We start from the raw sequence: 144179 nt of genomic DNA on the forward strand, positions 1-144179 counted from the left end.
ATCTCTAATTCTACAAGGCGCTTCTACAAGATGCTATTAGTTACTTCTCTTATATAGCACAAATTGTTTTGTTCTTCTTTGTAGTTTCAGTCAAAACAAACATATAATAACCATGTAATTTAATTCTTTGCTTTTTTTTTTAGATATATATAAAAATTTCAATTGGAATTTTATATTAAAATATTGAGTGAATAAACCATTTCAACCTGAAATTCATCAAAAAAATTTCGTGGCACTCAAAATTTTTAACATACCTCAACTCCTGTAAATAGAATTAAGATATCCTTAAAATCCCCAAACTAAAGAACATAAATTTTAATCGTACTAACATGATGTTTTGCTGACTGAGATTCGAAATATATCTTAATTTTCTTTCACAAGAGTTGAAGTGTGTTATGAAATACTTATAGGAGTTGAATATGTTATGAAATAAAACGTTTAAAAAATTCAAGTGACATAAAATTTTTTTGATAAAATTTAAAAGTAAACTTAAATAACCCGTCTAAAATATTCATTACATAAAAATTTATAGACAAAATACTCGTCCTATTTAAAAATCCATTTAATTCAATAAAAATTAAAAAAAATCATCCAGTTATATATTTTATCAAATATCAAGATTTTTTTTTTTAATTTAGCATTACAGAATTCTCAATGATGAATTTTTTTGTTGTTTAGTTGGTTGTCATTACCATTTGTCTAGTCTTGGATGATTTTGTTCATATCATGCAACTTGGAAAAATAGGCTAAAACCATAAACCCAGTAGCAAAAAGACAAAGACTTTTCTTTTTTTATTCACAGTTAAAATATAGCCGGACACATCAAAATTAAATAATGAGATTTGATAAATCTTATAATTTAATATTTTTTATTTTTAAAATTAAATAATTTAATTTTTAAAATTTATTAAAATTTATATTTTAATTTATTCATTCAATTTTTAATTTAATAGATCGTTAATTATAATGAAAATGATCAAAATACCTTTAACTATATATTTTCTAACTAAAACGATTTAGTCTTATGGTTTTATATTATAAACAAAATAGTCTTTTAATTTAAATTTTATAAACAAAATAGTCCATTAATTTAATCTACTGTATATAATATAAAACCTCAAGAACTAAATTATTTAAGTTAGATAATATATGTAACACCTCTAATTTTTAAATTTATTATTTTATGGGTAAATATTAATATTTTATTTTATTTAAATTTTAGGAAAATTATTTGAAATTTTTTAGATTTTAGAAATCGGATTCGATTTTCTAAAAATATAAAACTTTGATGATTTTTAAAAATCAATTTAAAGACCACGTGGCAAAACTAAAAATATATATAGACTCTCACAATTTTTTTCGTTTTTTTATTTTTTTTTTTTTTTTTTTTCATTTTTTCTATCCCAAGGCACAAAAAAAATTTTTTTTTTTGTGTTATGAATTATATTCAGGCAGAGCAGGACGGGGATGGATGGGCGAATCCGAATCCCTCTTTCTCTCTTTCTTTCTTCCTCTTTCGCTCTCCTCTTTCTCCTCCTCTCTTCCCTCTCTTCTCCTCCACTCGCCACTCCACCCGCCCCGACCCTCCCCCACCCACACCCACACTGCACCCCACACTCAAAGCTTTGGCGCGCTTAAAGCATTTAGAAAAAACGCAGGCCCCCGCCCCAGTCCCCACACGCACTTTCCACTTCACCTTCACCAATCCGACCCCAAATCACATCGATGTCAAACCTCATCTCTAAACCTCCTCTACACCTACCACTCAAGAACTAAACACCAGAACCACAAATACCATTTGCCATTTTTTTCTGTTTTGTCTTTTTTTTTTTTTTTTATTTTTTTTCATTTTTTCCAACACTCACCGAAACCGAGAAAACCAGCGCTCCACTCACTCAAGAGCCAGCGGCACAATTCAAAATTTTTTAGCTTTTTTTTTTTTTTTTTTTGCAAAATTTTGTTTTTTTTTTTTCCTTTTCCTAAACTTTTGTTTTCAAGAAAAAAAAATAAAAAAATAAAAATTATTTCATAAATGTCGTGGCTTGTATGTTGTGGGGCTTCAAATCTTGCCTTCAATAAATTCAAAATTCAAAAATAATGAGCAGATAGATATCATGAAAAATAAAGTCTTTGAGCTCTGGAAAAAAATTAAGTATCATTTGTTTTTTATAGCTTTATTTGTTTATTTTAGGTCAAAATCAGAATACCAAAACAAAATTAACATTTTTAGCTTATTAAGTTATTAAATTGAATTAAAAATCCATAGAATATATTAAATAATAATAAAAATAGAAATTTATACTTTTTATAATTTATTTATAATTATATTTAGAGTTTATTTTTAAGTTTTTTTTAGAATTTTTTTTATTATTTTTTTGTTTTTTGTTTTTTATTTTTTTAAAAATTAATTTTTATTTTTTTTGATTTATTTGTTTCATTATGAGCTGGGTGGTGTGGTTTAAGAGAGTGTGTGTGATGGATTGTGGTGTGTGTTGAGAGTGGTGTTTGTTTTTAAGTTGGGAGTTGTTTAGGTGTTATTTTGTAAGTTAGAGGATTCTTTTGTTTAGGACACATATCTTTTTTTTTTTCTTTTTTTGTATTGAGTTAATGATATAAAAATTATATAATAAATTATCAATTTAAAATTATAATGAAATTTTCATTTCAGTGTAATTTTTATTTTAATTTTAATTTTGAGTAAAATATTAATTTATTAATTTTATTTATAATTTTAATATAATATATTATATGCATGCATCACTTAAACTCATATTATGCATTTTAAAAAATAAATATAATTTTTATTATATTTTCATAAATTGCATTAAATGTTGTGTGTTATTGTTATTGATGGTTATGTTGTGTGCGTGGGGTTGTGGTGAGTGGTGGTGTGTGGTGATGGACATGTAGTTGGTAGGGGGAGACTATGACGACATGGTAGACCGGGAGTGGGAGTAGACACCACTTGCTGGACATACTGAGAGAAGAGATATTGAGACATATTTGGTTTAGAGAATTTAACGTTTGAGAAGAGAAGAGAGATTAAGAGAGTGGATATATTGGATGTGATATATATTATATGTATATTGTTGTTTTGGTGTGTGTGTGTTGTTTTGCTTTTTTTGTGATTTGTATTGAATTTATTGATGTGTTATTTGTTTCAATTGGTGCATTATTGCATTTTTATATTATATATTTAAATTCTTTTTTTCATTAAATTTATCTTTTTATATCTTTTTTCTATTATTTTCTTTCGCTCATTAATTCTTTTATTTTTTTAAGGTTTTTCTTCTTCTTTCTTGCTAGTCTTTTCTTCTTTTTATTTTTTTGTGATAGTGATTTAATTAGATTTGTTTGATTGTGTTTATTTTATTTTATAATTTTTTTTTATTTTATAATATTTTATTTTATATTTTTATTAATTTATTTATTATTGATTTGAGATTTGATGATTTGATTATTGATGCATTTGGATTTTGGATGATTGCTTTTTTATCCCCAATTTAATTTATTTTATTTTGTTATATGGTAGGTATTAAATTTTTTATTAAAATTATTTTAATGGTCTATTTCAAAGTTAAATGATTAAATGAGTTATTTTTGAATAATTTAGCCCAAATGTTGGGAGCCTTAATGTGCTTTTTATTTAGCCGTCGAGGTTTTAGGGTGGAGGTAGTAAGTGCCTCCCAAGGTATAGTCTAGTGCCCCGGGTCCTCGTGACAATATATAAAATTAAGGACATTTTGGTCATTTTTACTTAATTTGAATAGAAAGACTAAATTGTAGGTTTTATCAAATTTTAAGAACTAAATTATTTGATTTTGAAAATATAGATATTAAATTATAGGTTTTAGTAAATATCAAGGATTAAAATGTAATTTACCATTAAATCTATTTCAAATGATTTTGTAGATTGAATGCATAAATTAATCTCTAACCTTTAAGAAAAAAAAAAATAGTTGCACTCTCAATTTTAAAAATCTCATTCTATCTTTAAAAAAATTAATAAAAATTAAAAATAAATAAGCAAACCAAATAATTATTAAAATAAATGAGAAGGTCTAGCAAATGTTAATACCAATAATTTTATCAATTTTTGGTACTAAATTATCAATTTTAAGCTGGGTAATAAAATGAATTTACAAATTTTATCAATATTATAAGATAGGAAACCCATGTGAACACTACAACAATTATGGGTCAAATCCTTTTTGAAGGATATTCTAATTCTTTGCCTTTTATTTTGCATTTAATTTAAAAAAAATAAATTTAATTTAATAATGATTTTCTTAAAATAATTTTAATTAATGATTAAAAATTATAATTAGTCTCTCCTAAAAAAGCAATTAGTGAATTACCAATATTTTTCATCATATCCCTATAAAATGAGAACAATAAAATTAATCAGGTTAATTATCTAAACAGATGATATTTAGATTGGATCATCATAATGACTTTCAATTTTGAATTTAAGATATTCTAAGTTGAATAAAAATTTAAATAAATTATAATTGGCTTAAATCAGATGACTTTAAATCCAGTTAGTGAAATAAGTTAAAAATTATTGCTTCTAAATTTCTTTTTGATGCTCATCGTGTTTTAGGCCGACACTCTTTTTTATATCGATATTTTCAGGATAAATAATTTTAAAATATTTTGGTCAAACCTTAATGTATAAGAAATAAGTGCTTGTATTCTAGATTAAAAAAGTACTTATTTTAACTTATAAAGTAGTCAAACTAGTTTATAAATTTAAAACATAAGTTGTCTTATTTATTTATAATAATTTTTGAGCTTATAAATTAAGTTTATAAGCTAAAAAAATAAGTTGGAGGGACTCAACTTTTTATTTTAACGCTTATAAGCTATGTTTATAAGCTAATTTAACTAAATATTTTATTATATTATCCTCATTTAATTTTTAAAATTTTATCATAAATCTCATTTAATATCCCTTTTAATAATTTTAATAATAAATATGTTTATAAGCTATTTTTTACCAAGCATATTAACTACTTAACGGTAATTTTTTAAATACTTTAATTAAACATATAACTACTTCAAATTTTAAACACTTATATAAACACTAGTTTGGCTCAAGTCACCATTTTTACCTACTCAATATCTAAATGATCATGATAATATCTATGTACTTTTCAAGTGGCCTAATATTTTGCCTCTTTTCAAAAGTACTATAAGGTTGCTTTTATTGTTCATTGTCCCCTGCAAAATCTTCATCTTTTGCATCTCCATTAGATTAATTAAGAAAGAAATTCTCACTAGATTAAATAAGGTTGCTTTTATTGTTTAAAGAAAATTATTATTTAACTTTTGTATTTTAATGAAATTAACTATTTAATATTTATATTTTAAAAAATATATTATTTAATATTCATATTTTACTATCTAGTACCTCCATTAAATTTTTATAATCAATTATTAACAATTATCAGTTAGCAATATAACCCGAACAACTTAAAATGCAGTTAATATGTAAAATAATTGATTAGAACAAAAACTTTTTCATTATTTTGTTAACTCTTGTTATTTTAAGATATAATTCATTATAAGGGAAATTGCTTAATTAATCCAATATTTAAAGATAAATTAATGTCCTAGTTGTATTTTGCTTAATTAATCCAATATTTAAAGATAAATTAATGTCCTAGTTGTATTTTAATTGATTCAATATTCTTTTTTCATTTAAGCCAAATTATCCAGCGCTAACGGATGAAATCAACCTCCACTATATATATATATATATATAATAAAAGCATTAAAAAAAAAACCTAATTGCTGAATTCAAACTGAGAAAAAAAATTAACTAATTTAATTCCAAATTTCGATTCAATTTTTTTAGTAATTTGATCTTTTTTTTATTTTAAAAAATTTAAAGTATTCATTTCCCTTTGATTTTCTAAGAAAAAAAATGTTAAGCTTAATTATTGTTAAATCTCAAATTAAAGTTAAAATAGAAAATTAAAATTAAATTTGAAATAAATTTAAAAAAAAAGGCTTAAAATGGGTCCAAACCAATAAATCAAACTAATGAATCTGATTCGTTTTAATTAACAAAAATTTTAGTTCGTTAAATACGGTTTGATCTTCTAAAAATTTCAATTTATTTGATTCTAAACTGACTGATGTTAACCCCTGGCTGAACTTCATCCATTCAAAATGAGTTCACACCACATTAATTAAATGGACAAATGAGATTAATATTTATTAGATTAGATTTATACATTTATTATTTCTAACATGTGCACATCTAAAATGATTTTGTACAAATCTCAATATAAATATTGAATCTAGAGTTTGTAAATCTTATATTAGATATACCTATAAATATTTAAAATAAAAAGGAAAAGCATACATGCCTTGCTGGTACAGCACATCCATCACAACATAAAATCCAAAACCTCGGGTCATCCTACAATATTAATATCTCTGCATCATTATCCTTGCTAAACCAGAGTAAAAATACATGTACTTTTGAATTGGAGAGTATGCTATTAATCTTTTTCCAAACATATTACCAAATTTAATCAATTCGGAAGTTTTTCGAATGAATACCAAAACAATTTGATCACAACCTGATACGCAAAGAATCAAGCAAGCAAAAACAATGCCCGTGAAAACATGCTCCCAAAACATTCATAAAGAGAAATGCCTGACATCCTCGGCAAAACCAAACATCTAGTACATCAAAACAAAATTGAACTATGTTTGAAACCAATATACACTTTAATGAGGTATTTGATTTCAACTTGGAATCATGTCACTAAATTTCAACCAAATTAAGAAAGCTTTAATAGATAAAACTGATTAATACTACCAGTTGAATAAGGGACTATCATACATCTAAACCATAAATCCTGAAAGATCAGGATTTGAGAACACCCACCAACAACAAAAATGACCAACTCGCTATATAACTAGAGGAGATTCATTCCATAAACGTGTCTGAATCCAGATATCTGAACCAGTTCTGCATGCCGGCACTTCACTCGTACACAAGATAAAAGCAAAAAACATAAAAACAGAGAGAGAGAGAGAGAGAGAGAGAGAGAGAGAGAGAGAGAGAGAGCAATCCTTTTGACTCAAACCTGCACGCAAAAAATTGTTATGAAGATGCATGAGAAATTGTTCTAGAACATAAACAATTTATTATAGTGAAAGAAACATTTTTTAAAAAAAATTTACATAATTACCTATAACACCAAAATTGTTTAACTAGAAACTGAAGGAAGTTCAGTGACTTTCCCCACTGCAACTGTTTTCCCTGTAAAGCCCAAGATTCCAATTCAGAAGTGACCCAAAGAATATAAATAAATCATGCATCAGCAAGACAATAGCACAATTCATAGACCTACCCTCAGTTCGAAGAGTAAACCTGCCGAGTTGGGGAAAATCCGCAAACTTCTCGATGCATATCATGTTATTTACCTGAGAAGCATATCATCAAATATCAAAATACACATCAAATAATACTTTTTAGAATCATGTTTCAAATTAGTAATCATTAATGTATTATTTATGCTTGAATAAGCATATACTTGTACACATTTGTATTCTATAGATTCAATAATTTAAGCACAGTTACAATCAAACTTGTTTGAGAGAAAAATGCCATGAATGCTGAACCAAATACCTGAATGCGGCACACAACAACAGCACCATTCTTCACAAAGAGGACTTTCTTTTTCATAGGTTTCTTTGTCTTTGGATCAATTTGTTGTAGCAGCTCAACAATCTCACATTCCTCAACTACAGAATGAATGTGCAAAACAGCCTTATAGCCAGCTGTAAAAATTGCCTAGAAGCAGCAAATTATTAGCACTATAGTCAATTACCATCGTCATCAGTGCATATTTAAGAAAAAGTTGACATCATGATTATCTACAGAAAAAGTAAAGATGGACCATCATATCGAAGTTTGGGAGCATACATTGTCCAGCAATTCAAGGATTTGCAACTGAGCAACAAATTCTGTAACTGCAGCTATTGGCTTTGCTGTGCAGTGAAACAATAAAATCACAAAGAATTAACATAAAAGTTTCAGCAGACCTAAAAATATGTCCATACATCAGTATGGGAGCACAAACCAAATAAAGAATATTCATATTCAGACGAATGGACTTGTAGATACACGCATAAAAGGCAAAATTCCTTGCCGACAAATTTAGCTTCTCATCACAACAACATGAATAGGGCCTCATTTGGTACTTCAAGAGAGAGACTTAACAGAACAACTTACCAACACTTGACAAGACAAAACCTGCTAATATATCCTCATCATCAATCCCAGATAATCTAACACGAAGATTTTCTCCAGGCCCTGCACGTCTAACCTTGTTTTCATCACAATATACAGCAACAACTTTCACCTGAATCTGCAGATAGATACATATAACCCTCAGGCCCCATTACAACAGCAATGAAATAAAAAATAATTGAAAAGAAGAGAATATAAAGATCAAGACAGGTTTAGAGAACACACTTTATTAGGCATGACCAGCAAGGAATCGCCTTCAGTCACACTACCAGATTCTACTTTGCCCATGACTACAGTTCCCATATCTTTAAATTTGTCAATAATAGGCATCCTGCAAGTTAAGATCAACAGTAGGTCATGGATCAGGAAAAAGTTTAAGATCAACAGTATCTCAGGGAAACTGAAATAAATGATAAAGATCTTCTAAATAGTGCAGAATCAATAGAAAAAAAAAGTTCAGGTAAAAGAACTCTCCACTAATACAGTAGCATCTTGCATCAATGCTCAGAACCTCCCAAGCATTAGTAGATCAACTCCTCACCTAGCTGACACTTGCATATCATTGACATTTCAACTCTCCTCAGAACAAGAAGCTTTAGCCAAATATTACCATTTGAAATCTTGTAGGTGATTTAAGATTGTAATAAAGATGTACGTTCAGAAAAAAGGAAAAACAAATTACATCAACCAAATCAAAAGCAGACAGAACTAACTGCCACAAAATAATACAAAATAGGAATCCCCAGATACCCTAAAAGGGATGGACGTCTTTTTCTTCGATTTCTAAAATAATAAAATGGGCACATCTCACATTGGAAATATTATCAAGTTCTTAAAGACCATGCAAATAAGAATCTCTACCTATTAAAAGCAAGCAGTGTAGATTGGCCAAGTAAATTTGAAAAATGCGCAAGCATGTTTACAATGTAAAGATAAGACCGAAGGGAAAGAAAAGAATAAACACGACATGCACTGTGCATGAACTAAACCAAAACAGGACCAAAAAGGAGGGAAGAAGGAAAGGAGGAGGGAGGAGGGGGGGAAGTGTGGGGTAGGTGAGGGATAGAGAGAGAGAGTAAATGGACCAGCAGAGAGATGAATGGAAAAAAACAAAAATGAATCTCACCTGAAAGGACCTTTTGGATCTCGTAGAGGAACCTCAATGGCATCAAGAGCTTCAAAAAGACACGGACCATTCCACCATGAACACACACTTTTATCCATTCTACTTTTCATATTTGTACCAAGCAGACCAGATATTGGTAGGAACTGGACATCTGCATATTTGAAATAAGAATAGTGCTCAAAAAGAAATTTAGATTATCTCATGTTACCTAAATGATATGGACTCGCATCATCACGATCAACAAGCAGTCATGTAAATCCAGTTACAAATTTACAACACACATTATCCTTGCTTTCAAGGTTGTATATTGAGGATAAATAGTAACATAATTGTGAAATTTATTTCAAGACCAATTGCTTAAAAGATGAAAACAATGATAAAAGGATATCAGAAAAATCTGGATTTTATTATGATGAGGCCAATCCACAAGAGTATCCAAACAAAAACCAAGAACCTTCAACAATGAAAAACACCTCACATTTACAACCTTTGGCAAAAAGCACAATGACCAAACAAACTATCAACCTTTTATTATTTTTTTTATAAGTAATGAAACTGAAAAAATTAATAAATAGCCAATGCCAGAAGAGAGCTAGTACCTCCCTGACTCTTGATGCATACAAAGCAAGTTAAGAAAACAAATGTACAAGGGGAAAAAGAAGCATCACTTGCAGCACATTACAAGATATAATCATTTTAAGAGTTTCGATTTAGATTTCAGAATGACACTTCAATCCCATTTATTTCCTCAATAATTTCCAATCAACCAGGCAAAGAAATAATCCTCATTTTTTTCCATTTTGCAGCCACTCTAAATACCACCCTAGTCTTGAACAAATTCTTCCAAAATTCCTCATCCTATTGCACTACATCTGTCCATCCAGTCAAGGAAATTCCTTTTCTTTAAATTATCTACATCCAAGATGAAACCATGCAAAGCATGCCTTTAAAAAAAATTGTCACTATAAGCTGTACCTTTATCTTAAATTAAAAACTTCAGGCAAGATAAATCTTCACTGCTAACTCCAGTCCAATTGATCCACAAAAGCTTATAACATAAAATTCAAGTCCTTTGTGGCGCTCTGCCTATGCAATCTAGGTATCCTCATTGTTGTCAGCTTGATAAAAGGCTCAGAAGACAAGCAAAATAGAAATATTCTCATCCTCGTTGAAATTCTTAAAGAAAATGGTTCCAGTTAATCACCCCACCTTTACACCATGTAGTCTCCCACCAAAGCCTACTTGTTGAACACCACATTGTAAAGTGAAGGGTAGGCTCCCATAAGAGTACTATCATCCCCCACCATGATGTCTTCCCAATATCAAGTATTAAGCCATCTCAACCTTGACTTATAAAAAATCAAAAAGGGAATAAAACTAACTCAATCCTAAAGCTGCCCACATGCCAATGCCGTCAGACATCTTAGGGCACCATCATCCAATGTGACACCCAATATATTGAGCATCTTCTCGAAATCTTCAACATGTATTTTGTTTTGAAACATAGTTAGAACATGCTACCCCTTGGGTCATGGTATTGGTACAAGTACATGTAATGCCACTAAACTAAATGCAGGGCACATAGGGCATATGCTTAGTACGCCAATATAGATGGTGGTATGTGAATTATGCTTATTTGACACAATTCAATTTTTAATCTTATTTAGAATAATATATTTATTAAAAAAAATTTAAATTGATTTAGCATGAGTAATTAATTAATTAATATGATAAGTTTTTTGACATTATAGACACATTATTGAAATTTATAGCCATTTAATTATTATTATTATTATTATTATTATCATTATTATTATTATTATTTGTTAAAAAAATAATATAATTTTAAATAATTAAGAATATAATTAGTAATTATTGTTATTAATAATTATTATTTATTAAATAAAAAACGAAGGCCAAACTCAAGCCCATGTAGAGAAGCATGAATGAGCTAGAAAAAGAGCTAGACCCAGGCCCATGAGCATGGATGGGCTGGATATGAAGATGAAGGCTAGACAAGGCAATTGTAAGGCAAGTTACAACTGGGTATCAACAAGTTCATCACAGTTGCACGTGAGGGGGAGTGTTCGAATGTGAAATTTGATCCCACATCGGTTGGGAATGAAACAACAATGGGTATAAATATGGAGGCCTAGCAAAGTCAAAATGATTAGGCCATTTTGATAAGCTGCCCAATTCTGTGAAGCCCACTAGCAGAGCACAAAGTCCACACACCTCAAGGGCCCAATCCAGAAATAACGGTTCCTATTTCCTAGAATCACTCACGTAAGTTGTCAATTAGTCAAATATTACTCTCAATTCTGTGAAGCCCACTAGCAGAGCACAAAGTCCACACTCCTCAAGGGCCCAATCCAGAAATAACGGTTCCTATTTCCTAGAATCACTCACGTAAGTTGTCAATTAGTCAAATATTACTCTCACCTAACCCCACTAATGATAAAATTAAATAAGCAAGAGTCCCATTTTATCTTCTCATCCTTCACGTCATTTTTTTTCTTCTTGCATCACTTCTTACTCTTCTTCTTCTCCTCCTCCTCCTCTTTTCTTTCTTATCCTCCCTCGGAATCCTATTTTAGCGATCAAAGCCATGTAACATAATGTTCCCCAAGTAAAGCATTTTGGGATGCACATACCAGATTGCAGTACCCTAAGTGGTTAGTGAATTGCATAACTACTATGTCTTTGAAATGGGTAACAAAGACATGGTAGGGATGCAAGAAAGCATGCTCTTTATGAATAAGCTTGCCACTAGGAGAAAGATTGGAGATTGTCAGCTCTCACAACCTTTTGTGTGGACCACTCTACCATATTTATCCTAAACAAATTGAAGGAGGTACCCATTGCATTAAAACACAAGAGACACAGATGCTAGGTTCAGAAACTCACACCATAGTGTTCAACAAACATATCAACCTCAAACATACTACTAACCAGTAACCAGATCATCAACAGCTAATAAATGTAGCATGGCAAAACTCTTGCTAACAACAAGGCAACAACAAGGCTCATCTTAGAATCATTGCAAGGCAACTTGCCAAAATCATTTTACTTCATCAGTATTAATTACTATCAGTTCATCCCAATAAACACTAGCATAGTTCTAATGTGATCAACGATACTATTAAGTTTTAATTGTTACATTTAAAATTAGGAGAATGTAAAATGGAAAACATAAAGCATAAAACTTTATATGACTAAGAATTGTCTGATAGGCTAAATCCATCAAAAAAAAAATCCAATACCTTTCTTCACATTGTAGCCTGAAGACTTTAGAAATGGCGTCATCTTTAATTCAATTTCATCATACCTGGAAGGGGGAAAATTAGCACAAAGAAACCACCAAAGAGAATGACACATGCATGCACACCCAAATATAAAAGTCTCCCTTTTGGCCGGTTACAAAAAGTCCAATCACACAAAATACAAGGCATATAGTTATTCATGCCTACATACAGACGATACATGCACACAGAAAACTAAGCCAAGAAAAGCACCTTTCTTTTGACCAGTTCACAGTGGGTTCATCCATTTTATTTACAACAACAAGAAGCTTAGACACACCCAATGTCTTTGCAAGCTGAACATGCTCACGGGTCTGCCCACCTCTCTCATACCCAGTTTCAAATTCTCCTTTCCGAGCAGAAATCACCTAATTAGTAAGAAAGAGAAAGTCTATCAAAAACCCATAACCAAGACCCCTAAAAAGAATAAGCAGAAAACAAAAATATGTTAACACAAACTCACCAGTACACCAATATCAGCTTGAGATGCTCCACTAATCATATTAGGAACGTAACTCTTGTGACCCTAAATATATAATGAAAGCACAACAGAAAATAGTTCATCAAACAAAAAGCACAAAAGGAAATCATTCATCAAACAAAAATTTAAATGAAATAAAACCTAAAAATCTTTCATCCATAAAATACTAGGTAAACAAATTGATTGTGACTAAGAATCTTGAGAGATATAAACAATATTACATGATAAATACACACAAAAATGTTGTTACAAAAAAAAAATTACACCTGTATGATTTATACAACGTGTAACCAATAGAAATAATGCATAGATATAAATAAAGAAGCACATAAAACTGCAGAAAAGTAGGGAATGCAGAGGAATGATCTCACTGGAAGTGGAAGGAAGAACAAAGCAAATGAAAATGCAATTCAACTGGCTACAAGAAATTAAGAACATGCAGCCAAAAACACATTTTCAGTACTACACTCCTCAAACAACAGACATGATGACCATTATGGCTTTTGCACATACTTTAATCAGTTAATCCAGTAAAACTGACTGAATGCAGCAACTTTAGATACAAAAAATTAGAATGAATATATTGGAAATAAGGCTTGGAGATGTGACTCCTTACCGGTGCATCTAAAATTGTAAATCTAGTTGTCTCTGTTTCAAAATGTGCTCTTCCCACTTCAACTGTTTTACCCTACAGTCAGTAGAACGAACTTAGTATGTCAGTATCCAGCTTGTAAGCCAGTACTTCATATGGATGAATAGTAGCAACAAACTGTATTAGAGTAACAATATCTAGCCTCATGAAACCAACAATCTCAGAAGATTTAAGAATACCTTAACCCTCTCCTCTTCATTAGTATCCATAATATACGCCATGTACCTAATCACATGGAAGATAATTGTGGTAATTAGAAGACACTCACCAAGTGAGAAAGAACTAAAACACTCCACTGCAGTGCATCAGATATCCCAATGAATGCAAAATGAGAAAATTACAATAATTTTAATTTATTAAAAGAATAAATTAATTATTCAATCATATTATTTTGTTACCAATAGCTAGTCAGAACATAACCCATATTATTGAATCTGCTAAAGGTTTCAAAGCCAGATCAGAGGAACAATGATGCTAAAAACTCTTTTACAATAATTACCCCCAAAATGATAACAGCTTAACAGAAGATCTAATTTCAGACTAAAATTTTTGTGCTGTTATATGCCAGATCCAGGATCCTACTCAGGCTTCATAATGGTTATTATACTTTGAGCCTACTAAAACTTAAAATCCTGTTGCTCTCTTTGTAAGTTCCATAAGAAGTGATTAGTATATTATCAACAGACGAGTAAACTAACCTCAGAACATATAAAATGACAAAATTATCCCAAGAAAATTTATAACTCCGATCAACCAATTAACAAATGAAGAGAGAAGGAATAGGGAGTTCATTATCGTTATAGGTGCTGTAATTGCTTATCATCTTAATTACTGGTACCATGAGCTGTACTAGTTATTAATGCTAATGCAAGGAGAGGGTCGGAAAAAAAAAAAAAAAAGAGTTTACAAACTGACCAATCATATAGCCATAATTACGATGATTAAGCAATTTTCATTCTTTTGCACAAATACTTAGTAATATACCCACCCAAATCAGTTTGAGCAGAGCAAATTAAGAATAGAAGGGAACTCCTACCAGCTTTCTCTACTCTTGTCCTTAGCTTCTTTCTCATATTTTTGGATTGTACGATCATCAACCTGACCACTTAGGAAAAGTATCTGGCCTCCTGTTGTGGACTTGCCAGCATCTGCAATCCAAACACAACAAACAATAAAAAATATATAGAGTTAATTCATTTAAGAAAACATATTCAAGCAATCAGATGCAAAATACAGTTTAAAAAATTAAAAAATCACAAATAAGTTTCAATTATATAGTATGCAGTACCAAGCCACCAAATCCCTAATACAAGTGGAGAATAACGCAATTCTACCAGTTGCAGGAAACACCAAAAGAAGTAAAGATCATTGGTAAAAGTTGGAAATTATGAAGCATAAAGCAACTCACAACTGCCTCCAAAGAGGTAATGGTTAAAAAACTGACTCAAAATAAATCCATTCCTGGTTATAAATAATGGCCATTATGCAACAGCTTTTTGGCAATCTGTTATGCTACAAAGAGTTTTGCAACAGTTATATGGAATCTCATGGGAAACAAGCTATCATGACAATCACAATCTATTTTGGGCCACTGCACTTTGACATTATAGTCATTGCAACATGTTCTTTGGAAGATCCATCTTGTATCTAGCATTGCATGCAAGAACTCCATATCATTCTCTTGTAGCACACCCTCTTCATCATAAATGATCAGCTTGTATATACCCCTTTCTTTTGCAAGCTAAATTTTTAAGTATGATTCATGGTATGGCCAGCTGCAACCACTACTACCAGGGGTGAGCAGTTTTCGGTTAAAATCAAAAAACCAAACTAAACCAATTTTTGGTTTTTCAGTTTGGTTTTCCAGTTTTTGGTTTCAATTTGGTTAGTGATTTTGAGAATTTTCTGTTTTATTTAAGTAAATAAAAAAATTAAAAAAAATAAAAAACAAACTGAACCGAAGTTTATAGGTTTGCTTAAAATGTTGCCATTTTGTTGAGTGTATATATATAAATTAAACTGAGACTAACACTAATAATCCTCACTCAATTCAGTTATAACCAGTCGCTCCCCTTCCTCTCCCTCCCCCTGGTTAGCTCACTTTCCATCCCTGCCAATGCAACAAGCCCTCACCCAAACCTAGTAATCCTCATGGCCTCATCCTTGACCATGTCACCTCCATCCCCCCCGTGGCCTCGTCTTCATGTATCACATCCTCACAACATAGATTAGACCCACAGAAGCATAACCCAGCGACACTCTCCCTCATGACATAGACCCACAGAAGCATAACCCAGTGACACCCTCCCTCATGACATAGACCCACAGAAGCAGAACAAGCAGCACAAACGAACAACTGGCTCCTGTGTCTCCCGGAAGCAGTGCCTCACCACTCAAACTCCAGAGAATCCATGCATCACCACCAGAGTCTCAGAGCACCTAGACACCATCAGATTCTCAAGCGGCTCCTCTATCTCTCATGGGTGTGCCATCATCTTTCTGTTAAAATTTTGAGATGTGCTTCTACATGTTATCTTCAAATTTGTAAACTTTAATTCATTAAATTTTTTGCTATAAATGGTGGAATTGGTTGAATTTATTGTAAGTGCTGGTAATTTGGGATTGATTGCTAGAAACTTGGGGTTGTGAGGCATGCTAAACGACATTGTTTAGCTAAGAACATCAGAGTTTGGGCATTCCCTAAGACCGACAGTTCCGAACCCATTCAGTTCTTCTCTCAATTCAGTCCAGTTCAGTTAGATTGACATCTCACATGATTTTAGTTTTCCTGTTTTTCGATTTCAGTTTGATTTGGAACCAAACTGCCAGTTTGCACACCCTTAACCACTATACTTTGATCTCAACCACAGCTGTGACAACCATTGTAATTTAAACCTTGATCCAAACAAAATACAATGGAACCCAAAAGATCCTTTTAAAAGAAGGAAGATGCAACCCTCTTAGATAACACATACTCTACAATTGTGAGAAGAAAATGAGATAATAATACACATCAATGTTCAAACGAGAAGAAAACAACAATTAGCACTAAAGGAAGATGCAACCCTCTTAGATAACACATACTCTACAATTGTGAGAGGAAAATGAGATAATAATACACATCAATGTTCAAACGAGAAGAAAACAACAATTAGCACTAATAGGAAAGGTAGGTGTAACAGTATAATAACACAAAACTGATTACACCAACAATTATTGGTATCACAACAACAACAATAGCTAAATGGATCTTTTTTCACCATTTAGCTCTATTTGAAATCAATTCCACATCAATATCCTAAAATTGTGAATCTTTTGATGCAATTGGGTATCACAGGAATGTGTGTGTATATATATATAAAGTTGAAACTTATTTGGCAAAATCATATGGTAAATTAACCTACCAACATGGCCAATAAAAACCACATTCAAGTGTCGCTTCTTATTGTCTTCTTCCATCTCATCTGGTGTTTCAATGTCTCTTGGTGCAGATACTTCCTTATCTTTCAATGTAAGAACCAACCAAAAAATAAGGATGGGAAAGCAATAAACAGAGAAATATAAATACCAAAATCATACAAAGGAGAAAGCTAGATTAAATATAAAAGAAAATACAAAAAAAAAAAAAAGGAACAGAAAAACTTTGGAGTACCTTTGGACTCAGCCTGCACTTCCTTAGAGTTCAGAGTAACATCATCTTTAGAATCTGGAAATACCCAAAGCACAAATTATCAAATGAAGATTAAATAACAAACTTTAATCAAAGATCATAAACACTTATTAGAACTGTCACAGAGCAAAGACAGCGTGCAAGGAACAAACGTTTGTAAATTCCACATAATTAAAAAAAAAATGAGCATCCATACGTCTTTTGCAAAGAAAAAAAAGACATAGAATACAGTTTATTTTGCAAAAAAAATTTTTTTTTTTGTGAGAACTAAGAAAAGAGATGTAGTTGTACAGTGGCTATTATTTGAAATGTTTATACACACATGCACATGTTTATAAATACATACATGTATCTAGGTTAAAGAAAAACAAATGATTGAGAAAAGTTTGTTCATTCTTTTACATATAATATGTTCATGTAGCCGTTGGGATGAAGGGACGAGACAAAATATAAGAATAGAAGACAAGGGCCCAAATGAAACAACCAATGTACTTGAGTTCTGGAAGGGAACCACATCCTAGGCCTTTTGCCGTCAATCATGGCTAACTAAATACAAAAGCAGAGTTGGTTTCCATTTCCTAGTGGAAACAAACCACATATTGAGTCACATTTTGAACAGAAAAGGTGGAAGGACAATGGTGTCAAAAGATCAATTCATCTAACAAGTTTCAAGGTGAAAGCTTAAAAAAACAATAAAAATAGACCAAAATACCAACAAAACAGAAACACATCATAGCATAATCTGGTACGGAAACCCTACATCAATTTAATTGTTTGATTATAATATACCACAAACTAATACCCAATCTTCTATCACTAGCATAGACAAAAGAACATAAAGTAAATAGAAAAAGTAGGGCAGTCAAAATATAACAAAGGCACGCCTTTATTGCACTGTGCACCCAGAAAGGCACGCACCCAGAAAGACACGCACCCAGGTTACCCACCAAACTCCGTAGAGGCGCTAGCCCTTGTGTTGTTTGGCCTTGAGCCTGAGGCACCGCTTTAAAAACCATGATTTTCATCTAATCAAATTTGATAGTAAGCCATCTCAAATTTTTTATGAGGTTGGTTATAGTTCAAGAAGTTCAATGACATACAATTTGAATTTAATTCAGAACTATAACCTTAGCAATAGCTACAATCTTTTAAACATTAACAAGCTTGTTTCACATATATGTGTATATATATATATATATATATATATATATATATATATATAATCAATGACAAAAGTTCCAAACACTTATTTAACTGCACCACAAACCTTCCTCCATTCTATCCAACTTCTCCACTTCTTCCGACTTTGCATCTTCTGGGTTAATCACTCCATTATTCTCTTCTGCTAGGATTTAATCAAAGCATTCAACATAAGATTGCAAAACAAAGTAAAGAAGAAAAAAATACAATCAATATCTCATTCATCAAATATATAAACTATATATTAGTCCTAATACCACCTGCAGAGTCAAGTTGTAACGAGCGAATCTCCTCCTCAATATCTACCATCAAAACAAAGACACGTATAAAAAGTTAAAGCACAAGCAATTGCCAATAACCACAGGCAAGCTGAACGCTACGAATATCAAAAATATTAATTTAGCTTCACATTCATTATCCAATACAGCAAAATCACTCCACATAAATGCGCCCAACAATTGAGCTTACTTCATTCAAGTTGAATGAAAATTCCACAATCCAAACCAATAAATTACAACTTCAAAGTGAAACTACTTCCAGATTTCGTTTAAGAAATGAAATTTTGGTGAAAAAAAATCAAAATATTATCTACTAAAAATATAAACTAAGGAAATTAATAAAGTAGTAAGTTCAGATCAGAGCTCAGATTGACAATAAATCAAACAGAAAATAGTAAATCCATAATTATGGGGAAAAAAATAGTAAATCCATAACAAACAACGAAAATCGAAGAGATTTCAGAGATTCAAATCGAATAAATAGAAAATTTGAAATAAAAAGATAAGCAGGGAGATTCGGAAACGTACCCATGGCTGGGAGAATTTGCTAGGGTTTTTGATATAGAGAGAGAAAAAGAGTGACGATGAACGGAGGGGAGAGAGAGAGAGGGAGAGGCGCGCGTGTGGGCGTCGTGGGTTTTTTCGGAAGGGAAAATGATACAAATGTTCAGAGCACTAAAAATCAGGGATCTTACAACCCAAAAATTATAAAAAAACAAATTTATATATATATATATATATATAGAGTAGCGTATAATCTAAAATAGCAAAAAAAAACTCTCTATTTTTAATAAATAAGTTTAAAATTAAGCTTTAAAATAAATAAATAAATTTTTATATTTTTATTAAAGTCAAATAAATTTATATTTAATAAAATATTTTTTAATAATAAAATATTATTTTTTTAGTTTTTGAAATAATAAAATATTTAAAATAATAATTTTAATATTAAATAATTTTTTATCATATTTTTCAATTTTTAAAAAAAATTATTTTAATTAAAATTAATAAAAAATTTTAATATTTAAAATTATAAAAAATAATATTTTATCATTATAAATTTGTTAACCTTATTAGAAAGTACAAAAACATATTTAACCCAACACATAATTTTAAATTTATTTAATATTTTACTAAAAGTAAAGGAATATATATATATATAATATAATATAATCCGAAACTTTCACTTTTTACATTTAAAAGTACCTTGCATGATAAAAGACGATCAATTAAATTACTTCAATTAATTTTTATGGTCATAATTTTTTTTTTTTTTATAGATTTGGATGAATTTTAATTTTTAATTTTTATAACTTAGGTTTCATTTATTTCATAAAAAAAATTAAATATATTTTTTATATTTTTTAATATTTAAAGCATTTAAAAAAATTAATAAATAAAAAATATTTTTTTAATTATAAAAAAAATTAAGTCATTTTTATATAAAATAATTTTTATTTTTTGAAAGAGAAAATTATTTTTTATTTTTAAAATTTTAATAATCTTATTAAAATATAAATATATTTATACATATATAAAATAAATACATATTATTAATTTAACATAACAAATAAATAATAAAAAATATTTCATATATAAATTATTTTTCATAAAAAAAAAGAAAACCTTAGTGTATGTTTTTTTTCTCTTTTATGCTGTTATCAAACAACCTTAATTAATTTATTAATTATTCATTTATTATTTGCTTTAAATTTTTTTTTTTTTTTTTGGGATGTGATATTATTTAGAGACAACCGCAAAATTTGGGGACTCTATTTAAAAAAAAAAAAATTAATTATTCAAATACAAATGATTATTGCTGGCTATATTGAATGCTTATATTGTCAATTTGTTATAAATCAGGGATCCTAAATTTTTTTTTTTTCTCCTTTAATTAATCAATTGTTAGAACTTAAAAACTGTTTAATTAAAAAATTAATTCTTCAAAATTAATTCATAAAATTTCTGATTCCAATAATAAAGTACACGTTTCGTATTATAATCTGTTTATGCTTTTTTTTTTATAGCAAAAATATTTTTTTTCATAAATCATAAAATTATTTATATTGTATATGAGAAAAAAAATAAAATACTCATATTGTTTACATATATATATATAATAAAATATGTCTAATTAATTTTAATTTACATTTTAATGATTAATTTAAGTATAAATTAATTATAGTTTATAACAAATATTGACAATGTATAATATATTCTCATTTTAAAATTTTTGATAAATAATATTTATATTTTAATACAAATTAAATATTTATAAATTAATAATAGATTATAGATACCTTTGCAAAGTATAAGCTGTGAAAATCTATCTAAAAGTAAAAAAGGAAGCAGAATAATGAGATTGATGAAAAAATATTACAAATTATTCGTTATTTCAATTGACTTAAAAATAATATAAGAATTTATTATCATTTAAAAAATTTCTAATTCTATTGACTAAATTAATTTCCATTAAATTAAAATCTATTCTATTAAGAATAACTTAAAGATATCATAATTCATCACTTTATTTTTTTTATTGGAAAAAACTTTAACATTGTTGCCAATATATATTTTAAAGATTAAAGGTTCAATTTCGCCGTCTACTTATTGGAGAAGTTCAGTTTAGTTTATTTTTAAATTTTTTTTTCAAATTAATTCAGAAATTTTAATTTAAACTTAATTTAATCCAAAAATTAAAATTTATATAGTAAATTTATTAATTTTTTATTTAAACAAAAATTAAGAAGTTTAATTTTTTTTATATTTTAACTAAATTTCTTGATTTAAACTCAAAAAATAAAAAGCTCAATTTATTGATTTTCTTATTTTTAAGTTAATTTAGCTTAAATTAAAAATTATGATCTAATTTGGACAAAAAAATTGAAGATGAACTAATTAAACTTCCCAACAAGTACATAGGTGAAATTGAGTTTTAAGTCATATTTCAACGGATAACAAGCTCCTTTCATTTATATACAAATAAAAATAAAAGTATAAACAAAAAATAAAATATATATATATATATATATATTCATTATTTTCTTTCATTAATTTTTTTCTTGAACTTTTATTATTTTTTATTTGTTAACTCTCTCACAATGAGAGTTTTGTAATCTCTTCGTATATAAGATTTTTCATTCTCTTCATCATATGAGATTTTGATCATTCGGAGAGATTAATTGTATTGTTTATTCAAATTTTACAATTTGATACGATTTTTTAAAATTAATCTATTATATCATATAAATTTGAACTTTCAAAAAGTTTTAGCACATATTATAATGGAGATCTCTATTCAATATAAATATGCATTATCATCGAATAATTGAAATATAATGAAAGATTGACAATATCTTTTAGGTGTTTTCTTAGTTTTGATTTAGACTTTTATTTTAATTTTATTGTATTACATTTATTCTAATAAAAATTTTGCAACTCAATCTATCCCCTCTTATTGCATGAGTGTTTTTTGTATCCCTATCTCTTCATGTGAGGAGTTGCAAAGAATGATGAATTCTTTTTGGTGGGGTTCTAATGGTAATGGGCATAGAAGAATTTATTGGTTGTCTGGGGAAAGGATGTGTTTAAGAAAAGAGTTTGGAGGGTTGGGTTTTAGGAATCTCTATTGTTTTAACTTAGCAATGTTGGGTTGGCATAGTTGGAGAATTATTCTAATCTAAATGCTTTTCTATGTAGGATCCTGAAAGCAAAATATTTCCTAAGGGGGATTTTTTTAGATGCTGAAGTTGGGTATAACCCGAGTTTTGTGTGGAAAAGCTTATTGCAGTCTCGAGATTTGCTATGGAGAGTTGGAGATGGGTCTAGTATAAATGTTGAGGGAGATCCTTGGGTTAATAGAGATCAGAATTTTTATTTGGATACCTCGCTTATTGAGGGTTTAGAGGATTTTAAGGTGTTGGGTTTGACAAATGAAAATGGTTCTACTTGGAATGTGAATTTGATTTTTGAATTGTTTCTTTCTAGTGATGTAGAAGCTATTACCTGAATTTCTTTAAGCATATCTAGGAGAGAAGATTTACAGATCTGGCATTTTACCAAGTCTAAAAAATATACTGTGAAATATGGATATCATTTTATTTTTAATTCGGATGAGAATGCTTCTATTTTTGTTGTGTCTAGAGATTGGAAAAAGGTATGGAAATTTGGTATCCCTCCTAAGGCTAAAAATTTCTTATGGAGAATGTTAAGAGGTATCCTTCCTATAAAGTCCAACTTGAGAAAAAAGGGAATTGATATTGAGTCTGGTTGTGTAGTTTGTGATGTGGTGAAAGATGATATGCATGTTCTTATTCATTGCCCCTTGCACAAGACTATTGGCATAGAGTTGGTCATCATCCAAGTGCATGTTCTTTCCATTTTATGTATGAATTGTTAAGTTATTTCTTTAATTTCGATGGATGATGGGGCTATGGGACACGTAAGTGTGTTGATATGGAACATATGGTATCGAAGAAATCTTCTTCTATGGCAAGGACAATAGAGTATTGCCCAGTCCTTATTTGACTCGGCTTCAAAGTTTTATGGTGAATGGCTTCATGCAAATGAGCAGGCTTTGGTAAATGTTGGAACCCCTTAGTAAGGGCATGTTAGTAATTGGTGCATGCCTTCAGTGGGTTGTGTCAAATGCAACATGATCACTGCCATATTTTCAAATGATGGCAAGTCATCCTATGGTTGTTAATGCTATTAATTCATTAGAAGATGATTTTTTAGAATTTGGACAGATTATTCATGATTGTCGACACCTTTTATCACAAGGATCCGATTGGATTTTATTTTGGATTCGAAGACAAGTTAATGTAACAGCTCATGCTCTTGCTAGGGTGGTTATATTATATGCTAGTCTTACTTTATGGTTTAAGCCTTCGACTCCCTTTATAATATTTTATGTTTTGATGTTTCTCTAAATTTTTTTATTTAACATTTTGGGTTCTAGGTTGGGTATATTGGATTGGCTTGCTAGCCTGAGTTGTAGTATGGACTTAATTTATTAAGTTTTTTCTTGAATTTTTTATAAATATAGTTTGATTTCGAAAAAAATTCTATTAATTTTAAAGTTTATTAATTATTTAGTATAATTTTTTTATATAATTATATATATACAAAAATTAAATCACAAGTATAAATGAATATAGATAATGCAAGTAAAAATATACTAATAATAATAAATTTCAGTTTTATGTAGGACTAATCAATGTTTGGTTCCAAACTTGAACCTATTGATTTTGATTCTAGGTTTAAAGGGATTGAAATCCATCCTTTAGGTTTTTGTGGTTTTGATTCTAATTTCAACTTAATTTTGGTTCGGTATTAATTCGATTTTAATTTTAGAGTTATTTTTTTTTTATTTTTTATTTTTTAAAATAAATTTAGTTTAATTTGAAAAGGAATCTATTAATTCTAATTTGATTTTAGTTCAATTAATATCAACTTTGATCAACCTAATTTTGATTGGTTTTAATTTAATTTGGATTTGGATTTGTATCTATCCTATTATGATTTCAAACTGAGACTTTACCTTAGTTTAATTTAATAAGAAATGAATTTTATATAATTGTAAGTGATGATGAACCAGTAATTTCTCTAAAAAATGGATGGTGTTGTATAGATTGGTCATGTTTTCCTTTATGGTTATAGATCAATAATTGTTTTATTATGAAAATTAAGGTAAAAAAAAGAAATGAGCAATTTTTTTTTTCTAAAGAAAGAGAGAGGGGAAATTGAGGGAAGGAAACATAATAAAATAATTTATTATAAGCTGGACTTATATGATAATAAAGTTTATAATTATTAAATTAAATATTTATATTAAAATTTATATAAAATTAATTAAAATGTATATAATAATATATAAATTTAAATGTAAATATGAAATATAACAATTATTAAACTAATTATCATATGAAGCAGAGTTTATAGTAATCCACTAATAAAATATGTTATTTTATATTTTCAAAAAAATAAAATATGTTATTTTAAGAAAATTACAATTTGGAGATACCCGAACGCAAGAAATCATGGAATTGAAGCATAATAATAATAAAAAAAAAAAGAAAAAAAAACTTAAAAGAAACTTTTTTTAATTCATGTGATATCTTCTAAAAGGCTTATTTAGTTGGGAGTAAGTTCACTCAAGAACTTCGACTTTCCAAAAACTTAACAAATTTAATTGTTTGGTTATCATTTTGACTTAATTTCTGATGAAATAAATGAAGTAGCTTGCTTCAATTTAAGAAAAATTACTTCTTTGCCCCATAGCTAACTTATTGGAAAATGAACTTTCTAAAAAGTAAAAATTTTGTCACGACCTAAATTATGGGTCGGACTGATACTAGAACTTGGGTCCGCTTAAGACCTCCAAAACCTGTAATAAGTCTAATAGATTTTAGCGTAACCATAAAGCCCATTTTCAAGAAATTAATTGGATAAAATCTGACCATAAACTGGACTACTCAACGAGGAGTTTTAGCTCACCTGACTTGTAATCACAAAATATATACATTTGGAGAGCTCTGCTCACCCTCACAATTCTCAACATAATAAATATATCAAATGGGAGCTCAGCTCCCTCATCCAAGATATTTATTCATCATATTCAACCACACATGCATAAATATAGGTTTACAATGTCAAAATAAATAATCTTTTACAGTCCCATGCCAAATATAATATTCTTAGCACATGCGGAGTTCTAAATTTTAAATCAAGAAAACGAAGTACAAGGAACGGCTGCTGATAAACCTGCGAGAAAGGAAATAGGTTATTCTGAAAATGAAACCTTCCTGTAGCCTGAAAAAAAAAAAAGGGTAAACAGGAGTGAGCGTTCAACTTATAGAGTAAGATATTGATTTTAAATACAATTCTATAACTATCTAGAGCTAATGCATCCCTAAGAATGAAATGCAATATATACCAACATATTCAACCAAGTTTAAATAATATTCACATAAAAAATAATTTGGAGCACTCACACACCTGTGGGACACATCAATCAAATATATATATAGGAGCTGATCCCCTACACAGCTCTCTTAATTCCAACCTCTGTCAGCGAGATCAACTCCAATCGGACTTTCTCGTAATAATCCAAATGCGGGGTCAGCGAGATTAACTCAAAGTCATACTTGCCCCAACTTATCACAAAAAGGATCGGGCCCCAAGCGAGACTAGCTCAAGCCAATCTGCCCGTCCTACCCATACCCAGTACCACACCTCACGCACGCCGATACACTCACACAGCTCCAAATTATCCTAAGGCGACACCTACATCAATTTCATCAAATAATGATAATGCAATACAAAATGTGCCTGTAATAGCTATATACATATAATTATAAGTGAATACATGAGTATGCCTTGTATGTATAATAATATTGAAATTATAAATAAAATTAATATCTACTCACAAATTCACTAGATATCACTGCGGCGGCTGGGTGGAAGAAAAATGCTGATTCTAATCACCTAAACAATTATATTAATGAATTCATTAGTATTAATATAAAATAATTATTTAAAAATTTGGGGTGGTATATTCTTCCTCCCTTATAGAAAATTCGTCCTTAATTTTTATACAAGGTAGAATAAAAACACAGAATTGCATATTAAACAAGTACGAGTACTTGCTATACATATCCCGCTCTGACTCCCAGGTGCATTCCTCCACAGATTGGCTCCTCCATAAGACTTTAACCATAGGGATCTGCTTTGACCAAAGTTGTCTCATCTGGTAGTCCACTATAGCTACTGGCTGCTCCTCGAAGATTAAATTCTCATTTAACTCCACTGTATCTGGTTGCAGCATATGAGAAGGATTGGGAACATACTTTCTGAGCATGGAAATATGGAATACTGAGTGGACATGAAAAAGATTTGGTGGCAACTCCAACTGATAGACAACTTCTCCCACTCTGTCCGTAATCTCAAAAGGTCCTATGTAACGAGGTGCCAACTTGTCTTTCTTTCCAAATCTCATAATCCCTTTCATAGGAGAGACCTTTAATAACACATAGTTACCCACTGTAAATTCTATATGTTTCCTCCTCGAATCTGCATAACTATTTTGCCTGCTGAAAGTTGTCTTTAAAGCTGTCTTTAGATGTGTCCCTCATTAGTGCCACATAACCTTGACAGCCATGCCTTAACATCTTTCTGGCACTTATGGCTGACACTAGATTGTATGGAGCTATACTCTAGTCATCATCAAAGCTAAACTCTTCCACTTCAGGAATATGAAAATACACCTTTTTATTATTTCTTAATTCTAACTTGATTGTTAACTCCATTACTTTTAAAATTCTAACTCTGAGATTGGTTTCTACCAATACATCCACCATATAATATCATACTATAGTACGAACCAACTACTCATTTTATGGAATACAGGCCATTCACCATGGATGATTCTTCCTGTATCTCCTTTTTAACATGACCATCAAAACATTATCGTTTCCTGCTATCCTTTGTAGGGAATTATACTTCATGATTAAGTAGGTATCCTTAAACCTATAATTTCCACCTGAACTATTATGGTAGTGAGAAATGAGTGTTGTACTACAATCCTAGATAAGATACTTTATGCATTCATTCCTCTTGATATAGTCACATCTATTGCCTATAGCTTTCTAGACTTTAGTCTCAAATTTACCCATATCTCTTGATCTTCCTCTTTAATTTTCATCATCTCTTCGCAATTATTATGCTCTACCTATAGGATTTCAGTGCACCAACTCCTTATTGTACCACTGCTCTGCCTGGCATATAATCTCATAATTTAATATATTTGTTTACACTCCACTTGTATTTCATACCTAGCATTATTATCTTGTGTTCCTGTCTTCTGCGGTATTCTGGAAGATACCTCTCACTATCAAATCCTTTTAGAACTATCTCTAGTCTTCCATTCATTACTTTGATCTTTATACTTCTTAGTGACTTATGAGTAATATTTATACCTTTCCTGTCCTCTATTATTATTCTATTACCTATTATCAAACTGTCACTCATGTTTCTTCACAAAGTTACCCAGTTGGTCATACTGAAAATATTTGCCTAACTCCCGATTACAGACTCTAGGTCTCACCATTCTGAATTCTAGCATCAAATCTCTATGCCATTATCCCTCATTCTTTTTTCTCATCAGGCATATTTGAATCCGTTAGGTTGAATTTTATTCAACTTACTATCTACTCACTTTACTTCTTTGTCTGATAAGACAGTTTAAGTTACCATTGCACACCCTCTGGTCACTACCTACTTTGGTTGCATATCTCACCTAACTTTCCTCATATTATTAACAATCTAAAAAGTCCTTATCCCATTGCCCCTCATTCGACCTAAGGGATAGAAAACAGATAAAACCTATTCTAGATCTTACAACTCTGAGCTCCATGATCTGGCTCCTAACACTATATCAACTATGATTTGCTCTGAGTTCTACACTTCTAGGTTCTATACCTTAACAAACGTTCTCCCTAATGTTGTCCTTTTCTAAGCTCTTTATCCTTACTTTTCTGTTTATCTTGTTACCTTTCCTAGAACCGCACTTTGCCTCCTCTATATCTTGAATCTACTCTTCCTAATCTTATTCTAATTTGAGCCTTTCAGTTTGTTCTTTAGCCAACTCTTTTTATCTTACCCAAATCTGAACTTTAACTATTCCATTCTTTAGCTCTATTCTCTTTCTTGACCTGACTATCAGTCAGAAGCTTATATCTCTTCACTATCTCTATCAAGTCATCAACACCTTGATGTTACTCAAAATTGGTCCTCTAACTACTCCAGCTAGTACTTCTACTGGCATTTAGGTTATCTCTCCTGCTGCATTTGATCAAACTATTTTATCTTTCTCTTCTGCACTTCTTTTATATATATATATATATATTCTATGATTGATCTATGCTAACTTCTGTCCTTATCCTTTTCTTTACTTAGAGTATACTTTTATCTCGAACACTAAGAAGTTAAGGAGGAACTCAAGGAATAGCAATCATATATTCACCATGTGATCTTTGTTCCTGTCCATTAGACTACATACTACTTTTTACTACCTCGAGGAGGGGATCAATAGGGATTATATTTTTCAATATCAACTCAATTAGCCAAAACTTAGGATACTGGGTACCATAACCCGTCATTCAATTCACAGACCTTTCATCCATCATGATCCGATCACTTATGATTCCTATAATGGAACTTATACCCTCTCCAGGATACTTAAGTCAATAACTCTCTACTACACTCTATGGTCCCGTCTAGGACACTATTCCATAGGTCACTATCATTAGTAGTAACCTTTTATCCCTCCTGAAAGGATAAGACCATACCCTATATCACAACTGACTGTAAAAGTGATGCTGCATCTGCCACTTTGCCACAACTATGTCAGGCTATCTGCTTTCTTATCATACTGCAAACCCCTTAAAGCATCATTTTACAGGTTATGAACGTCATTCATAGCATCCGGTCTTCTTTTAAGGAAGCAAAGTCGTACTTTGTGCCTTGCTGTCACACAAAAAAGATACTATTTTTACTAAACTTTAGGTAGAACTTCCATTGTAATGCTAAAACTGTCTAAGACCCCATATCAAAAACCAAATGGTCTCACTCTGTAGGTATTACCTTTACTTTGTGACTATACTAAAACCTTCAGTCTTATGACAACTCCTGATATAACTCTAGTTTATGCTAGGGTAATCGAGCCACTGACTCTAGTTACTGCCCAACTATGAGTTTAAATATTCTAGCTCAAGGGTTTAAACCCCTAACTAGGAGTTTCAAACTCTTCTGCAGAAATAGAACTCTGTTTTGGCATAACTATATCAAAATAGAGACTGTCTGCAATCACCCTCATCCTGGTGCACCACAGGGAAGTACGCAACTCTACACAATAATCTCATGTCGGTACTGTAATCTACAGCTTACAGCACAAACATCAAGAATATTGTATAGTTACTACGGTACGTCCCAACAGACTAGGTTTTCCAATCTTTTATCTCTCTTAAACCCACTAATATCATAAACTTACTCTGACTAGACTATCCACTGACAACTGCCAGTAGCGTTACCCTCACCCCTATCAAGGGCAACTATACTGCCATAACTCACCTTTATGTACTTATGCCTTGTGCTAGATAGGCACACCACCTAGCTCCTTACTGACAAAAACACATAACTTCTTGCAGTATGTATTCCCATGGCATACCTCAACACGTCTACTAGCCCTAGTTTACATCACAATGTACTCCATAAAAATCGAGACACTAAACTAAAGTACTCTTATACTACCCAAGGAATAACACAGAGTCTAGAAATAAGGAATTAAAGAAGAAGAAGAAACAGAATCCTATACTCCACATGTGACAACTCTAGGTATACACTTTCCCATGAATCTAGAGCCTAAGCGCTGATACCCACTTTGTTACGACTCAAATTATGGGCTGAACCGGCAATAGGACTTGGGTCAGCATAAGACTCCCAAAACCTATAAGAAGCCTAACTGATTTTAGCCCAACCATAAAGCCCATATCTAGAGCCCATTTTCAAGAAATCAACTGAACAGAATTCGGCCATAAACTGGACTACCCAACGAGGAGTTTCAGCTCACCCGACCTGTAATTACAAAATATATAAATTTGGAGAGCTCTGCTCACCCTCATAATCCTCAACATAATAAATATATCAAATGGGAGCTCAGCACCCTTATCCAAGATATATATTCATCCCATTCAATCGCACATGCATAAATATAGGTTTATAATTTCAAAACAAATAATCTTTTACAGTCTCATGCTAAATATAATATTCATAGCACATGCAGAGTTCTAAATTTTAAATCAAGAATACGAAGTATAAGGAATGGCTGCTAATAAACCTGTGAGAAAGGAAACAGTTTATTCTAAAAATGAAACTCTCCTGTAGCCTGGAAAAAAAATAGGATGAACAGGAATGACCGTTCGACTCATAGAGTAAGATATTGATTTTAAATACAATTTCTATAACTATCTAGAGCTAATGCATCCCTAAGGAAGAAATGCAGCATATATCAACATATTCAACCAAGTTCAAACAATATTCGCACGAAGAATAATTTGGAGCACTCATACACTGTGTGTCACATTAATCAAATATATATATGGGAGCTGATCCCCTACACAACTCTCTTAATTCTAACCTCTGCCAGCGAGATCAGCTCGAGCCAAACTTTCTCTTAATAATCCAAATGCGAGAGTCAGCGAGATCAACTCAAAGCCGTACTCGCCCTAAGTTATCACAAAAGGGACCGGGCCCCAAGCGAGACTAGCTCAAGCTGATCTGCCCGTCCTACCCATATCCAGTACCACACCTCAAGCAGGCTGACACACGCACACAACTCTAAATTACCCTAAGATGATACCGACATCAATTTCATCAAATAATGATAATGCAACACAAAGTATGCCTATAATAGCTATATACATATAATTATAAGTAAATGCATAAGCATACCTTGTATGTATAATAATATTAAAATTATAAATAAAATCAATATCTACTCACAAATCCACCAAATATCACTGCGGTGGCTAGGCAGAAGAAGAAGACTGATTCTGATCACCTAAACAATTATATTAATGAATTCATTAATATCAATAGAAAATAATTATTTAAAAACTTGAGGTGTTACAAATTTGAATCAAACCAGGTGAAAAACTCAAACAACATGCCTTGACAATTTTATTCTCTTATGAGTGGGAAGTATACAAAATAAACACAACTAAACACATGTATAATCTAGAATAATCATGTGACCTATAATAAATTTGTTATTTCTATTACTAAAACTTATCATAATTGATTTTAAATTAATTTTTAATAATCTTTAATTAATATATTTAAAAATAATAGTATTTTCAATAGCAGTTTTAAGAGTAATATCAAATAAACTTTTAATGATTAGGGAAATTAGGTTGAAATCAAGAATACTTGGTATGGCTCGTTAAATATAAATAAATAGTTTTAGGGCTGAGCATTCGGCTCAAACTGAATCGAACTGAACTGAATTATTAAAACCGAATTAACCTAATTATCATATTTTAGAAACCGAACCGAACCGAAATAAATAAAAAATCGAATTGAATCGAACCATTCTATTTCATTTTGGTTCAGTTCGAACCGATTAGTTTTTGAGTTTTGATTATTTTTTAATTTAAACTTGATTTTCAAGTTATTTATTCTGATTTTGACCTTAGTTTGAACCTAATAACCATTAATCAATGAAATTAAATAATTTATATATATATATATATATAATTACATATAATTCATAAATTTCCTATAAAAATAAATCAATTCAAAAATTAATAAAATCATTCAGTTCAATTTGGTTCAATCGATTTTTTCTCTCTAAAATCGAATCGAACTAAAATAACTAAAATTCTTAAAATACAAAACCGAATCGAATCGAATTATCTTAAAAATCGAACCGAATTACCGAATTAACATGATTCGATTCGGTTTATTCTGTCCAACCTAAATAATGTTCACCCCTAAATATTTTGAGATTGAGCCAAATAAAATCCGAACTGCTTTTTTTTTTTTTTTGTCTAACTGAAAGTAAGTTCACTCATAAATTTTAACTCCATAAAAAATTTAACAAATTTAATTTATATAGTTGCCATTTTAACTTCACCTCTCATAAAGTATTGAGAAGTGAGTTTAAACTAAACGAAGACTAAAAGGATGGACTTTTAGAAACTCATATTTTTCTCAAAATTTGACTTAAACAACCTGTGAATGTGGTGGGGTTGAAAATTATAGACTTAGTTGCCCTAAAGAAGGGACCCAATCAAGCCATGATTAAATCGATGTGGCCATCATCATTCTTTTGTCTAATTCATTAATAACAATAATTATAAATTAATAAAGTTGGATTATTTTATTTTATTTTATAAAAATGTAAATTTTATTAAATTTATATATTTTATTTTTTAAATTTTATTTAAAATCATACTTAGTTATTATAAAATAATTATTTTATAAAAATTACTAGATTAACAAAAAATAATGAATTTTTATAAATTATAAACCTATAGTATTTTTTTAATAAAAATATTTTAAATTAATATAATGATTTTATATTCTTATATTAAAAATAAATAATTCTATTCATTATTATTAATTTAATTTAATATATTTTATTATATTAATTTAAAAAAATTATATTTATATATACTTCTAAAATATATATCATCACATGTTGTATAAATCAAATATATTTTCTATAAATCAACTTTTCATAAAAATTAAATATTACTTTATACATAACTTATGAGATAAAGTGTAAAAATTTTATAAAATTTAATTTTGTTGAAGTAAAATAATTTTACTTTATTTGAAATAAATAACTATAAAACTCACCATAACTCACCATCTATTATTATTATTATTATTATTATTATTATTATTATTATTATTATTATCTCTAAATTTACTTTTATCTTTTATAAGTCATGAATAAATTTACTTTCTGATAAGTTAATTTATATATAAAATATATTTATATTATATTTTTTTAAAAATAAATTCTTTAAAAATATAATTTTCCCAAAACGTATATTTAAAAAAAATATGAAGGATTTTAAATAAATGAAGACTAAATTTCAAAGTGTGAATTATTTTAAAACAATTATTTTTTAAATACATAGTGACATCAATAAATGAAAGCAATTATTAATTTGAATTAAAATCAACAAAATGGAAAGTAATAATAATAAAAATATAAAATTTTAGTTATTTATTAATAAAAAAAGAAAGAAAATAAATGACGTGGTTGAATTCTAGAGGCTAACAAAGTCTTCTACATAGAAAGGGAAGAAGATAGAAAAGCAAACAGCGATGCGTGAGCGTGTCAGTAAAGCACGGGCGCACAGTCAGCGAACAACGAGCATCCAGGATAACGTGCGCAGGGGGAGTAACATTCTATTTGTTTCTTTATTCAACAACTACCATACATTCGTACTGCTCTTTTCCCCCTCTTTACCGACACGTGTCTTGTTTATCTCGTCTACATTTTTCGTCCATTTTTTGACTCGCGTCTCTTTCTAAAATATCGTATCATACAATCACAGGTTATTGTTAATAAAAAATTATTTTCATTATTATCAAAACTTTAAGTGAGCTTAGTTTGAAGATAAATTATTATTTAGTTATTGAGTTTTAGTGAACACAATTATTTTTTTTTTGGGAATTTGCAATTTGGTCTTAAATTTTGTCATATATTATATTTTAATTTATAAATTTTATATTATATTACACTTTAATTTATAAATTTTCAAAAATTAATTATTTAATATTTTTAATTTTAATATATAAAATAATTAAATTTTTATAATTTTAATTTTATAATAATTTTATCTAATGTAAAAAAAATAATTAAATTATTTTATATATTAAAATTACTTAAATCAAAGTATAATATAATATAAAATTTAGACAATAAATAAAAATTTTAAAATTAAACTGTAATATAAAAAAAAAAAACTCATACATCAAATTATAAAATTTCCTTAGTTTTTTAATGAAATGAAATTTTCATTCGAAAATTCAAGACTCAATAATAAGCATAAATAATAAGCTAGTTTGATATTACTGTTAGAGTTATTACTAAAAAAATTATTTTTTAAATATATTAATTTGAAAATATTAAAAAATTTAAAATTAAACATTATAAATTTTAATAATAATAATAATAAAATAATTTTTTATAAATTACATTTTAAAAATATTTAAAATTATTTTAAAAAAATAATTTTAATTCTTTAACCTCAATATCAAACAAGCACGATGCCAACTTGCCCAAACGGAGGCCAACGAAGCACAACATAATGCCTGTAATTGCTATTTTTAAAATTATTTAATTAGTTCCTATTTTTAGAATTACTTATTTTAATTTATCTTTTTTCCATTTTATAAATGCTTAGCTTTTGTGCATAATGAAAGAGATAAATATCATTTAAAAATCATTTTTCAAAAATAACCATGTATTTTAAATATTTTAAAAAAATTTTATTTAAGTTTTGATGATTTAAAATATAAAAACAATTTTAAAAATCGAAATTTTGGGATTAGTAGCTAAAAGTAGTTATAAGTTAGGTACTTTGGACTTGTTTAGTAGTTAAAAACAATTTTTTTATATTTAAAAAAATTTATTTTTATTTTCATGGAAAAAGAGAAAATATGAAAATGAATTCACTATCAATAACAAAAAAAAAACATTATTATAATTCAAAAATAAAAAAATCATATCTTTCACAATTAAAAATATAAATCATTATAAAATATATTTAAAAACTTTTTTTTAATAAAACTTTGAATGTATGTTATTATTTAATTTATAATGATATGCTTAATTTTTTTCTATCATTATAAATAAATATTTTTTCTACATAATTATGAAATTTTAATTATAAAAAAAATTATAATGTAATTTTGGTTATAAAAAAGATTGCTTCCTCTTCTTCTCCCTTTGATTTCTTTTAGGTCATTAGTGAGTATTCTTATTGGAGGTTATCCACTCCATTATTGGGAATTTAAGCCACACATCAAGAATAAATCAAAATTAAAGGGTAAATATAAGTTGCTAGAATATAACATTAACTTAACTAATTATTTTAATTTATAAAACAATCTAAATATTTGTATAAATTTGAATTAAAGTGAATTAAATTGTAATTTGATAAACACTCTTTCTAAATTTAAAATTCATCCCTTTTTTATTTTTTTTAATAATTATCGAATTTGTATCCATTTAAAACAAATATTTAATATGTGTACTTAAATATATTTTTGTTGATAGATATTGAGATATTTTATAGAGTATTTGGGTGTGCTATTTTATTATTTAGATAGAAATGCACTATGAGATGCAAATCTTTTCTTTAATAAATGGCAAAACTTTAAAAGTCAACATATTGAACTCATAAAAAGATTATGGAATCAAATAATGGTCATGAATCGTTATCGAGTGGACTGTATTTTCGTCGATTAATCAAATTAAATGTCATGTGAGCACAGTCAAATCTTTCAAATCAAGATAATTATTATTTTTTTATAAATAATTTATATTAATTGATTAATTGTCTATTTTGTATACAATTTTGAAAATTATTTCAAAGTTTTCTAAAAAGCAAAAAATAATAGTTAGTTTTTGTTCAAACATGGATTGTTGAACTTGATTTCATTCTCTAATGCTCATATTCTAATGGTAATTTTGGGCCATGAAAGCAAAGAATTTTGAAATTGATCTCCAAATAGAAATTTAAAACTTCATTATCACAAAACCATATATTTTGATTTTCCAATGGCATATTTTCTCTCACTTTTTTATTAGGGTTCCTACTATATTTATGAGTTGAGAGACACCAAAATAAGAAAAAATTATGAATCGATCTTGTGATGATTGACAAGTACCAAGGTTGAAGCTTGTGAACAAGGATTTAAAAAAAAAAAAAAGACGTGCTTGGTTCTCGAGTACTAATTAAAGCTTGCAAAGATTTAATTGACTTAAATTAGCTAGTTTAGTATTTAAAAGAGAAATTATAATAAATTGAGAATTGAATTATTATATAGTTAACAAATCAAAAGAAAGGCGATTAATGCTATTAAATGCGCTTACATGGTACTAATGTATCATGCTTATTTCAGTGTCATGTTTGACATGACAGGCTGATGTAAGCACCACATTATCAGAGCATGCTGATATTTGCATGCCATATCTAATACTTTGTTGATATTAACATGCAAAGTTAGACATGATGCTGATATTAGCATAATTAATAGCATTAGCCATTAAATTTCAAATGCTAACAATGCAATAATTCAATTCTCAATTTGGAATTCAATGGTATAAATGATTTGAATTATTTAGGGTTTGTTCATTTGTAGAAAATTGTGTTAATTTTTTAGAAAAATATTTTAAAAAATTGAAAAAGAGTTTTGCATTCATATGTATTAATTTCTAAGTAGAGAACTGAAAAACCTTTCTAATTAGAGAACTGAAAAACCAGTTTTTTAGTTCTTCAAAATTTAACTAAAATTTAGAAAAACATATTTAAATTATTTTTCACTATTTCTATTTATAATAAAAGTTATATTTTTCTATTGTTTTTTAAATAAAAAATAATGACATTTTTATAATTAAATTAGATAATTATTTAAAACATAATTATTTGTAATAATAAAAAATGATCATATTATTTTAACATATATTAATAACACATTAAAAATTTTTAAAAAATAAGTTTTTTAATATCTTTTATAATAATTTATTTTTTTAACTTTGAAAATATGAATATTTTTTATTTATTTAAATTAAATTTTTTTTCTATTATTTGTAGATCAACAAGTTTTCTATATTTTATCTATTTTTCATAAATAAATAAAAATAAAAATTTTAAAAAAATAAAAAAGAAAAAAGGAAAATTATTTTCAGCAAGTAAATATACCCTTATTTTTTTTTATCAATTATAGTTAAAAATAAAAAAATAAATAAAATTGTGACGAGCATCAGCAGTCACTCTATTTACCATCAATTATTAGTTATCCATAGTGATCAGCAGCTACAGGAATTATCAATGATGATTAATAAATTAATACTTGGGTGTTTGTCATATTTTTATAAATTATTTTATATTTTAGTAATTTTATTTGAATTTAAACACAATTTACCAACTTTTTTTATTTTAAAAAGAGAAAATTAAAAATAATTTAATTTCTTCTATTCATAAAAATATTGAGAATAACGTTTTTAGAAAATAAAATGTTTTTCTAATTTTTTTGAAAAAAATGATAATAATTAATGTGATGCCATATATGTAACACCTGCAATCTGTAAATGAAATTCATAATTTTTAAAATTCTAATTCTAAATATTTTAGTTGAAAAAGTTCAAATAGAAGTAGTAATAAAGAATCACTTTCATTATGTTTGGATGAATGGAAAGAAAAAAAAAAGTAATAATTAGAAAAAAAATATATTTTTTTATTTTATATTCAAGTATAGGAAAAAAATATTAAAAGAAAATTTACTTTTTGAATAATAAAATTATAATTACACTTAAATATTAAAAAAAAGTTAAAAATATAGAGATATTTTTATAATTTTAAATATTTTTCATTCATTTTTTTATAATTTAGTGAAAAAATAGAGTGAAATTTAATATTTATTTTCTCTTTAATATTTTATTTCTTCTCTAACATAAATTGAATGGATAATAAAGTTATTTTATTCTCATATTTTCCTTCTTTTCCTATTTTTCTTTAATCTAAATACAGTATTAAACTTGATCGTAATAATTATCGATTTACATAAGAAATAATAATTTAAAGTAAATATATACAAAATAATGAAAAGCTAAGTTTTTAATACATCTAAAAATTCAATCATATGATTTTTTTAAATATGATTTTCTTGATATTAATTTGACAACAATTCAAATTTAATGATACTAAACTATCTACATTTAAAAAATAATTTTCACGTTTAATTATTGATGAATTTATCATAAATCATATTTTGAGAAAATTTCTCAATTAAAATATATTGAAATTTAATTCCCATTATACTTTTAATAAAAGAATATTATTGTATATACCCTTAATAAATTTAATTTTATATATCCTTAACAATTATAAAATTATATGAATGAATTAAAATATAAAATATAAATAATATACATTAAAAAATAAATTTATACTTTTTAATACAAAATTATATTAACTATATGAAATTTAATTAAATTTTATATTATAGTATTGATTTTCATTGTTATAATGTTGAGATTTTAATTTTTTATTAAAAGAAATTAAAAAATAATTAATTTAATTTCATTTTTAAATTTAAATTGAACAGACTTTATATAATTTTATGTAAAAGTTTGCCCTTTAATCTCATAATCTAGCTTCGCGACTGTATATAATTAATGGTTAACAAAGCTTTCATGGTACTTAGATTAAAATATTGCAGCATAAGAACGTGCAAAGAGCGATTAACTCAGAATCCAAGCAAAAAATATCGATAAGAAGAAATAAAATCTCGTGGTCCAAAGCAAACAGAGGCAAAGGCATGTGATCGTATCACTACACACTACAGGGGAATCTGCTGTGAAGCCGGTTCCCGAGAGACCTTTTTTTCTTTTGTTTCTTGGTAGAAGCTCCTGCCCACCCACCATTATTATTTATGTCACTTATCAATCTGTTCTTTTCACCCAAAGGTCATTAGTGGGGCACCAGTGGCGTCAAACTACTATTACTAAATGGGTAGTTCCAGCTAGGGTTTGCTAGGTGGTTTCTCAGTCATTGCATATGTGGATGGCTATAAAAGGATGTGTTAAAGGGTTTTGTTTGCTTGAGTCAGTTTAGGGTTCTTACAACATGTACGAGGTCATTAGGTCTTGGATCTGTAAGATTCTTTGGTGATTTTAGATGCCCAGTGTGTTTTTCTATGTTTGGGTAGTGAAGATGTTGCGTTTTCAGAGTAAAGTCACAGAAATTGGTTTCAGAGCGTTGAATGTATTGGATCTAAGGGTTTCTCGTATATGGTTTCCTCTATAACTCTTTCTGCTGGGTTAGCTTAGCTCTATAGTTGTATTTTTCGACTCTTCCTTTTCTTCTTTGATTCTTTCTAATATTTGTTTGTGCTGTTATGGCCTTTCGAAGATTAGATGAGATCTGTAAGAATTTTGATATAACGGTGTGGATTGACTTGTTTGGTAGTTTGTGTTTTTCTGGTGTTAGGGTTTGGTTTTTATCAGTATCTGTATTAGGGTTAAGAAGTGGAGCTCCTTGAAGTCCAATAGAGGATCTTGCAGGGTAGATTGAGCTGCTGAGCTATGGATCCCACAGCCCTATCCCATAATAAAAAGATCAGACTTCTTGGATAGGCTTGCGGCTTGCATATCTCAGGAGCTTCATTACCTCAAATGTTAGATCCTTGTTTGGATTGAAGGGAGCTCTACATCTAAATCTAAATCTTTCAACTGTACTACTACTTCTTGCTTTGATCATAATTTTTTTTGAATTTTTAATATTTTTCTGCTATTTTCTTGTTTGCTGCAACAGGGAATTGATTGCTTTTAGCTGAAGAATTGAGTTTTACTATTTTTGTGTGCATGAGACTACTGCAGGAACAGGGAAGAATCAAGTGATGAGGTCTTCTCTTTTCAGGGTTCTGGCCAATGAGGAATTCAAGATTTTAGTGGCTTAGATCACACCCACTACAGGATAGATTTACTGTACCTTTTTCACAGTAATTATCTGTACAGCATATCTTTTCTTTAAGATAAATATTTTCTTGGAGATTTACAAGAAAAATATAACCTATAGCTTCTTCATCTGCCTTAGTTGCATAAATTATAGTTTTATTTTTAATAATTAAATTTAAAGCTTTTGTCTTCTATAGATGCTTGCCTTTACTGTCTCTGTGTTCTTAATCAATTAAAAGAAAATAATTTAGGTTTGCAGGGAAATTCGAGTAATTGGTGTGCCAAAATTCGTTGGATATGTATATATCCGAGTAATTGGGGTGCCAATTTATGAACTGTTTTATTAAAATTATGAAATTAAAATTTTTATTATAAATTCATCTGTTATTGAAAATTAAAGATTTTTAATTAATTTATTGTTTTGTTAATTATTTTATAAATAAAAATAATTTTTTTTTAAAATAACATACGTATAACGTATTTAATTACTTTAATTAAACTCTTTTGTTTTATTTTTTAATTAATAATAATTTTATTTATAAAATAATAAACGAGTTAATAGATAAACCTGAAAAATTTTTAATAATTTTTATCAACTCATTGAGCTTTGTTAAAAAATTAAAATTTAGCAAGGACTGAATTTTATGAAAAACACTTATGAAGCAAGTAACTATGTATGATAATTACCTCAAATTTATGTTTAATACAAATTCGTGATATTAAATTAAAATTTAAATAATTTTATAATATAAATTAAAATTGAGGAACGAAAAATTGGGAAATGACAAGGTGAAATTAAGTCCAAATTTATGATCCTAAATTAGATTTTAAGAACTCCCAGTTAACATCTAAAAAGTGGATTTTCTATAAATTTTGAATTTTCATCAGGTTTTTTTTTTTTTTGGCTTAAGAAAATCTTTTGCCATTAATTGCAATTATTTCACCACATTTACATGTTTAACCTAACACTTCATATGAAGGATGAAAACGACAGAAAAAGGGGGAAAAAATCTCATATTTGGATTATTTTCTAGTTGTTGATAATTGTCTTGTAAAGTTATAACATAGAAAATTAAGAATTTATTTTTGAATATTATTAAAAAAAAGAGGAGATTGGGAGAGTGGTTATGGAATCTTGAATTTATCAACTAAAAATTATATAAAAATTATATGCTTTAGATTGATTATATACTTTTAATTTAAAATATATTTTTTTAATTTATAAGTTAATTTAAAAATAAATAATTAATTATTTAATAAAATTATTTAAAATTAACTTTTAAATAATTTAAAACTTTGATTAAAAGACATTTAAAAATTAATATAATTTGTCAAAATGACTAAAAAAAATATATCTAAAATAAGGATAATATTGTTATTTTAAAAAATTATTTGGATAATATAATCTCTTACTTAGTTAAAATATATTTTTAAAGTAACTAGGCAAGTTATCAGTAAAAGGCACTTTACTTATAACTTCTGACTTGTTTCAAGTTGTTTCTTAACTTATAAATCAAACTAAATATTAATTTACTTATAATTTTTTACTTATAAGTAGGTTTGATTGACTTAGTGTCTGTTTAGCATTGAGTTCTAGAGGTGAAAGCTGTTTTTCTAAATAAAAATACTATTTTAAATACTGTTGAAAAAAGTAATTTGAATAAAATTATTTTATTATTTCAGTACTTTTATAATTAAAATTTATCAATTTTAATTTTAATTTTTTTTAATACTCTTTAACTAGTATATTTAAAAAAGTGATTTTCTCGGCCGCAGTTTAAATAACAATGATAAACAAGCCCTTGTAAGCTAAACAAAATACCCTCTAAACTATTTTTTTTAATAAATTGAAAATGTTAGATTTAATTTTAATTATTAGCAGATAAACACTTTATTACCGAATAATAATAATAATAATAATAATAATAATAATAATAATAATAATAATAATAATAATAATAATATATTTTTTAATATTATAAAACTTTTTAATGGAGATTTATTTTTAGGAAATTGAGAGAGAGGTGACTGAAACTTCAATTTGCCATATAAATTATGAACTTGTTTGATATTGTTGTTAAAATTGCTATTAAGTAAAATATTTTTTTAAAATATATTAATAAGATAGTATCAAATAATAATTTAAAATTAAATTTATAAATTTTAATAATAAGAATATTAAAATAATAAAATAAATTTTTTCAAATTATTTTTTTAATAATATATAAAATTATATATTTTTTTTTCTATGAAAAGTAATTTTCACCCTCCAATATTAATGGAGGATATACACTATATGAATCAAACTGAAGCATTTAGAATGAGATTGAAAGTGTTAGATTTGATTTTTATCAAGTATTAGCATATAAACACTTCATTAATAAATTACTTAAATTAATGATTTATTACCAAATAGCAAAAGATTAATGATGATTTTTTAAAAAAAATTAAATTTTCTATGGGTATTTTCAACCATAACCTTTCCCTTGCACATCACTTTTGTTAGGGGGAATGGAATGAGAGTGAAAAATTACCAAAATAATATTTAAGAGAATAAAAGAATAAAGCCAGAAGTTATAAAGTAATAATTAATAGTGTTTAGAATATAATCAAATAAATATAGAGGAAATTAAAAAAAAAATTAAAAAGAAAATTTTCTAGAATTTCATATTTTTTATTAAAATAATAAAATTGTCAAATTTGAATTAATTAATTATATTTCTTTAACTACATATCTTATAGATTTAAATAATAAAAATATATAATCTAATTTAATTTAATAATTGTTGATATATTATTTACATTATAAATTCAGGTTCGAGCCTCATTCTGTCAATCTTCTAGTTAAAAAAATAATAAATTCATATTCTCTACCATTATCCTCTCTCTCTATATATATAATCTATTTAGATTTGCAATATAAAAAAAAAAAAAAATGAATTTTAACCCTAGTTTTTAAGGGTATTTACAGCCATTGCCCCTCCACTTGAATTAAATAAAATTTTTCAAAGCCTCATGCTGCTAAGCTGGAATAGCTCAGTTGGTTAGAGCGTGTGGCTGTTAACCACAAGGTCGGAGGTTCAAGCCCTCCTTCTAGCGAAATAAATTTTTATTTTATACCAATCTCAAAAGGAATCGACATATTGTAAGGATTTTTTTTTTATCTTAAATTAAAATTAAACATCATAATGATTTTTTAAATTAAATCAAGGATGCTAATTATTGACAGTAAATCTTAGATATAAAGAAATTATGACTATTATACTCGAATTTTTTTTTATTATTTAAAAAAATAATTACAGAAAATAACTTAATAAAATATAAATCACACAAATTAAGGAAGGAAAAGAAAAATGATAGTTATTTTTTAATTAAATATTTTTATATTTTTAATGAAGTGTTATTCAAGTTAGCTTTATATCTATCACAATTAATCTATTCTTTGCTGGGTTCAAGAGCACAAATCCAACACTTGATCTATGTATTTAGAAATCATCTTCTTCTCCTATTTAGAAATTATAATTTTGTAAATTTTTTAACTTAAAAAATAATTTATTTTAAAAAAAGTTAAAATTTATGCATAATTATATAATAATTCTTTTATTTTTTTTATTATTGATTTATTCCAAAGAAACTCAATTAAGAATGAACCTGTATGATAAATGGGGAAGCAAATCCAACTATGACTTCAATTAACTTTAGTTTTTATTATATATATATAAAATAAAATCTAATATCTATCAGATGAATAATATATCTTTAATCATTAGATCAAGTGTGGTCAAACAATCTATTCAATCTTTTATATATATACACACTTGATCTAATATATATATATATATATAAAATAAAATCTAATATCTATCAGATGAATAATATATCTTTAATCATTAGATCAAGTGTGGTCAAACAATCTATTCAATCTTTTATATATATACACACTTGATCTAATGATTAAAGATATATTATTCGTCTGATAGATATTAGATTTTATTTTATACTATCTCAATTACATTATAAAAGAAAGACTAATTAAATTATATCTAATTAGAGATTAATTGCAATTGGAATGAGTTTAATACGATAATGATTTACAAAAAAATTTGAGTTAGTAAGCTGTAAATTGGCTCAAGTGTGTAATGGCTTCCCAAATTGTTGCATTGATGGAAAGTGCCATTGTAATCTTTGTCCTCCTTTTGCCCAACAACACCACCCTCCAAATATGTAACTTAATTTAAACTCCTAATAATTTCTCTATCAAATGAATTTTATCATTAGTAATGATAATAATGGACTTCTATCCTAAATATTTTCTCTCTCTAACTTAAATTTATGATTTTATATATATTTGATTAACTTTATATTTATTAACATATTATATTGAAGTCAATGGAACATGAATAATTATTCTATCTATGATATATTAATTTGAATACTTGATTATGTGAATAAATTACTTTTGTTTATTGTATTTTTCTTTTTCTTTTTTTTTTTTTATCAATAGGTGGGGACTATTGATAAAAGCATAAACAAACCTAATTTTATATATTTTTATTTTTACATTTGCATGATCATTTATGAAATATGAAGAATCCTTTGATACAATTCATCCCAAAATCACCACAGATGAAGTAAAAACATAAATGCAGGAGATGATTATGCATTTGCCTATCCCAAAAAATAATTAAAAAGAGAGTATCATGTGTTGTAAGAATCAAAAGAGAAATAAAATCAAAGAGCAATGCATCTCCAACTAACACTTCCTATTTCATCTCCTCTCTTTTCAGGAAGTTCAAATTATAGGGGACCAAAATTATCACTGTGGCTTTTACCTACCGCTACAGAAACTTGCTTAAGCCTTCCAAAGCTATAATGATTTCTAAGTGCTAAATCTCCATGCAACAAGCAACTCCAAAATTGCATTCATAGGGGAGAATATGATCTGATCACTGATCTGGACACCAATATATGAATAGAGAAAGATAATGTACATGCAGTTATCTTCGACTATTCGCTGTCTTCCCCTTGCTTAGATCTGCAAGCTCCTCAATGAGCTTTCTTTCTTCACTGCCCAATCTTTTTGGAATTTCAACTTGTACGCGAACCAACTGATCACCCCTCATGTTGCTTTTGTTGAGCACTGGGACTCCTTTCTTTGCCATCACAAGTGTTGTATTCGGTTGAGTTCCAGCTGGGATTTTGAGATCGACCATACCATCAACTGTTGGTACCTTAATCGTTGTACCCAAAATTGCATCTATATATGACACTTTGCATGTGTACAAGATGTTGATGTCATCGCGTTTTAGTACGGGGTCTGGGATGACTTCAATAATAACAAAGAGGTCGCCAGGTGATCCACCTCTCTTTCCAGCATTACCTTCAGATCGCACCCTCAAACGGCTTCCAGAGTCCACACCAGCTGGCACTTTCAAACTGATACGTTTTGTCCTCCTTACCCGTCCATCCCCAGAACATGTGTTGCAAGCGGTAAATGTTTCCCCAGTCCCCCCACATGAAGAGCAGGTCATTACCTGCTGAAAGACGCCTAATGGAGTCCTTGCTGATGAAACAACCTGACCTTGGCCGCCACATGTACTACATCTAGATGGTGTTGTCCCAGGTTTTGCGCCTGAACCATTGCAGGTGCCACAGCTCTCGAGTCGGGTTATCTCAATCTCTTTTTCAACCCCAAAAACTGCTTCCTTAAACATTAAGATAAGATTGTAATATTCATCCTGACCATCGACTGCTCTACTCCGGGAAGCTCTGCCCCCCATGCCGCCCATACCTCCCATTCCTCCCATGCCCTCAAATAGTGACTCAAACAAATCAAAAGGATTGCTGAAATCCTGGTATATCAAAGCAACAGATCAAACAATGTGAAGGCAGGAGATGAAAAAATGATGACAAAATATGAAATCTAGAAGCCATGATCTCACGTTTCATTCGTTGAAATTAACTTACCCCCATGCCCATACCAGCACCTTTAAGTCCAGCCTCACCATACCTGTCATACAAAGATCGTTTCTCATCATCTGATAAGACCTGCAGGGCAAATTATTGTAGATTATGGTGATCAAAACTGCTGTGGCTTAATCATAAACCAGAAAACAGGATGACCACAGAACTGAATTTATACCTCATATGCATTGCTAATTTCCTTAAACTTCTGCTCTGCCCCAGATTCTCTGCATCAAAGGATAGAATATAATTCAAACAGGTCTGACAGGACAATATTCACAAAAACAGACCTTGAATAGCATTATGTTCTATGCAACTTAATTAGAAAAGCAACTGACTTTTGCAGATCTATAACTATAACTCTTGTTATTTTAGGTTCTCCTCCAATGCAAATGGATATATTTAAATACAAAATCTGAAAAAAAGGATTTTGTATCACTTTTAACCCCTGCGACTCTAAGCAAGGTGCAATCCTTTATTTCCAAATTTCTTAGTAATGCTAACACTATAGTCCATATGTGCCCCAAAGATGAACCCCCCTTCATCTACAAATTCTTATACCCATACACATCTAGCTTCACACTGACCCTATCATATAGAAGGAGGAAAATTAAATCTGTAGGGCATGAGAAAGAAGAGAAAAAAGTGCTGTCTTCTTGAAAATTTTCAAGTTCCAAATTTGAGAAGCTTCTCTGTAAACCTCCAAACTATAGAGGGTGCAGTAACCAGAGATTTTATCAACCAAGTCAACAAGTAGCATAATAAATGAACATCACTATTCTTATTTAGCAAACTAAGGGGCAGGTTCCACTTGTGTAATATAGATTCTCATTGAAAAGATTATGTAAAAGAAAAAAGGGTGTGAATTGAAGCTAGAGCTTCCTGCAAATTGTCACGAGACTTTGTACTGAATATGACAATTAACTTAAGAGCCTTTGAACCATCTTCAAACATAGCATAAAAATGTTTTGAATTATGATACTTTGCACATCCTACATTTTCTTCAATTCAGAAATAATTTGCCATATCCAAATATCACTATTTGTCTTCTATGGATGTTTGCCATAACAGTAGATTCTTAAAATTCTTGATAAAGTTCAGTGATCCTACTCCAATTCATGATCCACTAGAAATCCAATCCTTAAAAATTGCATTGGATTAATCTAAGCTCTCATACGTAACATAAATGACCAACAACCAGGAATAGTTTAGGCCACATGCTGCAAGAAGGAAGGGAAAATGGAAATAAGTGGGAAAAAGGGGATGGTCAGAGGCAGCCAGTCCAAGCATACCATCTTCCATTGGCTTGTACAAATTACCCACATGGCCACATCCAAATCTAATATCAGTGCATCCAAAAGAATGAAAAGAGTGACCGCCTCAATCTAACCCACAGCTAGTTGTAGTAACAAAGCATACAATCCAAAATTTAAAACACAACAAAAAAAGGTAATATTGTGTTGCCACAAGATAGAGGAAACAAGGACAGCAGAGATGAGGAAGGGGGACGGTCATGCTCATATAAAAGCTAACTTACTTGTTCACATCTGGATGGTAACTCCTAGCAAGTTTTCGGTATGCTGAAACCAAGAGGCATAAGGAGTTAGTATATCTTAAATTTTAGTACAACAAGAGAGGATAAGCCAAGAGTAATAACTCTATAATAACATCAGTACATTGTCTGTATATAAGATCTCGCTTCATTCATTTTTTAAGCTCCAGGATTTCCTCTTACAAAGACAGTGTGGTTAAATTGTCAATCAATGTAACTAGAACAAGTATTCATCAAAATTTTGAACTGAAGTGAAATTTTGGTTCAACAATTTATTCCTATCGGTTATCATTTTAAAAAAAAAAAAAAAAAACACTCTGCTGGTGCCTACATCAGTTTTGGAAGTTTATTCAACCTCTTTGAGCTATATACTATATTATGAGTATGTTTGGGTAATTTTTGGGTTTCAATGGGCATGACAGTACAAATGATGCCAACATTATTCCAGCTGTGTGCCAATGGGACCTCAATGGTCTATTGTTCCTACTTATTCTTATTCTTGTAACAGAAAACAGGTCAATGATGACAATAATAATTTCTGGCACATCCTGCAGTTGTTTCAAAGCAGACAACCATTATGTATTATCTTTGAAGCTAAAAAATTTTGCACTCAAAACGCTAAACCTAATAAAAGAGAAAGCAAATAACAGTCTAAAATCTTTCCTGACAGCTTAATTAAAATCCTAAGTATTTGTTCTTGTTTGGGGAACAGCCGCACTGACCAGCCATCATCCTAATCATTATTTAGATTGATATCCTCTGTTTAATTTAGCCACCAAGTAAATAACCGATCGAAATTTTAGCCATTGTCAGAATGTCCTTGCACCTGAATTGTTCATTTTGTTACCATAAATAATCCACCAAAACTGTTTTTTTTTTTTTTTCCTGGTCTAGTTTGATCTGCAAATCCTAGTTCTAGATTCATTCTTCCAGCTAAAAGATACCTAAAATCAGAACCCTCTTCCAGCACTAGAATACCACAAGGCAATTTGCAGAAGCTACATCAATCTTCCCACTGCTGTCCAACCTCAACTAGTGTCAAACACCAATATTAAGGTGGGAATCCTTTCAATTTAATGACTCTTATTGACTTCCATAATAATATATCAACCAAGTCTTACACAATGTTCTAAAGAAGTTCACATAATTATATATGTGAACCACATAAGGCAAACAAAATAGAAAATCCCACAAATTAACTAGGATGGAAGCTGTGGAGTTCTGAAGCCTTAATTCTTTCAAACTAGAAGGAAATGCACCCTTTCCAAAGCAACATCACTTAGAATAACAGTGTATTTTGCCACTTGTAATAGAGAGGACAAATTTTCTTCACTGCTTTCAATCACCATAATTGAGAACTATGACATGGTAAGGCTCAAAGGGGTAAAAAAAGAAAGAGAAATTTAAAATTGAAGAATAAAGTTTGCAATAATAATTATATACACTTCTAGAAAGACACGGAAAGAAAATGTTCTATTTTCTGTCACTTGTCCTGATATATATCCTTTAAGCTCTTCACAAAGATCTGATTTCTAGATTTCTTGTTGAGGGAAATTCCTTTTATTGAAATTTTCATGTTCCAAGAAATTTAAATTACAGGGAAAAATGTTCTCACTTTGTTCTTAATGTCATGAATTTTATTTTATTATCTAGTGTATTACACAACTTTTGGAGAATTATGGCATATTATCTTCCAAATATCTCTATTTTGCCTAATGCATCACCATTTCATTAGGAAAGCTAAAATTTCTTATGAAGTCAACGCTTTTTTTAGGTTAATGGTTCTCAGTTGAATCAAAACCAATAACTTGTACAAATGAGGCGGCCTTCCAAAGCGTTGACTCCCAATGTTTCCAACTTTATGTTATGAACTACTGTAGTAGGAAGTAAAACAATTATCTTTTCTTCTACGCCGTTTTGCCTCTCGGACTATTTGAAACAGACTCTTTGATTTTTCTGGTGAAAAATAGGTATGCCTGCAAATTAGGTCCGAAAAAGAAGACGGGTCTTTTTCTTTTTTTTTTTTGGGGGGGGGAGGGGGGAACAATTATAGTGTGACCTTTTTTTTCTTCTCTCTATCAGAATTCTTTGTTTATATAATAAAAATAAAATCTGCACGATAGAGATGGGGAAAATGAAAGGGAATTTTTTGCACATCAACAATTTATGAAATCTTAGGCATTCAGGCTTTCCACATGGAAGCATCAAAGAAAGGATGAATTAAACTGCGATAAACAAAGAATATGAAGAATGGTGGGTGCACATACCACTTTTGATTTCAGATTTACTTGCATTTTTTGACACACCAAGTATAGAATAGTAATCCTGCAATTCAGAAAAAGTTCACACTCCATGTAAATATATGAGAGAGATAGGATCTCAATTATAGAAACAAGATAGCATTTTAAAAGGGGAAATTAAGTGAGACAGCCAATACTGCCTCCATTGTCATCATAAAGCAAATATAAAAAGTGGTTCCACTCACAGCATCAGCTCTAACTGCAAATTGTGATCCCCTATGACGATGTGAAGCTTGAGATGGCCCCACATAAGATAATATGGGGAAGGAATCCCGTGAAAATAGGCTTGAATTAGGTGCTGCCAAATAGCTCATCTTGTTATTAGGACTGCAAAACGGTTTTAAATGCACAGAATTATCTTTTGCAGCAAACTATATCCGAAGTTCATTCACAGCACACTACATGATGAAAATTTCATGCCTCAAAAAGTTAATCTGATGCATTAAATGACACAAAAATAATAGAAGCAATAACAACAATCACTACTATCTGATATTGAAGCAGAAAAATATAATAAAAATCCCTTCAACCACCAATGAGTAATTTAAAAAATAAATCTGTTAAAAGATGGACAACCAAACTGAGCTTCCAATTATATGACGAAATAAAATAGAAGAGCATGCAAATTTAATTAATCAAGTAAGAAAACTCACAAGGTTTTATCAACAAGCAACAGCACGTTCTCATTGATCCCAGCTTCAGTAGGGAAACAACTAACAAGTCACATCATGACTAAGAAATCATTCCTCATAATTAACATGTGTATTTCTTGACTCTTATATTCCGCTTGTATAAGGAGCTTCACATTCTACCTTCTTTTCTCAATGTAAATTATAATTTTAGAGAAAAACATAAACTGCACAGGTTTCTAGTAACTCCTTTCATTTTGAAAACAGCATTATAAAGCATCCTCCAATAAAATTTAATTTCTTTTAGCATAAATTTCATTTGGGTTGCTTCAACTATTCAAGGATTTTAGGAGCTGAAGAGCAATTCAGGTAACAAAATGAACATAAAACGATAATTCAGAGATGGGTAGAGTTACTAGGGTATAGACTATTATAACTGTTGAATCTTCAATTTAGGGTGAATTCTGAACGAATAACCTTTACATGATTATGGGTCCCCAAAAGGTAAGAATTTCACTAAAAGCATGACAGTAAGCCTTCGACTAAGGACTTGATTATGGCACAACATCAATGACACACACATAGTTCCATCAACAAGCTGCTTAGTGCTTTCAGTTCCTTTACACATACAAATGTATGTTTGCATGTAATTATACAAGAGAAAAAGAGAAGGGGATGGACAAATAGATATACTCACCCATATTGAGAGGTCACTATCCCATTTTTCATATAGGATCTAAGCATGAACTGAGGTCGAATACCCCAATGAGCAACATATGTGCTTCCACAAGGTATAATGGCCATCCGATAGAAGTTTAGAGATGGAGAGGACCAGATCAATAAGTATACACCTGAAACCTTTTTCTAGCTGAAAAACATAAAACATAGAAATTTAGTTACCACAAATAATGGCATTTGAAGTCACTAAAGCACTATTCAGAGTACATATCTTATAGGCGTATACATGCTAAATGATTGTACATCAAGAACAGAAGACTTTTCCTATTTTCTTCAGGAAAGGAGAAACCATTTTAGTAGACTAAGCCTCAAAAGATTAGAGGCCTTAAGGGATTAATAATGCAAGGCATATCCATGCTTAAAGATTAAAGCTCTTTCCTTTTTTGGCACATCAGAATATTAACTTGACTCTTTGCTTCAAGTAACCCCTCTCACCCCACCCAGCACCAGCAGGTTTTAAACTGGAGAGAGATTTCAAGCCTTTACTGCTAGATATTTGAGACTTCGAAAAATAACACCAACTAATAGGTTTCTAAATCATAATGTCCATATGGAATATGAACAGGAAGAGGAAGAGGACGAGGAAGACTCACTGAAAATCCTTCAAAAACCTTACTTTGCCAACAGAAAGAGCTTCCCAAAAATAGTAAAAGCACAATAGTTTTAGGGTGAAAGTGCTTCATTCACTATATTTAAGCATAAACACAAACTCTACTTTCTACAGAAATTATGGAACTAGTTAACTTGCTCTTGAAAGCCAAGAAATGAACTTTACCTTCGAAAAACCAACAAAAACACTTCCAAAATAGGGATTAAGGAAATTCAAAATCACAAAAACAAAACACAGCAATACCCAATTACCATTCAAGCTATTTATCACTAGTTTCATGGACCCAATGTCAATGGTATTCAATTTCGATTATAGAAATACCCCAACCAACAAACACAAAAGAAACTATATTTTCTGTCCAAACAGAAAGAGGTGAAAGTACCTGCGTCTTCAATTGAAGAGTCGGCGGCTTCTTCACTGTCTCGCGCAGAGGGGGGAGAGAGAGAGAGAGATTGGCTAGTTGCAGTTGCAGGCAGAAGAAAAGCAGGTGAAAAGACGAGGCTAGAGTAGAGCCTAGAGCTTTCTCACTGGAGAGGAAGAAAACCTCATTAAAATCAGCTTCATTTCCCTGCTTTCCTTATTCTATTTCATCTGCGTGTACCCTAATTATCCGCCGTTCGATTGACTTAAGTTCAATTAGAATAAACAAATAAATAAAAAGAATAAATATTTTAAATATTTACTACATTTTTAATTATGGCTGATTTTTTAATATTATTTCTATATAATCATGAATTCAAAATTTGACCTTTTTAAAGTATTTAATATTATTTAATTAAATTTATTAACATATAGGTATATATTAATTATCTTTTTAATGTTGTTAAATTACGGCTATATATATACATATCATCTTACTCACTTGAAGAAATTAAATTCGAGTCATTATTTTTTTAATTTTTTATTTAAAAAATTAAAAAATTCTCATATTTTATTAAATATACACGTCGAGTTTTATATAAAATTAATTGAAATTTATATAATGAATGTAATAATTTAAATACAAATCTATGATATAATAATTGTTAAGTTTAATTTTATAGTCACAACATTTTATATTTAAATAGTACATATTTTTTTACACGTGTTAAAACGATCAAAAGTGCTTGTATTTATTATAATATTTATTTAATATTATATTAACACATGTTTAATATGTAAATGTATTTGTTAAAAAGGTGTGGAAATTTGATTTTTTTTTTCTATAAAAAGAGAAATTTGAATACTTTTGAAGTGTGAAATGAATATGTTTATTATTATTATTATTATTTTAATAATTATTAATTAACCAAATTATGGATTTTTTCTAAAAAAATATAACTTTTATTTATTCATTTATTTATTTTACATACAAATTTTAAATTTGAATTTGTACATATGAGGTATCTATAATCTATAGAAATTACTATATTTTTTGCAACATCTTAAATTTTAATTAAAATAATAGAAATTAAATGTGAAATGCTACATAAGTATATTTTATTTAATTTTATTTATAATATTTTTTAACATTATTAAAAAATATTATATATTTTTTTATGCGAAGAAATTTTATTTTTTTAAATTAATATTTTTTTGTGTCACAAAGGGTTTTGTGGTCTCCGGACAATTCTCACTGAAGTGGAAAGTGAGGAGTCGCCACTTTAATTTTGACAAAAATTAAAGAAACCATTTATTGCTTTAGAAAGAATTCGACCACTTTAAAAATAGAGATTCTGGGTTCGGAATCCGTATACGTGTGAGAAAGGTGTTAGGCACCCCAGATCGTCCCTCGATGAGGGGAAGTAGATTTAAGAGTATGCTCTTTATAACTTAAGATCGATAATATTGTTAGAGTTTAAATTACTATGTTGGTTCTCACATTCATTATAGGAACGCTTGATATTTTACTTTTCGGGGTTGTCCCAAGAACATAAGTAAATGAGACAATCCTGAAGTGAGTTGATTATGATCATTTGATTTATTAAATAAATATATTATATTCTATTATATTCCTCCCTCTACGAAATTAGGACTCTAATCTCGAAGAGGTGTTATTTGGTCCCTAGAGGTTTACAATGAGTGAGGAGGACTTTCGGCTCACACATTATTCATCTCGTCATTAGTATCCAAATAATTGAGAGTATGGTGTATATGTAGTGAATTTTTTTATACTTGAACCAATATAAGTATAGATTCTCGTCCTTTTTAATTATGACTCTAATTCAAAAGGAATGTGTTTATTAAAACCTAGAGAGTTCTCTTCATCAATGAGGATTTTCAGTTAATGAAGAAAAGTGCATAATCAACCGTAAAATCTTTACCCATATTGATTGACGAATTTGCAATTTGGAGATTGAGTTGTGCGAGCTTAAATTATAGAATTCGAGGAAGGACTCTCCCTCTAAAAAATATAATCTAAGGAAGGACTCTCCCTTATGCGCGTAAGGACTCTAAGAAGGGCTCTCCATTGGATCCCAGCTATAAGAAAACTTTGGGTGTAAAATTTAGGGTTCGTGGAAGGACTCTCCCGTAAACCTAGCATTCAAATTTATTTGTAAAAGTTTTTTTTAAAGAGACGTGAAGATGCTTTTCGTAAATAAGAAAATGAGGTTTAAGGAAAGTACTATCTCCTGAGCTCTTATATTTTATTAAGAGTGGTTTTATAAAGGATGTAAAAAAAACTTTCATAAGTATGAAAGGGAGTTCAAGGAAAGGACTCTCTCCAGAACTCCCAACATTTTGTAAGGAGTGATTTTTATGAAAGACGTAAAAATTGTAGGGGTCCAAAGAAAAGACTCTCTCCCGAACTCCCTTATTTTGTAAAGAGAATAGTTTTTCTAAAAGGCGATTGTGAGGGTTCAAGGAAAGGACTCTCTCCCGAACTCCTAATGTTTTATAAAGAGAATAGTTTTTATAAAAGACAATTGTGGGGATTCAAGGAAATGACTCTCTTCCAAACTCCAATATCTTATATAAGGATATTGTAGTTTTTCTCAGACTCTTGTTATTTTTCGATCCATAAAATGACATAAATGCTATAAAACAAAAAAATGCACTATTTCTTAACTCTATATTATGTATGATAACTATACCTGTTATTTCCGATCTCCCAGATTTGCTAACCGTGTAGTGCCCAAACTCATTCTAACACACCCTGCTTTTATTATTGCCGATCTCTTGCAGTCACATCCGAACTTTAACTACTACTTATTATTTCATCTGAACTCGAACCATTATTCCTAAAGTGTTTCGGAATAAGAAACATATGCTTCGGAATAAGAAACATACTTTTAATATAAAGTAAAATGATAAAAATGATACTTTCTAGTACCACAACAGCATAACAATAATATTTACAAAACCGGCATAAATTAATGTTAACCTTATTCCCCTAAGAGTTCGGCATGACTAAATATTTATAGAACCCTGATTCTAGCTTATGTAACATTGTGGATGTGACTTCATCCTCTTAAAAGAAACATGTGGACGTCAAGAGTTTTACCTGTAAAGGGACTCCAGCAATGATGGGGTCAGTGAACCCTGACAATGAGGCTTAGAAACAGAACTGAAGCAATATTAGGATGAAGTGACAGGTCAAGGTATTTTGGAGGAAATAAGTTATTTGATGCTGATGCTACGATGGGGATTCTTTAGAAAATTGACGTTTCTAAAGCCTCCTCCTTATATTCTTTCAACTCTTTTTTTGGGAAAGGACCCCTTCAACAGTGGAGATTTTGGGCATTTAACGGGAACGGGGGCCTTAAAATGGAGGGTCAGGATTCAAGATTAAAAGATGAAGGGTCTAGATTTAGAAGGACCAAATCCAAGGGTCAATAATTAAAGAGACCAAGAATTGAGGGATGAGATTTAGTTCAGGACTCTTTTATCCTTTTCTCTCCAATCCAATGGTTGGGAATTCTGCCTTACGGAACAGATCCAAGGGTTGGGAATGAAAGGTGCCAAATCTGTTTATTACTTTAATCCAATGGCCTAGGATCTGTCCTTCCTAATGAGATCAAGGGTACAGATTGGAGCATACTAGAATGCTTTAACTACCTCAGATCCGATGGTTTAGATTCATCCTTACAAAATGGGGTGGATGGTGGAGATTGAATCGTACTCCAAATGCTTTAACAAACTTAAATCTGATGGTGGGAGAGTTGATCTCGTAAATCAAAGATCATGATTCAAAGTAACTCCTGAAGTTTTGATTTTCCCCAACCCTCCGATCTCTATTGGCTATCTTCTCGATCTTTTAATCTTGTTCCCCTTTGATTGATGTCTCAATAGTTGCTTATCTGAAAACATACTCGCCCGATCTCTGTTCCTTCCCCTTTACCTCTAATCTCTTATTGTCCTTCTGATCTCTTTTCTATCCGTTCTCTCCATCTGGTCTCTATCAGTGCGTATCGAATATCGGGAAAGCATTAAATTTTTCATCAATCGATGTGCCGCTTCGAGTTCCGCGAGCATTAAATGCTCGGGCCTATATACACCAAGGGGAAAGGCCCTAATTTGCACATTTCCACTTTCCCTTTCTGGTCAATCTCTGACGTGTTCTATCTCCATACCTTGTCTTTTCGGCATCGATTTTCATCATGACAGCCATTTTGATCTTTCTCTGACAACTTCTTTTGTCTTTCACCTGAAAATGGACGACAGAGATGGTCAGAGAGTTACGAGAACATCATCCGGTGAAGGTAAGGAAACCGGGCCTAACAGCCGATCTGGGACTGAATCAACCATCGTTCTGATCTCTAGTCAGCCTGCCGATCCGAGCTAGAAACCGATCTTGAGCAAGGGGACTGCTAATTTCAATCTTGATATCGGTGACCGTCTCTTAAAGTTCATTTGGCTCCTAACCATCTCAGGGGCCCCAACTAGAGCTCGATTCTGGTCAGTGACATCGGCAGTGACAACAAGCTTTTCGTAGTCTTTACCATAGTTGACAAGAGCTCCCCTCCCGATCTCCACATATCTCTTAAACAACATATTGAGATTAGGAGGTGTCCGAACTGTGGAAGCAAAATGGGTAGAATATAGGAAGAATAGAATGTAGATACATTTATAATTGATGATCGGGCCAGGAAAGACTCGCCCAATGGTGTAATCTAATCTTTTGGAATGAAATGGATTTATTTTTTATTTATCTATTATTTTTTATTTTATTTTTGCACCGCTCTTATTATTCTTCTGATCCCTCTTCTATCCGATCTCTTGTCATGTCTGTTAGTAGTATGCCCTAGAGCATATCATTTAGTATATATCTTGTACATGTTTTATTAATAAAAAGGCATTTTCACTTTTCCGTTTACATAATATATTTATGTGTAATAGAAAAGGTCCATTGATATTTTGTTAGAAATTCTATTATTAAGTTGTTAAGAATATGAGTGACAGTATTTCTAGTACAAAGTATCATAAATAGGTTTACAATCAAGGATACTTCATAATATGGACATGACTTATCCAGAAAGATTGTATTCATGTTTGTTCCCAAGTTATTTATATGAGATATAAATAAGATGGAATGGTGAGTCTCATGCCATATGACAAACATGATAGGCACTTATAAATGATAAGTAGGCCGAACCAGTGACAAATATGACAAGCACATAGAGTTTACTCTTATCAATGTTTTGTCATAAATCATATCAGTGCATATAATATTTAGACCTAAGATAGCACAGTTATCTTGTATATAGGTAGTTAGAGTTTGATACTGCTTTTATACTTGTACTGTGTATGGGTATATGGGCATGTGTTGGCTCCTACTAGTTATATATGGAGGTAGGTGTTGATCAAGATAGAATCTGTTACTCTAAGTAAATAGAGATAAAATCCTATGTTCATTTAATTGTTCTTGATGTTTCAAGTTCCTGGCCAGGACAGATAGATTTAATCAGAAAAGATTTTTTGATGAGAAAATCTTTTTAATCAAGAACTGGAATTAAAAGAGAACATAATATTCATAGCAAATGGAGTTTAACATAAACCATGACTCCAGCTTGAGTTGGGATTTTGTAACAGAGAGATTCTAGTGCATGGTAACATATGATTATAGGTTCATTTAAGGTAAACCTTATTACTAATTTGGTGGCCATGGCATGCTATGCCAGGTGTTAACCATGGTCTATGAGGTGCATAAAATAATTTAGAAAAATCATTTATGGTAAGAAAGAGTTCTGATAATATTAAGAGTTGATATCATATCTCATTGCCAATTAGTGATGAGCCTAGTAAGTCACACATATACACAAGTTATCACCTAATTAAATATGATTTAATTAATTAATTGTCGACACCATATTTTGGCCGATCCCTAGAATCAATAAAAAATTCTTTTTTTGAACAGCTAATCACGTTTCCAGTCCCTCTTTGATAGGCGGTCACATTTCCGATCTCTCCTCACAGAGAATTGAATCAATGCTAAGTCCTCACATTCATTAAAGCCTCGCCGATCTCTCAAAATCATTTTACCGACCTCTCAAACCCGATGTCGGATTCCCGGACCTGTCAAGAATATTCCTGATCTCTGTTGATAAATGAAATGAACTGGCACTAGATCTTTTCCTACCAGTTTTATTGCCGACCTCCTTTCCGAAAGTTTAAGAGCTAAAGTTTTGGTTCGATTCCGATCTTAAGTGTTCGAGTTAAATTTTCAGTCAAGTTCTGTTCAGCATTTCTTCCCTACCGATCTCATGTTCAAAGTGCTTTCCGGTCTCTCATACTTAGATTAATAATCACATTTAGTTTTTGTTTTGCTGTGCTCATACAATCAAATACTCAGACAAACAATGGTTTAAAATTTTCCGATCACAATCATTCATTGAACAAAAGGCATTTCATTTCATGTCATAATTTGTACAAGTTATTCGGCTGGGGGATCACCCCCAGCCTGATCTACATTTGGATCACTCCCTCTCTCCCTCTCACCCTCGGCTACATCCTCCTGTCTTCATCATTGTCCTCGGGAGCCACATCGGCCATCCAAGAAAAGTCTTCTTAGGTAACACTCCTGGAGTGCGGCCAAGAGATCCTTGTGAGCCTTCACATAGGCCTCGGCTATTCCCGTCACCATCTCCTCATCCCTCTCCTTAAGCTCCTTGTCTTTCTCCTTAAGCTCCTTATCCTTCGCCTCAAGTTCCTCTATAAGTTGAGCGACTGGCGAACCGTTGGCGTGAAGCACTGGACTTCCTTAAGAGCACGGTCCCTCTCATCCAAAGCATGATTCTGTTCGCCAACCGGTCTTCATGGAGCTTTGCGTCCCTCGACTTGAGATATATAATCCGGCGGATGAGAGTTGGGATCGGAGAGAATCCACCTCCTGATTTTTCTTCCCGATCTCCTTACCCGGTAGAATCCTTTCGGATCATGGTCCGGTTCACGGACACTCCACGTTTAAGCTCATGGTCCGAGTCAATATGTCGTCGAGACCGTGCAGGATAACTGTCGATCCTCTGAAAGAAGATGGTAGACCCGGGACTTTGGCGAAATCGAGTTCTCCTTGGATCGGTTATTCCTCAAGCGATCGATCGGTGCTTGGCGCCCAGAAGAGGTCCTCCCGAAGCTTGAGTAGGCCCCCTTCCCTGCTTGGAACAAGCTGCAGAGTCGGAGGCTGCTCCTGCGATCTAGGAGGAGATCGGGTAGCTTCGGTGGTCGCGGACCGAAGGTTGGGAGGATCTCTTTGTATCTCCCAGTTCGTGGCCAGGCGTTTGGAGTCATTAGAGCGCTTTATCTCCTTTATCTTCCGGGAGATCTCTCTCTCCTTCTTCCGTTTCCTTGAACCCTCACCACCCGCCATAACTGCACAAAGAAAAGGTTAGTGAGATCACTAAGGTCGTGAGAATTGAGATATAGAAAATACCGATGCTGAGGTTAGAGAGAGGAAGTTCGCGGTCTTGGCGATGGCGGTGAAACAGTCAATGGTGCGGCTCGGCGATCCACAGAATCCAAACAAGAATACTTTTTAGTGGCAGCCTCACTCTTCAGATCCATCACTATCAAACTTTCCTCTTCGCTCAGGGTAATATGGTTCGGAAGCAAGGGTCCCTGGTACCACCAGCTGCGGGGGAAGTCCTCAAAGCGGCTCGGATCTTTGCTCCTCACAATGAAGAAACGATTCTTCCAGTTCTTAAGAGACGAGGCGGTCGGAAAGAGCCATAGCGAGGCTTCGCCTGAAAGAACCAGTGGTCATCGTCCTTTCGGCGAGATAGCCGGTGCAACTCGGCGAACACCTTAGCCGTAGGTCTGATTCCCTTAGCTCGGCATAGACCTCGGAAAGCAACCAAGATCCGCCACGAGTTGGGGTGGATTTGAACAATGGATATTCGGTGAAATTTTAGGACCTCCTTATAGAAATCGGCTAGAGGGAACCTCAGACCGGCCTTTAACTGTTCTTCGTACACCATGACCATGTCATCCTCTTCAAAAGAATGATCGACACGAAGATCGCCATGGCACTTGATCAGCTCATATGAATCAGGACAAATGTTGTATTCTTGAACAAACGATTGCAGATCGGATTCCCGAAGAACCGATGGAAGCTCGTCTATAGGAAGGGTCTCTCTCCTTGAAGAAGGGCGCGTACGCCTTAATGGTACGACAGGCCAGGCACAGGCGAGACCCTAAGAGGTCCAGTTGCGCTGGCTGCCTCTTCTTCATCAGAAGATGACCTAGAGAACTCAATGGTAGGAGGGCTCGCGCTCTCGACCTTGGCACCGCTCATTTTCAAAAGAAACAAAGAACTTAAACAAAAAGAAGATCAAAGTCCTTACAGTCTAATCGGCGTCGGGCGGAGAAAATGAGAGAACTTGAAGCTATGAGCGGAGCGAAAATGAAATGAGAAAACAAGCGGCTAACCCTCCCTATTTATACTAGTCCGAGCATTTAATGCTCGCGAGGTTCTAGGCGGCACATCGATTGGTGAGACTCGACAGCTGTTCTGACACTTCTCTCAAATATCCGAATGTTCAGAGATCGGTTAATTGGAGATCGGCATAATAAGTTAAATATTTTGAATAAAGGATCAGTCAAGTGTCATTCAAGTAAAGAACCAAATCGGATAACCACCTTAGAGATCGGAAAATAATCAATGCAAAAATAATAAGATGATAACTGCAAAATAAAGTCTTTATTTGCAAAAGATCGGATTACATCATTTGGGCGATCTCGAGGGATCGGATTACAATAAAGGACAGACTACATCATTTGGGTGATCTCTAGAGATCTGATTACATTGACAGACTACATCATTTGGGCGATCTCTAGAGATCGGATTACACTAACATTGGATCACATCATTTCTGTGATCTCTAGAGACCGGTGAAAAATCCTATCTGAAGAGGCTGATCTAAGGATCAGTTTATAACTTATCCCAAGGATACTCCCAGGAGATCCATGGATCAGTTTATAACTAATTCCAAGGATACTCCCAGGTGTTCCAAGGATCAGTTTATAACTGATCCCAAGGATATTGCCGACCGGATGCTTCATCCGCTGTCGGAACACCCAATGTGGATCAGGATCGCTGTCGGAACACTCAATGTGATGAGAAGCCGAATGAACTCAGTTGAGCAACTCGAGATCGGTACAACCGAAGCCCGCAATACGGATCGGTCAAATCCAGTTCTCTCACCATCGTCAATTAGGACCATCCAATCTGCAGGATCGTAAATTTTTCACGAGGAAAAGGGAATTCCATCGGAAGAGGATCAAAACCACGATTGTAGCGGAACTTTCCGGGCAGCTAGAACCAAGATACAAGGAGAAAGAGAGAAAAATCGAATGAAGGATATGCCACTATCAACGAGGTATATATAGGGAAAATGGGCATTTAATGCGGAAAGCAGCGGGCCGCAAAATCGAGATGTAATTAATGCTTGAACCGAATCCGGTGATCCAGGGATAAAAGGGCTCGGGTGATAGGAGATCAGCATGAGAGATCGGAATAGGAGCTAGGGGAGGGGTCGGAAGACAAAAAGAATTAGAGAAATTCCAATAACCTTCGTCGAGAATCGGAGCCGAGGTAGTTAAAGCGTGGCGACGAGATCTCCACCGCACGCCTAAGAATCGCCAATCTTGCGGTGCCGGTGTATGTCATGACATCCTGTACATCCCAATCTCCACCGTTGATCTCACTTGTAAGGATGAATCCGGAGCCCTTGGATCAAAGAGAAGATGATAATACCGGCGTTTTTCACTCTCGGCCCTCGGTCGTTCGGACAAGAGGATTCAAGACCGTCGGATTAAAAGAGGAAAAGGACAAATACTTTGAGAAGTGATCTCGACCATTCGTTTTGATTCTCTTTAATTCTGAACATCCGATCATGTACTTCAAAATCCGACCCTCCATCTCCTCAAAATGAATCTTGACCCTTCATGGGGAGCACCCGATTCTATAAATACCGCATGAAAAAGCGTTCAAGGGGACACAAAAATATAGGCAAGAGGTGCTATTATCGTGGAGGAACTCAAACTTCATTCGATTTGTTACTCTGCTGTTTTGTAGTGATTAAAAATACTTTTGAAACTAGTTTTTGAGTGTTTTCTTGAAAAGATTTTGTATATTGGAAATCTACATTTCCAGTTTGTTCATTATCTGGTCCTACTCTCATCATCTCTGCTTTCCTTTCCGCTGTTCAAGCTCAACTTCCTTTCACCTGGTTCTTACCCGGTTACCTTTTAGCTAAAGCATTTCTCGGTTTCACGATGACATCAACTCTCGGTGATCAATCCGCCATCTTCATCACTGTTTACCACTTCACGATTATTTCCATATATTTGGCTCCTCACGGTAAGAGTTCACACTCATTACGTTTGTTTCTGCACTTCCTTTGTTCTTCATACATCTGCAACTTTCTTCAAGGGTATTTTGTACAAGAGAACCCAAGAGAAAATATTGTTATAAGAGTTCATGCTACTGTTTTATTAAGTGTCCACGTTTATTTCCCGCATTTTACTTGTTCTTCTTACATCTAGACCATTTCTGCACAAGCGATCCTAAAGAAAGTCACTCTCAAATCATTTTTTTTTAGTGATCAGTTCATTTTATTGATCTCCGTAATTTCTGAAAACCAGTTTTTTAACTCTTTGTAGTATGTAAATGGTTGGGTAAACGTAGGTAGCTGCAACTTAGAAGTCTCCTTTAAAAAGAGGACTGAATAACACGTCGGAAGATAGCCGAACTATTAGGCCGACGTAATGCGACAATTCGACAAAGATGTCATGAAATGGAATAAGACCAAAGTAAGCGAAGCAGTGGATCGGTCATTAATAGATATTGGTAAAATGACTACATGAAAAGGTCAGTGAATCAAGTCTAGTGTTCCCCGTTCAGCCACAGGATATCCATAAACCTTATCCCCGGCATTTTTGAAGGTCAGAATTCTTAGTTTTAGGTTCTTAAGACCCGTAGCTGTGGTTAAATTTTTAAAGGTCGGAAAAGTCTTTGTCCGAGTCTCATCAAAATAGAAGGGGTCGGAAGAGTCCTTATCCTATCCTTGCCTAAAAGTTTTAAGTCAACTCTTAAAGGAGATCGGAGGAGGGTTCTTATCCGGTCTCCCTTCAAAATTTTGATAAACATTAAGTAGGGATTGGAAGAGAGTTCTTATCCGGTCTCAACTCAAAACATTAACGAATAACTCTAAAGGAGATCGGAGGAGGGTTCTTATCCGGTCTCCTCTCAAAATTTTAATAAATAACTTAAAAGAGATCGGAGGAGGATTCTTATCCGGTCTCCCTTCAAAATTTTAATAAACATTAAATAAGGATCGGAGGAGAGTTCTTATCCGGTCTCCACCTCAAATTTTAATAAACATCTGAAAGAGATCGGAGGAGAGTTCTTATCCGGTCTCATCCTCCAAACTTTAAATAAATAACTTAAAAGAGACCGGAGGAGGGTTCTTATCCGGTCTCCCCTCAAAATTTTAATGAACAACTTAAAAAAGATCGGAGGAGAGTTCTTATCCGATTCTCACACCCGTTCACTAAGGTTGTCTCATTTACTTATGTATCTGGGTGATCCAAATTTAGTGAAAAATCAAACATTCCTTCTACCAAAAGGATTAACATTGCCGCCTAAGCCCTTCTAACTAATTTGTAAAGGACGCAGAATTAAATCTACTTACCCTTATTAAGGGACGAGGTGGGGTGCCTAACACCTTCCCCACCCGTTTACGGACCCCGAACTTAGAATCTCTGTTTTAAAGTGGTTTCATTTTTAATTTAACTTCTCAAATGGTTTTCTTTAGTTTCCCTCAAAACTAAGGTGGCGACTCCTCACTCTTTCCCACTTCGGTGAGTGATCGTCCGGGCAACCGCAAAATCCCATTGCGACATTAATTAAAGATTTTAATTAATTAATTAAATAGGTTTGGTTTGTAATTAGATTGCAAAGTCCCTAGCATGACTTGAAACCAAATCTAGATTATTGGATGTATAGTATAAGTTAAATTTATATTTAAAGTGTTTAAATATGAATTTAATTAATGAGAAATTAATTAATAGAGATTAATTAATTAATTTATATTTGATATAAATTGATTAGAAGAAGAAAAATAATTATTTTAGTTAAGAACTCAAAATTAAGACACAGGGGCATTTTGGTTATTTCACAGGGTGACATATGACACCATGAGATGGTGACACATGGCATTACACATAAGCTTGCCAAATGTCTTTTAATCATGTAAGATGATTAAAATTAAGATTAAATATAGGTTTGACACTTGGCACAATGTGATTGGGTCAATTAAACCTAAAACCAATCAGAGGGTGACATGTGGCAAGGGTTTAATGTGTTGACTTAGCTATATAAGTGATGTTATGAAAAGAAACTTACACAACCAGCAGCTCCTCATCCTTGGTGCCGCCACCCAAGAGTCTCCCTTCTCTTTCTCTTCATCTCTCATCTATTCCAAGATATTAGCAAGCAATCTCTTGAATTAAAAATACTAGAAATCGTTTCTAGTGTCCTGTTTACATCTTTAATCTCTTAAAAGGCAGAACTTGATTTTCTAAATAATAGAAAAAGCTTTAGAAGCTGTTCAAGGACTGCCATAGGTGTTCTTGGTGTGGACAAGCTAGAGGGACAATATCTGGTGTCTTGAAGACGAATCTCAAAGGCGCAAACACACTACACTGCATCAAGATGTTAGTGTGTTTATTCTTGATTTAATCTAGGGTTCTAAAATTAATTTGATTAATTTTAAAATCTTAAATGGAAAATAAAGATCCAAAAACATATTAAAAGAGTTTTAATATGTTGTTTATCATTGAAATCAAATAGATAAAAATAAATCTTGCATGATGCATGTGACCCTAGGTGAAAATTTTTTGAATTCAATGGTATAAACTTGTGTTTCTCACTCTTTCGCTCCTTCAATGTCCTTACAATCGATCTCTTTCATTCGATCCCTCTCCCTCCAGTTTCTTTTAGTGCACATAAAAATTGAGATAACATTAAATTTTTTTGCTAATCGATGCGCCACCTAGGGTCTTGCGAGCATTTAATGCTTGGGCTTGTATCAATAGGGGAGGGGGCTCAAGTCATTTTTCACTTTTGCTCTCTTCATTCCCCTTAAGGTTCTTGACGATTTCTCTCTAAAAGCTTTTCCGGCGCTGATTTAGACCTAGGTAATAGCTTTGATCTTTTTTTCAGTCACTTTCTATCTTTATCGCCTGAAAATGAGCGGCACCGACTATCAGGGAGTTGCAAGCCCACCTTCCGTTCATGTTTCTTGGACCTCCGAAAAAGGCAAGGAGGTTGGACCGAGCAGGCGATCTGAAGTTGTTGCGGCTATAATTCTGACCTCTAGCCGGCCTACTGAGTTGAGCCAACAGCAGGCTCCGGTAGTGAGGAGGGAGAATCTATTCGTGGACGAACTCCCCTCATCCCTTGGGTTATCCGATCTCTAACAAATAAGCCAGGAGTTCAACCTTCCAATCGACGCATTCAAACTCATTCGTTGTCATGGGGATCTTTGAGCTGATCATTTCTTTGAGGAGGGAGATCTGATCATGGTATATGAGGAACAGTTGAAGGCTGGGCTTCAGTTTCCTCTCGAGTAATTTTACAAGGATGTCTTGAGGTACCACCGAGTATGCGTCGCCCAAGTACATTCGAACTCCTGGTGAACACTGGTGGCCTTCAGAGTGTTATGCCGAGCTAAAGGCCTTGAGCCTACAGTAAAGGTTTTTGCCGAACTACACTGGCTTGCAAGACAAAAGAATGACGAATATTGGTTTTTCTAGGCGAAGCCGAATTGTGGGCTCTTCACCGATCTTCCCTCCTCACTAAAAAATTGGAAAAGATTGATTCTTCATCTTGCAGAGTAGAGATCCCCGTGGCTTCGAACGGGTTCCATGAAGTTGGAATTACTTGACCATGAGGCTCAAAAAGAAGATCGCCTTAAATGATATCGAGGATGCCATGGTGAAGGAACTAAAAAGCCAGGCGATCACCTGCAGATACTCATGCTCAGATGTGATCATGGCCGAACTGAAATATTGGTTGATGAATGTGATCGCCCGCGAGAACACCGCACTATAACTCTCTAACCTCAGCCCCGGGATGGGTAAAACCCAGATCTTTGGTCTTTTAGTTCTAGTGAACTCACTAACTTATTTTTCTTTGCAGACATGGTGAGAGGCGACGCTGAGAAGGAAGCTCGAAAGTGGAAGAAGGAACCCGCCAGGAAGGTGCTGGAAATGAAAGAGGCTACTGTCGCTGCTGAGGCCCTGAAATGGGCTTACGTGGAAGTGACAAGCTCCCCAGTCCAAACTCAAGAGCAACCAATTCAGGAAATGCCGATCCCAGTTGTGGAGTGTCCCACTCAACCTACCGAACCCCCTTTCCAATCTTTGGTCACATCCGTTTCGGAGGGCGGATCTTCAATGCAGGCGGTCCCGTCTGAGCGACCATTCTCCCAAGGTGCTCAAATATTACTTCAATCACTGGAGAGGAACAGGTCGGTGTGGGATAATATTGACTTGACAAAAGTTTTGGATGTCACAATCTGTTTTGCTGAGGACTAAACTCAAATGGGCCCATAGAGCATCGAGGATCTCCTCAACCACTCGATGAGCTTAAGCATGGAAGCTGTGGTAACTCAGATCAGAAAGAAGGTCCACTTCTTGAGGAGGGAGATGTCAAGGGCGGCCCACGAGGCGATGTCTGCTAAGAATCATCTCTCTGTTCCTAATGCCCGAATTTTGGAGCTTGAGGAACAAGTGAGGTCTTTTGAAGAACAAACATCTTGGCTACGGAAAGAACTCAAGGATGCGCAGGCTAGTCGAGCTACTAACCTAGCTAAATTTTTCGAGGAGATTAAGGAATGAGGCCTTGGAGAAAGAAGCTGTGCTTATGTGTAGGCCCACAGCGATTTCCTTGCCAAGCTAATCAAGCACTATCCTGAAGAGGACTTCACCTGGCTTGAGAAGCTTGCTCCAGGTGTTGAAACTGAGGGTGAGGACGAACAAGAGGGAAAGGAGGGAGTAAATAATGAAAATGTAATTGTAGATCGGGCTGAGAAAGACCCACCCACTGAATGACTTATAAAAAAATTAGAAATGAATAATATCTCTTTTTGACCCCTTTTGTACTTCCTGAGATCGGATAATCACATGACGGGCACAAAACCTAAGAGATCGAATTAGAGCATTAAGCCATACAAAGAATTAAGACCGGATAATTAAACACAAGACTAGATAGGGTCATGATTGAAACTTTGAGATTTTAACACAATCAAGTCATTGAAATTAGAAAACAATTGAATATAATCTCACGTAAGATCGAATAACCCTGAGATCGGATATCGACCAAAACTTGGATACGCGAGATCATGCGTTAAAGAGATGGGAAAACAATTGAACCTAAATGAGCATGAGATCGAATAATTCAGAGACCGAATATCGAGCAAAACTTGGAAAACAATTTGGAACATTGCTGAGTTCGGATGGGTGACTTTTAATCTGACCATGATTAAAGCCACTTACTGAGATCGAGTAATGTTTAGATCGGAATTCTTTTCAAGAAAATGACATTTTCATGAAATTAAAACTGCATTATAGCTTATAAAGAGAAAATAATTATATATTGATTATACAAATTATGAATTTAATGGCTCGTCAAAATATTGTGTCTATATTTTATAATTAATTGAATTTATTCCTTTTATTTACCATCATATATATTTTAAATTTAAAACACATATATGTCTTCCTTGATTTCAATTAAAACTATTTCTAATCAAGGCTGATTTTGAGTCGAAATCAATAATTCTTACTTTTTAAATTAAAAATTTTATATCGAGTTATCTAAAATCGATTTTAATTATTTGTATTATTAAAAATTCATCAAATTCATAAATTAAAAAAAATAAAGACCTTCAAGATTTTGATTCTAAATGTTGAATCATTAATTTATTTCAAACGTAATTTTTATCGAATCAATTTCAAATTAAATTAGGCTATAGTGAGTTTTCCTTGAACTCTTCCAAAATTTATTTTTTTTTTTTCCCTTTTTCTCAGGCCATTTTCAACTTCTTTTCCAATATAGTATGAAATTAATTAAATTTTCACACAAGATAAAGATTAACATATGCTTCTAAATGCTTCAAGCCTATAAACTTGTGTTCACCTGCAAAACTTGAGCTTTTAGACTCCATAATCACGTAGAGGAGCAACCACAGCTCATGCTAGCTACAAAAAATGTCCATCACAAAGAAAACTACATATGACAATGGAAAGTAAAACCTTCATGATAAGGTTTTATTTTTGCCATTGTATCACAAGAAAATAGTTCATAATATATATTAATATCCCACATCGATTTAAGATAAGAGTAATGAGTTTTTTTTTTATAAAGCTTTAGATATTCTTATTTCTTTGGGCTACCTTTTAAAGGTAAGTTAGATTTGTTTTATTTTTTTAAGATTGTATTAGAGTCTTTTTAATCTGATGTTAGACTTCCCACAGATGTTTCACATTGTAAGTGTTTAGCCATGAATTTGAAGGACTGTATTAATATCAAATATTAATTTGATATAAGGATACCATATCTCTTATAAAGTCAACACTCTTCTCCTTTGAGAAAGGAGGTAGCTACATTTGGGAAGGGGGGCACTGGACACTTGAGGTTTTCAAATATTTTAGGGATATAGTGGTAATTTAACAAAAATCAGCTTCTTTTTATAATTTCATTGAAATTTCTCACTTAACATAATTTTAACATACTCAAATTATTTTTTTTTTCATAAATTAATATATCATTTATTCTATTTAATCTAAATTTTAATTAAATTTATTTTTCATCATTACTTTGAACAAAATTAAATTCTAAGATAAATTTGACAAACTTTTTAATTTTAAACAATCAAGCATTTATTATATTTTTTAATTAATAACAATTTCATTTAATTTTTACCACGTCAATTTTATTTTTTAAAAAATTTTCTTATCAATTTATATTTATTTTATATATTAATAACACCATCCTTGAATTGAATTTCTAGCTCCCTTACTGCCTCTAAACTAACTTTTGGGGTGAACTAAAGCCAACCCATTTTCTTAAGAGTATTGGTGCTGAATAATCAACCAAATAATTACTTAGTAAAGAATTACAACCTTATTCCTTTATGCAGTTCAAATTTTGTTAATGCAGACCTACTACCATAATTATTTTTTACATTGATGCCCATGTATGAAAATCAAATGAAAATGTCTAAGAAAATAAAACCCATTCTCACTGGTCTATGAAGTTGGCATATTCGCATAAAGGAGAGTGAAGAAGAGTTCAACTTCTGATACACTCCGGAGGATTTGGATAAACCGATTTCGGTTCGGTTCATCAAACAGTAATGGACCCTTTTGTGCAACTCGAGGTAAAAGTCTTGCCAGTGGCATTCCTGATGCTAGACTGCCACCACTGGACTCAGCACCCATATCAGCCACCAGTGCATCCACTATTACTTTCAATGATATTTCCACAATACTACCAAATTCAGCACTGCAAGGGATGAAAATGGCCATCTTTAATTTAAAGAAGTATATTTCACCAATTCGCTAGCTACTGTAAAACAAGTACATCAATTGCAAAGCATGTAATGGAAATGACATCACACTCTTATGTTGTGAGGGGAAATAGAACAAGAAAAGACGGAATTCTTTAGGTACCATTTTGCACAGTAGCAAGCACAATTCATTCAACATTCATGGAAGTCACCAAAGAAGAGAGGGTAAAAAGTTTTTCATTTATTACTATTATTATTAGTGGCAGGTGGCGTTATCTAATAGTTATTGCACCTCAAATACACCCACCCACTTTCTTGACCGGAATTATAAACATACCTGGATAGCACTGCTCGAGCCTCTGCCATAAGCTGTTCAAATTTCGTAGTATCAGTAATAGTTATTGTTTTACCACTGCTGGAACCTTCTGATAGCTTGTAGAGTCTAGCATCTTCAGGCATCATGTACTCTGCCCACTGATGCGGACTTCCCCTGCTCATGAACAAGTCAAGTATCTGCACAACAGTTTCATGAAGAGTCGTGGTGGTGAAGACATCCCTCAACTGTTTTCTGCATAGATAAGGTTGCAAGGAAATCAACAGACCAGCAATAATGGTTTCTGTATTTTTACCATATAATTTAGGGTAACTTCTCAGAGGTTGTTCTCACATGTTTTAGCAACAGAAATCTGAGTGCTTAAAGGTTGGTTTTGTGGTCATCAATAAAGTGCCAACAAAACATCCAACATGGCCTATATTTTCACTTTGGAGAGAATTAATAATTTTTCCATAGCAAAAAATTCGACATTATTTTAATCTATCAAATATTTGTTTCCAATTTAAAAGAGGAAGAAATTAGCATATACTCGCCAAAATTCATGATGAAAAAGAAAACTTACCCCTTGAGAACCTCCGTTGCTGCTGCTTGGATATTAGAAATCAGCACTGGCATTCCATAATTAGCAAGAAAATCAGAACTTGCCAAAAATTTTTGCTGGTCATCCCTTTCAATGAGATCAACATCCTCCTGATAAAAGGAAGGAAAAGAATTGCTTTCAGAGAAATGACAAGAAATGCAGAACACACAGAATGAGCATTAACAGACCGCACGCATGAAGATAGGAAAATAGTGAGAGTAGGATACAATATTCACAACTATTAAGCAGCCATAAGGCATATACAGTTATAACGGCAAGATCACAAGTTCAAAACAAGAAATTTAAATCATATAAACATGCAAAATTCCAAAGATGACAAAATAATGATCAAGCAAAAATGCTAACATAGAAGTTTAGGTCAATACAGATTTATATTGACACTAACATGTAAAAGATCATGGATAAGCTTCCACAGTACACAATGTCTAAATCAACTTCTATTGAATGGCTGCAGTTGTCCTGGTTAATTTCCAGATCTGCAGTTCTGCTGCAGAAGAGATGTCATTGTACGAAGTCAAACCCTTTTCCCATTAGTTTCACATATTTAAGTTTAAGAAAAATAAGTAGCTGTCATTTTGGGAGCTAAATTAAGTGTCAAATCTGGTTGGGGTCCCAGTAATAAGAATAAGCATTTTCTGTTTTAATAACTCATCGGAATGCAACTTTATTTTCTGTTTCATTTTACCATTCTTTTAAATTGTTGGTCGAGTTAATCTATTGTTATGCCACAGTTTCATTAATTGCCACCTTTAGAGTGCCATGAATAGGTACTCACGTGAAGGAAAAAGTGCAAGAGGCGCTACAGACAAGGCACATCACAATGATAATGTGCAGCCACGCCTAGAAGTCATACACTACAAAATGCTGCTATGAACTTCAAGTTAGGTAAGAGTGACACCAGCTGCCATAGATATGGCATAGCTGGCAGATTTTTATTTTTAACTCAATAAATTTCCTATTTCCCATGAAGAACAACAAATTTTGAAATGCAGCAATATAAGTTGATGTTACCACATCTAGAAATGCAAATACGGTGCATTTATGTAATAGTTGAAGTTACACATCTACTTCCATAATTGCGTGGCATCTGTTTTTTGGTGGGTGCAAAACATTGTGTGTGTGCACACGTGTATAAGGAAAATCACTGGCCATCCCATCCCACAAGTATGCATGATTCTCCAAAGGAGGCAACCCCATGGAAGCTATTATGGACAAACCCGACATGCCTGAGATTCTCAGTCAAACATTTTTTTGGGTTTCAATAGAGGTTTAATGGACCGAATAACAATTGATGGACTATACAACGGGAGGTAATCATCTCCCTTTCTCACCATAAAGGTGAATTATCTTATAATAGATAGATGGGGAGACTCAAACTTGAGACCTCCCCACTCCATAAAGTTTAAAGGTGAAGGAAGACCAACCAAGCTAAAACCCAGTAAAAACAGTGAAATATGTATGGATTCATGCAAAGGAATATGTGCACACACAAAGATAGTAAGCTTGTTCTGTAACAGTCATTCTAATTTACTTTAGAGATTTGTCCAACAAATAAAGTCTAGGGTGCTAGGGAATTACTAGTTTAATTTTTAATATTTTATTATGACCGTTTCCCAGATTCATGTAAACTGAATCAATCACTAAAAGAAAGTACTACACCACAACTTCACGATAAAAGTAAGCTAATTGCTAGCTTGTAGCTGCCACTGTTTACAGCTCATAATTAGCTTGCAGCCACTAGTTTACTAGTTGCTTAAGAACACAGTTGTTAGCTGTTTCTTTGATTGGCAATTCCTTTAGTTCCCCAGGTGGTGATTCATAATTCCAAACTCACCAACCTATCAATTACATAGCATAAACCTTTAGGTCCCAGCTATATCTATAATTCTATTCCTTTCAACAAATTCCCTTTCTGACCATCATCCCTGAATCAAATTCTCCCATAAACATCCCCATATTTTACCAGTTACACGGAAAGACCTGATGTCTATCAAAGTTTGTTATGTAACTTTCTTATCTATATATAACTAGAATAATGATATCTTCACACCAGATAATATCATCACAAAGCCACAAAACTACTTTCCCCTGCTACAATTAATTTTTTTAAAATAATTAAAAACTTAGCAAACATTTATCGAAATTTACATCAAGAGCATTCTTTGCATACCCTCCCCTTCCATGTGCAGTAGTGTATCCCTGCTTCTCAACAAAACTTAGTTCGAAATGTGCAAGTATAGCATTATTAATAATATCTGTCACCTTGTGGAAACAAATTAAATATTAAATTCATCAAAAGATGCATAAGCTCCTCACTTAACCTTCCCAGTTCCCTGACCAGCTGACCCTCAGTGGAGGAATTTTCCAGAAGTGAGGTCAGACTTTTAAGTATTCCATCTTTCCAACCAAACTCTAAAGTATCCTTTTTCCTTTAGCATATCAATACTCCAACTCCAGCTTCTGTTAACTCTCCAGAAAGTTTAAATCTTTATGAATCATTCCAAAAGTTTACCATCCATACTTTGTTAAAGAAACATTTCACAACACCAAAAACTTCAACTACAACTTTACTTTGGTAAATGCCATGACAGTCTTGAAACATTTTGAAGCACTTTCTTCATGATATGATAATTGATAAATGACGCAGTGTGAAGCTCAAAGATACACAATACACACACAGCGTTTGAGAGAAAATCTAGTAGAGAATTTTATTAACTGAAATATAAACTGAATCATATAGAATTATGGGGTATTTATAGACGTTTTAATCTCCTAATCTAATAGGGAAATAGATATACTATTTAGGAATTTTAGATAAACTAAAATACAATAGGAAATCTAAATAAAATAGGAATAAAATTAATCCCAATTAAAATAGGAAAAATAAAAACAAATCCTAACTAGAATAGGAAAATACATTAAAATCCTAAATAGAATGGGAAACTAAAGTGGAATATGTAAACTAATATGAACCTGCCTAACTCCACCTCAAAAGCTAGCTCAAAATGGGAGGTTTGCAAACCCATATATATAACACCCAAGACCTCCCTGCAAAACCGATGTAAGACGCATCATTTCTGACCCATTTAGACTGAACGTCCTCGTGAAGCATCCAGGGTCATGACTCGTTCACCCTGACCTCTTCCAAAGAACGTCAGAGAACCTTTGTACATGGCCTACCGATACATACAGAGTGAGACTCTAATACTAAATGACATGAACCTGCCTAACTCCACCTCAAAAGCTAGCTCACAAGGGGAGATTTGCAAACCCATATATATAACACCCAAGACCTCCCTGCAGAACCGATGTAGGACGCATCAAAAACACTAAAATAAAATCCTAATTAGAATAGGAAACTTCAAAACTGAAAAATCCAGCTCCACATCATATTCTCCCACTTGAAAAAAACTCGTCCTCAAATTAGAACAGCTTGCAACAATCTAACAATGTTATGTTGACAATTAGCATACTATTTTCCCCCACTTAAAACTTGTTCTCATATTATTAAATATTGAAGAATAAAAAAACTTTATTGGATCAATAACACACAACATTGTCTTCTTGGTCAATGTCAACAATGGTGAATTACGCAAATCTGAAGCAAGAATCTTCACATTCTCCTTTGTATCCACAAAATGACAAAAACAACCAGACAAATATAATAAATATGAATTAAGGAGTTGGATAAAGTTTCAATCTCCATCATCTCCATGACTTGTTTTTTCTCCAACTTCCAATATTGTCTCCACGGATAGTTTTCTTCAACTTCTAATGGAATCTCCAAAACGTGATATTTTTCCATCCCCTAGAACACATTTCTCAAGCTCTTCATTTTCAACCATAGCAAACGGCATTACGATTGAAGTTTCAATTTTAGATTCTTCAAAGTAAGGCTCCTCCACTTCAAGTTGCATTGTCGAATCCCGAATCTCCCTTTATTCTTCACTTTCTTGTTTTCAACCACTAATGGCTTTGGTTGAATCTCTTTTTGATAACGTTGTTTCTATTGGAATAAAATCTGCTCATAGTCTAGAGGCATAAATTCTTGTTCCAACAAGTATTTCATCATGTACCACGTATGGATTAGCCCTTTCCCTTCTCAATTCCTTCTAAATTGTAGCCATTCCCACCAACCACAAGCACCACCTTTCAACCAACAAGCCACCAATTTGACTTGTTTTTCAGGTGCTATGTCCATATGGTCAAAGAAACTATCAATGGTAGCAATCCAATCTAAGAATACTTGTATGTTGAGATCCCCATAGAAATTAGGAATATCAACTTCAATTGATTTTCCTTTTCATGATATCCATACACGCCTCTTCTCCTATCACCACCATGCCGTTGATGTCTATTGAACTAGATTGGTTCATAGTCATCCTTCTCCTCTGAATCATCATTGTAGACCTACATGTAAGAAAAGGTCTGTTGATAGGGTCACCAAAAGCTACATTTACTCTTGGCCTTCTATCATCATACCAACCCTTGTTCATTTTAGTTCCCAAACCACCAAGACAATTTGCCATTTCTTCAAAGCATCTCTCAATACACCCAAATCTGAGAACCATCTGTTGCTCCAGACGTTGCTCCCATCATTGCGATATTTAGTCCCTATGGTCAAGGGCTCTAGTTCCATAATCATTGTCGTGAGAACCATCGTAATTGGCACCTCCATCAAGGTAAGCCATCTCTATTGGGGCAATTTTCCTGCCACAGCGTGAAGCTCAAAGATACACAATACACACAAAGTGTTTGAGAGAAAATCTATTAGAGAATTTTATTAACTGAAATAAAAGATTTACATAGAATTATGGGGATATTTATAGAGGTTTTAATCTTCTAATCCTAATAGGGAAATATATCTACTATTTATGAATTTTAGATAAACTAAAATACAATAGGAAATATAGATAAAATAAGAATAAAATTAATCCTAGTTAAAATAGAAAAACTAAAAATGAATCCTCACTAGAATAGGAAAATATATTAAAATCCTAAATAGAACAAGAAACTAAAATGAAATAGGAAAACATTAAAATAAAATCCTAACTAGAATAGGAAACTTCACAACTGAAAAGTCCAGCTCGGCATCATAAACCAAACTGCTGTACATAAGGCTGGACTGTCATTCATATACCTAAATAAACAATGATAAATATAACTCTATCAGCATTCTGTACCATGCTAAAAACAATTAAAATGTAAGTGAGCAGGTGCTCAAGCCTCCCAATGGAAGCAGTCTACCACTCTATCTTTCAGAAAGAATGTCTTACAACATTTCAAACGCAAGTAATACAGGCATAATATTCTTACTACATGAAGGAAGCACAGTATAGGCATCAAAGCCACGTTTGGTGCTGCACTGCAGATGGACTAAATTTGGCAGCCTGTTTGTTGCACCTCAGGGTCCACTAGAAGCAGCTAAAAAAGCAAAAAATTTGTGTTGCTGACAGTGATAAAAAATTTAAACTTAGGGGAAAAAAAAAGTTAGAACAGTTTCCAAAAGCAGCCCCAAAACGCAAGCCACTTAAACTGTGCCTAAGCCAATGTTCAAAGAAAGCCCAACGAAGAATGGTACCTCTAGGTGACGAACTTAGAGTAATGTATAACTGAACCAAAGTTTATGGAAAACTCAGCTATTCCTAAGCACAGGAATCAATCACATTTGACTCTAATTACATAAAAAACGACTATGAGAACTTAAAGCATCAGAACATAGAGACAAAATTTTCAGAAAAGTTGCCAAAGAAATAGCATCAGGATCAGAACTAACTGGGTGTAAGCAAAAATTTTTAACAAGGTGAACAAATAGAACAATTCTTACAAGTAAGTGTGAGCTTCCAAGACCACGGGCCGTATCAATATATAAATGTCTTCCTAGAATATTTACTTGAGTTCTGATATACAAGCTAAGCATTGTCATTGCCCATAGGGAGACCGCCAATCTTGTGAAACCTGCAGCAGCCACAGCCACAAAATTCTAAATAACCTACAATGGAACTTATATATTATTAAAAACACAAACAAAGACACAAGTACAAGGGAAAAGAAAAAATATATTGCAGCTGTATACTTAAGATTTTGAGTCTGTCCCATAGCTCAAGTTTCTCTGAAGATGTCAAAGTGTTGGGCTGACCCTTTCCTTTCATTAGCCTCTCCGTAAGCTGAGAAAGGTCCAACTCTTCTGCAATCCGGCCGCTTAAATAGTTCATTGCATGAGGCAATGTTGTTGTATCAGCTATTCTCTGAATGCTCTCAAAATGAGCTTGCATTCTATCAATCAGTCAAAGAACATAAAGTACACGAACCAAATTAGAAAATTCTTATAGAGAAAATTCACAATCCTACGCACAACACACCCCCCACCACACACCCCTCCCCCCCCCCACCCCCAACCCCCTCTCCCCCCTCCTCTCTCTCTCTCTCTCTCTCTCTCTCTTTAAAACCCACCCCATAAAAAAAAAAAAAAAAAAAAAAAAAACTACAAGCAGGGGCAAGAAAAAGAAGAGACTGGGATTTCTCTTAACTGAGCCTTGATAAGCTCCTCATGCTCCCGTTCATCCGCAAGTTGTCTCTCCAAATCAGCAAGGCTACTCTTATGTGCATTATATAATTTGTAGAAAAAATACCCACTTCCAAAAACACCTGCCGCAATAAGAATTTTCCTCCTATGCCTTCTCCAGAACTCCCTGTATTGTCAAAAGTTAACCGAATCAACAAGCAGCTATTAAACTAGGAGTAGCTGTTTACTATAAAATCTTCAGAAAAAGCAAATGACTGAAGCACATAAGCAAGCCAGACGAAAACCAATGGAAATGGACCAGAAGAATGTCAGTGCAAGCTAAAAATGACTATTTTTAGCAAATATTAAGCATGAAACAAAGAAATGCATTGCAAAAACAAAATTAAAAAGCGACAGAAGAACAAAAATGTCATCTTTTGTATGATTGCAACACAAAATTAAGAAATGCAATAGACCCATGAAACCAAAAAACGAAAATGAACCGTGAAAGCAGTTTATCTTGACTAAACCAATACATAAAATTGCATAGCAATAAGAACCCAAATGGGGAATCAAACAATTAAAGCAAAAGAAGACAAATTCAAGAGATACCCAGAAGATTAGAAACTACCAAAAGCGAGAAAAAGAAAAAGATAATAACCTTAGAGAAAGCATTTTTGAAGCTATAGAATCACCCAGAAGTCCATGTCTAAGCGATTATAGATGCAAATCCATTCCACGAATACAGAAGCAAGCAGTAATTAAAAAATAATAAACCTCTCAAGATATAGGATAGAAGAAGGTCCCTGAAAAGCCAATTGAGAAACGAATAGGACTCTTATCACAGACAGGCCTAAGAAAACCCGCCAGCAGGCGAAGAAATGACAAAGCTTAAGCTACCAATTAAGAAAGACACACAGAGAGAGAACTGAGAAGAGCACTGTGTATGAAGAAAGTGTTGAGGTTTACACAGAGAGAGAGAGAGAGGGTTTTGATGGCTTTGCTCCCCTGGGACCTGTCCTCCTTAACCCATTTACTCTCTCTAGTCTTTAGAGGTTGAAAATTAACAGGTTAGGAGTGCATAAAAAGTTAAATCTAATTAATTTTCATTTGATTTGATTGTTTAATATTTTAAATTCAATTTAATTTTATTTTTTTTCACCTTTGATATGGACTTTGATTTTAAAATAATTATTTAAATTTTAAAATTAATTATTAATACATATGATTTTTTTTTATTTGTTTTAAATTATAGGTTAAAAATAGTATTTTATTTTTTAATTTATTAATTTACTCTTATTTAATATATATTAAAAAATTAAAATATAAATAATTCTAAACATAATTTAATAATATGAATTGTTTAATTTTTAATGTAAAAATAATAGAGAATATATTAAAAAATTACTAAATAAATTTTAACTTCTAACTATGTTAAATAATTATACTCCATGTTAAATTAATTAAATTAAATAAATTTAAAGTTTTATTTATTTTACTATATGTGAAAAATATATTTTTTATTATTTGATTGTAATATTATATTAATAATATATATATATATATATATATATATTTTAATAAAATTATTAAAATTTAAAAAATAAAAATAATTTTTTCTTTTTAATAAAAAGTTATTTTTCTTGAAAAATGATTTAAATTTTCTTTTAATTAAAAAAATATTTTTCATTAAATATATTTTTATATGTTCTAAATGTTAAAAATTATTAAAAAAATTTTTAAAAAAATATTTTTTATAAAATAAATAAAATCTTAATTTTATATAAAAATAAATATATTTATAAAGTGACTATAAAATTAAATTTTCAAAATATAATATTTTTAATATGGAATAAAATTGAGAATTGACTGATTTCTATTTTGCCAAAAAGATCCAAATTTTAAAGTGAATTACAATGTATTTAGAAGTCAAATTTCTATACCTGTCATTTTCTCAACCATCATGAATAAAAGCCAAAATATTGACTGATTTATAAATGCCACGTTTACCCTTGAATTTTAGAGTTGAAAAGGCGTGTTTCAGGAAAAATATTAATCTAAATTTTATTTTAAAATAATTTTTTTTATTTAAATTTAATTTATTATAAATATAAAATATAAATATGTAAAATTTATATATTTAATAAATAGATTTTATAATATTTAGATTTATGATAAATTAAATTTAGGTAAAAATTTTATATTAAAGAAAATTATTTTATTATTTCAACATTTTGTAATTAAAACATTTTAAATTTAAATTTTAACCAATCTTTTATATTCTGATGGACACTATGAACTTGCAGCAAGAAGTTGGCCAATTCATGACTACTTGGTCCAACATCATAATCTGCAATAAAATTAAACTAAAAAAAGAATAGTTCATGGAATGGAGCTTTGAAGATCCAAAACTAATTTTCCTGTCTAAAAACAATTCTATAGAAAGAAGGATGAAAGAAGATGAACGTGTACACTACAACAACAATCAAGTCTTCATTCTAAATTAATTGGATCAGTTATATGGATCATCATATATTCAATATTCAAAAATTGTAAATGAAGATAAACTTAAATACTAAATTATGAAATACATGCGTAGATTAATCATGGTTAGTGATTTCAGATTACCCAGTACTTGCAGCTTAGCAGTAGCACCCAAAAGTAAAGCCAGTCTTGCTCCTTAAATTATGAAATACATACGTAGATCAATCATGGTGAATGATTTCAGAAGTAGCACCCAAAAGCAAAGCCAGTCTTGCTTTCTAAATTATGAAATACATACGTAGATTAATCACGGTGAATGATTTCAGATTACCCTGAACTTGCTGCTTAGCACCCAAAAATAAAGCCAGTCTTGCTCCTTAAATTATGAAATACATAGGTAAAATAATCATGGTGAATGATTTCAGACTACCCAGTACTTGCTGCTTAGCACCCAAAAATGAAGCCAGTCTTGCTCCTTAAATTATGAAATACATACGTAGATTAATCATGGTGAATGATTTCGGATTACCCAGTACTTGCTGCTGAGCACCCAAAAACAAAGCCAGTCTTGCTCCCAAAATAACCAACCGTTCAAAAAAAAAAAAAACATGCATAGTTCAAAAATAGTCACCATGAGCTTTGTAGAGTTCTAAAAAGAAGGTTGAGATAGAGCTTATCATTCAAAATCATCATCAGATGATCACACGTTGAGAGGACTAGATGGTGAGTCATTGCCTTCAGCTGTTGCTTCCTGAACTCTCCTGCTCCTAGTCTTAACCTCAACAGCAGGTTCCAATGATTGAACTCTACTGTCAGCATTCTCCCTTGTAGAACGCTTCACTGCAGGGACTTGCAGGTTCACACTGTCACCTTCAGCAATTTTTTGCTATCTTCTTTGGAAATTCCATTTCTATCCCCAACCATCTGTACAGAAATCTCATTCTTTCCCTCATCTTTGTCAACTGAGCTATCATCAAGATGAATTTTCCTCTTCTTGTTGGCCCTCTGGGGCTTGCAATTAACTTTAGGTTCCTCTGAACTGCCAACACCAGTTTTTTCAAAACTATTTGCAACAGCTTCAATCTTTACAGGATTTTCCCCATGATCAATTTTATTCTGGTCAATGGCCATCTGAGGCTCAATAGTTTGAGCAGCAGTCTTTCCAGAATCAGTCTCTCCAGCTTCAGCAGGAATCTCCTCGGAGCCAACCACCTCATCCTCAATTGATTCCTCTACATTATCCAAATTCTCTTCAGTCTGGCGTTGCAGTGACTCAATCACAGCCATCAGTTCTCGGTTAACCTGTCAATAACAACCAAAAAATAATCCATGCTTCAATTTGCACACCATTTACGTGCTTAAAGACAATGGAGCAGAAAAGTTAAAATACCATTTACTCATTTGATTCAATGCAGTTCTTAGATTTCAAGACTAATACTAGTTCTAGTTGCTTCTTGGCTTAATCATAACATCATACTCTTGCAACAGCTGCAGCAAAGATGAGGTTGATTTCTGAATGAAAAAGGAGAGAGAAGCAGGAAGGGATAGAGGGGCCTTAATATGAAATACGGTTTTCAAGAGGCTTTACAGCCACAAAATTAGGTTTTTGAGCCAATGAGCCAAGGCCTTGGTATAACACGCCTGACTCATTAAAGCCAGTATTAAGGCCTCATCAATTTCAAGTTTTGATCAGATAGAAAACAAGGCACGCCTGCATACTGTAAGTCTGTAATGAGCAATTATATGTATCTATATCACACCTTAGGATCTTGAAGGAAATCAGAGATGTCTGTTGGACACTTTGGGCAATTCATGACATTCTTCTGTGCTCGTAGTGTTCGTCCACCTCTACTTCTCTCTCTCATAAGCGTCTTCCCAGTGAATGCACCTTCCAAGCATGACTTACAGAAGTTATGTGCACAGGGTGTTGTAATTGGTTGAGTCATCACTTGGCCACAGATTTGACAACTGAACTCTGCAAACCAACACTCACCAAAGTGAATATAAAATGCATTACAAAGGAGCAAAAAGAAAAAATGCATGCATAAACACAATGAACACGTTTATGTTGAAATCCACCACATATCAGTAAAACCACTGATGTTGATTTACCATGAATATCTACCAGCAAGCTTTTAAAAGGACAATTCAATCCTATTTCAAATTTGAGAAACTTAACTCAGCACAGAGAAAAATAATTTGAAAAGATTTCAAGTGCAGCAAACTTAAGACAAGTACAAAATTTTTATTGGCTGAAAGTGTCAAAACAGACAATGTAATGACTAATAAGTAATAACAAGGGAGAAGAAGGGAAAAAAATAATTAAAAAAGAATGCAAACCTTTTAGAAGCTTCTCCCTCACATTTGTACTCTGTGCTTTCTTTATGGCTTTCTGTGACCTCTTCCTGTCCTCAGGATTTCCGGTATCAACCGGCTTTTGGCTAGGAGGTGGAGGTTTTTTCCACTTCCAGCGACCGTCTTCTTCCTAATAAATTAATTATGATGTGTGAGTTCCTTTCACAATAAAGTAACAAACATCAATGCATGAATTCCATCTGTGATGGCATTTAACAAATTTATTCAAGACCAAATCATCACCATAAAAAGAAAACAGTTCCAAGAACAAAAAAATTTAAGCTTATGGGTCAAATCCACTCACATCATAGTCCCATGATGGACTTTCCTTTCTCTCTGTTTTGTCAGTTGCCTTGGCCAGCTCTTTTACAACAGGCAAAGGCCTAGGTCGGTCCCCATGCTCATCACTATAATTAAAGTTGGAAACATTAATTGAGAAATAGTACAATAAAGGAAACAAATCAACCAAATTGTCAAACACAAACCTTGTCCACGGTGCAGGTTCATTGTCACATCTAACAAATAAGTACCGGCAGACCTTGTAACCCTAATATAGGAAAAACTGTCAATAAAATTTTCTACATTGAAAAGAACACGGAGAAAGAAAAATTTGTTGAGCAGCGATGTACTTACTTGAATTCCAACCTTACGCCAACATTTCTCTATTCTATAGACCCCATCATAGCGCACCCCACTCTCAGGGGCATAAGAGGACCGCTTCTCCTTGTGGGATCTGCTCATTTCCAACAGCAAGTATAAAAAACATTGAAAAAAATAGAAATTTTAAAAGATAATGATAATAATAATAATAAAGAAATGAAGCCAAGTATAAAACATTAAACCTAAATTATGCCATAAACAACATCACAGAATCATCATATTCTGCAGAAAGTGAAAACAAAAATAATAATAATAACTATCATGTGTATTTCATATTGAAAACTTGTAATCACATGAGAACTGGGTTGTCCCATTCTTTAGAATTTCAACCCTCATTACAGGCAAAAACCAATATCAGCCAATACATTAAAAATGCTAAGTTTCTAGTGTATCCATTGGCAATAAGTACCTCCAATAACCTGTTTAAAAAAAGTGCTAGAGTTTCATCAATTTTGGCCATAATTAACATCAGAAATGTGTAGTCAAATTCAACTAGATGCTGTCCGCACAACATCTTAAACTAAATATGATAAAACACCAGCACATAACTACCAATTCCTAGCCCTGGCAAGCCACTTGCTAAATCATAGAACCAAGAAAATTAGCCTAGCATGAGAAATTGCAATTCCAATCTACAATAAGAATAGCATACTGGCATACTGCCATGGTTTACAGTCAAAAAACACATTTTATCATCGTATGTACTACAAGCCAAAATGCTGTGGGTTATATACTGCATAAGACCAAATAACATAAGAGAACTAAATGAACCATGAACAGGGCCGCTATCATGAATTGTTTTACACAGTTTGCAAAATCACACAAATTAACATTAAATGAGGAATTGAACTGAACATTAATAAGTTATGGTTGAAAAAAGATAAAAGAAATAATTTATTACAAATGGTTATTTTAAAAAATACTTATTTAGATATGAATAGGTTATAATCCTAAATTATTACACAAAAATTGAAATTAAAAAAAAAAGTAATAGATGGTCTATATAAGAAAGTTAAAAGAAATATTTTTTTTTTAAATATTGTCAAGATCAAGTGTATAAAAAGTAATAATAATTTGAGTTTGAATCTTGCTCAAGCTACAAGTTCTTGCACCTCCTTGAGTTTGAATAGTATTATACCATTATTAACTTGCCACATGCTGCTTATCTTTTTGGCCTGGACACCTTCTCCCAAAGGCCAATAGCTATTATTTTTCAGGTTGCAAAACAATAGCGGTCAAGACCAACATATATAGAAAATTTTACTCCCCGTCTAATTATCTGAAAACTCGAGATAAAACAAATAGCAATGGTCTAGATTGCTCATGGACACTCAAATAACTAAAACACAATAGATATACACATAAACACAAAGGAATCATGAATACTGCAAGTTACCTCACAACTCTGACAGGATAGCCATTTTTGCAACTCACTCTAAGAGCTTCATTAAATTTCTCAAACTTTTGGTCAAAGGATTGATCCTTGTTAGTTCGTTTGTTTCCGCTGAGATCTCTGCCACCACTGCCATCCACACCCATAAAAAGACTTCAAGATGAGAAAATTAAATTATAAACATAGAATGATAGTTGATAAAATACTAACTGTAGATTAACCATGTTCTGGTCATGCACCGTAGATTATCCTTATTAATGCAACGGAACATGTAAAGTGACAGAAATTTATACTAGAGGGGTGTGAAGGACAAAAGAATATACAAATAACTAAATTTAGAGGAAGAAACAGCGAGTTAAAATTCCTCCATGGTGGCAACAGCCCACAATCAATGATGGATAAAACTAATAGATTTACCTAATTCAATGAATAAAACAACTGTAAAAAAAGTAACAAAGGAAGCAGGAAATTGATGAAGTTAAAATTTGTTAATTGTGAAGCGATCTTGAAACAAACCTTCCAGTATAGAGGAACCATTCCCCATGATCTTCATCATCTACGTAGCCTCCAGAAAGTGCCACAGACTGTGCACCATAGTTTGCTTGCCCAGCAATACCAGCGACATGGGGAAGGTGTACACCCCACTGCCTACATTCCAATCTATCTTCCCAACACTCCCCAACCAAGACACCTTGATTTCTCTCAGGGTCATTTTCAGCTGGGATAGGCCCAAAATGATCTGGTGGCACAGTGACAAATATCTTCCCACTGCAAGCATTGGACTTACCAGCCCTCTGTGCCCGTTCTGTAGTAAATGCCTTGTCTGGCCTGTTCTGATTATGTACAAAATGGAAAACCTTCGGGAGCCCTCCAGCAACAATTGTTTTTGACAACTTTGCCATACGAATGGCAGACACAAGGCTAGAATTAATACGTGGCTGACTGGCCATTTTTGAGGGAATTGGGCTCCTACATTTTGCACAGGTGAGCTTCCCTTGTCCAATCCATTTCTGGAAGCATTTGAGGCAGAAATTATGCCCACATGGTGTCTGAAACAAAACAATAGTTACCAATTCAGTTCATTGGTTACCACATGCATCCCTAGCCTTTCATGAAGCACATAATTTCCTAAACAATTTCCTAATCAGAGTTCCATTCACAGCATACAGAACCTGAAGAAAATAATCCAAGAAATGCCATAATTGGAACAAAGACTAATGAGTCCAACATCCTGTTTTAACATCTCTAATAGATATTAATGAATAACAAAAAGATTGAAAATGAGAATAAAGGTGGTAAATGAAGCGCCCCAAAAAAAAAAAAGTTCTTTCAATCTCAAGCACCAAAGGGACATTAATTGTTAAAAATAATATAATTTGCAACAAAGGCAGCCAATTATTGTCAAAGATACATACCAATTTAAACCTCATCAATAAATTCTAACCCATTAGATTGGATATACTATTATTAGCAGTGAACAGCTGAAACATATATACATAAATCTATAAAACCTAGATTTCAACTATCCGAGCTTAGAACAAATAAAATCACTAATACCCACAGGAACAATCATAGTAATGACCTTAAATATAAAAACAAAAATAAAAGGCAGACACCAAACAGGAGCAGAGCAAGCACAAACACACACCCATCTGCAGAAATGAAATAAAAAAAACAAAGTAAAATAAGAAAACTCACAGTAACAGGTCTTTCGGGCAACTGCATACAAAAAGAACACTTAAAACTCTCATCAAGAATATTCAACACATCACTCTCACTCTCCTTCTCTTTCCCCTTCTCTTTCTTCTTCAGATCTTCCTCCTCCACCTTCCCACTTAACAATTCCTGCCGCTTCCTCGCCTTCTCCTTCTCAGTAAGAGTCACATCTGCCTCAATATCCCTTATAGCGGCCAACAACTCACTTCCACTGCCGGCAACAGCAGCTGCAGGGGCAGTGGGTTCACCCGAGCAGTCCGGACACTCCCATTGGAGAGTGGAGGCCAGAGTTTCCGGCGGGGAAGAAAGACAAATCACGTGCCAGGGAGTGGCGCACGTGGAGCAACTGAGAGTTTCTTCAGTAGCTGGCTTCGCCTTGCAGCGCATGCAGAAGCCATCTCCATCGCAGGGGAGCTGAATAACGTGCGCCATGTGATGTGCGCAGGATAAGCAAAAGGCCTAGATCTATGACTAAGATAGGGAGAGAGGCGGGCAATTGAAAAGGAGACAGGCGGGTCAAGGAAAGAAATTGAATTAATTTGAAAATTTGACGTTGTACGTGTGAAATGACCACACTGTCCTTGTCTTCTATTGCTTATTTTTAAGATTCTTAAATTATTTATTTTGTAAATATATTAATGAATTAAATATATTTGTATAATTAGCATTTTAAATTATCTTTTTAATAATATTATTTTTCCGATTCTTAAATTATTTATTATGTAAAATATTAAATGAATTAAATACATGTGTATAATTAGCATCATTATTTAATATTTTAAAAAATTTTACCTTATATATGTTTATTATGAAATATTAAATTTTAATTTTAAATTAAATTTAGTATATTTCAATTATTAAAATTTTAAAATAGTTAAATTATTTTTTAATAATATTTAAAAAACATTTTTTAAACATAATTGAATCACAAGATTAATAAGCTCCAAGTATATAATTCGCGGTTTATTTAATATTACTGTTAAAGTTATTGTGAAGAAAAATATTTATTTGAATATTTTAGTTAAAAAATATAAAAAAAATTTAATTAAAAATTAATTTTATATGTTTAATTCATAAAAATAATAAAATAAGCTTTTCCAAACTTTTTTTTCAACTAAGATAAGATATAAGAAATATTCTTGCATTATTATATTATTAGTTAATATAGTTTCCAAATATTATGGATTATATTAATATAGTTTTTATGGTTAAATATTTTTTTACTCAATGTAATTATTTATAATAAAATTATATCAATTGAATAATAATTTATTATCACATTAAATCTATATTTAGTTATATATATTTTAGTAAATATTTTAATTATGCATACTTTTTAATTTGAAATTAAAATTAAAATAAAATAATTTATGAAATTATAAAAATAAAATAAAATTAATTTGGAAGAAAAAAAGAGCATGGAGGGAAAAAAAAAACTAAGATTGTTTTCCACCTTTTTTTTTTTACCCAATTTGGGTGAAAAATAAATTGCTCCAAGTGTTCTTTGAACATTTTGCACACATGTGCTCACAAATTTTTTCCTTTCTCCTTTTTCCTTATTATATAATATGGGAATTTGACTCTTTATTTTTCTTTCTTCTAACAAAATAAGGAAATTAACTTTTTTTTCTTTATCCTCATTGCAAAATAAGCTTTCAGTAATAATAAAAATCTTAGAATAGGAAATGAAATGATAAATTTTTATTTATGTTTGGTTCATTATGAAATCGAAATCAAATTTCTTTTCAAGCTATTTGATTTACATATATAAACTTCAAAATAGGAATTAAACTTATTTTGTATTTAATAAAAATTATTTTAAAATTATTTTTTTATATTTTTATATTTTTACTTTTTAATTTTAATTATTATAAGAGAATATAAAAATAATATTTTTTTTATATTGAATTAGTTATAATTATAATTTTTCTATTTTATTTAATTGTAAGTAAAAATAAAAATAATATATTTTATTCTTTTACTTTAAATAATTAAAGTTAATTATATTCAAAATTTTTACTTTAATCGATTATATGAAAATATAAAAATTATATTTTTACTGTGTTTCATTCTAGTTAGGTATAATTAATTATAATTATAATGTTTAATTTTAATTATTTTATATGAAAAATATAAAAATAATTGTTTTATATTTTAATTATTGTTATATTTATTTATTTTTTTATTTTAATTAGTAAGATTATTTTAATTATTATTATAATTATTATATTTATAATTATTTAGTTATTATAATTATATTAATTTTTATAATTTTTAATTAATTATTTGAAATATAAAAATATAATTTTATATTTTTATTTTAATTAATAATATAAAAATATAAAAATTGAAACATCCTAATAAATACATTGATAAAATTGAGCATTTAGCCTTTAACAAGATAATCATTTCCATTCTTGTATTTTGATTCTCAAGTTGAAAAGGGGAATGGTGATTTCCTTAATTGTGAGAATCGGATTCCCTAATTTGTGAGAGTGGGAATGAAAAAAACGAGTTTTCAAACACGAACAAAGAGAATCATTTCTATTCATTTCCATTATTGGGTCAATTTTTATAGAACCAAATGGGTTCTTATTATCTTAGATAACACATTTTTCAATTAACATATTGACGTGGCATACAACAAAAGAGAAAAAAGGAAAATAATCTAAATACTCTCAAATTAGCCCTTTCTTCATTCAAGTCTCCTTCTTCTCTTTATGTCTTCTTGCTCTCTACTCATTGCCCCCCTTTTTTTATTTCTTTGCTAACTACATCATACTGCTGAAAGATGTGGATAATGATTTAAGATCGAGTGCACAACAAAGTAAGAGAGCATAAAGAGGAGGTGGAGACCCTAAGTGCAAAAGCATGAGAGTGAAATGGATATGAAAAAAGAGAGAGCCCAACAGTGATTTAGTGAACATAAAAGATTTTCTAATCTCCTGGTTATAACACCAAAAAAAAAAAAAGAAATGAAAAACCTAAATTCCCCTAAATTATCTACCATCATTCCCATGTACTGCCCATACTCTCTCTCTCTCTCTCTCTCTCTCTCTCTCTCTCTCTCATCCTCTTTATGTTAAAGCCTTTCTCTGCTATTTATTTATTTATTTTGTCTCTCTCACCCTTTTCTTCTTTGCAAATCCACTTTGTTTATGTTTGTCTTTGACTCTCTTCACCTCTTCTCTCTTTCACCATTATTACTAGCATCTTCAATCTAGTTGGCTCAATATAATGGAGAAAAGGGACTAGAAATAATGGAGAGGGATAAAGAAGGCTCATGAGACTTAGATATCTTTAATCACAAATCAAAACGACGAGTGAGTATGATTAAAACAACATAGAAGATATAGAGGGTAGTGAGCTTCAATCATAAATCAAATTTACAAATTACAAAATTATAAATTAATGCAATAAAAATATCTATAATTTGCAAATTGCAAAATGACATATCAAGACCTCAATTAAGATAACAAAATCTAATGGCATGTCAATTTACAAACTCTAATGGCAAAAAGAAAACCCACAATGAGCATTAACATCCACCCAAACAAAATCGATACCCTTACTTGTAATTACCATTGAACCCATGATGATGGTGATTATTGCCCATTTGCATTCCCAATTGACCATTTCCTATGGACAATCCCTTGCAAAATTAAAAGTTGATTACAGAGACTCGATCTAGTTCTTAAGCACATTAGGCAAGCGAAAAATAAAAGGTAGTTGCAAGCCAAGCCCGCCCATGAATCTTTTGTGATTTTCAATAAGAAACCTCTCCTTAACCGTCTCAGTCAAATATACATTTCATGAACTATACCTATCAAGTCGAGTCATTAACTTGAAAGGTGCAACATTGGCAGTTGGGCATTGATTAATATAGAAGATACTCTGGTTGCATGCCTTTTAAGGCCCAACACAGGTGACCTCAATGTAATCACAATAGCGTGTTCCAAAGCCATCAAAGGTCAAGTTGAGATGGCAAAGGGCTGTGCCAATGCAGGGGCCAAGATGATTAATTTTTCGATAAGTCAAGATGTTTGTCCCATAAGGACAAAAGACAATGTTATGGGATAGGTTGACAAAAAGAAATGAGCACCCTAAGCATCAATCTTATATGGTGCAAAGGAGGGGAAGGTGACCAATGGGAAGAAGGAGAGTTTCCGATTGAAGGAGAAATGGGGGTGTGCAGAGGGGAGTGGGGATGATTGGAGAAATAAGGGGAGAGGTGGGGAAGAATGGATTTTAAAGAAATAAAAAAAAAAAAAGGGGGAATGGGTTGAAAATTGTGATCCAATATTGGGTAAATGAGGCCATGAGGGGAGAGGTGAGGAAAAAAGGGGAAGACACAAAGAAAAGACATTGAGTGGGTGGAGAAGAAAAGGAAAAATGAGAAAGAGCATGTTATTTTTATTTAAGAATAGAAAAGTAATTTCAAATTTGTTTTAAAAAAGGTTATATTATTTTTATAAATGAGAAATCCATTATAATAAGTTAGAAGTGTTTTTATATTCACTAAATTAATATTAAGGGTTTATGTCACAAATTAAAGTTAGAGTTTTATGTTACGTGCCTTAAGTTCAAAGATGTTGGATAAAATTTACCATATGGATTGCAAATCTAAAAGTAGGTTTAGTAATTTTGTGGAAAATAATGACATTAGTTAAACAACAAGAATAATTAAACTTTAACATCAAATTAGTTTAGGTCAATTATATAAATTCTTTTTTTTTTTTGCCATCCAGTTATGTAATAACATTAATTAAAATTATCCTAAAATTTAAATAGTCTATTCACTAATTTAATAGTGGAAATGGCTAATTGATTGTGCAGTTTCTAATTTACAAAAAAAAAAGTGAAAAATGCAATTTTGTACTCTGCACGCCCTTTCGATGCAAGGAAGGATTGAAGAAAATTTCGCAATAAATCGAGGATTGAACTATCGTGTTGTTAGCAAATCAAAAGAAAAGTAACTAAGGCCATTAAGTGTGTTGACGTTGCATTCTAATGTCAGTATCACATCATCATGATATGCTTACATCTACATGCCACATCAGCCAACGTACTGACACCATCGAGTCATGCCATACGTAGTGCTAATGTCAGCATGCCACATCAGTGCACTTAATGGCGTTAACCGCTGAATCCCCAAAGTGTTAACGGCGCGATAGTTCAATTATCGATTTATCATAAAACTTTCTTCAATTATTGAATTGAAAAAAGACGAAAGTATAAGATACTAAATTGTACTTTCCAAAAAAAAAAGATAAAAATCCTCTAATTTGTTTAACACTTCAATAATAAATGTATGCTCTTCTACTAAATCAGTTCTTATGGTTTATATTTTATCAAAAAACCTTTAATAGAATTTAACAATGTGTTTGGATGAAATGTATGGAGATTTTTTAAAATAAAATAAGATAAAGTAATAAAACATCGTATTAAAACCACCTGATCCACCAATTTAGTAGGTTGAACAAGTGAGGGTTTTTAGAGGTTTTGAACCTCCAAAAACCTTACATTCACAAAAAAGGATAAATTTAATAGTTATCTTGAACTTTAGGAGTTGTAACAGAATTTTCCTTAAACTTACAAATGTAACATGTAACCCCTTAAATTTTGAAATATTGTATAATAAAATTCTTTCAACTCTTAATAGCTGATTTATAAATTCTAAAGTGGCAATGATATGGGCAATTTTATCTTCTTTATATAACAGTGGCAAATTCTACTATGATTTATATCACAGATTAACTATGAAAGAATCTCAATTGTACGAGATAATAAACCACTAGATATATAGCAGCTGATTAGAGGGTCTTTACCTTCAAAAAATAATAGTAATTATCCATGTTATCGTCACTCTAAATTGTCTACATCAATATGTTATTTATAAACTGACCAGTGAGGGTTAAAAGAATTTTATTATATAAAATTTTAAAATTTAAGGAGTTTTATATTACATTTTAAGGTTTAGAGAAATTTTTGTTAAAAAAAAAACCCTTAAAATTCAAGGAGAACTCTTTAAATTTATCTCTTTAAAAACACATTCCTCCAAAACAAATATAATAATTTAAAACTTATACCTTACCTCTAAAAATTTCCTCCAAACTATAATGGGCATTCAATGTTACAATAGTATAACACTTCAACGCACTCTTCTCCTTCCTTTTTTCATTCATTATCTTGTTCCATCCAATCAAACTCATGTTGGATAAAAAGAAGAGGAAAATTCCAAATTAATTGCTAATCCAAAATGCTAATTTTATTTTTATTAAAAATTCAAAATTTTGATTTTTTTTAATCTTTGATAAAGAAATCTGCTTGATTATGTTGATATGTTCTGTTGATTCTTTAGTAATTAATAAACTGAATAGAAATATTTTTTATTCGATTTGATTTGATTAAATTATTTTAATCGATTTGATTTTATTGCTCAAAACTGTTTAATTTTTTGATTTAAAATTGAAATGACCAATTGCACATCCTAATTAGAACTATAATCATTGATTAAACTAACTCAACTGTGACTCATGACTAAAAATGACTACATTCTTAATTATAAAAAAATAAAATATAAAAAAATTAAAAAAAAAACAAAAAACACATATATAATACATTAGAGTGTGTATATATATAAAGAGCTTGGCAAAATTGACATGTGAAACACTTATTTTTTATTTTTTATATAATAAGAATTAATTTATTATATTAAATATTATCTTTGATTTAAATATTTTTAAGTTTCAATCGCTAAAATCTTATCTGAAGCATAAAAATAATAATTATCAATAATTCTTTTTATTATATTTTTTAAGAACTTTAAAATTGTAATTTCAGACATTATAAAGTTTCGCTCATCATATATCACTAAAATTAATTATTTTGATTAGATTAGAAAACGGTGAATTATTTTATAAAAATCATATTAATACGTATAAACAATTATTTATAAAATTTAAAAATTATTTTTAAAAAATATTTTTTATAATTAAAATATAGAAATTTTAATAATGATATTTTAAAAAATCATCATCGTTGCATATGTAATTTTTTTCCACTTTGTTTATCATTTTATTTGCTATACATCAAATAATTAAAAAAATTCTATTAATCAACATATTTATTTATTATTACTTGAAATAAAGTTATAATTAATTAAAAATTTTATCATTAATATAATTTTATAATTTGATTATGAAAATATAAAATATAAATATATATATTAATTTATATTACTAAAATAAAATAATAAATAATTCAGATAATTATAACTTAATGTTGAGGTATATTAAATTTCATGGACTAAATCATTTCTCAGAAAAAAGGCCAAGATTTACATATGATTTTAGTATACCTCAGATACTAACTTATAATTTACCATATTATAATAATATTAAGATTCAACCAAATCCCAATTAAACATATAGTCATGATCTTGTTTGAATTTAAAATCTGACTAAAGTTCCATGGGTCCAAAATGAAACTAGATCATTTTCTATCTCTTTTTAAATCGAATTGAAAATGGGCAAGGGGGTGCAAAACAACAAAGTGCTATTAAATATCCCAATAATTTCTTTCTCTAGTTCTAAAGAGAGAATTTTTCTTTCTTTTCTCTTAGAAAGTCTTGGACTTGCTGAGCCCTCCATTACCTTTTGCAAGCTTCTCATGCCCCTTTTGGGAAGGGGAAGCTATTTTTTCTCCTGACCCAGCTGTGGGTTCCTCTTCCCACCCTAGATTGGGTTGTAAATAAGATCAGAAAGGCATGAAAAGGGGTTGTGTTTTTGGTGTCAATAAAGGCGGATATGTAGGCATTTATTCATGGGATGGTATCTCAGGGAACGTTTATGATATCTTTGCATAGGTATCTAGTCTCTCATGGCTATAAGAGATTGAAAGGCTTCAAACCCCTACCATCTCCTCCTGGTTCTCTGGTTTTCCATAGTCCTATTGATTCTTGGTTGGTCTTTTGAAGATCTGGGTTGATGCCTTGTGTGGGGGGATTTGCTGTTTTTTCACCTTGCATGGCTTTGATGAGAGAGGCACCCCTTGTTGTGCGATCGTTGAATGGTTTCTCGTCTCTCTTAACTCTAAAAGGTTGATGTGCAACAAGGTTGAAGCTTAAATTTTGCCAGATCTGTCTTCTTCAAGTTGGGTACCTGACTAGCCCTTGCTGTGGGCTTTTTTTTTAGCTAGTAATCATAATCGGGTATCATTTCATGTATTGAGCTAGGTCATGTAATCTCTTTGTATCACTACTATAACTTACTCCCTTCAATTAAATGGTTGCAAGACAAGTTTTATCAAATCTTCTAGGGGCTTGAGGCAGGGTGATCCACTATCACCATACTTGTTTTTGATTTGTGTAGAAGGACTCTCCCATAGAATCACAAATTCTGGCATGGCAGGCATCTCCATATCAAGGCAAAGGCCTTCTATCACACACCTTCTTTTTGCTAATGATTCCATTTTGTTTTCTGATGCTAACACGGATGAAGCAAGAATCATAAAGCAAACTCTTAACCAATATGGAGCAGTTAATGGCCAAATGATCAATTTCTCTAAATCAGCTTTGGCATTCAGTCCCAACACTCCAAGAGAAGTTCGATTGAGGATTGCACAAATCTTGGGTATCACAAATATGGAGGGTCAAGATCTTTTTTTAGGGCTTTCAGTGTCTATACCAAGATCCAGGAAGCAAGCCTTTGCGCAAATTGAGGAAAAGATCTAGCACAAGACTATGGGATGGAAAGAAAAGCTTCTTTCTCAAGGTGGGAGGGCAATTCTTATCAAAGCAGTCACAACCGCGATCTCGGTGTATGCGATGGCTTGTTTCCGTTTGCCTTCCTCTTTGTACAAAGATATTAACGAATTGGTAGCTAATTTTTTGTGGGGACAACAAAAAGAGGAGAAGAGGATGCATTGGATAGCTTAGCATAAGATTTGTGAGCCAAAAACCAAAGGGGAGATGGGCTTTAGAGATTTAGAGGATTTTAACATGGCTTTGTTAGCAAAACAAGGATGGAGGATCCTTTCTAATCCAAATTCTCTCTTATCAAGGTTGCTAAAAGGGAAACATTTTCCCTATACATCTTTCCTTAATGCTCAACTTAGTAGTCACCCTTCGCTTGGATGGCAAAGCATAATGTGGGGACGACAAGTATTAGAAAAAGGGACTCGTTGGCAGATCAATTTAGGAGAATCAGTCACGTGTAAATCAGAGCTTTGGATTCCCAATTCTTTCCCAAGCTTACCACAGGTGACGGAGAATCATAACCCGGATATCATATGGGTATCTCAGCTGATAAATCAGGAATCCTATTCTTTGAATTTTATGGCCCTCAAGGAGAATTTTCATGAGCCAGAAGTACAAAATATTTTAGCCATTCCAATTTCAATGATAAGAAGTAAGGAATGCTTGATATGGCACCATAATAGGCAAGGAATATATACAGCTAAGTCAGGTTACCACATTGCTAGAAACTTGCCAAGGTCCTCAAAGAGAAATAATGAGGCTGGTCCAGTCTCATTTCCCAACAACATTAGACAACCTTTTAGAAAGCTGTGTGAAAAGTAGCTCTTCCTCCGAAAATTTCAGTTTTCTTATGGAAATGGTTAAAGGAGAAGCTTCCAGTTGGGGAATTGTTGAATAGAAGACTCCCTCAAATGCCTAAGGAATGCAGATTTTGTGGAGAGGTTGAAACTTTCAAACACTAGTTTTTTACTTGCCCAAAAGCGGTAGAAGTTTGGCTCAATTCACTTTTTAGCTGAGATCCTCCATTATTTTTTGTGAAAAGATGGTTGATTATTTGCTTGAGATACAAAGGCCACTTCTTCTCCTCAACTAGCATAAGGAAATGACTCCCCTTTTGTGTTTATTTTATGGTTTCTATGGAAGAATAGGAACAACCTAATTTTTAATGGCCAATGTGATTCATATCAGGTGATCATTGCTAAAGCTATAGATGCCTTTAAAAGTTTCAAAGCTGCTATTTCTCCTATGGATTCAGTTCAGATTCCGGATATAACACCTCCCCAATCATGGGTTCCTCCTACTTCGAACTCTATTAAGATAAACTCTGATGGAGCATTGAATAAAAAAGAAATGGTGGGGGCAGTGGCAACAATTATCAGGAATGATGCAGGTCAGCCACTATGTTGGTCTTGTAAGAAGTATCCAGGTATCTGTGATCCACTTATTTTGAAAGCTCTTGCATGTAGAGAAGCTGTCTGCCTTGCATTAAGGAAAGGTTTTTTAAAGGTCACAATATAAATTTAATTATTGATATTAGATAATGCTCAACTTAATAATTTTTTTTAAAAATATATAATTATTTAAATTTAAATACAAGATAAAATGAAAGCGAATATAAATTTTAGTTTATTTCAATCATATATATATATATATTTGACACTTTTATTCGTAATTAATTGATACATAGCATAATTAAAAATAGTAATTTTATTTAAAAACTATAAAATATTTAAAATTTACAAATTTCAGAATATTTTAAATTTTATTTTAGTTTATTCTCTATAAATATAATTATTGGTATTAGATAATGCTTAACTTCATAATTTTATTGTATAATATATAACAAAAATAATTTATATATATATAATTAATGTGAATAAAAATTATATTTATTACATATTTTAAAAGTTTTTAAATTTTGATTTTTTTAAATATATATAAATACATATAAAACACGTATTAAATACATATAAAACACAAATTAATTGAGTATCAAATAAATATTATACAAAAAAAAAATCAATATAAATACTTTAACAAAAATAATATATGAGCACTTCATAATTCTATATATATATATATATATATATATATATATATATATATATATATATATATATATATATATATACACACACACAAAAAGCAATTAATCAAAATTTAACACTTATATCTACCACCAATTAACATTTGGCATTATTAAAAAAGAATTTTATTTAAAAATTTATTTTTAATTTATCATTTTTTAATTATAAATTTACTTATTTGTTTAATTTAATAATTTTATTTTAATTAATTTTGAAATTTTATTTTAATTTATTTTTTAAATTAAAAATTTATTTATTAATATTATATAATATTTAATTTAATAATTTTATCTTAATTGAGCTTAAAATTTTATTTTAATTTATTTTAAATTATAAATTTAATTTTTATTAAATCTATTACCATAATTAAGAAATTCACGTGACATCTTCAATTTTATTTATATATGTTTTTAAAAAATAATTTATTATATATATTAATAAATTATATATTTTTTATTTTAATGATATTCGATATTTAAATATATTTTTTATTTAATATGAATCATTATAATTATCATTTAAAAATCTTTTGTTTATGGAATTGTCCACAATACCCAAATTTTCAAACCCTCTAATACCTTTTTTTTTTTTAAATAATAATAATAATAATAATAATAATAAGTAAATAAATAAATAAAGCAAAACCCTAATTTGCATTCTCCACACGATTTATACTCTTCATTTGCGGCGTTTTGCTCTCTACAAGCCCTTTCTCAGCGTCTTTACTTCTCTCCAACTCGTTCGCTCTAACCCTAACCGGAGCAACAATGGCTGTTGAGGGTTTGGTACTTCGCGGCACCATGAGGGCCCATACTGATCAGGTAACCGCCATCGCCATCCCTATTGACAACTCGGACATGATTGTCTCCTCGTCCCGCGACAAATCCATCATACTCTGGCACCTCACCAAGGAGGAGAAGACCTACGGTGTCCCCCGCCGTCGCCTTACCGGCCATTCCCACTTCGTCGAGGACGTCGTTCTCTCTTCCGATGGTCAGTTTGCTCTTTCCGGCTCTTGGGACGGTGAACTCCGCCTTTGGGATCTTGCCACCGGCGTCTCTGCTCGCCGATTTGTTGGGCATACTAAGGACGTGCTTTCTGTTGCTTTCTCTATTGATAACCGTCAGATTGTGTCGGCTTCTCGTGACCGTACGATTAAGCTTTGGAATACTCTTGGAGAGTGTAAGTATACAATCCAGGATGGTGATGCTCATACTGATTGGGTGAGTTGCGTCCGCTTCAGCCCCAATACGCTTCAGCCCACCATTGTTTCTGCTTCCTGGGACCGTACTGTGAAGGTGTGGAATTTGACCAACTGTAAGCTGAGGTGCACTTTGGCTGGTCATGGTGGTTATGTGAACACTGTGGCTGTGTCACCTGATGGGTCCTTGTGTGCGAGCGGAGGGAAAGATGGAGTGATTTTGCTGTGGGATTTGGCAGAGGGCAAGAGGCTTTATAGCTTGGATGCAGGTGCAGTAATTAATGCTTTGTGTTTCAGTCCCAACAGGTATTGGCTTTGTGCAGCAACGGAACATAGTATCAAGATCTGGGATTTGGAAAGCAAGAGCATTGTAGAGGATTTGAAGGTCGATCTCAAGGCTGAGGCTGAGAAATCTGAAGGCACCGCTACTGCTACCAGCGCCAAAAAGAAGGTATTTCCCCCTTTGCTTTTTTCGTTCTGGGTGCATTTGTTTTAACTCAATTGGCGTTTGTGCTTAATTTTTCGTTAGTGTATTGTAAAATGGTCTTTTATTGCTGTGTTTTGGCTGATGGTTTATGTATTTTGTTGATTATTATTTCGTATGTTTTATATGTTTGATATTATGGTTTGCTGATTTTTGCATGATTGATAATACATTCTGCTTAAATAAGATCTGCTGTTATATTTGTTAAGTATTTGTCGTTTATTGTTGACTTGAAACTTCAGCATTTATTAGCTAAGCTTAGCTTTGAGTCTTTTGGTTTCTGTAGTTTCAAATGTATCTCATCAATATTATGTTGTTCGTATTTGTTTTTTCCTTGTGCTGGCAGCAGTCTATAACATTGGGAGGTGAAAGGCAACTTCCTTAGCATTTTGTGAATCCACTATTCAATATAAATGTGCATGTTGTCCCTTGTGGCTAGTATTGTTGATTTTGTGTTGGATGTTCATCCTTCTATGCCTTTTTTTATGAATTTCTTGGACTAATTTGCACATATCCCTCTCATATTCAAGTGTTTCTAAACTTTGCTATTTTCTCAACAATGTCCATCTGCGAGTCCTTATAAGCGTGATTGAAGTTGTATTATATGAATTCCAGTGGTTGAAGGATATAGTCATTTGTCTTGTGCGGTCAATTCCAGTTGGTCGACAGCCATGACGTGTGTTACTTGCTGCTGTAGGATATTCTCTGGAAAATTTTTTTCTTTTGATAGTTTTATGAAGATGGTGGAATGAATTCATTGGGGTACCACAATGAACATAGAGTTATTTCAAGCTTTGAGGAATTATACCATCATTATATCTTGAATAATAATTATGGGGCAATTATCATATAATTTATTTATTTGCTCTTGCAGAACATATACTGCACAAGCTTGAATTGGAGTGCAGATGGAAGCACTTTGTTCAGTGGTTATACAGATGGTGTTATCAGAGTCTGGGGGATTGGACGTTATTAAGAAGCTTTGATTTGAGTAGTGCGGATTCCTTTTTTGATTGCTAAACAAATACTTTTGTTGGAAACCTATTTAAGATTATGTTGAAAGTGTTGGGTCTTTGGTTTTGTTTCGTTAAGGTGGATATTCTATATTGGCTTTGAGGCCTCTGTTTCATTTTGGATCACGTATTAGATCTTCTGGATTATTTCATATTAGATGGTAAATTGGTTTATAAGTGAGTTTTAACGTGTAATGTAATATGAGTGTTGCCTGTAGGTCTATCTCAAATGTCTCAAAGGGCCCTTTTTTTTTTTTTGGAAAGAAATTTTTTTTTTTTGTGCTTGTGTTCTTCGTGAGAGCCTCATTGGGAGAGGGCCAGAAAACGATCTAGGACGTGAATTGGAAGTACAAATCAATTAACAACATATCATTCGTTTAATAAATTACTTGATCTGTCATATTTAGATTTAGAAGTACAATTCAATTAAGGAAATCATTGCATAATTTTATTTAATATGATTATAAATATTTATTATATTTAATAAAAAAAATAAAAAAATAATTAATATTTCTTGAAAAAATATAGTTAATGTTTCTTACTATTTTTGGATTTAATTCCATTATTAAATTAGAGAGAAATAGTTGAAACCATAGATTTCAGAGATTCCTAATCATACCGAATTGATAACGGATCATTCTATTATTAATAACTAAATTTTATCGGTTCAATAATCATAACTCTCAATAATCTGCACAATTTTTTTTTTCATACATTTCCCAGATCTCCAGACCAAAAAGGTTTAGAACAGCTTGAATTGGCAGACAATTCAATGACAGAAAATTAAGAGGATGATAAAACAAGAGTATAATACATACCACACCAGCTACACAACAACTAAAATACATCTCATCACACGCTTACCATAACTATTACGAACAATACCTAATATCACAACATTCACTAGCACCATCACCAGAAAGCAAAAAAAAAATAAAATTGGAGCAATATGCTAGCGTCAATAATCCTATCACAACCGAAAGGAAAGCTCACTTCACCACTTCAACCACTGTAATCTGTTCATGGTTGTTTCATTGCAGCATACTATTTTCTACGGCTTAAATCCCTGGATATCCGTTGTAAAATCGGCATGGAATTTCTGCCAACTTCCATTGGATGAAGACATGCGCATAAAATACAATATTACAGACATTTCCCTACTTCAATCACCTGCCATGTGAAAAGAACACCAAATCCGAGCTACTAAAAGAGAATAAATCATACACTCTCAATCAAACTGGTGTTTGAAGATGGTCACTTCCAACATAGTATGACAACAACAAAGGGCAGTCTAATCTTCGTGACTATGCCTATTCTTCAAACTATCTCCAACCACAATACAACCCAAGTCGACAACAAACAGAAGTCCAAAATAATTCAGCACACTCACCAAACTTTATTGTTTTTTAACCTAGTATCTTCGTGATGACCTTCATCAATCAGAATCACTGTGGGCTTAATCTCCAAACTCGAATACAGGCATCCTCACCAGAGCTTACTAAACTCAGCTCATCAATGAAAGCTAATCCATAAACCCCACCCAAGTGAGCTCCCTTTATGGTCATCCGACTAGATGCAGGCTTGTCCACTTCATATATAATGACACAAGTGTCAAGTGAACCTGTAGCAACCATGCTGCTATCAGGAGACCAAGCAAGGCAGTTTATGCGGGCAGTATGGTATAACATGTTCTTCAGCTTCACCTGTAAGAAATTGTGCCAAATATAACCAATAAGATTATACAGGTTGAGTTAACAAAATAGAATATTTAAAAAAAAGTTAAAAAAAAGAAGAAAACATCTACTGTTGTTGCCACTTATTAGAAATTACTATGTTATCTTGAAAATGAATTGACAACCAGACCAAGGTTCTGACAAATTATACTTTCATAGGTGTATTTCAATCAAGAACCAACCCTTGGTTCCATGTAATATACCAATCAGGCTCTGCCTTATAAAACAGAATAAAAACCTTGCATAGTAAAATCATCCATCCCCTTACAAAATAAGCACAAAGTGCATGCCAAGACTATAATTAGGCAATACCAAACTTGATGTTTAAGCGCAAGAACCATAGCACTAACTCATGCACTGTGAATACACTAGTGTCTGATAGTTACTATATTGTTCACCGGGGAGTATCTGGCCGTGAATTTGTACTAAACAAAATATCAACCACAAAAAGGAGAATGATGATAAAAAGATGAAATGATATTAACGACTTAACTATACTTTGCGCTTGTCAAAAAGTAGGGACTTCAAGACTAATAGTTTACATCAAAATTCTCGAGTTAGACAAGGAGGCTATTGTGGAACTCTTCTAAAACAGGGTTCAAGCATCAAACGGGCAAATTGCACTAGTTTCAACTTTTCCAAGATCAGGTCAAATTTATTAATTCTTTTAAGACCAGATTAAGTGGGCTAGGTTGCAGTTTGATTTGTGGATCAGCTAATTTTAGTCTGGCCTCGACCACACGCAGGTCAGGTTCAAATACTTCATTTTACCTGCTAATACACATCATTTTCCCTAATTTTCAGAGAGAGAGAGAGGAGATGTCCAGTGATAAAATCTGCCTTAAAGAGAAAATTAATTGGTGGAACTTAAGGCAAAACAGTAAAATTTTTAAGGCCTTCACATCATATACTAAATCAGCAAAATTGTGAGTCGAGTTGGTGACAACCAGTCATATGTCATTCTTGAAACAAATATTAATTTATTCAAACTGACACAGATTTGCACTTTTATGACTTCAGCTAAACTAATTAAATTCCAGAAATAGACAGCTTTAGTGCAACAAAATCATCAAATAAATTAAGAGAACAAGGTACCTCTCTGGAGACACGATCCCAAACAATAGCTTCTCTATTTGCATCACCAGATGCAAACATTGAAACATCTGGAGAGTAACGTATAACACTGATAGCCCCTCGATGTTTCTCAAGGACTGCTTCTTCCTTAAGAGTATCACCTGTAATAGAATATACATGCAATTTGCCATCCTGCCCGCCTATGATTGCTTCACTTCCATCAGGTGAGATTGCAGATGCTGTCACTGCATAACCAAGATTGATGGTTGACATTACTTTTGTACCACGGAGTATGACAACACCTGAATCAATTGTGATCAAAGCAAGTTCGGGACAGAGAAGGGCAAGACTCAAGTCTTTTGGCTGACAGCCAATGTCAATGGAATTGGCATCTCCACATTGATCCCCTTGAAAATGCACTCTCCAAATCTAGGCAACATAGGGAATGAAGAAAGGAAAGCATTACGACTAGAAACCACCATAGATTCCTTTTCTTTTCTTTTTTTTTTTTTTTAAGATGGTAACTCAGGAAGAAATGTTAAATTATTAAACCTAATTACTATAATTATCTAGTTAGTTGCTAAACAAATCATGGAAATAGTAATAAAAACCTTATAACTACACCTAAGATCGGTCTTACAAAATTTTAGGACTAACAAAAGTTTTCACAAATCATCAAGGAACAGCTAATTTCATCATCACATTTGGCAGAAGATCTTTCTTTGAACGTCAATTTTATAAGCCAATATATACGTGTGAATTACTTAGGAAATCTTATAATTTTAACAATAAGTAGTGACATATGTTGGAAGCAAAATCTAACAAATACTATTTAAAGATGCTTTAAATCTTTCTCCACACAACTTTCTAGATAAAAGCCCAATTATTAATCAAGTCTTTTAACTGTGTGATATAGGCAACTTCTTTTGCCATTTTTATCCTGTATAGGACTCGAAGAACTCAAGGAATTCAAAAATGTTTGCCAGGGAAAATACTTTTCCTTGGAATTCAATTATAGCTTTAGATGCAAATTATTTGTTCATAAACTAAGGATCAAATAACAAAAAAGAAGCCATATTTGAGATATATTCTGCTTACATCATTAAATAAGGCAAAAAATTGCATGTAACAAGCATGTTCTCATTCACCTTCTTAACTTTATAATTGATTAAAAATTGAACAAAACGTAAATCTAGTTATTCAAAGTAGAATTGATGCATATATGCGTGTCAGTTACCTTATTATCAAATCCAGATGTAACAATTTCTTCTTCAACAGCAGCTAAACATTTGATTTGAGAACTCTCTTTCCTCTGTAATTTACAGTTGTATCCAATGCCTTGAATCCATTTAACTATCAAACCATCATAACTGCTGGATAATATAGTTTTTGGGACATTTTTAAGCACAGCTAACGATGTAACATTCTTCATATGTCCAGATATTTGTCGTGGACTTTTGTCAAGATCGCTTGCAGAAAAGATGCTAATTGTGCCACCAAGAGACACGGTGACAAGATAATCATTCTGCCAAAGGCAACCAACTAGCATGTCATCCACTCCACCAGAGCCGGAACATGTCAATGTTTTCTTCAATTTTCCATTACCATCATCACAGATCTCCCACACTTTGGCTGACTTGTCAGCAGAAACAGTCAGAACCTACGAAATAATTTAATCCTATTGTCAGTATTATTGAGCACAGTATGCATGCTCCGAGTAGAAAGGTAAATAAAATGATACAAGCAGAGGGAATGCAAATAGTTCAGCAAAGCATGAGAGAGAAGACGAGGAGAATAAGAAGACATTCAGAAACACACACACACATGCACAGATTTTAGATACCTCATCTTGTAAAGTATTATTCAAAAAGAAATCAAGATTGCCTTCAAACTGATAGGATGACATACTTCTTTGAAAACATCTGATATACTGGTAACTGAGCTGCAGGCTCCATTGAAAAACGTGGACAATGAAGGAGAAGGGAAAGATTCAAAAGGGTGTGTTTTTGGGTGGATGGGTTTGCGGGGGAAGAGAGAGGCAGTTCCTTTGAAATAAAGAAAAAATATCATCAGATAAACTAGTGTCAACATCTTCAATGATATACATCTTTGCACCCAGAGGAATGTGTTTTTAGTATGTCATATGAACTACCAGTCTACCACAGCTTTACTTGTAGCGAACAAATAAGCCTACCTGTTTACCATCAGGACTCCAGCTAACAGCATAAATGCTTCCCTTGTGACTATCTTCAGAAGACAACTCTCCAATCTTCTCTCCAGTCTTCCCATCAAACAATATGCCCTTCTTATCGGAGCTTACACTAATAAATTTACTGCCATCTGGAGAAAATCTTATGCAATTGACAAAATTTGAATGATCCCTGCAGATCAGTGAACCAAACCAGTTAGTGAATGCAGAATGACAAGAAAAAGGCAGTGGCTTGTTCTCTTTCAACACCCAATCTTGTGAGTTCAGTACGTTCTTCAAAATGTATATTTGAAAAGAAAAGGTTCATGTTTCTTTATTCAACTCTTAAGGTAAACTCTCTCCTCTCCAAAGCCTCACCCCACCCAAACAAAAAGAAAAAAAACTCTCCAAAAATGAAAGAATAAAAGAATTATGTTCATAGTTATGGTTCAGGAAAATAAGATCGAAACATCTAGGCAAAGTCAGTTCCGACTTCTGAGATCAGCCTATATCCTACTTATTTCAATGCTTTAAAATCTTGATGATTAATAGTCGACATAGCAAATTTCCACCGTCCAATTATTTATCCTATTCTGTTTGAGTTGGTTTAGACATCTACATCCAGGTGTAGGTTTCAAACAATTTAATATTGAAGTTTAAATATTCTTACTGGTAGATACAATGATACATGAACTAGCCATTGGGTTAAAGTTTTTTATTTTCCCACTATGCATTTTTCAATCTAATAACAAAGCTTGCAATTTCCCTTCCTTTTTGATGAAAAAGATAATTTTTATTTCTTTATAATTTTCTTTTCTTTTCTTTTTTGTTTGTGGTGACGCATGTGTCTTTAGGTGCTTGTGTTACATGCTATTAATATCAGTATAATAATTTTTCTAAGGTCAAACTTTTGGGTTGATCATAACCTCAACTACAGAGTTAAAAGACTTAACCCATGAAAACCTGAGAACACAAATTAAATGGAACTCAAATTTGACCAAACCCAATTTCCATGTATGGTATTAGCATGCTATAAGAAGACATGATTGATTACTAATGTAGCAAGCACATGAATTGTGTGCAAACATATATTATCATAAGAAGACGCACAGCCATTCTATACTAGTAAATAATAATTATATTGGTCAGAGAGCACTATACAAATAAATGCCAATAAACACACACACACACACACACACTTTTACATTTGGAAGATTGTTAACATTCACAAACACATACACAAACTTCATTACAGTGAATCAGTACTATCCCCTTTTACGTTGATTTGTCTTTTTTTGAATGAACTACCGCATCAACAAGTAACACAAAAGGTTTAGGATTTTAGGTGACCATTGCATTAATAGCATAGCTAATTTTGTATGCTAACTGTAATTATATAGGAATCCAATACTTGTATTCTTGTACAATCGCTTATAAATGGTGGATCTAGAAAAAATTTTTTCGGGGTCAATATATAAGCAAATTATATAATATTCAGTCAATTGCACTTAATACTCATATAAAGCAGTTAAATCTTAAATTTAGGAAGATAAGATTCACACTTTTGTGGGTAAAGGTGTACATACATCACAAACACACAATAATTTGCTCAATATATAGGGGTCAATTAATTTCCTATTAGTAAAAATACGTACTTCATTTAAAAAAGAGGGTTCAATACTTAAATTTATGAGGGATCAATTTAAATAAATATATAAATGTATAAGGGCAATTTAAGAAAAAAAGAGGGGTCAATTAACCCCTCTTTTATTAAAGTGGATCTACCTTTGTCAATCTATATGAGAGTGCAAACTCTCCAAAGGATAAGCATTTAATTTAAACCCTTTCACATGGCATCATAGCCCTAAAATCATAAGGAAAATAAGTCTAGTCCATCACCTCCTCCTCCCACTACCGAAACTCCCTTTTCTTCCTCCTCTACTCTTCTTGCTTCTTCTTCAGCTTGTCTTCCCTCTCTATTCTTTCATTGCCCAATGCTTCTCCGTCAGTTTTTAATTTTAATAACATTAAAAAACAAATTCCTACTATTCTTGATTTTTCTAACTACTTAGTTTGTAGAAAATTAGTTTGCAGAAAATTGTCCTTACACATTTTTCATTGTTATAATATTACTTCTTTGAACACTAATAATTTATTAACCGAATGGTATGACTTACCATCTACAATTTTAAAAATGTTCAGAATTTGAAATCATATTGGCTGGATCAAATAACTGTAGAATTCTTCTTTGATATTATGTTCAGTCTAATAAGGAGTTTTTGTAATCCGTTTATATGATGACTGACGAAAGATGTGTATATGTGCTTTACAATTGGCAACAATCAGAAACCAAGAGTAGCTTCATAAGGGAGGATTGTATAAAATATATATATATAAAAAAAAAAAACCAGTCTTTTCGTTTTTCCCTCTTGAAATATTATGAGTGTTCAGAGAAGTAATATTAGCAAGAATTTTGGTGTGAAGAAAATGGATAGAAGGTGGGGTAAACCTGGTTGATAAAACTTGTCCTCATTCTACAATAAACCTAATCGTAAATACATTAGCATGAGTCCAGATACATTTGTATAAAAGGAGGTAAACAACCAAACTGTAGAATGCAGGGCACTTTAGCTTCGATTTTGACTCTGAGCTACCTGGATTCTAGACAGGTCGCTCAATCTTGATTGAAGATCAAGTAGCATGATAAACACTGGATAGTAGATACACAATAGAAGGTGTGAATTTGAATAACAGCATCACAGTGGTCAGATAATGTGATCCCAAAACCACTGATTTCTATTTTCATGCTTCAAAGTACATATCAAACTAAACTTCCAAGGGAAACAAGTGTTAATGACAAACCTGCGAGATAGCTTGAATCTAAATGGAGGCCCTTCATAGAAATTCACCAAAAAATCCTCCCCACAAGTCACTATCCGAAATGGTCTTGTTGGCTTAAATGCACAGCTAAGAACTCGCCTCGAATGGCCATCAAATTCCCCTACATTAGTGCCTGAATCCCACCTATTCAAGAAGATGAAAATGAAGAAAATAAAGAAGCAACAATGCAATGGTTAAAACCATTAGCTACAGAATCTCAACTTCCACTTACATAAAAGCACGCACTAGCGATTTGCCCTTGCCATCTCCACACGCGACGATCCTCAACCCATCAGGAGACCACTGAAGATCATCGATCCGGCCAGACAAAACTTTAAATTCCTTCTTCAAGACGTGATCATTGTAAGCCCCCCAGATCCTGACGGTACCGGAGACATCAGCAGAGGCGATCCACTCGCCGTTGGGGGAGTAACGAGCGACGGTAGCCTGATAACCATGGTCGCCGTAGACGGAGACATCGAGAGGGTTATCTAGGTTGAGGATGAGGACTGATCGATTGTTGGTGAAGAGGATGGAATTGGATTTCGGACCGCCGGAGATTAGGATTCCTCGGCCGCGCTCGGTGGTGGGAACGCACGCGTAGGTTTCAGAGAGGAGTGGCATTTGCGGAGGAAATGGAGATTTGATTTGAAAAGGAAAGTAGAAATGGGAAAGTAAGAGTGGAGTTGTGCAATACACGAAAGAAGAGAAAGGTGATCACTGTTAGCAAACTTGCAGAAGAGTAAATGGCTGATGACCATTGACCACAAGTGTTAAGCCGTTGAATTAAGAAATTGGAGGAAAAATACACACAAGCCCCTCAATTTCGGATGTGATGCTCTTTTCGAAGGATTTTTCCTGGGCCAAATACATCGTCAGGCATTGTCAGCATGGTTTTAAATTGCAGTCATGGTTGCAGATAACTAAAATAGGCCTGTCTCGCATTATATAAAATTTTTTTAAAAATTTACAAATTTTATAAAATGAGTAAATATTGATAGAAATAAATAAATTAAGATATATAATTATATACTAAATATTTATACATTAAATAAAGATATTATCATTTATTATTTTTGGACATCATTAACATTAACTAATTTAGAGTTAAAATAATTATGTAAATTGTAAATAATTAACTTTATTACCATCAAAATGAATGTCTAGAGTGTTCTTGATAGTCTTGACTTTGGTTTTAACTTTGAAAGCTTTGATCCTCACCTTGTTGATATTGACTGAATTGATAAAACTGTGATGGTTGAAGGTAAATAAGGAATCAACTGGATTAGTGGGTTGTGGAGGGTATGATTGCTCTGAATACATAGGAGGGGGATAATTATATGGATATGGACTTGAGTGTACTTGTCCATATTCATATCCATAATCACTAGTAGATGTAGATGATGAGCCTCCATGCATTATATTTCCACCATGACCATAACCATAGCCAGATTCAGAATCAAAAGAACACTCCTTGTGTTGAACACCTTTGCCCTTTGATGACGATAATTCAACACCACTGTTGCACTCATTTCATATAGGCATTTTAGGATAGTTTTGTATCCATTTTGCTCTTATATTTTAGTATATTTTATGTTTTTAGCTTTATTTTAGCTTATTTGTTAACTTTAGTTACTTTATATTTTATTTTTATAATTTTATTGTTTTTAATAGGTTTTTATGGCAAATTGAGGGTCAATGAGTACATTAGGAAGTGATTTGAAGAAATTTGGAGTCCCTTAAGCATGGAGAAAAGTTGAAAAAAATCAAGCATTGGAAGATTAAGTTAGCCAAAATTTGCTTGAGATTTTGCTTATAATGTTGCTCAGGGTATGTCATATTGCTTAACCTTAAGCCTAGGGCAAGTCACAAGTCAAGCCTAGGGCAAGTCGCAAGTCAAGCATAGCTTAAATCTAATACATTCAAGTTTTCATCCACAAACTTGCCGAGATTTGCTTAGGGTCCTGCTTGAGATCCTGCTTAGGGCAAGCGGCAGTGCTTAAGGTGCAACTCAGGTCAAGCTGGAAGTCAAACATGAGTAGAAAAATCCATTTTATCCCAAATCTGCCGAGATTTACTGAGGGTCTGCTTAACCTTAAGCAGACAGTGCATACAAAGGCCAAAAATTGCTGAAGATGTTGTTTAGGGTAAGCAGTACCCTAAGCAGACTGCCCAGAACGTGAACAGCTTTGCTGACCTGGATATTTTTATACCTCATTTCCTATCCACTCCTTGGCTCTTATCCATTTTTAGGGCAACTTTTGGGACCATATAAAAGCATCATTTTCTAGTTTTTACAACAAAAAGAAGTGAGGAAAAAGGGAGAACAACGAAAAGAAAAGCAAGAAAAGAATAAGAAGCCATTTTCTGCTGGAAAGCTACTGCCAAGTGATGTCCACCTGCAGTTTTTTAGAGTTTTGGGCTCTCCTTCCCCTGGGTTTTTCTATTCTTAGTCTATTTTTATGTTTTTTTTGTTAGTTTTATCATTTTCTCTTGTAAATTTTATCATGATAGAATAGTTTTTCTAAGATTTCAAAGTTGGGTTATAATGTTTTGAATTTATTTGTGGATTTGGATTGGGTTTTATCTAGATTTATATAAATATGAGTTTTGATTCTTTTCTTTGTGTGCTTTATGACTTACCTAATGTTGGATCCCATTGGGTCTAGTTTTTAATCTTTGATTGAAGGACCAAAATGTGAAAATCATTTATAGATAATCAATGATTAGAACTTAAAATCACCTAGATTTAGAAATAAATTAGGGTTTTAAGAGGATTCATTGATAGTTACAAAACTTAACGGGTTTTAAGTTAATCAAATATCGTACGAAAGTAGGTTTGATTTTCTTAAAATACTCTTTGGTTTACTTGAAAAAGATATCAAAAGATTTTAGAATCAATCACCTTCAAACTCTAATTTCTTTTAAAAATTTGGATGACCCAAGACAAATCTCAATAGATTTAATTCATAAACCCAAACTCTGAAATTATTTTTACTATTAATTAGTCTTTATTTTTGCTTGTCCATTATTAATTTACTTAATTTTTGCTTAGATTAAGACTTTATTTACATTACCCATTGCCTATTTTCTTTATTTTCTATTTAAATATCTACATTTATTTAATTTAGTTCTCCTGCAAATTACCATTAGTTTAAATAATCAAAACAACCATAATCTAGTACTTAAATACAATTCCTCGTGGGAATGATACTTTACTTATCACTCTATTACTTGATACGACCCATATACTTGCGGACACACACATCAAGTTTTTGATGCCGTTGCCGGGAAATTATTGTTTGACATTAGATGATTTGGTTGTTTGGTTAATTTAGACATTTTCTTTTATTATTACTTTACTTTGTGTTTTTCTTTTTGAAAATTTTCTTTTATATTTCTGATTTTGTTTCCATTTGCTTATCTTGTGAGGTATTTCGAAATGTTTCATGTACAAGTCTTCACAAATTTTGTTCAACTGCATTTGGAGCCCTTTTATGCTGCTTGGGGAAGATTTAATGATATGGTAGAGAGATTTTCCAACCACAATCTTTCAAATCAGTCTCTAATTCTTTGTTTCTACGATGGTTTGGATGAAGCGACAAGAAATTGGGTAGATTATGGAGCTTGGGCAACTGGTGATCATGTTCTTCAAAGAGGTCATGAGGATGTCATTCATTTGTTGAATGACATGGCGGATTTTGATTACCATTGGCATTGAGACCCTTCACTACAGGGCTGGAGTCACCAATATCCCCCATACGATAACCAACCCAATATTTCACACCAACCATTTGAGTTTGAAGAAGAGAAGGGAGTAGGACATGAAGAGGCAAAAGATAAATTTGAAAATCTCTTTAACCAATTATTGAAGATTCAAGAAGACCAAGGAATGAAACTTAAAGATATGGTAGCTAAATTGGATGATCTTGAGACATCAATGAAGAAAAATGAGCTATTAATCAAGATGATGAATGGACTTTATAAGGAGGAACTAAATAATCAAGGTGGGGACAAAGGGTTAAGCTATGACAATGCTTCATGGGAATTTGAATCTGCAGAAGAAGTAGAGCCTCAATCAGAAAAAGAAAAATCCCTTGAAGATGAGTTACCAATAGAGTTTCCACAAGAAAATGAGTTACTTGAAGAAGAAATAGAACTTAAAGTTGAAGAAAACAACTCTTTTATCCTTGGAGGGTCATTAGAAGAGGGCTTATATGGAAATGAGTCAGAAATGAAGTTGGTGGTTGAGGAAATTGATAAAACCATCAACTTGAGCTCATTGATGGATCTTTCACATACACCACCAGAATACCCTTTTCTCTCATGGATACCTCCTTCATCATTTTATATCCTTCATGAGCTAAAGCTTTCTTCAACCCAAGCATGTGATTCAACTCCAAGTGTTGTTCATGCTGCATGCAAATTTGCTTCAAATCTAGCCAATCTTGAGGGCACTTTACATCAAGACCCATATGTCATATTATATGATAATTATTATGGAAGGAAGCCGCTTTTTGATTAGCATATCTGAAGGGGTCAAGCTAATGACCTTAAACAAGTGCTTCTTGGGAGGCAACCCAAGTTTACTTTTAGTAGTTTGATTGTTTTCTTTTTGAGTTTTTGAGTTTTACCCCATTCAACTCAAAAGTGACATTTGTTTATCTTTTGTAGGTTATTTATGAAGATTGGGCAAATTGAAATTTGTTGCAAAAGACAAGAAATGCAATGTAGCTATTTAAGGGAAGAAATTCTGCACTTTTGTTTCTCTGTGAACAGTAACTTTCTTGAATTTGTGTCACATTGCTGATATTGGAAAATTGAGTGATGATACATGTTCAAATATATGCCTTTTTGTATTTGGTTGAATGCAACTTGAATGAGGATTAATTTTGATATTTTGGACTAGTTTGAGCTTTATTAGAGTGCCAAATTATGTTTGTTGCAATTTTGACTTTTTGGTATATATGGTGTTTTTGTTTGAAAGTAAATTTTCATGCTATTGTTTATATTGCTTTAGGTGTTGCTGTTCTTGTTGCTGATATTTCTTATTGCTGATATAGTTGTTAATGCAGATTTTGGTGCTTGATGTGAATTTCAGCTATTGATATTGTAGATATAGCTGTTGAATTTCAGTTTTAATTTGTTCTGGATTTCATGTCTACATAATTTTCTTGCAGAATGTGCTTGAATTTGAGCTGCTTAACTCTTAAATTTGCATTTTCAAGATATGTTTTACTAGTTTTTGGAAGTTTTTGGGTTGAGTTTTTAGTTTTCTAGTGTAAGTATGCATTGGGTATATGCTGGAGATCAGGACAGTCCTTTGGTAGCATTTATAATGTTTTTAGTGAGCAAAATCTCTGTTTTTAAATAGATTCGTCGAAATTTGCTAAAGGTATTACTTATTCTAAGCTGTATCCTCTGCAAATCTTGCTTAACCCTAAGCAACAGGTTAAGCAACATCTTAAGCAGTGTAAATTCATATATTTGGGATGCTTTTTCACATTTTTCTCTATAAAGCTTCATTGTTAATATCATTTTGAGCTTAATTTTGGAATTCTTGAGCTTATATTGATTTAATCCCCAATTGTATATATATTTCATTAATTGATTAGTTCACACAATTTTGCCCATCTTTGCATTCATTTTAGCCATTGAGGACAATGTCTCATTTGAGTTTTGGGGTGAGGGCAAAATTTTTGCAAAATTTTTAAAGTTTTTTTTTTTTTATCATTTTCACTCATTTATTGCATTTCATTCATTCATACATAGTAAGCCCATATACTTATACTTATACCACACATATGTCTATACTCATATACACACACTTGCATATAGTTTTCATATAGATTACACCTAGTTTTAATTTGATTTACGCATTCATTTTAGGATCATGCATATCATAAAAATAAATTTTTACCTTGTCCTTAAAGGATTGAGAGTTGCTTTGAAGAGTAATTGAGCTTACTTTTAGAAGGGTTTGATGGATTGAAAGTTCTAGATAGGTGCAAGGTTATTAGATTCTTGCCTTAATTTATATCTTCTTAGCCAAGGGCCACCCAATCAATTGCACTGAGTTTGAGTGCCTAGAGAAAACTCTAGGGTAAGAAGTAGCTAATTGATGTCTCACCAATCCTAGAATAATCCTTCTAAACCTTTCAAGGCAAAATCATAGCATGCACTTGAGAAAGAAAATGATCTAGGCATTCTTTGGATTTTAAACCCACATTTTAGCCTTAGCCAACCTCACTTTAAAATTTCCCTTTAGAATCAATTTAAGCCTACATTTATCCCTTTTATTTCTTTGGAACCCACATTACTGCCTAGCCATAAACCCAAACACTTACCTACCCTTCATGAGAATAATTCTTTGAGTGATAGATACACTTAAAAAATAATAATAATAAAATTAAAAAAAAGAAAAAAAATAAAAAAAATAAAAAAAAAGAAAAAGAAAAAAAAATATAATAATTAGTTGAGAGAAGTGACTAAAGTAAAAATGCTAGCAAATTCAATCATGGTATGTAAAGTAATTCACCACCAAAGTACACAAGGGGTGAATTAAAAGGGCAATTGTAATTCAAAGTCAATGGTATTTATGTAGTCTCTCCAAAAATTTCAAAATTATATGCTAGCATTGGTGAATAGTTATAAAGTTCCTTCTCTCATTTAATTCTTAAAAAAAAGAAAAAAAAAAGGGAGAAAAAAAATTTTGTGTCTTGATCTTTTAACAATTTGATTATTCTCATGTTTTGTTACTTTTATCTTTTCCTTATTAGCCACATTATCACCCCCTTAGCCCTATTATAACCCTTGAAAGTCCTTTTGATCTTTTGATGGTATTTTGCTACATTAGTGGAGATTGGAATAGGAGAATTGCCTATGGGATTGGGATATCATTCATCCATTCATTTACTTCCATTATTATTTAAGATACTTTAGTTTATGGATCACTCTAGAGTCTATTTAGGCATGATTATTCTTTGTGATTGATTGGTTTGGGCTTGATGATATGGATAATTGACCCAAGGTTAAGTGGTGAAAACTTTGATAAGAATCGAATTCTTTGTACCTTGAAAGTGGGTAAATGGTTTGTTGGTGGCTAAAGGTAAGCTTGAGAGCTTGGATAAGTAGTTTTCATGAATTTAAGGGAAGGTACCCCAATTGCATTAATTATTTTTAATTTGCTTGAGGACAAGTAAAGGTTTGAGTTTGGAGGAATTTGTTGCACTCATTTCATATAGGCATTTTAGGGTAGTTTTGCATCCATTTTGCCCTTATATTTTAGTATATTTTATGTTTTTAGCTTTATTTTAGCTTATTTGTTAACTTTAGTTACTTTATATTTGATTTTTATAATTTTGTTGTTTTTAATAGGTTTTTGTGGCAAATTGAGGGTCAATGAGTGCATTAGGAAGTGATTTGAAGAAATTTGGAGTCCCTTAAGCATGGAGGAAAGTTGAAAAAATCAAGTATTGAAAGATTAAGTTGGCCAAAATTTGCTTGAGATTTTGCTTATGATGTTGCTCAGGGTATGTCATATTGCTTAACCTTAAGCCTGGGGGAAGTCGCAAGTCAAGCATAGCTTAAATCCAACACATTCAAGTTTTCATCCACAAACTTGCCGAGATTTGCTTAGGGTCCTGCTTGAGATCCTGCTTAGGGTAAGCGGCAGTGCTTAAGGTGCAACTCAGGTCAAGCTGGAAGTCAAACATGAGCAGAAAAACTCATTTTATCCCAAACCTACCGAGATTTGCTGAGGGTCTGCTTAACCTTAAGCAGACAGTGCATGCAAAGGCCAAAAATTGCTGAAGATGTTGCTTAGGGTACAAGCAGACTGCCCAGAATGTGAACAACTTTGTTGACCTGGATATTTTTACACCTCATTTCCTATCCACTCTTTAGCTCTTATTCATTTTTAGGGCAACTTTTGGGACCATATAAAAGCATCATTTTCTAGTTTTTACAACAAGAAGAAGTGAGGAGAAAGGGAGAACAACAAAAAGAAACGCAAGAAAAGAATAAGAAGGAGAAGGAGCACGCCATTTTCTGCTGGAGAGCTGCTGCCAAGTGATGTCCACCTGCAGTTTTTCAGAGTTTTGGGCTCTCCTTCCCCTGGGTTTTTCTATTCTTAGTCTATTTTTATGTTTTTTTTGGTTAGTTTTATCATTTCCTCTTGTAAATTTTATCATGATAGAATAGTTTTTCTAAGATTTCAAAGTTGGGTTATAATGTTTTGAATTTATTTGTGGATTTGGATTGGGTTTTATCTAGATTTATATAAATATGAGTTTTGATTCTTTTCCTTGTGTGCTTTATGACTTACCTAATGTTGGATCCCATTGGGTCTAATTGTTAATCTTTGATTGAAGGACCGAAAGATGAAAATCATTGATAGATAATCAAGGATTAGAACTTGAAATCACCTAGATTTAGAAATAAATTAGGGTTTTAAGAGGATTCATTGATTAGTTACAAAACTTAATGGGTTTTAAGTTAATCAAATATCGTACGAAAGTAGGTTTGGTTTTCTTAAAATACTCTTTGATTTGCTTGAAAAAGATATCAAAGGATTTTAGAATCAATCACCTTCAAACTCTATTTTCTTTTAAAAAATTGGATGACCCAAGACAAATCCCAATAGATTTAATTCATAAACCCCAACTCTGGAATTATTTTTACTATTAATTAGTCTTTATTTTTGCTTGTCCATTATTAATTTAGTTAATTTTTGCTTAGATTAAGACTTTATTTACATTACCCATTGCCTATTTTCTTTATTTTCTATTTAAATTTCTGCATTTAGTTAATTTAGTTCTCCTGTAAACTACCATTAGTCTAAATAATCGAAACAACCATAGTCTAGTACTTAAATATAATTTCTCATGGAAATGATACTTTACTTATCACTCTATTACTTGATACGACCCGTATACTTGCTTACACACACATCAACCACCGGCACCACCGGAACCTCGTGATCTATGATGATGATATGTCTATGGCTATTCTGGAAATGAAGCTTCGCCACCAGACACTCCACCACCTTCACCACCACCTCCACCACCTTCTTGTGATTGTGAAGTAGCACTTACACCACCTCCACCCGTTGATCCTCCTCCAACTTCACCACCACCTCTATCATCACCACCATCATCATCATTACTTGAACTTGACAATGCAAAACAACGTTTAGGTCAAACACCGCCACCAGTAGCACCACTTCCTTTTACTTGAGTTGGAGCAATATCTTCCTCTTCCAACCAAGGATTTTCTTGACCATCAAGCACAAGAGATTCCCTTTCCTCTAACTATGGATTTAACAAATCATCTTATTCAAAAATGTAATCCAAGTTAATTGGATTGTAATTTCTTTCCAACTCCTGCCAGCTTTTCCTTGTTGCATTCCTCACTTTTAGTCTGATATTATAGTAAACAAAGACAAAAGTATGCAAGTTTTTATACCTTAGTCTGTTTCTTGACTTTGTAAGTATAAGGGAAAAAGTGCTTCAATTTCTCTCACAATTTGATACTGAAGTTGTCTGACTCAACACCTTAATTGCAATTTTTCTAAGTTCAAGAGCACTTTCACCATAAGTAATCCACCACTCAGCTGCATTATAGTTCAATAAACAAATAAAATACTTTAATATTGGCTCAAAGCCTCAAAGTCAAAATTAATATAACATTGTTTAAAAATAATAGATGTTATTAGTTTTACTTGGATCACTAATCTTAATGGCTCTTTGTGCAAAAGTCGTACCAAAGCTCCCCAATTTATCTCGAAACATTAGTGCCTAGTATAGTAGATAGTAGATACACCCAATAAATTTTAATATTAATAAGCATAATAAAATCAAATGGATTATACTCCATTTCTAATTCTAACTAATTTTGAGAGCTAAATTCACTTAGCTATACACTTACTTGGTTCAATGCGCGAGCTTAATTCACTAAATCGCTCTCTAAACTTTGAATAGCTTTCTTTAGCCCCAACATGATTTCCTAATCATTTCCAATATCGTGTGGACCATATTGGTATTGAGGATTAATAAAGTACCCTACAAAATCAAATATACATATGAACTATTAAAATGATTTAATTTTTTTTTTTAGGTAGTGAATATACCTAATTAAAACATTAACTTGCCAGCTGTATGTAAATCATGATGCAATTGAATACTCCAACAATGATTAATGATTTTCCAATACTCTATATAGCTTCTAGCATTAGCCTTGATTGCCAACTTTGCACTTTCAAATGTCTCAAATATAAAACCCATAGTTGGCTTGTCATCACCATCCAATAATTTTAGAACTTTGAGTAAAGGCTCTTGAATTTTTATTATTTCCTGGGCTTTCTCCCAAAAATTTCTTCCCTCATTACCTAAGCCAAGAACAATGTTCCTTGCTTCATAAGGAGGTCCATTGGTAGCCTGACCAAACCTACTTGCTATCCATTGCTCTGATTCAAAAATATTTCTCAACCTCATCCTACATCGGATAATAGACTCTAAAGCAATGAAATTTGTGGCAAATGGTGTAATGCCGGGGTGAACGATATCTCTATTGTCCGTAAATTTCTTCATATAATTTTGTAACACCCCTAATTTTTAAATTTATTATTTTTGGGTAAATATTGATGTTTTTAATTTTATTTAAATTTTAGAAAATTATTTGAAATTTTTTCGATTTTAGAAATCGGGTTTGATTTTTCGAAAATATAAAACTTTGATGATTTTTAAAAATTAATTTAAAGACCACGTGGCAAAACTAAAAATATATTTGGAGTCTATGAATTTTTCTTAGTTTTCTAGAATTTTTTTCAAAATTTTTGGGCCTCGTTTTCGATCCCAAGGCAGAGTAAAAAATTTCAAAATTTTGTATGTTGAATTGGACCGGCAGAATCGAACCGGACCGGATCGGACCGATCGAATCGGACCGGCTTCTTCTTCCTTTTTCTTTCTCCCCGCGTGCGTCCCGACCTTTCCTTCTCTCTCTCCCGTTTTCTCTCACTCAGCCCTCCTCCCCTCGCCGGCAAGCCACCACCCAGCCCTCCCCACCTCGCCGGCGCGCCATCCCAGCCTCCCCCCATTGCCAGCCGCCGCTTGGAACGCCGGGAAACTGCGCGGCGCTTCATCTTCCTGGCTAAAATTCGGCCGATTCGGCCATCGATTGGGCCGAGTCTTGTATCAAACAATATCTACACCTCGAGAGCTTTCCATAGACACCAAGAACACCAAAATCCATCGAGCGGTTTGTCCAATTTTTGTTCAGGAAGTTTTAGCTCATTTTGACTTTTGGGCTAGATTTCTCGCAAACTGTGAACCCTACGAGGAAACCGAGAGTACCAGAGCGCTCCACTCGTTGAGAGCTTCGCGGCAATATAAATTTCAAAATTTTTCGACACCGTTTTTCGGTAGGTCCCACGAAACTTCGTAGTATTTTTTCGAGCATAAAATGAGCTTAGAAAATTTCGTAAAATTTATGTACTAACCCTCGTGTTGTGGGCTTCGTGTAGGTATCTTCAATTCGCGAAAATTCAACAGTTATCCGAGTCTGTGAATTTCCGGCCAGACAGACCGGCTACCGAAAAGGTCTCCGAATTGGATCAAGATTTTGGCTATCCTACTGTAGGGAGCGGGGCGTGAGGCGAAATATCATCCATTGGAATTATATAAAATGCACCAGGTAATGCCCAGGAAAAATGGTGGAGTCACAATGGTCTCACTTAAATACCACCTCCTTAGACAGCATTTCCTAGACATGCACTTCATACAATCCTAATAGAATCAAACCACTGGTAAGTACCGTCTTCCCATAACACTACCACGGTACTAAGGATTTATGCCACGAAGGCATAGATAGACAGGAGTTGCCACCCGGGTAATAACCGGGACATATTCAGTGTTTCTTCCGAGGGTCATGGATGGCAACTTACTCCTTGCAGAGTTTCCACAACCGTCATTACCATAGCCCAATGTCTAGGTTCGGGATAGTGGGTACGTAAAGGGAAGGTGTTAGGCACCCCTTACACCTGGTCTAACCTCGTTGATTCGAGTGTCAGTCCTCTACTAATGTTTCTAGAAGTCTTGTTTATTATTCATTTATTAAACTTTATCCTAAAAAATGCAATTCTAATCCTACACACGCAAGTAATTCATAAAAGGGTTGTTGTTTACACATAATTTTCATGCACAAGTAATTCCTATCTATGGGGTTGCTAATTATTTAAATGATATTTACCAGATGACTAAAATTAATTTATTATTGAGAATTTAATTTACAAACAAATTCAATTTCAAATAACCCTACGTTTCTATTTAACCTAATTAATTAATTTTCACCAAGTTACCCTAAGGATAATTGAACTAAGTTAATTATGTACATGTGTAATTTATTCTAATATCACATAAGGCCCAAACAATCACAACCTAATAAAGATTTCTAACATGCAAATTTATTTTACAATTACCAAGTATTAAATTAAATTTATTTACATGCCAATGTTAGTTTAATTTACAAACAAGATTAATTTTAATTTACAAAGTATTTATTTAAATTAATTACATGCAAAAGTCAGTTAAATTAAAAACAAAGTTAATTTTAATTTATCAAATAAAAGTTCTATTATCACTACAATTTCATGCCAATGGTTATTCGATAATTTTAGAGTTACTTACCTGTTGGTAAATACAGTTGCCATTGGGGCAAGCTACCCTTAAAAAAGAGTCTTCTCTTCTAGTATGGCAATGATATCTCTGGCTTACTCCCGTTTAGCTCCATATAAGCTCCGCGCAAATGCCCTCTTTGGTACTTACCTTAGGGCTACTTACCAATTTTGTTTGTAATAAAAAATAAAGAAAATAAAGAAAAATAATAAAAGTACGAGAGACAGAAACTAAACATGTGCAGAGTTGTGTATCCCCTCAAATTAAACATGATTACATGATCTATATGAACATATAAAATAAATTGAAGACAAAGAGCATAGAATTAAAATATTGTGTGGCATAGATCTTGAAAAGAAAACAATAAAAACTGACCTTCCAGAAATCTTGTATGAAAATCTTCTTGAAGAAAAGAAAAAAATAAGGAAGAACTCAAAGAGTCTTAAATATCTCTAAATTTCTTATAGCTCTGAATTTTCTCTTCCTCTTTCCTCCCATCCTCCCCTTCTTCCCTTCTCTAGTAGGGTATTTATAGGGTTTTGGGAGAGAGGTGTGATAGGGTTTGGAGTCTTAGGATGATAAAGTTTAGATGACTTAAACAACTACGATTGCAGAATTCGAATAAGACTGGGATATGGGTGAGGTGTTCCAACCAATAGAAAGAGAGGGAAAGGGGGTGACACCAATAGGGAGTGAGGAAGAGGTGTGGTAGGGTTTGGAGTCTTAGGGTGATAAAGTTTAGATGACTTAAACAATTACAATTGCAGAATTCGAATAAGACTGGGATATGGGTGAGGTGTTTCAACCAATAGGAAGACAGGAAAAAATGGAAGGCACCAATAGGGAGTGAGGAAGAGAGTGGGGCCAAAGAGTCCTAGTGTGATAAAGTTCAGATAACTTAAATGACTAGGATTGATGAATTTGGATGAGACTGGAATATGGGTGAGGTGTTCCAACCAATAGAAAGAGAGGGAAAGGGGGTGACACCAATAGGGAGTGAGGAAGAGAGTGGGGCCAAAGAGGAGAGAGATATTTTGTTATTTTAATTTTTAGAAAATAATTAAATGGGTCCCATTTAAAATTCCTAACTAGGCTTTCTTAGGCCCATAGAGCCCAATTAAACTTAATTAGATCCATTTAAGAACTACCCATATTAAATTTAAACAAAATAAAAATTTATTTAAATTTAATTAAATTAATTTCCTCAAAACTTTATTATTATTTTTATTTTTTCAAGATCATGCCACGGAATTAATAATTCAGCTCCATGCCTCCAATTACATTTTACAGTCATATAATTTTTCATCATCGGGTTTCCCACGGCCTAAATGCACATGTTCATCACAAAATAAAGGTCTACACCTACCATTGTCAGATGTCCCGAGCGCGTCCCCGGAGTCAGAATCGGCATAGGTAAACCCGAACTTTACTTTTTCGTAATTTTCTAGTGCTTAAATGAGATTAAAAATCCATAAAATATTCGTGGTAGCTCAGAAAATTATGATTCTTTTTGCATTAGCCTAGTAATATTGCTAAGGACCGCGGGGCAAAGTTTTAGAATTTTTAGAGTTTATTTGGGTAGTTTTTGCAAAAAGGGTCAATTATAAGGACTAAACTGTAATTTTACATGTTGTGATTGATGACTATTTGGATGGGCCCAGGAGGGGTTGTGTGATATAATTGAGTTGTGGGCATATGGTTGGTGGATATAGAAGTGTGTTTTAAACCCATTTGCAGGTTGGGTACGTCCTAGGTATAGGAGAGACTCTGCCGGATTTTCGGCACGACTTAAGACGTATTTGGTCTTTTCTTGGTTTGTATTGAGTCAATTGTATTAAATAATTGTAATAAAATTGTCAGGTGAGCCGGGACAGCCTTCTTCCTTCGCCCAGCCACCACAGTGACTGTTGTCAAGTCTGTGAGTAAAATATTGATTTTAATTGTAATTTCGATATTATTATATGTTCAAGTATGTCCATGCATCACTTATATGCATATATCTATGTAGTTAAACTCTAGGCACAATTTATGTTGCATTCACAATTGTTAAAGTGCCATGGATGTGTTTGTGGTAATTTGGAGCAGTGTGCGTGCGTTGGCGTGCGTGTGGTATAGTGTTGGATATGGACAGGACGAGTAGACACGGCTTGAGATCTTTGCTGGGACCCGGTCCTTCGGGGTAGACACGGCTTGAGTTTTTCGCTGGGACCCCAATTTGGTTTATTAAGTTAAAGTCCGGCTTGAGTTCTTCGCTGGCACTGGTTGGATTTAAGAGAGCTGTATAGGGGATCAGCTCCCATATATTTATGATTTGACATTACTGGGTGTGTGAGTGCTCCAAATTATCTTTTTGCTGTTATGATGTGAAAATATAGCTGATGTTGCATTTCACTCTACAGGGTGCATTAGCTTTAGATAGTTATAGAGATTATGGTTAAAATTGATATTTTACTCTCTGAGTCGAACGCTCACTCCTGTTCAATATTTTTCCCGGCCACAGGAGGATATTTTTGAGGTTAACCTGCTTTTCTCCTTCGCAGGTCATTTGTTAATGTTTGTATAAACTTGTTAACTCTTAGAATTTTCGCATGTGTTAGAAATATTTATTTGAATTGGGTCTGTAATATAAATTGTCATTTTAGACCTGTAAACTTATTATTTTATGCATGTGTGTTGGGCTGGATGAGGGAGCTGAGCTCCCATTTATTTTTATGTTGTTATGAGTATGTGGAGGGTGAGCTGAGCTCCCCAATTGATTATATATTGTGTTTACAAGTCGAGTGAGTCAAAAACTCCCCGTTAAAAGGTCCATTTTATGGCGGACTCTGTCCGGTTGAATTCTTGAAATTGGGCCCAAATGGGCCTTAGAGTTGGGTTAAGGAATAGTTAGGCTTACTATGGGCCTCAGGGGCTTTAGGCTGGCCCAGGTCCTAGTGCCGGTCCGACTCATAGGTTGGGTCGTGACAAATTTACCATCCAATTATGATTGTAAATAAATTGGGTGACAACTTTGGCTTGTTCAATAACTTTCTTGATGCCCTTTCTCTTCCCAAAATCTTCTAAAATTAGGTCAATGCAATAAGCTGCACAAGCTGTCAATACAAGTTAGGAAATTTTTTCATTAATTTCTTTCAACCAGCTTTGATGGCAGCCTCATTATCTGTCACCACTTGAACAACTTTTTCTGGGCCGATTTGTTCAACTTTCCTTCATAATTTTGAAATAATACTCTGCATCTTTGCGTTCCACATTAAATGCATTAATAGACTTGTGAAACACAGTGCTATGATTTGAATACATAAGAAAATTATAGGATCGAGCGCTTACCACTATGCCAAAAGCATAAGCTGTTAGCAAAGACACAACCCAATTTACTTATTGCATAACAGTTAGCGCCATGTTTTGAATATGACTTGGCCCACCTACCCTCCACTGCGGCAGAGATGCTGCACACCCCCAACAATCCCTCCCCCAGCACACTGCTGGGATTAGAACACGCGACCTGCTCTGATACTAATTGTAGGATTGAGCGCTTACCACTATGCCAAAAGCTTAAGTTATTAGTAGAGGCACAATCTAATTTACTTATTGCATAGCAGTAAGTGCCACGTTTCGAATGTGACTTGGCCCATCTAGCCTTCGCCATGGCAGAGATGCTGGACAACCCTAACAAAATTAATTATGCTCATTCAAGTCGGTCCGCTCTAACCATCACACATGATGGTAACTCCCCTCTCTATCCATATCCCCTCAAATGAAGCAACAAATTTTTTTTATTTCATTGTATTCATTTTTCAAAAATACCTCAAAAATCTCATTTGCACTTGGGGATGATACATTCAACCCAACTTTAGCAGCTATTCTCAGAAGTGGTCGAGTCCAAGGTGATTCCATAACATTGAAAGGCAATATGTTATGGACTATAAAATTTCCAAAAGCTTTAAGCAATTTTTCCTTTTGTGTCTTTAGCCATTTAGTATTTAATTTTGGCTGCTTCAATTGAGCTCTACTCTTCTCTAACTCAATTTGAGTGGCAGCCAATCGTTCAGCTGGTGTTGATGTATGTCTTGTGGCTTCTCTATCTCTTTCGCAAACAATGGCCGACCGGCCTAATCCTTAGGGTTAGCGACTACTACCACCACCTCATAATGGCCACCGACTCTCCTTCGAAATTCATCTTCATCAAATTGTCTCATACTTTCTCGTCTCGCCATTTCTAATTCTATATCCTCCTCCTCCTCATCATCATCCACTTAGTTCATATTCATTATTTCTTCTTCTAATTCTCTTTCTCTCTCCTCATTATCCCTTTTAGCAACTTGAAAATCTTTCAACATAGCATGCATGTCTTTCCTTACTTCTGATGACACTTTCTTACAACCAGCAACTTGACCAGGTATATTAGCTAAGTGTAACTTCAATCTAGTTATTCCTCCCATTATTTTTTTTATCACAAAAATTGCAAATCATTTCTCCTTTTTTTTCCTGTCAGAGTGGCAAACCTCCACCCAATGTCATCACTTAGTTTACCATACCGCTACTTCTTCGAGGCATTCTCACTGTTGAGAAAATTAAATAAGTAACTAATTTAAACAAGTATTTAATTTAAATTTAAACCTTAAAGTTTAAACTTGCAATTAAATTTATGAAAAGTAATGTGAACTTTTACAACATCTACACTTCGTTTTAGAAAATAGCAAATATCAAGAAAATTAAAATTTTATATGATGTTATTTTGTAATTAACAATTATTTTAATAAAATTAATTTAAAATTTTTTTTCAAGAAGTAACAAACAACAATTCTAAACATATTTTTTAGAAAAATATATCAACATTAGAACAAACACACATAAACCTATAGATCGGGCAAACTAATGCCTCAAGCTATATGTCACGACCCAACCTATAGGCCGGCCTAAAGCCACGAGGCCCGTAGTAAGCCTAACTATTCCTCAACCCAACTCTAAGGCCCATTTGGGCCCAATTTTAAGAATTCAACCGGACAAAGTCAAGCCATAACATGGACCATTTAACGGGGAGTTTTTTACTTGCCCGATCTGTAAACACAATATATATAATCATCTGGGGAGCTCAGCTCACCCTCCATGTAATCATGATGCCATAAAAATAAATGGGAGCTCGGCTCCCTCATCCAGTCCAACCATACATGCATTTAATAAGTTTACAGGTCCAACATGACAATTATATTATAGATCCAAATCAAATAAATATTTCTAACACATGCAAAATTCTAGGAGTTAACAGAATTATACAAACATTTTAGACATTAATAGACGACCTGCGAAGAAGAAAAGTAGGTTAACCACAACAATAATCCTCCTGTAGCCTGGAAAAATAAATGAACAGGAGTGAGCGTTCGACTCAGAGAGTAAAATATCAATTTTAACCATAATCTTTATAGCTATCTAAAACTAATGCACCATGTGGAGTGAAATATAAGATCGTTATATTTTTACATCATAACAGCAAAAAGGCAATTTGGAGCACTCACACACCCGATAACGTCAAACAATACATATACGGGAGCTGTTCCCTTATACAGCCCTCTTAATCCAACCTCTGCCAGCGAAGATCTCAAGCCAGACTTTCGCTTAATAAACCAAATACGGGGTCCCAGTAAAGATCTCAAGCCGTGTCTATCCCGAAGGACTGAGTCCCAGCGAAGATCTCAAGCCGTGTCTACCCGTCCTGTCCATATCCAACACCATAGCACACACACACCACGCACATACACTACTCCAAATTACTACAAACAACATCCATGGCTCTTCAACAATTATGAATGCAATATAAAATATGCCTAATGTTTAACTATATAGATATATACATATAAGTAATGCATGAGCATGCCTGAACATATAATAATATTGAAATTATAATTAAAATTAATATTTTACTCACAGACTCAACCGAAATCACTGTGGTGGCTGGGCGGAGGAGGAAGGCTGTCCCAGCTCACCTGACAATTTTATTATAATTATTTAATATATTTTACTCAATATAAACTGAGAAAAGACCAAAGATGTCCTAAATCATGCCGAAAATCCGGCAGAGTCTCCCCTATACCTAGGACCTACCCAACCTGCAAAAGGGCTTAAAATGCACTTCTATATCCACAAACCATACACCCACAACTCAATCACATCACACAGCCCCTCCTGGGCCCATCCAAACAGTCATCAATCACAATATGTAAAATTACAGTTTAGTCCTTATAATTGATCCTTTTGCAAAAACTACTCAAATGAGCTCTAAAAATTCTAAAACTTTGCCCCGCGGTCCTTAGCAATATTACTAAACTAATGCAAAAGGAATTATAATTTTCTAAGCTACCATGAATATTTTATGGATTTTTAATCCCATTCAAGCACTAGATAATTAAGAAAAAGTAAGGTTCGGGTTTACCTATGCCGATTCCGACCCAGGGGACGTGCTCGGGACATCTGACAACGATGGGGTAGCCAAAATCTCGACCCAATTCTAAGACTTTTTCGACAGCTTGTTTGTCTGACCCGATATTTACAAACCCAAGCAACCGTCGAATTTCCGCGAATTGAAGGTACCTACACGAAGCCCACAATACGGGGGTTAGTATATAATTTTTACGAAATTTTCTAAGCTCATTTAGTGCTCGAAAAAATGCTACGAAGTTTCATGAGACCCATCGAAAAACAGTGTCCGAAAATTTTGAAATTTATATTGCTGCGAAGCTCTCGACGAGTAGAGCGCTCTGGTACTCTCAGTTTTCTCATGGGGTCACGGTTTGAGAGAAATCTAGCCCAAAAGTCGAAATGGGCTAAAACTTCCCGGACAAAAATTAGGTAAACCGCTGGATGGATTTTGGTGTTCTTAGTGTCTATTGAAAGCTCTCGAGGTGTAGATGAGTTTCGACACAAGACTCAGCCCAAACGGTGGTCGGATCGGCCGGATTTTGGCCGGGAAGCCGAAACGATGCGCGCACGCAGGTGAGTCTTCGCACGACGTTTCCGGCCGCCTGGAGTGTTAGCCGGCGGTGGGGAAGAGGCTGGCTGGCGAGGGGAGGAGGGAGGAGAGAAGAAACGGGAGAGAGAGGAAGAGTGACGGGGGCGCGCGGAAGAGGAAAGTAAAAGAAAAAGAAAATGGGTCGGTCCAATTCGATTGGTCCGATCCGGTCCGGTTCGATTCGGCCGGTTTAATTCAAGGTACCAGAAATTGAATTTTTACTCTGCCTTTGGACCGAAAACGAGGCTCAAAAATTTCAAAAAAATTCTAGAAAACTCAGAAAAATTCATAGAGTCCAAATATATTTTTAGTTTTATCACGTGGTCTTTAAATTAATTTTTAAAAATCATCAAAGTCTTATATTTTTGAAAAATCGAACCCGATTTCTAAAATCCGAAAAATTTCAAATAATTTCCTAAAATTTAAATAAAATAAAATATTAATATTTACTCACAAAATAATAAATTTAAAATTAGGGGTATTACACTATAAATTTAACAATAAATCTACTATCAAAAACAATTTTGGAAAAATTAAATAAGTAACTAAATTTAAACAAGTATTTAATTTAAATTTAAACTTTAAAATTTTAACTTACAATTAAATTTATGAAAAGTAATATAAATTTTTCCAACATTTACACTTATACTTAGTTTTAACAAATAGGAAATATCTAAAAAATAAAAATTGTATTTGATGTTATTTTGTAATTGATAATTATTTTAATAAAATTAATTCTAAAAATGTTTCAAGAAGCAACAAACAACAATTATACACCCATTTTTTAGAAAAATAGATCAACATTAGAAAAAATACACATAAACCTATAGATCAAGCAAACTAATGCCTTAAACTATAAATTTAACAATACATCTAACATTAACAACAATTTTCAACAATAAATATGCAAAAAAAAGGAAAAAAATTTAGTAAATAATTGAAATAAATACCAAAAAAATAAAGAACACTCACATTTTTAAGAAGTTGCAAGGTTGTAGAACTTGTAGTAGAGTAGAGAATAGAGAGTGTTAAGGCCTTTTGTTTGCAAGAGAAAGTAAAATTTAGAACACTCAATAGGGCACTGCTGTCTTTTGTTTGTAAGGCAGAGAAAATGAGCTGTGAAGGTAGAGAATGGAGCATTATTTGAAAGGAAAGAAGTGAGTTTCTGCAAAGAAGGGAGACCATTATTGCTCTAAATTATTCTCTGCTATTTAGACTGAAATTGGGTGGTTTTTGGACTGTTTTAGATTGATTTTATCATGATTTCTGCCTCCCGTCAGCCCACCAATTTTGCCACATTGGTAACAGCTGTTAACGTTATGTAATAGCGATAATGGCCATTACTCTGTAAACTAAAATAGGCTCGTAAATAATGGCCTAATGGGTAACGACCTCCTTCAAAACCTGTAAATAACGACTATTACATTACGTAACGACTGTTATTTGATTCCATGATTGTAACACTTAAACAAAAAATTGCATAAAAATGAAATTTGCTTTCACTCTTCTCTCTAGTGTTCCTCAAGCATGCAGTTGAATCTTTATCTTCACCTTCTTTTATTTTTTTAATTTGATTCCTCTTCATTTTTGTGTGTGTTTACATCCGAAGTACAATCTAGTATCATTAATCATTTGGTTGGTGGTAAAATTTTGAAGGCTTAATCAGAACCCTAGCTCACTAAAATTGGGGATTTCGTGAAACCAATGAAGTCAAACCAAATTAATTTCCTGTATCTGGTGTGCCACTGTAGAGAAACAACAACTTCAAAAGTTTCTTGGATATGCTTGAATCATGGGAGAATGGTCTTTGATTTTAAACTTAGTGAGTGACTATGATATTTAGTTTCTATTTTGTGTTATGATTTTGTAATTATTGTGTGTTTGTAATTATTGTGTGTTTTAGAGACAAAGACTTTGTGGCATATGATTATTTCTCTTGATTTGATCCCCTTATGCCTAAGCATTTGAAGATTGTTATTTTGGATTTATTATTAAGGGTGAAGGAGCATGAAATTGAAAGGAAGAGAGGTTTAAGTAGATGGAAAGTTTGTGGAAGAATTTTAGTGTTTGCAACAACATTTTTTTTTTGGTTTTTGCAGCTTGGTTGTTCTTTTAAACTAAGGCCATATTTGGTATGGCATAATCAAAGTTATAATATAATCACAATTACATTGTATATTTGATTACGTTATTTAGTAACACAAAAAAATTTAGCACAATGGAATGATAATTACGTAGTGTAATTAATTATACTTAAAGTAACATAATGATCATTACATACAAAATGGATATAATCATGATTACTTATTTTGATTTTTTTATTTATTGCCAATACTATCACTACTACCACTATTCAACCACCATTGCTACTACCACCATTACTCCTATTCTGTCACCATAACCACCACCACCACAACTACCACCACCAGCATCATCACAATCACCATTATGTTATCACCATCAATCATTTGACCATTGTTATTACCACTTAGCTATTATCACCTCTACCATTACTTGGTCACTACCACCACCACTATCTCATCTTGCCACCACTAACACCATCTAACTACCACTGTCACCACCACTATTACCGCTTAGCCACCACTACCACTTGATTACCAATTATTGCAACTATTACCACTTATTATTAACATTATAAATAAATTAAATATTAAAATAAAAATTAACATTACATTATACTACTTATGCTCTTATTTTACAACCAAACAAAAGAATGTAATAATAATTACATTACATTACATTATAATTTTGATTGCATTACATAATTGATTACATTGCATTACATTACGCTATACCAAGTGTAACCTAAGTGTAATGTTGCATGTATTATGTGCTGTGATTAGTTGAGCACAATTTTGACAGTGTAATTTGCCAGATCATATGTAATTAGTATATCTTTTTGCATAAAATCCTGATAATGGGAATGTATCAAATTGTTAGTTGTTAATGAAAATGAAAAGTTGATTGCAAAAATGCACTAAAACCTGCCTTACCATTTTGCTATACACAATCTAACTAATATTGACTTAAAAAACCAAAAAAAAGAAGCAAGTGTGGAATCATAAATCCTATTTGCAACCTATATTATTGAAATAATGTACATATCCACAATTAGCAAATAATCTTGATATGCAAAATATCAAAAGTAACAACAGCTTCTATGAAAGACAAGCACTTTAATTCACATTCATTCAATATCAAAGTCTACTACATATTGTGAACAAACTAAGCATAGTATAGTCTAGAAGGCTAACTGGTTCAACAACTTTACAAAATACATAATTTGGGTCCAAAGGCCATATAGTTGTTTATTACATTGTCCAAAACACTAAAATGAGTCAAAAACAAAATCAAAACATTATGCTAAATCACTTAGACATAACAAGACACAAAAAACATTTCCCTGTGATTGCTTGCTATTTTCCATCCTGATCTGGTTGCATACTTCAGAGGCATAGCTATTATGTGATTGCCCCATTTTAGCCCTCCTTGTCATAACATTCCCAATCATTCTTTGCTGCAACTATGCGGAAATTAGCTTGCTTGCCTACTTCTTCTTTATCTACTACATCACAAGCAACAACCACATGAGGAGGGTTATTTCAAATATGAAGGGTATGGGTTATTTACAAATATACCATCGTAGTGCCACCTCACAATAATACCCATTCTGCACAAATACATAATAAAATACACATTCATTATTCAAGAACCAATGGACCAATGCAAAGTGTAAATGCATGATATTAAAGCAATAATCAATTGTAATTCATTGGCAACACTCAATTATAAAACAATCACTTTGACTATAGTAAAAAAACAATATAAATTACAATAAAATACTCTTATTCAAAAACACCTATATCTTCTGCTTTAATAATCAATAAACCTAACTTCTTTTTTCACAGACCCAAAAGCTTACACTTGTTAATAATGGAAGTTTACAAACATGTAGATGCCTAAAATTGAAAAAAAAAAATCAACAGATGAAACCTACTTTTTTCAAAGACCCAAAAGCTTACACTCTTTAATAATGGAAGTTTACAAACATGCACATACCCAAAATTGAAAAAATTAATAGATGAACTCATATTTCAGAGGAACAATGTTGTGCTATTTGAATGTTCAAGTATCGATTTCAAGGGACAAGCAAAGCTTGATAACTTCAAATACCCTACGGCGTTAGAGAAAAATCTGCTTCAATGAGTTTTTACCTAATACTTGATTTCTTCTTCTTCATTTCTGTTATTCTTGGAGATAAAGTTTCAACTTTGCTTTGGCATTTAAGAAATCTTGCCTCTATGAAGAATGCTCTCTCTCAATACATTACATTCCCACAACTTGAATGACAGCTCAGATTGTATTTTGTCCATTTGGCAGTTATTAGCCATGTCATAGAGCGTGCAACTCACCTATCTTGGCGTGAGCAATTTTGTGTTTATTTGTAATGGAATTTTAAAGTTCAAGTGTCTAATAGGTAAAAAAATTAGTTTAGGTTTTTATTAGGCAAACTCAAAAAGTACAGGTATTTAAAGATGTTGGTCATTTTTCTTGCCTATAACCGATCCATCATCCAAAATCTATACACACACACACACACACACACACACACACACACACACACACACACACACATATATATATATAAAGTAGGTAACTTTTCTCTTGGTGTTGATTTTCTATTGGTGTTACCACATATCACTTACCCAATAAAAATTGTCATTCATTATCATTATAGTAATTATTATTTTTTATGCTAAATAATTAACATTCTCTTTTTTTTATTTAATTCTCTTTTTATTTTCCTTTTAAGAATCTTTTTATTATTATCATTATTATCTCAATTTTTATGATTAAATGATAATTTTTTTTAACAATTGATTATTTCAAAGTCTCCATAATCAAAATTATTATTTAAAAATTTATTATATTATTTTTTTAATTTACCAAAAATAACAATAGTATTGTTTTTTTTTAATACTCATACTCATAATATGCATATATTTTTACCATAGATTTTTTTATCATATTTTATTGAACTAATTTTAGAGGAATTAATAATTTAATTTAAAATGAGATAATTAAATACAATTGAAATTAAGATTTTAGAATTTATTAATTATTATAATGGGTAAAAATATTTCATTTGAAAATGGTTGATGTATAATTAATAAGATTATATATATATATATATATATATATATATATATATATATAATATTAAATAAGTTAAAATTATATTTACAGTAAGTAAAGTCAATATATATCTATTTTTATATATATAAATCAAGCATCTTTTCTAAGAGGAGTTTGAATTGCTAATTATGAATTTTGCTTTTTTTTTTCTTTAAATATTATTATATTAATGCTTTAACTTTTCTTTAATCAATTACATTATATTTATGAATAAAAAAATAAATTATTGATTTGTAACTTATCGTCATTAATGGCCAAAGTTTGAATGCCAAAACTAGTGGTGTAATTTTTTTTAATTAAAATTGTTTAATGATTGAATTAAATTTATTTTTAACTGTTTTTTTTAATCACTTGGCTTTAAATAGAAACTAGAAAATATTTTGTGCCATTTGAGAACTAGAAAATTTTCTTTTATCATTTAATACTTTTTAAATTATTCTTTGATTTTTTTTTCATTGTTTTTATTCAAGTTTACCATCCACCTTATGTAGCCGGTAAATGCATGATATTAAAGCAATAATCAATGGCAACACTCAATTATAAAGCAATCACTTTGACTATGGTCCAAAAACAATATAAATTACATTAAAATACTCCTATTCAAAAACACCCATATCCTCTACTTTAATAATCAATAAACCTAACTTCTTTTTTCAAAGACCCAAAAGCTTACACTTGTTAATAATGAAAGTTTACAAACATGCAGACGCCTAAAATTGAAAAAAAAAATTAATACATGAAACTCACTTTTTTCAAAGACCTAAAAGCTTACACCCCTTAATGATGAAAGTTTACAAACATGCAAATACCTAAAATTGAAAAAAAAATTAATAGATGAACTCATATTTCAGAGGAACAATGTTGCGTTGTTTGAATGTTCAAGTATCGATTTCAAGGGATAAGCAAAGCTCAATAACTTAAAATACTCTATGGCCTTAGAAAACAATCTGCTTCAACTAGTTTCTACCTAATACTTGATTTCTTATTCTTCGTTTCTGTTATTCTTAGAGATAAAGTTTCAACTTTGCCTTGGTATTAAAGAAGTCTTGCCTCTATGAAGAATGCCCTCTCTCAATACATTATGTTCCAACAACTTGAACGATAGCTCAGATTATATTTTGTCCATTTAACAGTTATTAGCCATGTCACAGAGCGTGCAAATCACCTATCTTGGCATTATAGTAATTATTATTTTTTATGCAAAGTAATTAACATTCTCTTCTTTTATGTAATTCTCTTTGTGTTTTCCTTTTAAGTATCTTTTTATTATTATCATTATTATCTCAATTTTTATGACTAAATGATTATTTTTTTAACAATTAATTGTAAAATTTCAAAGTCTCCATAATGAAATTTATTATTTAAAAATTTATTATATTATTTTTTTTAATTTATCAAAAATAACAATAGTATTGTTTTTTTAAGACTCATACTCATAATATGCATATAATTTTACCATAGATTTTTTATCATATTTTATTGAACTAATTTTGGAGGAATTAATAATTTAATTTAAAATGAGATAATTAAATACAATTGAAATTAAGATTTTAGAATTTATTAATTATTATAATGGGTAAAAATATTTCATTTGAAAATGATTGATGTATAATTAATAAGATTATATATATATATATATATATATATATATATATATATATATATATATATATATATATATTTATTTATTTATTTATTTATTTATAAATAATTAATTAAATAAGTTAAAATTATATTTACAGTAAGTAAAATCAATATATATCTATTTTTATATATATAAATCAAGCCAAATTTTTAATAGAGGCTACCACATGATCTTTTCTAAGAGGAATTTGACTTGCTAATTATGAATTTTGCTTTTTTTTTTCCTTTAAATATTATTATATTAATGCTTTAACTTTTCTTTAATCAATTACATTATATTTATGAATAAAAAAATAAATTATTGATTTGTAACTTATCGTCATTAATGGCCAAAGTTTGAATGCCAAAACTAGTTGTGTAATTTTTTTTAATTAAAATTATTTAATGATTGAATTAAATTTATTTTTAACTGTTTTTTTTAATCACTTGGCTTTAAATAGAAACTAGAAAATATTTTGTGCCATTTCAGAACTACAAAATTTTCTTTTATCATTTAATACTTTTTAAATTATTCCTTGTTTTGTTCTTTTTTTCATTGTTTTTATTCAAGTTTTATTTATTGGTTTATTTGTTTAAATTTCTATTGATTCCTGATTATATATATATATATATATATATATATATATATATATATTAGGAAGAAATCATTGAATCCTAAATTAAAAGATCAAGAAACATCAACTACAAAAGGGGCAATGATAGCAAAGTAAATATAATTATTTATAACCCTAAGTTTTCTCTAAATTGGCCAAAATCTCACCTCTTCATACATGCATGATTCTCATGCTTTCTCATGTAATTTTTATCAAAATCTAACTTGATTCAAAGTTTATATAACTAATTGAGCAAGAAAAGAAACTTACCTCAAGTGTCCAACTTCTAATCTTCAATTTCCCTTCCAAGTTCCTTATTCTTCTTGCTTAAATCCTTCAATCAAAGAGCACTTTGATGTTTTCTACTATTTAGATGGGGAACCCATGTAAGAAAAGTGGGAAATCAAGAGTGGAGAAACAGGAAAAAAAAATTGTAAATTGTGGTTATTGGGCCTTATAAGCATATTGAAGTTGGCTGCTTATAAGCATATTGCAGGAGTGTTTGATGTTGTTATTGCAGAAGCTTTTGCAGTTCTTTTTGGATTACAGTTAACTCTTGAGCATGGTTTCCTTAATTTGCAAGGGGAGATGGAATCCTCTGAAGTTGCAGCAAGTTTAAAAGGGGAGTGATCAACGTATGAGCCCTTTGGGTTTGGTTCTAGCTAAGTGGAGAGTAAATTTAAAAGATAAAAAATAATTATCAAAATATTTTTTAAATAATATTAATTTTTTTTTACAAACACTTTAAAAATTTTGACTTATTTTGATAAAGAATGAATTTTGAACAGCTAAAAAAAGCTCATTCTCATATGAGAATGAACATGTTTTCCTTCATTGTTTTGTTATATATATATATATATATATATATATGAAATTTAAGAGATCAACTTGTAAAATTATACCATTTAATAATAATGTTTAATAAATTGTCACATAGTATATTAAAACTTATGAAATTGTGACACTTAATTCAATAAGGATAGAAAATCGCTAGGTGACATTTTAGAAAACAAAAATAAATATAAATTAAAAATAATATAAATAATTTATTGTTTAACTTATTTTAAAATTTAAAATTAAATAATATATATCTTTATATATTTTATCAAATATAAAATTATATCAGTTATTTAAAAAAAAATTATTATCATTTAAAATCAAATTCATTGTTCAATTTTTGAATATTGGATATGAAGATTGTTAAGATCTCCAATTTTTTCACTTACTAAAATTTTAATTAGAAGAACATGAGAATATATATGAGTACATATCCCACATTGGGAAATAAAAAAATTAAAGAATAAATATAACTGCATGAATTATAATATTGACTTAACTAATTATTTTGATATGTAAAATAATTGAACCACTTATATAAATTTAAATTAAAAATAAACTAACATACTTAATACTCTCTTCAAATTTAACAACATTTACTAACCAATTTTTTTTTTTAAATCTATTAGTATTTTGATAGCTTCTTGTAATGTAGTCAATATTTCTAATATTCAAACTATCTACCGATAGTGCAAATAGTGAGCAAATTATATACACAGTACTTTAACTTAAAAATATATAATAATAAAATACTTAAACTTCATTTGTAACGTAAAATCTATGATTTTTAATTTTAATAGTATAAAATTTTTTAGTGACTTTCAATAGTTAGTTTCTATATTATTTAAACTGACATGATATTTATCAAATTGAAAATTTATATTTTTATAGATTGATAGTTTTAAATAAATAAATTTTGGATTACTGAAAGTGTCAATTTATGCAATTTAAATTGTTGATAAATAGAGAATATAATTCAATCTATTGTTGATAAATCGTTAAGCATTAGTGAAGTGTAAAAAGTCCAAAATTCACTAAATTCATAATTCAATTTTAAATTAAATTGCTAGTTTAAATTTTATTCGGTCTTTGTAATTTGAAAAACACAATTATATAGTCTCTTTATTTTCTAAGCCTTAAACTATTTAGTTTCTTTAATAATAATTTCTCTCTCATTTGAATACATCAGATAATAGAAAACTTGATTTAAACTTAATAGAGGGACTAAAAAGTAAACAAATAAAACATATAAGAACTAACTAACATATTTTTCAAAATAGAAAGACCAAATAGTTAATTTTCATAAAATAAAAAGATTAAATAGTAATTTTTTCACAAAGTATACTTTAGTTTCTACTATTCATAGATTAACAATATTATGGGGATTCAAGTGTTTTATAGTTTATAATAATATTCAGCAACCAAGATATAATTAAAAACTTGTAAATTTATAATCAAAGTCTCCATTACAAAGATATTAACAAACCATAAGGACTAACACCATTAGTTCTGAAATAGGAAGAACTAATGTGTATATTAAAGAAAATCTTAGAAAGTTTTTGTTATCAACCCTCTAAATTAAGCCTAGATTGCACCTTACAACTTAAACATAGGTTAAATTTTGATCATTTCTAAAGAAGAAGGGATCATAAATTCATAATTGCAACAACAACAAAATTTTTTTTTTAAATAAATACATTTTAGTACCTGTGATTTGTATGCTTTAATAATAGAGGCTTGAGAATTTTTTTTTTCCATTTAAAGACCTGTGTTATTACGCCATTAGTACTAAAGGATAAAATTGCTATACGATATCAATGTTTGTTAACGCGACAAGTCTACCTGTGCTCTTAAGTTGGTGCGGCAAGTAAACCCCTCCTATTTAGCTGTATGTATCAGTCTGCTTGCTGATTTTCTTATAAGAGGGAGTAAATGCCCAAATATTCATTTTTTTTTCTATTTTTCCTGACTTGGTACTAAATGAATAACATGATTATTGACCCACTTGCCACGCTAACTTGAGAGTGCATGAAAACTTACCACATCAGCATATATTGACGCCGTTTAATAATTTCTTCCGTAAGTGCTAATAACGTGATAAGACAAACCGTTAAATTAAAAAAAAACTCATACTCCTATTAATAAAATACGCAAAGCACAAGGTACTAAAGTGTACTAATCCTTATTTCTTTGATAGAAATAGAATTAATATGCTACTCACATAGAGTGAAAATAAATACAGAAGAAACGCCTGGGCATGCCTTCACAAAAACAGCACAGAACCGAAAAAAAAGAAAAGAAAAGAAAAAAAATTAGTGTCACAAAAACAACAACAACAATTCACTAGGTTAAAGCTATAATCTAAAATTTGGTGGAAGATGCAAAGAGCAGCAAATGAAACAAACAGATTACAAAAACAACAACAGATACATAGATAGGTGCTTGATGGGAGATTGACAAAGAATTGCTGGAAATTTCAGAAGAACCAACAGCCAGGGGGATACCATCACTATTGATAGTGCAGGACTGAGGATTAGATCCATCTGCATTCATCATCATAGCTCGTAAAACTGCAGAAACTGTGTGAATGTAAGCTGTTCGATTCTTTGCGAGCAGCCATGTGAGACCCATCAACTGGCAATCTTTGTTGTGCATTTTGGTGGTCCTGTCCTCTGATTTGCTTGAGTTCAAAGTCTTCTTGTTGTTAAGCTACATAAGTAAAAAACATATTTATAATGATGAGACTAACACATAGTTTGGTGCATCAAATATTAAACTCCTACCTATTTGTTGTTACATCTAATCAAAATCAGTCGTCATCTGCAGCCTAACTCTTCAACTATTAGTCACATTCCAACAAAGCAAAAGAATCAAGCTACAGAACACTGAAAAAATATACTCAAACCAATTCAACAAAAATTATAACCTGATCTTGAACTAGTTGGAGTCCACTATACGAATCATTTTCTTCCATCGTACTTGGTTTTAAGAAGGAAATTAAAAAAAAAAACAATTTCTGTAGAAAGAACAAGCCTTTTGAAGTCCATTATTGAATGGTATGTTTCCCAGTTAGTAATAAAACAAAGAAAACCAGAAATTCATGTAAGATGGGAAAAATCTAAACCAACCCAGAAAAAAAAAAGGAAACAGAAGGGCAACAAACACACTTTACAGCAATAGAATCATAATCCTATTACAGACCAGTTGGTTCTCAGGACCACAGAATTCTACTTAATAACGCTGAAAACTACAGCCAGCGGCCTAATAAAGTCCTACTAGAACTTAGTCAATTTGTCCTGACAAAAAGACTACTAGATATGTCACCATCCTCAATTTTTTTTTTCTAATATAACTAAGAAAAGATTGTTTCTATAATATCCAAAACAAGATCAACTTTAAAAATTTTTTAAATGTAGATTTATCGAGGGAAATTTATAGAAAAATAAAACATTTCAAGTTGGAGAAGAGATAAAAAAAAAAAAACTATGTTAGCTTCTCTTTCTTTATTCGTCGACTAATACCCATGAATTGGAAATGGAAAATGTATCAATTACAGTAAACAGGAAAAGAAGAAGGAGAAGGAGAAGAAGAAGAAGAAGAAGAAGAAGAAGAAGGAAAGATAAAAAATTTACCCTATAAAGGCTGTTTAAGCACTTGGAGCACCCACCAAGACCGGGAAATTGATTCACATTAGTGCTGCTACTCAAGCAATTCCTCTCTAACCTCTTGACCCTCTTATCCCCAACAAGCTTCCCCTGTTGGTTGGTAGAAAATGCCTCAGGACAGCTCAGTGGGTGCAATCTAATCCCACAATAACAATAAACCACGTCACAAGTCTCATTTGGTTTAACCCATTCTATTCCTTTATCTTTCAAGGCTTTACCCAGATCATCAACGCACGTCTCTGAGTCATCTGGAAGCAGTGGCAGATATGATGAGGAAGTATGACCCGCCACTGCTGGGGCTACTCTGCCAGCCCTGCCAAGGGCGGTGGCAGAGTATGCAGAGTACAGCCACGCTGCCAGAACAGGGCAGCACCGGCTCTTGTGTAGCTGTCTATTTCCACCACTCCCACATGCAGTTTTTATGCCGTGGAAGAGTTCATCCGGTAGGTCTAACGGACAGCCTTCAACATTGGACTGTTCTGGGAATGCAGGTATGGTTGCAAGGGGAGATGGGTTTGACAAAAATGATTGGATAGTTGCCGGGTCTGGGTTGGATAGACCCGAAATGTGGAAGAAGAAGAAGAAGAAGAAGAAGAACAGAAAAGGTAAATTCTGGGGAAACATTTGGGTTGGGAAATGTGGGATGTTTGAGTCTGTGGGTTTCCCCTTTTAGAGCGTAATTGATGGAGTGAGGGACTGTTTAACAGAAGGATGGCTTTGGGTTTGTACTGTGGAGAGAGAGAGAGAGAGAGAGGGTAAAGTGAAAGGGGAAGGGAAAAGAAAAGGGTGAACTTAATTCACCTTGGGGGGAGTTTAATGATCTATGAATAGTGTAGGATTAATTAACATGTGAATAATAAATGAATGAATTTAAATATAAATATTTAATTTAATTATTATTAAATTTATTTTTATATGGTATTATAATGACAGTATTGGAAGAAGAAGTGTTGAAAAAGGTGAGGAAAGGATTGAGATTGAATTTGGCTGTTTCCTACTAAGTCTTATCAGGTCTTTTTTTTTTCATTAAAACATATTTATCTGATAAAAAATTATTAATTGGTTTTGATATTGATCAAGCTCAAAATTCTAAGCACTTGCCAAAAAATTGAGGACAAATTTAAATTGCTTTAGTTGAAATTTAAAATTAAGATTTTATAGCTTTATTTTTTTAAGGTAATAAGTAAATTAAGTTCAAGTTATTTTGAATTGCAAATCATTTTCTGAGTTTTTATTTTTTTAAAATTAAGTAAATTAATTGTGATTATCCATTATATTGCTGCACAAAAAATTTGAGTTAAAGTCATATTATTTTACTGATTGTAAGTCAATGAATTTTTTTAGAAAATTAATTAACTCAAATTTTAAAGTAAAATTTATATTGATGTAAATTTGAACAAATCAGATTTAGAGTCGATACATATTATTAAGTTAATCATCACCAGTATCACCACCATCATCACCTAGCCGTTATCGTTGCTGCCGCCACCACCACCACCAGTTATTTAGTTTAATTTATAAGTCAGTCAAATTTACTTATAAGTAGAAAGCCACAGGTAGATTACTATTTGTTTAACTTATAAGTTAAATAAATTATTTAAAATAAGTCAAAAATTATAAGTAAGATACCTCTTACTTATGACTTATTTACTTAAGGTGTTATTTACTTATTTAAAAATCACTATTTGGTTTAGTACAAAATTATATTATCCTAATAATTTTTAAAATATCAATACTCTTCTCATTTTAACAACTATACACTCAATTACACATCCTTTTTGGTTATTTTGATAAATTAAATTACTTTTAAGTATATTTTAAGTAAACACTTAAATTATTTAAAAATTATTTAAGTCAAAGTTATAAGTAAGTAGTCAAATTAAATAACCTTTAATAATTTTAAATTAAAATAATATCTAATAAAATATTATTAATAATTTGATTACATTTCATACGCACACATATATGTATATTATGTAATGTTAATTATATTATATTTTTGTTTCTCTAAATAAAATAATATAATATTTAATGCATTATATTATATTACAATTTTGATTCTAACATGATTTATTACATTTTATTATATTACGCCGTATTAAATGTAAACTTATTTCTTTTTCTTATTGTTATTCATGTTTTTATTAAATCCAAAATAGATTTAATTGGCATGGTATCTTAAATAATAATTTTGATGAAATTTGTTATAGAAATCTCTCTATAATTATGATATATATAATATGAATTTAAAATAATCTATCAGTTAATTGTTGTTGGCAAAATCATTTTCAAGACTTATGAGGTTTCGAGTTCAAGTTTTAGTCAAAATCAATCATTAATTTTATATTTTTTTTATAAAAAAATTACAATAATGTGCAAAAATTAGTCGTGACATGATCTTATTATAATTTTTCAATAAAAATTATCTTTTACAAATAAATTATTCTCCTGTGAAATAAATGGAGCTTTAATCTCAGTTCTGCTGATCCTAAAACTAAAATCACTGATTTGATTTCAATTTCAACTCAAATCGGACCGTGGCCATCCGTAGGAATTGTGCAGCCTTGAGAAGTAGCAGACAAATTTTATTATCCGTCTCTTTGCTTTGGCTATGGCAACGCATGCGGTGGTCCACTGTGTGGCTGCTAAAGATAAGAGCTCTTATAGAGACGCATGAAATTATTGATCAAATATATATCCTTTTTATTTTCTTGCGGCCAACTGAAGAATTTCTACATATTTTCCATTTTCTTTTACAGTAGCGAAACAGAATCTGAAGACGGACATGACATGACTGATTTAAGAATCAAAGAGAAAGGAAAGAAAAAGAGTGAAGCTTTTGCAGTTTCCACTATGTTTTCTCTTTTTCAGTATTTTTCAGATTCAAGTAATGGCAGCCTTTTTGCTTTTTTGGTTTCCAAGCAGAAAAAAAAAATGCAAATTAAGATTCCCAATTACATTAGCTCCTAATTTAAATTAGGATATTTCCCACTTAACTTAAAAAATATATATAATAATTGTTGAATGCAGTTGTATGATTTATTATATTTTCAATTAAAAAATGTAATTTTTTTGTAACATCTCGTGCGGAAGGTGAAATAATTTACGGTTGGAGGTGGGGCCTCGCTTGAGATCTTGATCAAACAGGGGGTAAAAATGAATCGAATTATATATTAAAATGGGGAAACTAATCACTAGAAGCACATTTTAGGGTTAAGCGTGTTCGCTTGAGAGAAATCTTACGATGAATAACCTCCTGTAAAGTTTTCTATTCTATTTATGAGACAAAATTATAATTAGTGTTTGTTTGTCAAATTAGTGTCTGTTTAAGATTGTGATTCAAATATATTTTTTGGAGAAAAAAATTATTATTTTATATATTATGAAAAACAATTTGAAAAAAAATTAACAGTTTATTTTATAGTTAAAATATGTTAAATTTAATTTAAAATTAAAATTTAATAACTTTTAATTAATATATTTAGAAAATTATTTTTATTAATATGTTTTAATAATAATATTAAATAAATTGTTAAAATGGTGCAAAAGAGATACAAATGAGAACAAATATTTTTTTTAATTAAAAACAATAATTAAAATAGCCCAAATCTAAAGGTTATAAGGTAAAGAAAAGAAAAGAAAAGAAAAAACACTTGAGATGGCTAGCTAAGCAAATCTTTTTCTCACTTTATACAAGACAATCATATATACATTTCTAGTGCTCAAAGAATGTCATAAGTCAAATTCTTTCACATTTTAAAAAGTAATATTATTAATATGTGGTTAGACAAGTATCATGTAGTTAATTTTCAGACAAATTTTATTTAGAAATAGCAATGGAGCGAGTTGAGAGTGAGATTGCTCCCCCATCTTTACTCTACAAGAGTTCGAGGTCAGGACAGATACTTCTCTATTGAGGGGCAGGTGGGACAGATTTCCCCGTAGGGAGTTTTCATTTGTATTTTAATTTATTAGTACATAATATAAATTTATCTATTAACAAATAAAATATAATTTGAATTATAAAATTTAGATATTATTTTAAATTATAATATTTAAATATATAAATATATAAAAATAATCTTTTTAAGAAAAAATAATAATATATTATTATGTGATGTAGGCTACAGAGATTTAAAGCAAAAAGAAGATTTTCTAGTTCTCATCCCGCACAATAGGGTTAAAAAAAATTGATCGGGTTCAAGGTAGGTCGGTTCGAGTTTGAAAATTTTTGTCATCCCTAATTTTACCTATAAAGTTAGGAATTTAAATTTTGAAGTCGTTATTATTTGGACGATTTTACTTGAATGTTACCCTAATTTAAGTATAAGAAACTATACGTACTTGAAAATAAAAAATGACAATAATATTAATAAAAAAAAGCCTAAGTGGGTGTAAGCATGGTTTGCAGTCTCTACAGCATTTTCCTCTTTTTCTATGTTGTAATAAATTAATCTCATTAGATAGAGTTAGTGGGAACCCTTATGATGACAAAGAGAATCTCAAAACCATTAATTAATTATGTTGGATTTAGGACCTTAGATCTTAATAATATTCCCTTTGAAACATTCAAAACAGTGTCTCCTATTCATGCCTTGGAAAGAATATGTAATTTAGCATTACAAAAGCCTTCTAATCTTTGACTACCCATAGAAAATAATAATAAAAATAAAAATAATAAATTATTTTTGTTAATGTGGGATTTATTAAATTAAAAAAAATGTATGTTTTCATATATTCATAGCTTTAAATAAATAGGTTCTGGGTTATTGAAGTATCAATCATCAGAAATATAAAAGAAAATGAGAGAGAAAAATTAATTATAAAATATTATTTTCCATTAATCAAAGTTTTCCTAACAAACTTCAAATTAACAAAGAGATCTATAAACCAGTTACTGAAACTTATAATAAAGTTTTATATTACTTAAATTAATTATTAAAAAAATTTATATTATAAATTAAAATTTATATATCATATTAGCACATATTATTAAATTGAGGTATCATATATATAATTTATCCAACATCTAAGTTAAAACCTATATGGAG

At 31.7% G+C, this 144179-nt stretch overlaps 9 protein-coding genes and 1 non-coding gene across 10 annotated transcripts in view; 2 read left to right on the forward strand and 8 right to left on the reverse strand.

Annotated features, from left to right (window-relative positions):
- The window catches only part of LOC110657611 (loganic acid O-methyltransferase-like), a 3966-nt gene extending 2227 nt beyond the window's left edge, over nucleotides 1-1739 (reverse strand). Inside the window, exons 1-2 of the mRNA XM_058132970.1 lie at nucleotides 1655-1739; nucleotides 255-262 (exon numbers count right to left, since the gene is read on the reverse strand). Coding sequence (XP_057988953.1) covers nucleotides 255-262; nucleotides 1655-1739 — 93 coding nt within the window. The remainder of the gene's footprint in view (nucleotides 1-254; nucleotides 263-1654) is intronic.
- A 4893-nt stretch (nucleotides 1740-6632) lies between these two features.
- Nucleotides 6633-19698, reverse strand: LOC110657627 (uncharacterized). Its single transcript, XM_021814917.2, has 19 exons — nucleotides 19513-19698; nucleotides 18967-19008; nucleotides 18774-18848; nucleotides 17489-17542; nucleotides 17241-17339; nucleotides 14873-14984; nucleotides 14016-14061; nucleotides 13801-13872; nucleotides 13167-13229; nucleotides 12917-13071; nucleotides 12665-12729; nucleotides 9402-9552; nucleotides 8501-8606; nucleotides 8258-8393; nucleotides 7949-8013; nucleotides 7652-7816; nucleotides 7374-7446; nucleotides 7212-7282; nucleotides 6633-7106 (listed from the first exon to the last, which is right to left on the reverse strand). The coding sequence occupies exons 1-18, from the start codon at nucleotides 19514-19516 to the stop codon at nucleotides 7230-7232; spliced, it is 1536 nt and encodes a 511-aa protein (XP_021670609.2). The 5' UTR covers nucleotides 19517-19698; the 3' UTR covers nucleotides 6633-7106; nucleotides 7212-7229.
- A 23573-nt stretch (nucleotides 19699-43271) lies between these two features.
- On the forward strand, nucleotides 43272-43345 carry TRNAN-GUU (transfer RNA asparagine (anticodon GUU)). Its single transcript has one exon. It is a non-coding gene; the product is annotated as a tRNA-Asn (tRNA).
- Nucleotides 43346-44878: 1533 nt separating this feature from the next.
- Nucleotides 44879-52622, reverse strand: LOC110657628 (chaperone protein dnaJ A6, chloroplastic). The gene is made up of 8 exons (XM_021814918.2): nucleotides 52422-52622; nucleotides 51389-51559; nucleotides 50248-50389; nucleotides 50030-50087; nucleotides 47748-47790; nucleotides 46389-46437; nucleotides 46214-46294; nucleotides 44879-46098 (listed from the first exon to the last, which is right to left on the reverse strand). The coding sequence occupies exons 2-8, from the start codon at nucleotides 51493-51495 to the stop codon at nucleotides 45244-45246; spliced, it is 1335 nt and encodes a 444-aa protein (XP_021670610.2). The 5' UTR covers nucleotides 51496-51559; nucleotides 52422-52622; the 3' UTR covers nucleotides 44879-45243.
- Nucleotides 52623-56362: 3740 nt separating this feature from the next.
- LOC131172025 (probable 60S ribosomal protein L14) lies at nucleotides 56363-57013 on the reverse strand. The gene is made up of 3 exons (XM_058132971.1): nucleotides 56885-57013; nucleotides 56593-56666; nucleotides 56363-56507 (listed from the first exon to the last, which is right to left on the reverse strand). Exons 1-3 carry the CDS (start codon nucleotides 57011-57013, stop codon nucleotides 56363-56365), a joined length of 348 nt encoding a protein of 115 aa, XP_057988954.1.
- Nucleotides 57014-69598: 12585 nt separating this feature from the next.
- On the reverse strand, nucleotides 69599-78507 carry LOC110657629 (peroxisome biogenesis protein 3-2). The gene is made up of 7 exons (XM_021814919.2): nucleotides 78134-78507; nucleotides 77498-77659; nucleotides 77044-77243; nucleotides 76795-76925; nucleotides 70929-71056; nucleotides 70370-70600; nucleotides 69599-70028 (listed from the first exon to the last, which is right to left on the reverse strand). The coding sequence occupies exons 1-7, from the start codon at nucleotides 78145-78147 to the stop codon at nucleotides 69773-69775; spliced, it is 1122 nt and encodes a 373-aa protein (XP_021670611.2). The 5' UTR covers nucleotides 78148-78507; the 3' UTR covers nucleotides 69599-69772.
- Nucleotides 78508-80301: 1794 nt separating this feature from the next.
- Nucleotides 80302-86588, reverse strand: LOC110657630 (E3 ubiquitin-protein ligase ORTHRUS 2). The gene is made up of 9 exons (XM_021814920.2): nucleotides 86063-86588; nucleotides 84881-85413; nucleotides 84368-84493; nucleotides 82945-83044; nucleotides 82797-82858; nucleotides 82616-82718; nucleotides 82297-82441; nucleotides 81717-81931; nucleotides 80302-81258 (listed from the first exon to the last, which is right to left on the reverse strand). Exons 1-9 carry the CDS (start codon nucleotides 86510-86512, stop codon nucleotides 80815-80817), a joined length of 2178 nt encoding a protein of 725 aa, XP_021670612.2. The 5' UTR covers nucleotides 86513-86588; the 3' UTR covers nucleotides 80302-80814.
- A 10992-nt stretch (nucleotides 86589-97580) lies between these two features.
- LOC110650289 (guanine nucleotide-binding protein subunit beta-like protein) lies at nucleotides 97581-99840 on the forward strand. The gene is made up of 2 exons (XM_021805190.2): nucleotides 97581-98577; nucleotides 99485-99840. Exons 1-2 carry the CDS (start codon nucleotides 97693-97695, stop codon nucleotides 99584-99586), a joined length of 987 nt encoding a protein of 328 aa, XP_021660882.2. The 5' UTR covers nucleotides 97581-97692; the 3' UTR covers nucleotides 99587-99840.
- Nucleotides 99841-100380: 540 nt separating this feature from the next.
- LOC110650287 (actin-interacting protein 1-2) lies at nucleotides 100381-108358 on the reverse strand. Its single transcript, XM_021805188.2, has 6 exons — nucleotides 107731-108358; nucleotides 107481-107642; nucleotides 104625-104811; nucleotides 103668-104090; nucleotides 102452-102859; nucleotides 100381-101326 (listed from the first exon to the last, which is right to left on the reverse strand). The coding sequence occupies exons 1-6, from the start codon at nucleotides 108120-108122 to the stop codon at nucleotides 101069-101071; spliced, it is 1830 nt and encodes a 609-aa protein (XP_021660880.2). The 5' UTR covers nucleotides 108123-108358; the 3' UTR covers nucleotides 100381-101068.
- Nucleotides 108359-137756: 29398 nt separating this feature from the next.
- LOC131171779 (uncharacterized GPI-anchored protein At4g28100-like) lies at nucleotides 137757-139767 on the reverse strand. The gene is made up of 2 exons (XM_058131704.1): nucleotides 139096-139767; nucleotides 137757-138172 (listed from the first exon to the last, which is right to left on the reverse strand). Exons 1-2 carry the CDS (start codon nucleotides 139750-139752, stop codon nucleotides 137825-137827), a joined length of 1005 nt encoding a protein of 334 aa, XP_057987687.1. The 5' UTR covers nucleotides 139753-139767; the 3' UTR covers nucleotides 137757-137824.
- Nucleotides 139768-144179: the final 4412 nt, after the last annotated feature.

Source organism: Hevea brasiliensis, chromosome 13 (genome assembly GCF_030052815.1).
Source record: "Hevea brasiliensis isolate MT/VB/25A 57/8 chromosome 13, ASM3005281v1, whole genome shotgun sequence".
NCBI classification, from domain to species: Eukaryota; Viridiplantae; Streptophyta; class Magnoliopsida; order Malpighiales; family Euphorbiaceae; genus Hevea; species Hevea brasiliensis.

Bases quoted from the DNA above. Each gene is read 5' to 3' on its own strand.
- LOC110657627 (XM_021814917.2), bottom strand. The intron at 14,985-17,240 runs GTAGGTTAATTT...TTTGGATTGCAG, and splicing joins GGTTTTTATTGGCCATGTTG to ATGCTGGCAAGTCCACAACA. The intron at 7,817-7,948 runs GTATGCTCCCAA...TGCTGCTTCTAG, and splicing joins TCCTTGAATTGCTGGACAAT to GCAATTTTTACAGCTGGCTA.
- LOC110657628 (XM_021814918.2), bottom strand. From the start codon at position 51,495: ATGGCCATTATACCTTGTGGAAGCACATATGTTGCTCATTGGGGTATT. The intron at 46,438-47,747 runs GTAAGTTAGCTT...CCTTTGATGCAG, and splicing joins TACCATCCAGATGTGAACAA to AGAATCTGGGGCAGAGCAGA. The intron at 46,099-46,213 runs GTAAGTTAATTT...TTGATATACCAG, and splicing joins GTGCTGGTATGGGCATGGGG to GATTTCAGCAATCCTTTTGA.
- LOC131172025 (XM_058132971.1), bottom strand. From the start codon at position 57,013: ATGTTGTTTAAGAGATATGTGGAGATCGGGAGGGGAGCTCTTGTCAAC. The intron at 56,667-56,884 runs GTTAGGAGCCAA...GTCCATTTTCAG, and splicing joins TAGTTGGGGCCCCTGAGATG to GTGAAAGACAAAAGAAGTTG. The intron at 56,508-56,592 runs GTATGGAGATAG...TGGTGTATATAG, and splicing joins ATCGATGCCGAAAAGACAAG to GCCCGAGCATTTAATGCTCG.
- LOC110657629 (XM_021814919.2), bottom strand. The intron at 71,057-76,794 runs GTAAGAATTGTT...TCCTTTTATCAG, and splicing joins TTGGAAGCTCACACTTACTT to GAGGATGTTGATCTCATTGA. The intron at 70,029-70,369 runs GTATGTTTATAA...CATCCCTTGCAG, and splicing joins GCTCGAGCAGTGCTATCCAG to TGCTGAATTTGGTAGTATTG.
- LOC110657630 (XM_021814920.2), bottom strand. From the start codon at position 86,512: ATGGCGCACGTTATTCAGCTCCCCTGCGATGGAGATGGCTTCTGCATG. The intron at 85,414-86,062 runs GTGAGTTTTCTT...GTTTTGTTTCAG, and splicing joins TGCCCGAAAGACCTGTTACT to ACACCATGTGGGCATAATTT. The intron at 82,719-82,796 runs GTTTGTGTTTGA...CTTTAATTATAG, and splicing joins GAACCTGCACCGTGGACAAG to TGATGAGCATGGGGACCGAC.
- LOC110650289 (XM_021805190.2), top strand. From the start codon at position 97,693: ATGGCTGTTGAGGGTTTGGTACTTCGCGGCACCATGAGGGCCCATACT. The intron at 98,578-99,484 runs GTATTTCCCCCT...TTGCTCTTGCAG, and splicing joins CTACCAGCGCCAAAAAGAAG to AACATATACTGCACAAGCTT.
- LOC110650287 (XM_021805188.2), bottom strand. From the start codon at position 108,122: ATGCCACTCCTCTCTGAAACCTACGCGTGCGTTCCCACCACCGAGCGC. The intron at 104,812-107,480 runs GTTTGTCATTAA...ACTGATCTGCAG, and splicing joins AGATTCAAGCTATCTCGCAG to GGATCATTCAAATTTTGTCA. The intron at 104,091-104,624 runs GTAGGCTTATTT...ATTATTTCGTAG, and splicing joins GGAGTCCTGATGGTAAACAG to GTTCTGACTGTTTCTGCTGA.
- LOC131171779 (XM_058131704.1), bottom strand. From the start codon at position 139,752: ATGTTTCCCCAGAATTTACCTTTTCTGTTCTTCTTCTTCTTCTTCTTC. The intron at 138,173-139,095 runs GTAAATTTTTTA...TTACTTATGTAG, and splicing joins GCTTAAACAGCCTTTATAGG to CTTAACAACAAGAAGACTTT.